Source organism: Lycorma delicatula, chromosome 2 (genome assembly GCF_047948215.1).
Source record: "Lycorma delicatula isolate Av1 chromosome 2, ASM4794821v1, whole genome shotgun sequence".
In the NCBI taxonomy this organism is placed as follows: domain Eukaryota; kingdom Metazoa; phylum Arthropoda; class Insecta; order Hemiptera; family Fulgoridae; genus Lycorma; species Lycorma delicatula.
In genome coordinates this window covers 107,549,292-107,671,187 of record NC_134456.1, presented here as the reverse complement: position 1 = coordinate 107,671,187, position 121,896 = coordinate 107,549,292, and the positions used below count along the sequence as shown (strand labels likewise).

The following is a 121,896-nucleotide window of genomic DNA, read 5'->3' as shown; positions in this document are numbered from 1 at the left end:
GAGTTAAATCGCAGAGTAACAGTAACATCTCATCGATACGTAAACATTTTGAATGAATTTCTGCAACTCATTCAAGTTGCAAATTTCAAGGACATGAAATTTGGTTTCAACAGGATGGTGCCACCGCCCATATGGCGAGAATCACAATGGATGTTCTGCGAGAAACCTTTCCTGGATGTTTGATTTCCCAATTTGGTGACATTCCTTGGCCAGCGCATTCACCTAATGGCTGTTTGTGATTTTTTTCTGTGTGGTATCTCAAACATAAAGTCTTCAGTAGTCGACCACAATCAATTGCAAAACTCCAGGAGGCCATTCAACGAGAAATTGAAGCAGTTCCACAAGTGATGATTGAGAAAGCAATGTCAAATTTTAGAATGAGGTTAAGTGAGTGTGTGAGGAGTAATGGAAAACATTTGGACGACATAATATTCAAATAAAAAAAAATCTATGTAAGTAATTCACTACAAATTACAAAAATTGATCTTAATTTGATATATTAAATGTTTTAATAATATGAAACACAGTTTAATTATTATCCCTCAAAAATCGTCAGGTTTAAATGCCTGACCCTATATAATTAATTGCATGTTGCATCTAAAATAGAACATTTAAGATAATAGTAAGACTTATTTCCTGTTGTAAAATATTAAAATAGTAATAAATTCTATTTATATTATAGCATTAGTGTTACTATTGTGTGTTCACAAGTGAATAATATATTTATATAATATTTTACCCTATGTAATTAAAAGCATCACAAAAAAATAATAAAAATAACATGTGATAAACAAGCTAAGAAAAAAAACAAAAAAAAAATTCAATGTAAAAACTTTGCTCATAACCACATATTTACTTCATTTTTCAAATTAACATTATAATACATACTGATTACAATTAATAAGCGATTAAATTTCAATAATAAAATCATCATTTACACTAGACATGATACTCCATAAAAAAAAATTGTTAATGTATTGTTAAGAGCCCATTATTAAGTAAATTCAACATAAATATTATTCCACATTGTTTTTCTTTTCTAAAAATATTAAGAGATCATAAATAATACATTAATTAAAAAAAAAAAAAAAAATCTAAATGCGATAAAAAATAGTAAATTAAATAGCATCTTCCACACTTTAATAACATGTGGTAGAATCCTAGTAGATAAAACAAATCTATAATTACTAATAAAATGAGTATAAATAAACGAAACTTGTATAAAACGCATACACTTAACAAAAAGCTGCAGTTTTTTTGTTTAATTTATTTAATAATACATGCTGCTAATACAAGTACAAGTAAAAATTTGTACTTTTATATTAAGACTCAATCAATCAGTTTAATACGTTCACTGTGTATTACTTATATTTGTGCAAATCAATGTGTAAAATTTCTACACAAAAGTTGGCTGTAGTCATGAGGGATGTGAAGGCGTAGGTAATAAAGGAGTACGTTCACTGCTAACTATCCCAGCTCTTTGCCAAATAGGAACTGGTTCACTTGACTCATGAAAACCTCTTCTTCTGACTTGTCTGTAAATAAAAATAAACAAAAAGTAAATATATACTACTAGTTACAATTCATTTTTATAAAATAAAAATTATTCAACAATATAACAAAAAGAGTCTAATATATAATATATATACAACACACATTCTTTGGAGAACATATACAAATGGATACTATGAATGAGAAAATGCAGTGAACTTTTCCACAGTAATCAGTGAATCACATACACTGATTTCTGCACATAAAATGTATAAAAATAAAACTAAATTAGACGACATAGTTATCCCATTTATTGTAATTTAAATCATTTTAACTGTAATTTAAATTAGCCATCCACTATTCATCTTTGCTGCTGTGTATTACAGTAAAAATTACAGTCCCCGTATTATTTTATTATGTGTCAATTAAGTTTATTTCTAACTTAAAAGTTAACAATTTTGTGTGAAAGTATATGGCTTTATTTTTACTCTTTATGTTCTTTTGTTGATTCTTTTTATTTATATTTTATAGTTCTTATTAATATCTCTATGCTAAATTCAACAGAGGTAATCATTTGCTTAGATGTGACCACATGCTTAAGTTATGCAATTATGTACAAAGCTTAAATATAATTAATTAGTCTAGGATTAAAACTTTTAAGGTGTAAAAGTGATGGTAATTTTGTAAATGATTTTATTTCATAAAACTTTTAATATATAATTAAATAAAATTTATAGCTATTTTTTAATGTACAATACACACACAACAAGGTAATATATTATGTTACAAATTAATAGTATGAGAGGCATGACTGAAATGTAATGCATTCTGGAATGTAACAGAACAGAATGTTACACAAAACTACAGGTTCTACTATCTTGTAGTTTCATTCCCTTCTGCTAACATTCCAAAATTCCATGACCCATGCACTCTCATTTTTTATCAGCTGCCATTGTTATGGAATTGAGTACACCTGCTGCTACATCAATGCATCTCATACAACAAGAAATGATTGAATTTTTAACACGGAAAAATTGAACGCTAGTGACGTTCATTGTTGTCTAAAAACCGTTCAGAGTGATAAAATTGTTGATCAGCACCATAGGCAATAAAGTTTTGTGTATCAGAAACTAATAAAGCAAACATTAAGGATAAAACTTGCAACAGTCTACCAGTTTTTATGACTAATGAGAAAAATCAAAAGGAGGTGGAGAATGTTATAAACAGTTTCTGAAAAGTATGGTAGAACATGGAAAACCAGCACTACGGTTGAACACAATAAAAAAAATTCAAAACTGAACTCTTCAAAAAAATTCTCTTTAGTCTCAATTCTGGGATTGCAAACTTGCATACATGACTGACTACCTGAAAGCTAGGTTGATAATAAATTCTGTGCAATACAAAGGCATAAAACACCTTAGAAGACAAATGTGCTATGTTTGATAATCCATAAAGCTGATAATTCTGCACCACCATTACTGTTTGGCCGCATACATAGTGCACAACTACTAAGGCTCTTGTGAAGTTGAAACATGAATCTATTCCACACCCTGAATTTTTACTTATTTATACTCACCACCATATCTGGTGAGCATAGACTTACCAGATTTGGTCTCCTATGTTTTCACTTTTTTCTACAATTAAAGAGAAATATTAAGGGTATTCATTTCACCACAGATGATAAACGAAGGACACAGTGAGGTCATGGATCAACGGAAGATCATCAGAATTTTTCCCTTCTTCAGCAAAAATTTCCTGTTGATCAGCTAATAATTCTGTTTTTAAAAATTTTCTAATAAAAAATAATTTTTAATTTTTCTATTCTTACATTACAGAAGACCTTATAGAAAAGCATGAAATAAAAATTGGCATCACTATTGTGAATGGTTACGGTACCACGTACCTGACCTGCGTATATCATATAAATAACCCTTATTAAACATCAATGTACTTATAAAAGATGAGTTCTATCTAACTGTTACCATTACTGCTGACAACACTTATACCAGATTACAGACAAGTAACAGAATGTTTATACAAATGGTGTTAAGACTCAGAATTATTTAAATGACTTATTTAATTAATACTCATAAATGTTCACTTTTTTGTTACTCCTGCTTAAATGTTGGAACTTTAATTTTTATTTAATATAGGACTTTTAAATTTAAAGATCTTCAGCTTTGATCAGATGCACTTGGCTCTTTACAGTTCACACGGCTCCTTTTAGATGCACTCAACTCCTGTTGAATCAGCAGCTCCACCATTACATCAGCAAGCTCTTCACTACATTACTGGCATTTTTCTACGTCAGTTCTACATCAGTTCAGCTCTAGTTCTATTTCAGTCATTTCACTTACAGAAATATTTACACTTACAATGAAACAGTTGTAATTAATGTATAATTCAATCATATACAAATAATTAATGTTTTATATATATAAATGTTTCAATCGCAATAAAATATTTATAATAAGAAATCAAGATTTAAATTATAAAAGAATCAGCGCCAATTTTCAACATACATAATTTTTTATCCTCCGATCGCAGATATACAACATAATCAACATTTTCAAGAATTCTACTTTTTTAAATCTACCAGAACTGCAGACAATTTCAAAAACCATCATTCAGGAATCATCAACTGTGTTCTTCCGGCATCGTGGATATAGTCTACAACCTTTTAAGAATCTTCATATAACAAACTTCATACAACCAGGGATCGCAACAATTATATCTACAACATTATTTATTGTAATAGCTTTTAATTTATTATTATATTTAATTCACATTATCAATAATTTACATTAATCTAATATTATTTTGGAAATGGAGAAATTAATTAAACACAAGACGTTTAGTAAAGGCCTTAATAACTAGGATTGGAACATTTACACAAAATTATGGTCCTATACAAGGTGATATTGCCACATTACAAATTAAGTTAAGGAATCTTCTAAATCTGCAAGACAAATATAACATCATTCAATCAGAACTTGAATTGGAATAAGATGATGAGGTTTTAGAATCTGATCATATACAAGTTGAAGAAGAATTGTGTACTACAGAATCCAAATTACAAAATTTTATAAATAACCAAAAAAAAATCTAATCAAGTAGTTAGTTCAACTGTATCACTTAAACACAATTACAGCCAATTAATTATCTGTATTTAGAGGCATACCTGTGTTAGTAGCAGCACTATTTTTATATATTTATTGATTTAGTTCATAAAAGAGATGACTAATAATAACAAATTTCACTATTTACATTCTTCTTTGAAGGATGAAGCTATCATTAAAAATTTACCATTGACAACAAATATAAAATTGCTTGTCATAATGCTAAGCGCATTATGAGATCCGATTCTATAAAAAAAGAATTGTAAATAATTTATCCCAATTTATTAATGGAATTTCATCATATGTGAATTCATATGAAACAATGCAACTTCCTGTTAACACATGAATTTATTGTCATCCAATTTCTAACATCAAAATTGGACTACAATACTTCAAAATAATGGAAGGAAAGGTTGCCAAATCAAAGTTCCCACTTAAAGATTTTATAGAATTTCTAAATTCTAGATAACAATTTTTAGAAAATCCATCCATATCAAACATGCAATTAAATACAGAAAACAAAACAAAGAAACATCATAAAAATACAACCCAATCTTTAACCAAACATTTTAATTTAAATCCTAATAAACAAGACAAAAGACATAATATTAGTTATTATACAAAATCCAATTTTAATCAATGTTCATTTTATAATTCAAATCATTATATATTTCAATGTAAGAAATTATTAAATTTGTCTATTGATGACCGTAAAACCTTTTTCGCAAATAATAATTGTTTTAATTGTTTATGTAAGGACCATTATTCTATTAATCAATGTTATACAAAAGGACTGTGTAAGATTTGTGGAAAGAAACAACACACTCATTCATAATGGACAAAATTAATCATTCTAAGGTAGATGGCAAAAAGCCTAAAAGTATTGTTCATTTAAAAATCAATCAATTGAAAACATAATTCTATCAACATCTGTATGTAATACTAATGACATGTACAGTAATCGTCATTTACGTAGAATCTTATTAGATTCTGGTAGCCAGGCAAATTTTTGCACATATAAATTTGCCCAAAAATTAGGTCTTAAACTTAATAAAAATGATCTATCCATTTGAGGCATAAATAACTCATTATCTCAATCCGAATACAATTTAACACTTGCATTACATTCTAGATATAAGAACTTTTCATTCAAGATGAAATGTGCTGTTTTACCTGCTATATCTGACTGCCTTCCATCAACTACATTTAACACTTCTAATCTTAATTTTTTAACAGACAGGAAAAAGTGGATAAAATGGGATGGTAGTGCCACAGATTAGCCTTAGGACAAAAACACAAAAAAAAACTTAAAACTGTCTTTAAGTAATCTACTTTAATTTTTAAGTAAACTGACTACATAGTTTAACGATTAGATGCTAACAGATTGTAACAATTTATGCAAATGGAACTACTGGAAAAATGTAACTATGATTTTAATTTATTAATGTGGTATAGCAGCCACTTGTCCTAAGCAGACATCCTATTATTTTTAGATGTTCCATGAATAACTTAATGATTAGGTGTAAGGAATTCAGTTTTATTTTTAGCCCTGAACCCACAATCTTATTTCATAATTAACAGGCTGTCCTAAGACAGTTGCCGTGCTATCACAGTCTTGTATCTATACACCAAAATATTTTTCTACAAGATCCATAAGGTACCTGTAGTAAATGTAATCACCTGTATCATTAGAAATCAAATTAAAAATGAAGAGTGTATTTTGACAGAATTAAAAATGTCTTCACAAGGAAAGTTTAAATTAAGCAAACAATCCAAAATATCAAATTTTGGCCTTTTTAAAAATATTTTGTCTATAAATTAACATTACTCCAATATTTAAATATTCTAAACATATCAAGAACAACATGAATTTCATGAAATACAAGGCGTAGTTCAAAAGTAAGGGCCAGAGTTATAGATAGCAACTGGCAACACTGACTGGTTCACGCATGCACAGTAACTTCAAGTAGTCTGTTGGGCATGTAACTGCCATTGCTATCATTTCATTGTTGTTTGCTTTTGTGAAACAATGTGTTAAAATGAGTTCTATAATAACAAATCCCCCCCAAGTTGTGAAATTCGATCAGCGAATAGATTTCTAAACATAAAAAGACATAATGGTACTGAAATTCTCCATCAATTGTGTATAACATGCAAGCCCCTACTGCAATGAGTGAAGAAAAAGTGAGACAATGGTGTTGTGAGTTTAAGGAAGGCCATTCAAATGTTCATGATGAACAGAGAAGTGGCAGGCCTAGTGTTTGCACTGATGAACTCGTTGAAAGTGTGAATGCAAAAGTTGAGAAAATTGTTGCTTTATGATTAGCAATCTTTCTCTGGAATTTCCAGAAGTTTCAAGGTAAACATTGCCGAGAATTGTGACTGAAACTGGGCTATCATAAACTGTGTAGACAATGAGTGAAAATATTAATAAGTGCTCACAAAGATCACAGAATGACATCTGCATGTGCTTTTCTCAACTACTTTCACCATAAGAGAGATGAATCTTTTCCCATATCATAACTTGCGATGAAATGTGGCTTTCATATGTCAATGTTGAGATGAAACAGTGATTCATGCTGTGGCGTCATTCTGGTTCACCTACACTGAAAAAATTCAAACAAGGCCAGTCTCGAAGGAAAATCACGGCAACTGTATTCTGCAAACAAAAGGGTTGCTTTTGAATGATTTCATGAAAACTGGAATCCATCATATCACAAGTTTATTGTGAAAGATTTTCTTAACTCCATCATACCATTCAAAATCGACAGCCGGGAATACTGAGATCAGGAATCTTTTTTTTTTCACAATAACACATGTCCAGTCCTGGCTGCATGCACAACAGAAACAGTTTAAAAATTTGGATGGGAGATTTTTGAACATCCTCTTACAGTCCTGATCTTACAGTCTGATTGTGCCCAGTGATTATCATCTCTTCCTACATCTAAAAAAACTTGCTTGCGCCTCAATGATTCGAGGAAAGTGAAGTATTGAAAATCTGTGCAAAAGTGGCTATAATCCCAGGTGGTGAAATTTTATCAACAGGTTTGAAGAAGTTTGTTTCACTATATCAAAAGTGTTTGGAACAAAATCGTGATTACGTAGAAAAATAAAGTAAACATGTAAGTATTTGAGACGATCATTAATAAATTTTTCAATTTTTCAATTATTTTGTTATTAATCAACCCTTACTTTTTAATCATGCCTCATATATAATCGAAGGATTATAAAATCTGATAAATACACAATGTAGTAGATTGTAAAACACAGAAGTGAAGCATCAATCACTGGATTACCAGAAACTGAAAAAATGGATTATGAAACTACAAAGCTCAATTTAGTGGAGAATGTTTAAATGGCTCTAACAGCAGTAATGTGAAGGCAACAATGGTAAATAGTGTGAAAGCAATTTGAGTGAGTGATGACCAGGAAATTTGATGCAAACAGGCATTGTATTCCCAAACCATGGAATAAATCTTGTGAGGCCAATAACAAACAGCCTGCTCTTCATTTTATGGATTGGACATAGTCCTTTTTAAACAATTATTATGATCTTATCCTAAATAATTGCATGCTGTTTGGAAATCAATAGTAGACACATCTCTTACAAATGTAAATACAACATAAAAGAATTCAAATTAACTTTTATAAAGGTTTTTTTAAACATATAGAAAAACACTTTCAATTAAGTGGGAAACAAACTCAAGTCTTGACAATAAACTGAACAGAAATATGCTTCAACATTTGGATGATTAATTAAAAAAAGTTGATTAAAAAAATTTTAAGTTGATTTTTAAATCAACTTAAAATCAACAATTCAGCAATTTAAAAGATACAACATATACATGCTAAATTAGAAAAAAAAAAAGGTTAACGTAACTCTAATTGTATAACATAAAGTGAAAAGGTATTTATTTACCCTAAGGAGTAGGTGCTCATATCCTTCTTAATAGAAGAAAAATACTGAGCAAAACAATTTTGATTAATATTGAAAAGGAGGCAGAAACCACTATTGCAGCAACAAAAATAATTTGTCATATAACAATAAAGTCTGGTTAGTTCATCATAGATATATATTGGAAAGCTTTTGTAACATTAGTAATGAAAAAATAAAATGCAAGAGAAAAAAGTTAAATTATAAATCATATGATGAAATTAATAATAATCAAACAAAATACAAACCTATGGTGTACTTCATGTAAAAAGAGAGCACTGTTTGACATTTCAGACACAACATTTTCAAATCGATCTAAATTATTATCCATACCAGGACCAAAGACAGATGCACCTAGTGATGGATGTAAAAGAGCAGTTTGATGTGGTAACCTGAAAATAAAAATTTAACAAATTATTAATGTATTATTTTCCTGATACTGTAATACAATCAAATATCTGATTTTTTTTGTTATATCTGTGTGTCAATATATATTAAGAAAAACAATGCACTGAAATTGCCTAAAAAATCAATCTGGTCTGTCTATAAAATAAACAGAACACTTTTTCATGTCTGTTCAAGCCAGATAAAACAATACCAAAACATCAAGTAATAAGATACCTGGTTAGTTTGTTGCCTGGTAATCTTACATGTGCATCTGTTCTTTAGTTATTAAACTTTTTTTAGTTGAAACTATTTAAAATGATGAGGATCCATAAAAATGTTTCAAGAGCATGGTATTTTAGATAATCCAAGGTAGTAAATCACAGCCACAAAATGGATTTACAGTTACATGATAGAGAGATATGATGTTATTCTAAACGTGAGTGTTGAGAAAACAAACAGTTACAAGATATGTATTTGATGAGCTCTAAATTGCCTTTTTGAAAAGTTTTATTTTTAATCTACTGTTGTCTAAGAAACTAGCAACAATACAGTTTTGTGAGCAAGAGTCAGAAATCAACCATAATACTGCTGCTGACTGGTGTAAATAAGGTATGAAGTGTGTACTGATGACTTACTGAGAAATGAAATACAAATAGCCTATTTTTGCCGCAAAAGAATAATATTGGCTGTTTCATGAGGTGTGTGTCATGAAACAAGGGAATGTTTTTTAGTTGTTGAAAACTGAACAGAGTCACAGTTGTTACCCAACATCAATGAACATATTCTTCCGAGGATGGCAATTATAACTGATGAATGGAAAGTATGTAACTCCCTTGAAAAATGTGGTTATATCTACCACATTGTTGTACACAAATATAAGTCTATAGACCACTAATACCAGGGTGCAGATACAGACAGACAGTAAAGAGTACATGACAGTTCACAAAACACTGTTATTGCACAGTATACACTGATCCATAACTGACTTTTTGTGGTGTTGACGTCACAAAGAATAGGATTTGTTTGAAAAGATCTTGACAGATATTGTATCCTACTGACCTCCTGAGTAAAGGTGTAATATTTATATTTTAATTAATTACTCATACGTTAATTAATGTACTGATAGACAGATAACAGAAAATATTACAAATCTCTTTATAAAGAGTAAAGGAGAGGGTGAGTTTTTGCTGTTACAATGTGATTTCTATACACAGAACTCAATTGGAAATTTTCTTTCAATTTCTGAACTACTTCATATACTGTGATCATAATTGAAAATGATGAATGCAATAATCACATACCTTTTTTAACGTTATATTCACTTGGAATAAGATCACAATACCAGTTTTCTGCAACAATTATTCTGGAAAAAGCAGGTTTGGGGTTATAAGTAACTAATAAGGTAATTAATGGATGAAACAGATGCAAACTTCTGTCCTATAACATAAGGGTAAAGAATTCTAATATTTATTATGTTATATGATAATTGTTGATCATGAATATTGGTGAACCAGAAGTATCACCATTGCATGATGTTCCTGGATTGTAACTATTCCAATAAAGTTATTAAAATAATTGCTCTAATATAGGTATATAAAAGAAACATAAAGAATAGCTGCTAAATCTGTAATAGCAAGGCTTAGTTACAGATGTATTATTAAAGAAAACGATAAATACTGTCAAAACCTTGTTTATACTACGGCATCAACATTTTAACTAGTTTATACAAAAATAAAATAAAAAACTAGATTAAGAGAAAACTACTTCTAACATTTAAAAACTCAACATCACAATACTCAGAAGCAGAATTGTCAGCTAGAAATTTTGAATAAATCCAAATCACTGCGAGTGATTGAATCAAGCTGAGCAGTAGGGATTAGAATCAGAACATGATAAGTAAATCTGCAAAGATTACAGGATTATTGAAAAGATTCAAACTTTTCATTTACAATTTAACAAACCACTGATTTACAGGAATTGAAAAATGAAAATAACAAATTACTGGAAATTCATCAATTGGAAAACAGTTTGAATAGTAACTTTTAAACTGCCTCTGGCTTATTACAAAGGCAAAAATATCAATAAATTAGTTGGAAAGTGGTATTTTTTAAAATAATTATTTCAATCAATTTAGTTCTATGGATTCAAATGGCTGTCCAGCCTTGTGTGGATGTCAAAAGAAACAGTTTATTACTATTGTGAGTTTAAGAATCTACTTGAAAGAATGGGATAATCTTAAAAAAGAACTGAAAATTGGTTCATAGGATAAGGTTCTCTTCATCTGAAATGCATTTCTTTTAGAGCTACTAGGCAAAAAATATATTAAAACCTTTTATACTTTCTGATATTCCTCAACTTGTACTTGTACTTTTTGTACAACAACATGTACTCTTTTGTTCCACTCCTAGGTAAATTATATTCATCATATTGAATATGCAACTCTCACACAGTCCAATGCCATGTAAATTTATGTACAATTTAATACTGTTCATTATTGTTGCTACCTAGTGGTCATTTACATAGCTTCAAACTGTTATTAATTTTTTAAACATATCACACCAAATTGTTTCAGTTACCTTGTGAGCTTCTGGTAAACATCAAATTTAACTTGTACACAAAAACAAAATTTTTAATTTTTAAAGAAAAAACTTTTAATAAACAAAAAATAAACTTACTATTGTTGGGATTTGCAAAACAATGTACTAGGACTATGTTGCTTATGCTTCTCTCTCGAGTTTTAGAACAAAAATTACAACAAATCAAAAAATATTACCAAAAGCGATGAATAATACACATTACTTATAAAAATAAAGAAAAATGACAATAAACTCATTTGACTCAGTACTCCCATAACTACACTTCTTGAGTTCGTAGAACCACTATTACTTAACTACTTGTACACATCAGAACTTAACAAAATATCTGATTAATACTTACAATACTAAGGAATTGGTCAATCCAAAATTAATTTTAAACATAATTTGTCATTATAACATGTTACATTTTCAATAAAAATGTTTAATGTTATTTAAAAAATAGTCGACGGATAAGCAATCTTCTGATAAATCCATGAAATATTTTTATGGAGAGGCCTTTGACATTAAATCTCACACCTGTATTCTGTACAAATCATAGTTTATGAATTTAAGTTTTAAGTTTATTTAAGTTTTCTTAACATACTCATGCACTAAACCAACCAAGTCGAAATCCAACATAAAACTGACACTTTCCAATGGTCTCACCGGTCTAACCTCAACACTATTTCTCCGAATTATCAAGTCTGTGTGAGTATGTGTACTCATACAAACATAACAACTCTTTGTATAGAAAATGTTTGTTTATTTTTCAAACAAGATGTCATATTTCTTAAAATTCTATTTTAAGAAGGAATTTTTGATAACTAATGAATCATGCTGCTATTAATTTAACTTTTACGTTTTTTTAAAAAAATATCGTCTGTCAATGTATTAAGAAATCCATATAACAAAATAATTTATAATAAAATAAAATAAAAATAAATTCACCAATTTAAATAAGCCAATTCAATTTAATTTAAATTTAGGTCAGAATTTACAATGGTTACAACCTTGCATTCATCTTCAGGAGCATTCTTGTTTTTTTCACTGAATGTCACTGCTGATGCTGTAAGTGAATTTTTAAGATGTATGTGTGTGTGTATGTGTGTGTGTGTGTGTGTGTGTGTGTGTGTGTGTGTGTGTGTGTGTGTGTGTGTGTGTGTGTTTGACATTATTACTATCTTTTATGACCACATGGGATCACTATAGTCAGTCTGTTATCCAAGTCTCTTTGATTGGACTATTTGGGCCTTGCGGTCCTCCCAGTACTTTTTCATACATTCCGATCTTTGCACCCTTTCTAGTGTTGAAAATGTTCGTGTTGTGATTGTTTTTGTTCTTGATTTTCTTATTTAATTTTATCTTATCTGTGGTGTCTACTAGTGTAAGGCCAATCTCCTTCAGATCCTCTCTTATTCTTTGATCCACCTGCATCCTGTCTTGCTTGGTGTTTGCTAAATCGAGATTGTACTACACTAGGTGTTTCAGAAGTCTTGAATCTTGCATTCTCATGATACGTCCAAAGAATCCTAGTCTTCTCTTATGCATGGTATCAGTGATGGGTTCTAACTCTTTGTACAAAACTTTGTTGAGAACAATCCACCACTGCCCGTCTTTTTGGTACTTTTTATTGATGCAAGTTCTTCCAATTTTCTGTAGTCCATCTGTCTTCGTTCGTTCAGGTGAAAGAGTGTTTGTGCTGCATAAATGGCGTCTGGTTTTATAGCTGTGTTGTAGTCTTATTTTATTGACAGGCATTTTTTATTGTAAGTGCATCAAACTAATTTTTGAGCTTTAGCTAGCTTGTTTCTTCTTATATTGATCAAGGTTTTTTAATTTAGGTTGTTTATTACTACTTCTTTGTGGTATTTAAACTGGATTACTATTTTGATTTTACTTTGATGTTTACTTCTTTTAATCGTGTTGGTTTTTGGGGCATAATTTCTGTCTTTTTAAATGAAATTTTGAGGCCAATTTTATTTGCAATATTTTGAAGTTCTAATATCTATAATTTAGCTTCATTGATGTTGTTTGCTAGTAGTGCCAAGTTGGCAACAAAACCAAGACAGTCCGTTTTGATTTTTGGGCCTATTTTTAATTTTGAAGATCATTTTTTGGGCCATTCCTTTTTCATTACCATTTCTAAAGTGCAGTTGAATAATAGTTGTGAGAGCCTATCATCTTGGAGCAGTCCTGTTCTGAGAGCTCTCCTCTGAAGTTTATCTTTGACTTAAGTGTTTGTGAAGGTCAGTTTTATCATGTTTATTAATTTGATATGTAGTCCAAGAGGTCTTAAGAATTTTTAGAAGGGATTCTCTGTGGATGCAGTCATAAGCTTTCTTGAAATCTACAAATATTATCACCATGTCTCTATTTCTTTTCCTGTTGTAAATCATTATTACCTTGAGACTCATGATCTGGTCTGGACAGCTCCTCCAGAATCTGGTATTCTCCTAGTTCTTTCTCATGTTGTGAACCGATCCTGTTGAGGATGATTGATCTTATTATTTGATTGAACATATTATTTCATACTGAAATATATTCAGATGTAATCCTTTTTTGTCTATATGATGAATACCTAGGTTGTTATTAATGTTGTAGTTTTTTATTTATTTATATTAGCTGATTAGCAAAAGTTGCATGGCATTTTTAAATGTTCACTGTATTTGTTTGAAGCTGTGTTTCATTTGTCCAAGAGCAATGAGCAGTTGGAACAATTTCATCTGTGTATTCCAGGAATATAGCATTTGGTGAATATGTTCTGTGTATGATGGTTTGACTAGTTACTTGCTCTGAAGTCGACATTTTTAAAATTAGATTATATTTAAAGAAGCCGGTCTCAGTAATAATACTTTAGTCAACATTTATTTCAAACATCCTTCTGAACCTACAAAGTCAGGTCTATACCTTAAGAAAGGTGTAGAATCTGATTTACTAACTCATATTCTATACTTTGAAGGAGGAAAAATCCAAATATCAGATTTCTTTTATACTGAAACCCTTCATATTTTACCAAAAGATGCCTATCATTTGACAGTTGGCATAAAGTTAGATCATGCAAGCAGGGTACTGAATAAGAAACCTATAAATCTTCCTTGTAATCAGAATTTTCCTATAATTACTTATTTCATGAAAACCAATTGTCTAATTATGGTCCTGGCTACAGCTATACTAGCCTAGAAGTGAGTTCATTACTGATAAATTGAAAATTAAGTATTTATATGCTAGTTTAGCGAAATTAACTATTTGCATCTTTCTTGGTGAAAAAGTAAGCTTAGTCTAAAACAAATTAGCAGAAAAAAAAACAGTACAAAGAAACAGCACCTTCATAAAAAATATATATCACTTTATCTAAAAATGTGTACATCGCTCTGTCAATGTAACACATTGTGAGCATGATTTTTGTTTTTTACATTATAAAAATATTTCTGGCAGAATGGTGGAAGTAGGGTAGTACATATAAAGTCAAGCAAGTAGTGTCAAATAATATAATGTGACAAGAAAAAACAAATATTTAATATAAATAAAAACCTGAGAGCACTATTTTGTTCAACAGCAGTGTGGAACACACTGAACACATAGAACCAAGCAATAATAAAATTCTATTATAATAATTATTAATAATAAAATGGCTTAACTTGTGCGTAGTCAGCAGATAAAATATTTTGAACAGTTCTATTAACTTAAAAAGTAAAATTTAATTTATCTTATACTTTTTTTAACCAACCACTTTATTTAATTATTAAACTACCCTCATAATTCTGGATAACAAAAGAATAAACAACCACATTAAAGTAAATACTGACATATATCGATTCCATCGTTCCATGCTCAATGGTCCTTCTGCTCTACTAGCTTTATTTGAGAATGTATTAATATTCCCAGGAGGTGATACTGCAATACTCGGACTTTCAGCATGTGATGGACCTGGCATACCAGCACTAATCCTAGGTATCATGCTGCTTAACTGTTTACACATGAAAATTATTACAAATTTATCATTACACTAATATACACACAAACATCATTACTAGAGAAAAATCAGAATTCCTTCAGTTTATTACAAAGAACAATGTTTTAAAAAAATTCACGCATTTATTTCTAAAACAATAAACTCTACTTTATTGTTTTAAGAGTACAGTAATAGGTGATATAAAAATGTTTAAAAAAGTATTGTCATAAACATTTTACCTAAATACACACATGCACACGTGTGTGCATGCAAATGTCTTTATGGGTGTACCCATTTCCTCTATGTGAGGAATTCATAATTCATCCAGATGCATAAATATGTTTGGGATGTACAGCACAATGAGATAAATGTTCAGCGATTTCTACAACCTATATATTAGAAGACAATACTTCTTGCATCAAACTGAATTCAGTAGTTATCAGATAATTTTAAATGAAAGTTTCAAAAGCGTGCACAGTTAACATAATTCAGGTTTTCTGAATTACATTTTGAAGGACTTTGTTTTACGTATGGGCGGCCATGTAAATCAGATTAAAAATGTAGCTTATATATTTAAACAATTGATTCAAAATACTAATCCCAGTACCACGGGATATGAAGTATTTTTCTGGCACATCTGTGTTGATTTGCAAATAATATGACTGGTCTTGAAGAGCACGTATACACAAGGCAGATTTAAAATGTTGAGCTTCTTGAGGAGGCTTCCAATTAGGATTTGTATAAGTAAAATAAATCAGTGATAATTCAGTTTTTACACCTTCTGTCTGTTAGAATAAAATAATTAACAAACTCTGGTGTGTAAAACAGTAAAGTGAATTTAAGTAGTTGGCTATCACGGAATAGCAGTTGTCTTTATTTTATGTAGTTCAAATATTCAAAATGATGCACATCAATACATACATATATATATATATATATATATATATATATATATACACTATTACTATACAACTCAATCACTGATCCAGGTGAATTCAAATTTAGCCACTCTCGGTAAAGTTATTTGTAGAACTACGTGTGAGTTTTATCATTTTGGAAGTTTTTGTATCTGCAGTATGAAGTGACATCTGCAATTCAATTTCTTAGTAAAGAAAATACACAACCTCTTATGTTAAAGGATGGGTTATGTAAATAAGTTTGTTCTAACTTTATGAATGGAGCAATAATGGTGCCTGAAATTTAAAACAGAGAAAGAAAAAGTCCATGTTGATCAATGAACAGAAAGTTCAGCAGTCGATGTGAATGGTTTGGTGATTTGCTTCATGTTAATGAATTTGTTGGGTTGGATCGGCATAGCACACTTACTATCAATAAATGCTTTTTGGAATTTTCTCATGGTGTAATCGACGAAACTGTTTGATCATTTCCGATACACAAATTTTATGTGTCAGTGAGACCATCCTTAATGATAACACCCAACTCCATAGCACTGGTCAAAGAACAGGATCCTTGAATGCTTCAAATAAGTTTTTAACCATCCTTTCAGTCTGATAGCAATTTCCACTTTTTCATGAAACTGAAGAAAATTTTAAGGGAGGCACACTAAGTGAAAAAGAGTTGTTGCAGTCGATATGTTTCTAAATAGATTGGCAGTCAGACAAAAACTTGACCTAGAAAAACTTGAAAAAACTTTAAAGATGACCTAAGGACAAATTAAAAACAAGACTTTTAGATAAGTAAATTAAAAAAGAAAAAATATTTTTTTAAGGTACTATAAGAGTAGAGTTATTTTATTAAGAAGAGAAATCTTTATCGATGATATTTTTGTTACAAAGTAGGTAAAAACTTTCTATATGATAAGTAGCCATGGACAAAATTTTTGTATAACAATCAGATGTGTCAAATTACATAAGTAAATGCAGTACAAACATTAAAAGCAAAACTAACATTAAGTAACTAACTGGGGGGTTCAAAATACCTATCTCCCTAACATTATATTTGACCTATTTTCTTAGGAACCAAAAGAGATACTTCAAATTTTTGCTATAAAAATTACTTTTTGTTACATTTTATAAATTTAGATGAAGCGCTTTAGAATACAATTCTTTTGAATGAAAAAAGTTCAAAATTCCGGTCTCAAAATGATAATGTAAAAGGACCAAACTCACAAGTTTATAGTTTGTTGTATTAAAGTCCTGAAAATTTCAAGTTAATATTAGAAACCATTTCTCATGGTTTCTTAGAAAGTGGCCCTTATCAAATAAAGAAAAAAGTTTTAAATTTGTAATTACCAGTAAATCATTATTTTACTAACTTAATGCGATTCAGCTCAATATGATGGGTTGTCTGGGAATTCTGCTGCTTGATACTTATCTTCAAGTTATTCTTCAACTATTTGGCATTTATTCTTCTTTACCTTAACTTTTTTCAAGAATTCTGAAAACAATTCTTCACTCTAGTACACAAGATGTGTCCAATTTTATCATCATATTTATATAGTTCATTCCACATTCAACATTAAATTTATTTTAAACAAAGTATTTGGTTATATTATTCTGGTAGAAAGAAAAGTGTACTTAAAAAATACCAAATTTAAAACTTTCCAGAGAATTCAAAAATACAGTTTTGGGTAACCTCAGTCAAATAATTTTATTTAATGTGTTTTACTTACGGTTTTGGCTTTTGCTGAATAAAACACCTTTTTATTAACTGAGATTCAGCTAAAATTCTTAATATATTTCTTCATTCTTGCATTATGATATGTGAAACATAAATGTGATCATGTCTGTATTCTTTACCTTCTGAAATAACTTTATTGTACTAGCACCAGCACAACACAAACCATGACTTTGTTGTTAATTTCATTAACTGATACTGAAGTATATTTTAATATTGATTGTTCTCCTTGTATCTCCCAACCTACCCCCCTCTTCATATAGCAATACCTTAATAATTTTGTATGACAAGAATTTTTCAGCAGTCTATCTACTACCTCTTCCTCCAACTGGCTTCCCATCCACAATTTTCTCTTTTCTGTACTCATCTCTAGATAATATAATTAGACAGCCATTTTTTTTTTTACATGTCCAGCACATTCAAGTTTACTGGTACTGATAGTCTAGATCATAAAGATCTCCTTCGGCAACTGCCTTAGTGATTTTCCCAAAAAATTTAGCATATTTTAGTTCATATAATAGTTGTGGGCAATTGAACATCTCGTTTGCCCATTGTATTTCAATCCCATAAATAACACCATTGTAACTGGCAGCTCATTTTGCAAATTTTTTTACACCTGCAATTTATTCTCATTGATAAAAACGTGTATCAGTACTAGTATGTGTAACAATAGTGGCAAACAAGTATATCCATGCTTTTGACAAGCATTATCATTAGCAATACTTTGTTTTAGTGCATTATAATTTTTTTCAAAGTTTATAAAATTCTCATAATAATTCTATAAGACAGATTTTTATAGCTTGCACAGAAAATAGATCTAACAGATAAAACAAGACTGGGGATAATCAAGGTGAATTAATGATAGTATAATTTCAGTGTTCTATCCCTTCCTTGTATCTCTGGAATTTGTGCAGTAAAAATCAATCAATCAATTTTATATCAGTTTGTTGATCAAAAATTCCAAATTCAGTGAGTTTTTGTTTACTTTATCAAACTTAACTTGAAAAGTCCACTCAATTCTGCAGTGTTTATAAATTGCAAATGAAAAACATCATTTTAAGTTTTCTTACCTCACTATATCATAAACTCTAGCTGTATCATTAAGATATTCTGACATTTACTCTGAATCCAAGTCACTTTTATATCTGAAGCTCTAATTCTAAAATTAGCTCACTCACTGAAATCTTCCATTTTACTTTAAGTGCTTTGTAGACGGTCTTTAGGAAGTTTTTTAATTTTTTAAATGTACTGTTAGGTTTCATCATTAAAAAAAAAATCAACTTTTATACAATGCACTTCACTGAGAAAGATGCAAGATGGATTTACTACTTTATAAACAAAATCAACAGATTCTTACTTGCTACCCATTCTATATTATATAAAAAAAAAAGTTCCCTAATATAACAATGTCCCAACGAGGACAGTATTCAAACTGACAAAAAACATTTAGAGAATCAATTGGAAATAAATGCCTGACTTAACTTGTATCATCAAGAAAAAGTACCTTGATTTTCATGATAGTCAGTTGAAAATTTTTCTACTCTTCTGATTTTGAGAAATATGTAGCTGTATGCAGAAATATGTTAAAATAGGAATCATAAAATTATGGAATACAAATAAATTAAAAATAAATATTTTTTTAAACAAAAACTCATTTGCCCCTTAAATGAAAGTGACACTGCCCTCTGACAGAAGTATAGTTTATTAATCACTTAAAAAAAGGGCATTTAAATTAACAAAATAAAACACCATGTCATCACAAAACGTAAATAATCTACAGGCAAATAAAATTTCTAATGTGGATTACATATTTAAATAAATGAAATTCAAATACTAACCCCAAAACCATAGGATCCAAAGTAATTTTGTGGTACAAAGTCAGCGTTGATTTGCAAGTAATGTGATGGATCTTGAAGAGCATGTGTAATCAAGCCAGGTACAAAACGTTTTTGAGCATCTTTAGGAGGCTTCCAATCAGGATTCGTATAAGTAAAATGAATCAGTGATAATTCAGTTTTTCCTTCTTCTGCCTATTTATCAGAAAATAATTAATATTAAATTACATAAAATTAGGTGCACAAATTACTCAAGTTTTATCTCTGTAACTATTATGTTCTATTTAGAAAGATATTCTCTAAATATCTGTTATATGAGGTCTGTTAGAAAAAAAATCTTTTTTCTCTGGTGTTTTAGGTATTTTGAGACGTGTGGTTGGAATCACTGCGAAGGATAGAAACTAATATCGGGACCCGTGCAGTTTGCCGCAACATGGCCCGTCTCCCAACAGCTAAAGCAGTTAACATCTGGTCTTTGTATCTACGCTCGACACGATTGCCACCCTACAAGGAGCCTCCCGGTGGACGTAAACCTCTTCGTCTCTTCCAACGGCAGCACCACAGTGGCGTTCTGCGTTTGTCCATATGCTTGGCGGACCAACGTGATCCTAGCAGACGTCTTTCCTTCCAGCGCGCGTTGTACCGCCGCCATCACCTCCTCCTTAGTCACTTCAGCGTCGAGGTCTCTAATATGGACAACCTCTTTTCTGTCCAACTGTCCTTTCCCACCAATCTTCACCTCTGGCGCCTTCTGTGCCATTTTCTCTCGTAGGGATTGGGCACAGTTGGTCCCCGCCTGCACCCGTACCTCGACATCCTCGCCCCTGCCTTTACGAACTGAGAGTATGTTAGGAGCCAGTTCCTCTCCCTGTTACCTTCACTTGGCGTAGTAGCTCTGCATACGACTTGCCCGTCTGCCGTACGACCACGGTCTCGGTCTGCCTCTCACGCCGTTCCTCGGTCAGGTCACCTGTGTGAAACATAGTAACCTTCCTTTTATACTTTCTTGCCCAGAATTCCAGGGTGTTTTTAACTATGCTACCCAGTTTACCCCCTGGCACCGCAACAGTCACCGGGTGTACCTCGTACGTTGAAACGGTCTCCAGACCAGATAGCAACCAGTCGACAGCAGTTATGTCCTCCCCTTTAACTGGTATCACGTACAGGTTTCCTGACGGGTCGATCTCCTCTTTTTCCCCAATAACGTCTGTGGCCGCGACATGTCGCACCACAGTGCCTGGGAGCATAGCGCCACTGTTCAACTTCCTCTTTATACCGGGTGCCAAGTCGCAGACCCGGCAAGCTATTTTTGACTTCTTGTCACCCTCAAGGTCCAGCACGTAGACACATGCACGCTCGTCATCCGCCTTGGGTAGGCCCCGCACTCGACTAGCTCGAAGGCCTGTTGGGGGCCACCTTTTTTCAGCAAGCTCCTTCAGGTCTTGGACCTCCCCCTTCTTCAGCGCTGCCTGGATCGCGTCGAGGTCCAACCGTGCTGTCTGGGTATGCTTATTGTCCAGGTTCGCAGTCCCTTGAGTACCCTGCATCGTCATCGCAACCCTTTGCGCCTTTTCCATGACTCTGCCGGCCGTCTCCTTGAAAATGTCGCTCACTTCTGGGCTCGCCTCACATAGAAGCAGCAGGACTTGAATTTCTTCCAGAAGCGACTTCATGGTCGGGTGGTGGGCCTCTTCTGCGTCTTCACTCACCTCCTTCCTGTACTTCCGCGCCCTGAGCTTACCCAAAACCGTCTCGTCCATTGCACCCTCCTCTCACTGGTCGGTGGAGGAAGTCAGCGGGGGGCGCGGTGAGCACAACATCTTCCTTGACCGTTGGAAGTCCCTCTCTTCCTCTGTCGTTGCTGTGCTACACCCCGCATCGTCGGCAATCATCAGCTCTTCCTCCATATCGTCTGCTCGCTCCATCAGCACCGGGTGGTACGGGAAAACCCCGCAGATTCCACTTACTAGTCCTATACTACACTTACTGTAGCCCGTTAATAAAATAATTAACAAAATAACCTAAATAATGCAGAACTTATACCCTAGATTTCGCACCACTCAAAAATAACACACTAATTAAATAAGATTACGGTCCTAAAACTAATTATTTGTCTAGTTCACTTAACGAGTCTTAACTGAATCACTAAGTAGGTTGGCAACACTGCTGCAACCTCTTTGTCTTTAACTTGTCCTAATAATGGTGGACAATGGCGGCTGATACCACTATACAGTATCCCGCCTGCTATGCTAGTATTTTTCCCTCCACAAAGCACGTGGCGAGAATTCCATTTAGGTTACCTCCTAAAAACACTTATTATTTAATTAGAACTATATCTAACTGTCTTAAACTACTATTATCATCAATAAAACAAACAAGGTTAATATTCTATCACTTAAAAAGAGTCACTACTAATGTATAAATTAACTTAAAGGGCTGGCACCGAAGTGTCGCCACATGGTCTCACTTGGTGAGGGAAAAACGTTAATATCTCGCCTTCCCATAAACCGATTTCCATGGTTGATGTCTTAAAATGATCGTCTTTTCGAACACCAACAACTACAAACTATTCTACACTAATTGGCACTGTTTAAAATTTCACTTAATAAGACCGCTTTACATGGCCGCCATGCAGTCCATATTTAAACTAAAAATGCTTATATCTAAGCATTAATGCTTTTATCTAAGTCTTCTCTGAAACTTTCTGCATATGGATGCCAAAGTTAAGCCTCACGTCTATTCATATGCCAAGCTATTTTATTGTAGGCTTGGTCTCAATTCTGCGACCTGAGAGCAGTATGGATATGTTTTTCCTTTTTTTTTAGTCATGACAATGACCAGTTCCGTCTTTTTGGGTACTAGATGGAGGCCGGTCTCCTCTATCCAGAGTTGTACCCTGTGATATGAAGACTGGATAAGTTCTATCAGTTCTCCCAGCCTCTCTGAAACCATCAGCATGACCAGGTCATCAGCGAATCCTACAAGGCACACTTTAATACCTTGTCATACACGAGATTCCACAGGGTGGGTCACAGAAAGGAACCCTGCAGATCCCTGGCTCTCCTAAGAGCCTTTGTACCATCGACTGTGTTGTAAAATAGACAGATATGAGGTAGAAAATATGTAGATATGAGGCTATCATCTCTTTCAGGTAGGAGCAAATATCAAGAGCCTGTACCACCTGCATTATCCTCATCCAGCTCATACTATTAAAGGTGTCCTTGACATCTATAGTGATGAAGGCACAATATTTGGTCTTATGACCGGTAGAAGCATGGCTTCTCTAGCGGTAGCACAAACATTGGCCACTGCATCTAACGTAGATCTGCCTTTCCTAAAACCAAATTGGTTAGGCAACATCCCTCCTTCACTCACGATAACTGCAGCAAGCCTCTGGTGAATCATCTTCTGAAATAAATTACCCAGAGAATCCAGCAGACATAGCAATCTGTAGGAGCAGGGGTTCTCAAGATTCTTCCTGGATTTGGGAAGGAATACGATTCGCTGCCTCTTCCAGAGCGATGGGAAGACTGCGAGATGCCTTCATCAAGACATTGGCTAAACATATCAAGGAATACACCCATGTTTGCTCCAATTGCTGCTTTCAGGACCATGTTAGGAAGGCAACTGGGTCATGGACATTATCAGTGATCTCTGTCTACCTCCTCAATGAGTTGTTGGCAGCTACACCTTTTGTTTACCCTGATTAGATTCTTGAGTTGTCCTGGTCCTCTTATAGAAGTTAGAGAGCACTGTCTTGGCTGTGTCCAATCTACACCGGAGCTCTACATGTCAGATTGCGGCTCTGCCATCCTTAGAGGTAACGCTGTTCATAAAAATGTGAGTCGAATAATGTCTGCGATCATGCCCAATATTCTAAATACTGTAATCCACAGAATAATGTTATGTTAAGTAACATGCACTGCTTCACTTGTTCAAATGATTATTTAATATTTTTTTGTTCACTTTACATATGTAGTTACATTATATTTTTATATTCTTTACACTGTTGTGTAGTATTTTATAATAAATGAGATGAGATAAATATGTTTGTGTCAAGTTATGAACGTGAGTAAACAATACAATAATATTACTAAATGCATATATTAAAAGAAGAAAACGAGACAGTACAAAATACATCGTAAGAAATGTATAGTAAATAACATATGGTACTGAACATACTGCCCACAAAAAAAAAATCAATAATGATTTTTTCTTAATATTATAGTAAATTTTAAGTAATAGCACAATGACAACATTAACAGTTTTGATCTGTAATCTCAAAATTGTACATGAAAATAAATAATATTATATTGATATATGTTAATAGTATATTAATTACAACTGTGCAATAAAACATATAATTGTACAATAATAAATATTAATAATATGTTTCAAAATAAATAAATAATAATGCACATAGGGTCACCGTAATACAAATGAATGCTAAAACAATTCTAACAATAACATATTGTATTAATAGATGAATAATATATTAATAATGCTAAACTACAAAATAATTGTATATTTTTAAATAAAAAACAATGTATCACATGTCTCTATAATCAGAGATCATTTTCATTCATGACTACATCATTAATAAATATAGGATATGTCTTAGGTGTTGTGTTTTTTATGCATCCAATGGCCAGAGCCATCATGATGCCATTGGATATTTTGTGCCCAACATCACCATGGATGCAAAAATCTGGGACTTCTTCTAGAGTGTTGTTGCTGGAATTCAACTAAAGTGAAGATGAATTCAATGGTCAGATAATCATAATCCATTGAGATCTGTACCTAGAATTTTTTTAAAGGGTGTTGTTCGCGAGATTCCATTGGAGTGAAAGTGTATTCAATGGTCAGAATATTTGTGATACCATTGAATATAAAAGTGTATGAGTAATGTCATGGGAAACTTAGTCCACATGACTCGATGAATAAATCATCTAGGTGCATTATGAATACAATCTACTTGAAATGTATGGTATGTTTGCACTGGATTTTGTTTGCTATAGTTTGCATACGTTGGGTGTATATTGTATGCATATGTGCTTGTGTGTGGTATACATGTACCTGTAACACAGTAAAAATAATAGCTTGTAAAGAGTTGTTGGTCTGTAAAGAATTAAAGTGTGAGAGCAATATGACAATAATGTGGCAATTACATTAACATAAGTATGGATTATGCATAACATACAATAATCAAAACATAATAAATTGAGAGATTACAAAGAACTGAAGTTACAATAACAGTTAATTGCAAAGAGTATCAAATTAAATGAAATATAATAAATTTTATTATGACCTTAAAAATATATTATTACTTATCTACATAAATATTAAATAACATAACCTTGGGAAATTGGGAGTAAACATAGTTTATATATAGGTCTTCTTATTTGCCCTTAAACAGTATTTAAATCCGCAACTTTTACCAACATGTCAGGACCTGGATGAACCTGGGTGATAACTCCGTGATTCCAAATCATGGGAGCAGAATCCTTGGTAATCAAAACTAGATCTCCTACTGAAAGATTACAGGAAGGAAAATGCCATTTATTGCGTTGTTGCAGATAATATAGATACTCTTTAGACCATCTGTTCCAAATTGAGTGAATAAATTTTTGAATAAGTTGCCAATGACCTAAATAATTAATGTCAACCTTCTGATAACTGGGTTCAGGCAAAGATATAAGAGGTCATCCAATTAGAAAATGTCCTAGAGAGAGAGGTTCTGGATCCTTATGATCTGTGGAAACAGTGAACATACGATATGAACTGAGACATGCTTCAATTTAAGCTAGAATTGTATAAAACTCTTCAAAATTCAGAACTGTCTATCCTATTACATGAGGTAAATGAACTTTAATGCTCTTTATTGCGCTCTCCCATAAACTGCCAAAATTGGGAGAAACGGGTGGTATAAATGACCACTGTATGTCTAGTTTAGTTGAAAATGAATGCATGTCTCATTTAAATTTATCTGATTTAAAGAGTTGATATAGATTGTAGAGGATATTTATAGCGCAGCGAAAGTTAGAGGCATTGTCAGAAAAGATTCGGAAATACCTCTAAGAGATATATGAGGTGTGGCTATTAAATAATGAGATTAATGCGGCTACAGAAGAACTGCATATACACAAAATTCATACAACCGACAGTTGTATAGCATGAAGCCTTCTCTTTCAAGTGTTGCCAATCCAGTTTCTGTAGACATATTAGTCTGCCTGTGGCCTATGTTTCGATAACATCTGTTTTTTTTGTTTTGCCGAAAAAATGATGTTTTATTACAGCAAAGAATTGCCATCAAATTTCATATGAAACCAGTACTGAAATCTATCTTTTATTAAAAAAGGTGTATGACAATGAATGTTTATCACAAGCGCGGGTTTTTGAGTGGTTAAGAATTTCCAAGATGGCCGAGAAGACATTGATGATGATCACTCTTGAGTGACCCAGGTCAATCTTCCTTGTCAAAAACAGATAAAAATATTGATAAATTGGTAATCTGATCCAATCTGAACATCAGTTAACTATTTTTGTCTTTATTCAAGGTCCTTGTTCAACTGTGTGAAAAATAAGAAAAAATGATCTGAATTGTGGAAGAACAAGTCATGGGTTCTTGATCAGGTCAACGCACCAGTTCACACTGCATTGTCTGTCAAGATGTTTCTAGCCAAGTATAGCATCCTAGTGTTATACCATCAGACTTATTCTCCTGACCTAGCACCAAGTGACTTTTATCTGCTCCCCAAGGTTAAATCTGCATTACAAGGAACAAGATTTCAGACCACTGAAACTGTGAAAGAAAAAGCGGCATGCATCATGAAAGAGCTTACAGAAGAAGACTTCCAGCACTGTTTTCAAGAATGGAAAATCTGCATGAAGCATTGTAGGGATAAAGGAGGGGTATATAATGAAGGGGATAATAACTAAATATGTATAAATTTAAAATAAAATATTTTACAACATTAGTCTTGTTTAATAGTCACACCCTGTAAATCTCTTTAAGGCCGCAATAAATGCTTGTGGAGTGAAATCAGTCACCAATTCTAAATGTAAGGCCGTAGTAGCAAGACAAATGAAAAGAGCAGTATAAGCCTTACCCAAGGAGTTAGATCTCTGCCTGCCATAATATATTATAATCGGACCACTATAATCTACTGCACAAGCAAAGAAAGGTCGAGAGGAATCACTCTATAATTTGGTAGTTGACCAACTTAATGAATTTGGATTTCTTGATTTGATTTGAAGGGCGTAAGTAACATCCATTGTCACATCGACATTATCAATGACTGTATTAATTCGTGTAATAGTAAATTTAACAATCTGTCTCTGTTAATAATAATTGATCTTTATCCATTATAATGAGGTTCTTAATAATATAAAATAAGTAAAAAAATAATATTACATAAATACTGGATAGATAAGATGTCGTAACTTCAATTCCAATATATACGGCAAGTTAATCAAATTCTCTTTTACGTACTACTCTGGATCCAATTAAAGATTAATTATAATTTGAAGAACACATATTTAAATCTGGACTATCACAAATAAATCTTCAAATCCACAGAGAGGACCAAATTGTTCACAAAAAATGTGAGTCGAATAGTGTCTGCAATCATGCCCACTACTCTAGATACTTTAATCCATAGAATAACTTTACATTAAATAAAATGCATTGATTCACTTGTTCAAATGATTAATTAATGTTTCTTTGTTTATTTTACACATTTAGTTATATTATTATATTCTTTACATTGCTGTGTAATATTTTATAACAAATGAGATGAAATGAACATGTTTGTGTCAAGTTATGAGTGTAAGTGAACAATAAAATAATATTAATAAATGTATTTATTAACATCAGCTGTATCTAGGCTAACTAAATATACAACTGACAAAAAGAAGAAAATGAGACAGTATAAAATATATAGTAATTAACAAATGGTAATGAAGAGTGACCCATGAGTACTGCAAGAGTGTAAGGTTCCGAAACAAGGACCACCCTGCATCCAGTTCCCAACCATATTGGAAAAGCATGTTCTGGGCTAGATGACAATGATTCAGCTTAATCTGGAGTATCTTCATGAACTGCCAGGTGTATTGCCACTCCTCCTGTGATTAACACTGTTCTGCTTACCCAGCACTTCCACATATTTTGGTAAACTCCCTGTGCGATGGCCCATGATGTCACAGGTGAGACATTTACTTCTATTACGATACTCAGCCACCCTGTGTGCTTTCTCGCTGCAGTTGAAGCATGAGTCAGCTTGGTCAGTGCCCCTACAGAACTGCGCTATGTGATCAGATTCAAAACCTCAATGATAACACCTGGGATAAGATCGAGAACAACAATGCAATTAACTAATCCAATCTTGACTCTTCCTTTCTGCATTACGACAGAAGCCAATGTGGATGCCAGTCTGACTATGGTCATTCTCATGTCACCATAAACCATCCTGAGAGTCACTAGTAGAAAGCAATCCGGGTTTTTTCCCAGTGCATTTCCCAGACCCTCCTTGATAACCTTGACGTTCATATCCATTTGGAGGACACATATCCTTAAGAATGATAGGAATGAAGCCCAAAGTAAGAAGCACTTGAGAAACAAAAATCTCTACAGTATGCCTGGACACATTGCATGATCCACAGAGAAGCTCTGACTTCCAAAGAAATAGGTCCTGGTGAATATTGTGCTAACAACGGTTGTAACTGTAGTAAATTATATAAAAATGAGACCCCCTAAAATCAAAAATATTTTCTGCACTTCGTAGACATGGGTGCAATACATTCAGCATTACTTGACATTGCATGTTACAAAGATTGTAAGGCAAAATGGTTATAACATGGGGAATTTATGCATCAAGTTTATGAATTAAGTGATGAAATCACAATTTTTCTAGAAGAGGAAAACCAATCAGAAACTGAGAAGTTTCATCAAGATGGTATATTTGTGATGGAATTGATCTACTTGGTTGACATATTTGAGAAATTAAATATCTTGAATCTTCAACTACAAGGAGGAAATAACATATAAAGGGTGATAAAGTTAATGCTTTTTGTAAAAAAAATTGGAATTGTGAAGCAGAAATTTAAGGCAAAAAACCTATAAATGTTTGCAAATGTGGATGTATGTGGATGTTAAAACTTACAAGGCTGAAGAACAACATGTGAAAGTTTAGTAACCATTGAAAATCATTTAGCTATGCTGGCACAGAATTTTAAAACATATTTCCTTGCTGACAACTTGGTAGCAAGTTACAAGTGGATTAGGTATCCATTTCAAAATACTCCCGAAGGACTCTCAACTACTAAAGAAGAAATCTTCATAGATGTCATGGCAAGTGGGAAAATCAAAAGACAATTTAGTTATAATTCACTCTTTGAATTTTGGGCAGGGGTGAATGTTGAGTTTTCTATACTAAAATCAAGAGGCCTTTCGTATACTATTACCATTTTCAATATCCTACCTTTCCAAAACCGGATTTTCTGTGGTGGCTGCTTTGAAGACAAAATATAGAACTCAGCTAAATATAAAAAAAGAACTCAAAGAGTGTCTATTTCTAATATTAAACCTTCCTTCAAAAAACTTTGCTCTGCAAGACAAGCCCAAGGGAGTCACTAATAATTATTAAACTTGTTTTTAATTTAGTACTGATAAGTTGATTATTAAATGCATTGTGCACTACTACTGATACAATCCTATTTGTAAGTGTATTACATAAGTATAAATGTTTATTTTATTATTTATTATGTTAGAATGTATTCTTTTTTGCTTTCCATTCAGTAAATTAATAAATTTTTCTAATAATATTTTCTTTTTTATATGCTCGCCCCACCCCCATTTGTGTTATCACACCCCTCTAGGGAGATGCACCCCACAGGTTGAGAAACACTGCTTTACTTACATACTTAAGTACTTTTAATGTTCCAATTTTTACCCCTAATTAGTAGTCTGTTGAGGATTAAGTCCTCAGCAGTCAGGTAGGTTATAGAAACAAAAAAAAGTATAATGCTGTATTTTATGAGATATCTTTTTATAAGCTGGAATAAACTTAGTCTTAAATAATATCTAATTTATTAAAATAAACAATAAATAATTTTACTAACTTGATCATACTGATCACCACCACAGGCAGTAGCATTAGTTGGCGACTGCCAACATGGGTTTCCATGACGACCACCTACATCCATTTCAGCAAATGAACAAACATCTCCTAATCCAGTTACCTCAACAGTGAAATTTCGAAAAAAGTCAATTATATCTAAAGCCTTTGGTTTCAAGTGAAATAATAAAATCACTGGAGTAATAACAGGAGATATTAATTCTTCCAATAAAAATGTCTGAAAAAAAAGATAAAAGAATAAAGCAACTAATAATGTCCAAATGTGTTAAATTTACTGAAAATTTTAAAATTTATAATCACCAATCAACAGAGAACATCATACATCATACTTCACTGAGTTGGGTTCATTAATGTGTTCTTCAAAATACTGTGCTATATATAAATCTGTGAAATGTGGATTTCAATTACATTGAAATTAATCAATCTAATAACTTAAAGGTGATCTGTATAAATTTAAAAAACACTCACAATCATAAACAACAAATAAAATTAATGAATCAGTTTTTATCAGTTTGAATGTATTGTAAATATATCATTTACAAGGGAAAATAAAGTCTTGATTTTTACAACCATATAGCTCATCAGTGCAATCATAAAAATGATTTGATTCATAGCTTGTTTTACATTTTTTTCTGAATTTATTCATATAAATCCTTTGCATTTGTTTTATAAAAGATATTTAAGGAATTTTACAACCACTAATAAAGGATTAATTATTTCATGTATAATGAGTTTTTCATGTAAGTTGTCTTTGAGATACACAGTACATGCATTTTCTATGAGTAAAAAACTGCCCTTCACAGGAGATTCTTGATTCTATTTTGGATTCATAAACAAAATTTCAACTTTCTAAGCTGATGTTCACGAAAAACCACAAACCAATGATTCTTTTACCAATGAATATCTTGAACTCAAACAATATATTATTGTATAGATAAATTTATCTGTACAAACAAGCTAATAACAATAATATATTATTTTATAGGTAAATTTATCTGTACAAACAAGCTAATAAGGGTGATGCTCTGGGTCATACGCAGTGCTACAAATAGTTTTCACAATTTAAAAGTGGTCGTGAGTCAATTGAGGATGACTCTCAACCAGGATAGTCTTCAACTTCAACTGATGACTCCAACATTCAGAAAATCAACCATCTGCTGCGTTCAAATCGCTGATTGACTGTCAGAGAACTTGTAGATGAGGTTAGAATCAGAACTGGATCATGCCATGACATTCTGACTAAAAAATTGAACATGCATTGAGTTGCAGCAAAGTTTGTTCCTCGTTTGATGACTGAACAACAGAAAGAACATTGGGTGGATGTTTGTCGACAACTTCTTGAACAAGCCAATAATGATGAAACATTCATGCAAAGGATCATAACAAGAGACAAAAGCTGGGTTTATGGCTACAACATTGAGACACATTCAATCATCACAACAGATTGGCAAAGAATCTCCACGCACCAAGAAACCATGTCAGTCTCAATCCAGTGTCATAGTGATTCTCACTGTTCTTTTCAATTTTAATGGAATTGTGAATTTTGAATTCTTGCCTCAAGGTGAAACAGTGAACCGTGCGTACTATCAAGGTGTTTTACAATGGTTATGAGAAAAAATCCACAAAAAGAGACCAGAGTTGTGGCAAGACAACTCATGGCTCCTTCACAAAGACAATGTGCCCGCACACTCAGCTTTGTCAATTCATCAGTTGTGTGCCAAAGATTGTCTGATTTTTGGGAGGACAGTCATTTGACTGTTCTTCCTCAGCCTCTCTTCTCACCAGAGCTGGCTCCTTGCAATTTTTTCTTATTTTTGAAATTAAAATCAGTGCTGAAAGGACACAGTTTTGATACTATTGATGACATTACAGCAAATTCATTAAAGACCTTAAAGGCCATTTTAAATACAGCTATCCAGAACTGCTTCGCGAAGTGGAAACACCAGTGGGAAAAGTGTGTGAATAGGTGAGGGTAGTACTTTGAAGAGGAGACAAGGGCCAATAATCTGTAAAATTAATAAAAAAAATTTAAAAAAATAAAGTTTGGTTATTTTCTGAACAGAGATCGTATATATACAAGTGTATAACAAAGTTCTCCTAGGACTTTCATAACCTATTCCACTCATGAAAATAATGGAAAAAGTTCATAAAAAAAAATATATGTCCTAAAAGGCTTTGCTTATGAGTTCTTTGCAGCAATTCTTCTTGAAGAAAGTGCAAGTTGCAAGTACACCTCAGCATTTAAACGACCAGGTAATACAAATGATCCAAACAGCTGATTGTGAAGGTCATATCATGCATTGGCGCTAAATCGATGTTGAACATTGCCTTCCACTGTTTCATGAGGATTTACTTCTGCCCATGTATTGCTCATTGTGTAATTTCATCAATATAAGTGTTGTGCTGGACAGACGTCATTGCTGGTATGAATATAGGTTGTATACCTGCTTCCCAAAGAATATGAAAAGTCTCGCTAACTGTTCAGGGATCTTGAATCCTGTGATTTGGAAAACGTATTTCATATTCTACTGCAGCAGCTATATCAATACCATTACATACACCAAAAATTTGCAAATACCATATCAAGAGTATTCCTCTGTTGCAAATAAGAACGACATTACTTCAATGGTAATCCGATCACGTTCAAACTAAAATTCAGAGTAAACCTCTTCGGTAATGACAGCACAGTTCACAATACCCAATATACTTTATGTATTTTATAGAATGATCTATACACTAATACAGTAGTGTATTGTTGATCAGCTGTTGTTATTTCACTGCCAACTTTGAAATATTAATTTCTCAAATAATTTACTGTATTTCTGTCATTAATAAAAAAATCATTATCTGAGTAATTTTTATTTTACGACTGTATAATTTACAGTTTTTACATATTTTTTAATAGTAAATTTTGTTTTAACAAATTTTTCATATTACCAAAAAAGAATTTGATTTCTGTTTACATTACACAACTTTTCTGACAAATGTAGTAATGCACTGTTTCTAAATAAAGTTTACATTTTTTTTAACTTTTCTTTGTTTATTCAACTTGGACCACTTTGTTCAGAATTAAATTCTTTACAAGTTTTGTTAAATTTTATGTGTTATTACCCATTTAACAAAGTTATTGTTTGTCAAACATGAAAACAGGGGGTTTCTCCCCTGATTTCTCAAAAACTAATGTAGATACATTTCTGTGACCCATTTTCTTCAATTTTCAGGTCAAAAACCACAAAAAATTACTAATTCATTCTAAAAATTTCAGTATGACCTCATTTCACCAGGACAACTAAAATCTGAGTAAAATCTTTTATTAGACATACATAACTCGCAAACAAAGCATTTCGGATATATTTTTATCATGAAGTTTTTCCATTATTTTCATGAGTTGAATAGGTTATGAAAATACTGGGAGAACCTCATGATACGCACGTGTGTGTGTGTGTGTGTGTGCATGTATGCGTGCGCGCATGTGTGTGTGTGTAAATTGATGTTCAGAAAGTCTGGAAATGGCTTAATTATACAAAGCTGAGTGTGACTATGTTACATGAATATAGTTTACTACTAGTGTATCAAAGGAACTACTCTGAGTTGAGTTTGAAGTTATTGTTGGCCATCTTGAATACAGCTTTATTCTTTTTAATGGTATGATGCCCATATTACACATGATTTCAATGTAGACATGGATGGAAAAAACTTTAGTGAAAACTCTATATCTGTAGCTTAATTAATGATTTGATATTGACCATTAAAGTATCCAGAACAGAGTAAAAAGGCTGTCCCCAACTTCCTTTTAAGATAAATATTTTTGGTAGAAAGGGCCATAATTACATATCATGTAACACTGCAATTTTATGCTAAACACGATTCTGCAAACCATTTTCTAAAATCTCTTCTCATTACTTATTTAAAATTTAACAAAATTCTAGCAAGATTAGAAACAACTAATTCATTGCATTTATTTATCTGAAATAATAGAAGAAAGGTAATTTATATAAAAGTAATGAAAAAATGCATCGTAATTTCAATTAAACAATATTTATTTCAAAAATAAAAATTGAATTGATTTAATTAAATATTTTTCTCTACAATTAAACTCAAATATTTTACTTTGTATGGTTGGCAACAGCTTCATTGTTGTGAGAATTAATTTTACCATTTTCTCACATTTAGAATAGGTGACCAGGAAATGTAATTTCTGTGAAGTCTGTTTCCTCATTGATTTTATTAATTAGTTTATCTGGTTTTCTAATTAGTATTCTGGTGTTTAATTAATATTTTGTTAACTGTCTAATTAGTTTATCTGGTTTTCTAAATAGTTTTTTTATATTTTACTTTATTTTCATTAAGGTAATGGAACTCATTGAATATGAAACTCTTCTAATGATGCGTGGGTATGGTGATCTTGAGTAAGATCATATGATCAAGCAAAATATTTATTTAATGACTCTTCCTGATTGTGTTCTGATTACAAAATCAAAATTATACAAGAGTAAGAAGATTTGGGGAATTTGGAATTATAAAAAAATCATTGCATATCTGGCAGACCTAAATCCATTTTACATGAAAATGTAAAACTAGATGTCATGTTAAAGGTAACAACAAATCCTCATACCTCAAGTCAGGTTATTAGTAGGCACCTTGATATAAACAAATCCTACATCCATGAAGTCTTAACTGAAAACCATATAAAGCCTTATAAAATTTAGCTGCATCAAGAATTATTGGATGATGATTTTAAAATGTGCATTGAATTTTGTGAAATTCAGATAAATAGGATTTATTGAGAATCCAAACTTCATAACAAATGGTGTCTTTCAGACGAGGCTACTTTTACGCTGAATGAAAATGTCAATAGACAAAATGACCATTATTGGAGTGATTACCACACTGGTTAAGAAAAACACATACCCAGCAATCTGAAAAAAATTAATGTTTCAGTTGGTATTGTATCAGACGTAAATTAAGTGATTTGTAATTGAAGGAAATTTGACATTGTATGAAAGTATATTTCAAAATCAAATAATTACAGCTATTGAATATTATTATTTGGACAAAATGTTAACAATTTATAGTTTCAGCAAGATAGGGCCCTATGTGCTATTTTCTTGAAGTTCACGCTTTCTTGAATGATATCTTCCCAGTAAGATGGATTAGTACAAAGAATTCTAACTGAAACTGCTGAAATCTCAAGGGAATCAATTCAGATGCTGTACATAATTTTTACATGCTTACAGGTTTTGTTAACAAGACGGAGGAAGCTTCATTGAATATACGTTGTGATTTTAGTACACAACTGTATGTTTTTATTATGTTACTCATTTTCTTGAAAAAATACTTTTTATAAAATAATTTTTTTCTAATTACTTAATGAAAATAATAAATAAATGCAATGGATCAGCTGTTTCTAATTTTGGAGAAGAAATTTTGAAAATGGTTTGCAGAATAGTTTCCAGCATGAAATTGCAAAGTTACAAAATGTAATCTGAACATGACCAGGAAAAAAGTCATTAAATAAATTTCTTACTTGGTCATATGATCTTACTCAATCGCCAAACCCATGCATAATTATAAGATTTCTTACTCGCTGAGTTCCATTACCTTAATGAAAATAAAGTGAAATTCAGAGAAACACGAATTACAAAACCAGATAAACTAATTAGTTAGTTAATGAAATATAATTATTATGTAATTGCGTATCACCAACGTTTAACAATAAATACTACTATCTGTACATTTACCTCTGAAATTCATAACTGTATGATGAGGTGAGGAATACTGAATGGAAACAATCTGCCAAGTTACTTGCCATTGTAGGTGATATAAGGAGTTCTCCTTCATGAATGAGTCTGAAAATGGATTGTTTTGGTGATCAAACTGTACGGATCTTTTTCCACACTGCAGACGTGGGAGTAGTACGTGAGATGGTGTCCATGTATTTCCTCCATGACTTCCTCCTAGCGACCAAGAATACTCGACGACATATTACTCGTCTTACGGTACAAATCTAGATGTTCATTTGTAGCCTGCAATTAAATTTGCATAGTGCTTGTCATCAATTGCTAATAGCATTTTGGCAATCATCATTCCACCAAGGAACGACAAGATGTCATGAGTTTCCCGATGTTTGTGGGATATATCTATGAGCATTCTCAAGTACTAGAGAAATAAGAGGTAAGTTTGTCAAAGGCTTCTGCACCATCATTATACTGTGATGAAAGTACTGTGAAAATACTGTGATGGAAGGCTTTATAATAACTGTTCCAATCTGTCTTTACAATAATCCATCTACGTGACCTTTTATTCATCTCACGGTCGACACCAAAATCTATAATAATTGGCGTGTGAATGCTGCCGTAAAAGTTGTCATTAACATACCAATTAAGACAAGGGAGTAAATTCGGTGAGCATAAAGAGAGGTCGACGTTTGATAATGTATCAGAAGATAAGGACACAAATGTGTATGACCCATCATTCAGTAGACAAAGGTCCAAGTCTTTTCTCACTCTGTTTATCATATTTCCTCCAGACGAGCAGAAATATGAACCCCAGAAAATATGGTGGGCATTGAGGTCTCGTACTATTAACGATGGCAATGGGATTTGCATGAAGAGATTTGATATTTCTAGAGCACTGAACTCAGAGTTCAGCGAGAGATACAAACTGCAGAAATGCAATTTAAAGGGGACTGAGATTTTTACAGCAACAGCAGAAATGGGGGTAGCTAGCTGTAGCCTTGTAGCCAACACCTCATTCGATATGAAAATAGCAACATCACCACTCTCTCTACTATCTACAAGACAGTCGTACCTCTCACAGGTATAACCTTGAGTGTTACTGCATCTTGTTGTAATAGATGTGTTTCTTGGAAGCATTAATGGTTCATGTGCGCGCATCAACACTCTAACACCTCCAATGCAGGACCAAAGACCTCTAATGTTCCACTGAATAATGCTCATAAATAAAGGTAATTAGGTGTAGAAATACAGATAAATATATGACAAAATTAGTAATAGGTGATCCGGTTTTTCTTTTTCAAATTTTTGGTTTTAAGAAAAATTTGGTGCCCTGGGATCGGGCGATTCCTCTACCATACCCTCTAGTAAACATGGTGTTGGAGGGGGAGATTTTGAAAAATGGGAAGTTGCAGATGACATCCCAGAGGAGGTGGTTGTGTGGGATCCTTTAACAGGGAGATTATTTGTTGGCTTAACACCAGCTGTATTTACCCCTGTCCACAGTCCACAAAGGACTGAGGACTGTGGACACAGTCCACACTGAAACTTTGGAGTGTGAAACTTTAGAGACAGGAACTCTCAGGGGGATCCCACTAATGTTAGTTTCAGTAGCTGTAACTAGATACTTCTTATTCATTTCCATTAACTCAGAAATAGTTGCAATAAGTGAAGCAACCTATCAGATAACACCTGAACAAGCGTCTTCAGCTGACTGCATGATCTACATTGTTTGTTGTCTGCATTTACAAGAGCTTTACTTGATGTTGCGGCAGCAAAGGAGACATCCGGTTGAACCAAGTTTCGAGAGCTAAGTGTCTTTTTATATTCTCAAAAGGACAAAAATTAATTTATGATAAAAGTATTTTTTTAGACTTTCAGAACGAATTTTAGCAAAAAATGTCAAGCATGAAAATTAAGGAAAATAGAATTATGTGTAACCATTTTGTCTAGTCATTTTTGTAAAAGAAAAACTCATACATACACTAACTGGAATAATAACTATGGTAAAACAATTACATTATTTTAGAGATTAATAACCAATAATAAATTTGCTATTTCTCCTGTAATTCAGTTGGATATTATACATTTACAGTTTGCTAATTAGTTTAGAATAAAAAATTTATCATAAAAATTTTATTAACTCACAGCTTTGTACTGGAAGAGCTGTGAAAAATCTTGATGCACTTTTGTAGTATGAGCCAATCCTCGCCAAGAATATGGAAGATAATGTACGTGAGCAAGAATCTGAGTCATAAGACTCTCTGGTCGCCACACCATGTTCTCATCAGGTATAAAAGATCTGGATAAAGAAAAAAAGACATTACAAGAAAAAGACAAGAATATTTGTTCAGGATATTTCAGTAACGAGGACTGACTGCCATACTAGAAAAAATGTATAAATATTTTCAGTTATTTTCTTGTAATTGTTGGTCAACATAAAGATTTTTCAGGAATACATCACTTTATTGTTTTTTTTTTTTCTAAAAAGAAACAAAGTTATTTTTTATTTAAAGCAAATAGGTTAAAGGTATAAACAACTATCTGATTTTTTTGGAATATACAAAATTCCAGAATAATTACAAATTTCTCATTGGCTCATAATGGAGTGTAAGAAAACAACGCTATTTGTTCTGAAAATTTGTATAATCTTTTTTTTCATCTAAAATAAATGTCTAATTTATTAAAGTCAGAAAGGAAAACAGAATAATGGCACACTTTTCTTAATACAATGTTAATCCATAAATAAAATTATCTTTCACAGATTTATCGAGATAACTAAATTACCACAAGATAAATTACCACAAAATGAAATTGATCTAACATTGACCTCAGAAATGCCACATTTGACAAGACACATTTAAAATGACCCATTAGCACTGACCCATTTTCACATTTCTAGATCATTCAAGGGCATTGTCAGCAATTTTTGATAATAAAGCTACTAAATAAAATACATTAAAACATAAAAATATTACATTAGGCACGTGTAACTTCCAGCACAGATAGATTAATAATATACTTTACCCCTTAATTTTATGACCTTAGAAAAAATTAAAAGGGTAGTCTACAGTTTGAGGTAGATTTTCTGATACAGTATTCAATCAACATAGCATCACAAAAAGATTGGATCAACAAATAGTGAACGATAATTTGTAGACGACCTGCTGAATCACATTGCCTACATCAACTCAACTGTCTTTTGTAAAACAGACATTTCTTTCATAAAACAGAATATAGCTTAAAAAAATATAAATAACGAAAAAAGTATTTATGAAATGTACATTTCATTGCTCATTGTAATTTATAAGATTATGGTAGCACTGAAAAGGGCATGTTTTTTGCATTAGTTCTGGGAAGAGCTGTTGGATCCAGAACCTAGTCTCTGGTGAAGTCAGGGAGCTGCAGCTCATCCATTGAAATCAGACTAGGCTTCCCCTCAGCAGCAGTTGGGTTCCCACTACAGCATGACAGTGGTTATCCTAAGAGTCCTGCAGTGTCCGGTTGGCATCAGTCATCTTTTGTCAGCGCAGCAAAGGAGGTTCTCCCCGAGTGATACCACACTGGGCCAGCTCCTGCTACTGAATCCGCCAGCCAGGGTGATTGAAGCCCAACAAGCTGCAGCAGGAAGGTAGCGTCCGTGTCCAGCAGCTCCCTCAGCGAGCCAGCTTCTGCAACAGGATGTTGGCATCCGCCAAGAGGTCCCATGTTGAGGCGGCCAGGGGGCCGCCTCAACATGGGACCCCTAACTCAACATGGGAAGTTTCCTAACTTCTTCTATCATCATCATCTTCTTCTTCTTGGTCTTCTCCAGGTGGTGGTCGACAATGAATTAAAAATTCACTCTCGTGCATGCTCTTTTATTGGAGCCTGAGAGTGGTGAGGCCGCAGTGCCACTATGGTGGGGGAACTGCGCGGTCATCTGTGCAACAGGAGTGACACTTGTACCAGCGTGTACGTATACCGTACTTCAGCTGACATCTGAGATGCTACCATTGTCGTCTGCCAACAAATTAAATTAGGCATATATGTGGTAACAGGACATTATCTAAGATAGGCTTTATGAATATGGTGTTTCTTGGAGGGTAACATTATGTCCATTTGTTTTTACCATAATGATTTGGCATTGTATATGTCACTTTTAATAAATTCATTAATTTCTTTCCTATGTTAATCAGCTACCTATACTTGCAAAACCATCTACTCCGGTTTCTCTTTCTTCTTTAATGATAGTTATTTCCTGAATTAATAGTCAATCCAACCATTTTTTTTACAATAAGAGACAATATTTCAGTCTACATTCATTCAATTATATCTGTAATATTTCTTTCAAATAATCTCAACTAGACATAACTAATAATAATAAATGCAACAACTGTAAATCATGATGGAAGTTTTCTACATTTTTACATGGAATTACCAAAGATAATTTACATTACTTTTCAAAATTATGACTTAATAAATTAAATAGATCTTGTCTAAATGCCAATGATTTAGAGCATAATAATTACAACAGTAATGAAACAATGCTGAATATCAATCTATATGCATTCATATTTTTTTAAATTTCTAATTAAACTCACCTGAATGCAGCAAAAATGGCACCAGAAACTGTGATTACTGTTAGAACATGTTCTGCAGCAAGGACATCTTCATCATATATTGATAAAGCAATTAAAACACTTGATATGGCCCCAGCTACAAATTGTATATTTCTGTAAAAAAAAATTACCAGCACAAAAATTCACTAAAAACACTAAAAATCAACAATAATTTAATGCAACATCTGAAAATATTATAATGACACCTATTTTCTACTGTAACATTGAACATTTATAATTAATAATTTGAATTTTAGCACATGAAACAAAGGAACTTTCTACAAGTGTTTCCTTGATCTAAAGAAATTTTTATTTCAATTACTCAAACTTTATATTAATTAACCTTTGAAGCTTGTAAAATCAACTATACATAGGAAATATGATGATGTTACTGTATGTAAAAAAAAATTCTATAGAATGTAAACAAAGTCTTAGTTTAATAAAGATAAATGAATGAATTTGGTTTTGTAGTACCTAGATATAAAAGATAAAAAAAGGTATATTAAAAGGTAAAATGCATAATTGTGCTCTTTGTTCTAAGCTTCACAAAATCTCTGAATCTCATGTCCTCTTAATTGCTTATCTATTGCACAGAATCTACATGCAGTTTTTCATGCTGTGAATATTGTATAGTAGTTCTGATGAAACTTATTTTTTACCAAATTAAAGGTATAATACTAAAAAAAAACTTTAATTTATTCAAAACTATATCACAAGTTTTATATTAGCCAATACATAAATGTAAAAAACAGAGTTGATCATCATCATTATTGTTTATAATCTAGGAAAATACTATGAAATTTGTATCAAAGAAAATCTAATAAGTCAGAGGAACTGAAGTCTCAATAAATATGAAACAGAACTTAGTTAAAGAATATATATAACTTTTAATTGTATGACAAAACACTTAATCTGTCAGGAAATAGATAAAGTGATGTTAAAGCACTACTACATTAAGAAAGTAAACTCATAGCTCCTACAATGCTGTATCAACATAAGGTATTACTTCAGAGGATGAATTACGATGATATGTATGAATGTAAATGAAGTGTAGTTTTGTACAGTCTCAGGTCGACTAATCCTGAGATGTGTAGTTAATTGAAACCCAACCACCAAAGAACACTGGTATCCACGATCTAATATTCAAATCCGTATAAAAGTAACTGCCTTTGCTAGGATTTGAACATTAGAACTCTCGACTTTGAAATTAGCTGATTTGTAATGACAAGTTCACCACTAGACCAACCTGGTGGGTTGAACATTATTAACATGGTCATGGCTATGATCACATAATGAGCAGGTAAAATGGTATACTTCCTACTCCATTTTATACCTGCATTAATGTCATCTAGAATATTTTTGTTTCCAAATACTGGTAGTCTTGCAATACTGGTAGGAATGTTTTGTAGTTAGAAAATATTACTCACAACTGTTTACGGTTATATTACACTAAAGTCTGATTCTTTTTCTTCTCACTATATTTTTTTTCAGTAAATATTTTCAGTCATGGGAACTGTTTTTTTTTCAATTACAATTGAATAGCTGAATAATTCAATTAAAAGAATAATTATTCTTTTAATAATTAAGGATTAAATTTAATTGTTTATTAAATTTTTGTAATGTAATAAATTTTAATAGAGTGTAAAATTTCTGTATTTATTCATGATACATTTCTTTCCACATATTCTCAAATATGTAATTTATATTAGATTCAGTACAAATGAAGCAAAAACACAATTATTGGGCTTTTGTTAATTTGTTGGTAGAATCCAGAAATGAATATCCGTTTGCACTTTTTTCTTACACCTGTAAATGTACAAATAACTGTATACTTAATTATACAGAGTATTTAACTTAAAATAAACTATTACTTAGTAGTTTATACACTGAACGCATATTTCTGTTAAAATACATATGTTGCTGTAAGATAAGTAAATTAATATGGAAGATATTGGTATAACTGGAGCTGGAGTGGGAAGGACTGTCTATTGCCTGTACATTTGAGTACTACCAGCCTGTGTTGAACACTAGCTTTTGAACAAGGTTTCATAATTGTGTGTTGTTTGTTAAAATGTGGTTAACTGTTGGAAAACGTATATTCAAAATGAAACCTTATTTAGAAATGAAATCTCATGTTGTGTGTCGGCAAAAGTTTAGGGAGAAATTTGAAAAGGAAGCACCAGTGAAAAGTGTTATTTAGAAGCTAATAACAAATTCTGTAAACAGGTTTGACATGCACAAGCTGAACAGGTTCGATGTAAAACGTGCCCCCAACACAGGTCATACAGGATATTAAATTGGCGGTTACAAAATCCCTTCATAAATCTTTACAGAGACTAAGCAGCAAAAGAACATTTCATTGGGTTCAGCTCACTCTGCAATGAGGAGAAGGCTGAAATTTTATCCATATCAGATGCAGGTTTCTCAAGGACTACATAATGATGATTTTGCTAAAAAGGTTCACTACTGTAAATGATTCAAGAACTTCGTTACAGGCAACACTGGCATTTTAAGATCAAGTGTTTTTCACAGATGAAGAGTGATCTCACCTTGGAGGGTATGTTAATTTTCAGAACTACCAGACCTGTGGTACTGAAAACAAGCATATTTTCTTTGAATCTCCCCTAAACCCACAAAAATTAGGTGTATGGTGTGCACTTTCAAGGTGACGAATAAGAGCCTTGTTTTTTGAAAAAACTGTGAATGCTGCCATCTACTAAGAAATTATCCAACAGTTCATAGCCTTACTGCAAGAGGATAAGCATGACTGGTGATTGCAAAACTGCAGCGTCATTTGCCATACAGTTTGCTTGCTCTCTTACAGAGATACTACAGGATTTTTTTGGTGGAAGAATCATTTCTAAAGGATGTGGCCACCAAAATCCCCTAATCTGAAAAGTCCAAACTTCTTTCTGTTGGGTTACTTAAAAGAAATTGTTTATGGGAGCAATCCACATGCCTTACAGGAAATGAAGAAAAAGCATTACCAATGCCATCCAGGAAATAGACAGAATGCAGCTAACAAGTGTAGCCAGGAACATGGTCCAACGTGCTGACAAGTGCATAGAAGTGGATGGATATCATTTTCAACACCTATATTATACTGCAAAATTATTATGTGAGTGTTTGCCAATAAACTATTATTTATAAGCTAAACTAAGTGATGGGGGCCTCTTTTAAGTTGAACCCCTGTATAATCCTATATACCTATATAATCCTAGATCTTCATAATTCTGAAGCACACCCATATCCTATTTCCAATTTCCAGTAAACTAAAGATGATGTTGCAACAAATAGCTACATCAGATTGACTCAGTCATACTAGAATAAGATTTTAATTTTCGGGTTACCAGAACATGGAATTATGTCTATTATGTTGCTTATTATTAAGAATGACATCAGATTTAAAACTTAAATCTGGATCATGTTTACACTGGCGAACAACAATTTGCAAAATGTTTTTGATGTACATCACCTTCGAGTGTTCGTGGTATAAATGCAGACTGAGCACTTTAAATTATTCCTCATGTAAAATTTTTGCACTGACTCTAAAATTTTATGATGCTGATCTCATAATTAAGTTTAATGGGTTCTAAAATGTGTTAACCAAACATGTATCTAATTTTCTTTTAACTAGACAGCTTTTGGGTATCCAGATTTTGGTGAAAGATCACGGTCCATATTCTTAAAATTTTAGACTGATTTCTACAATGTCAAATGAACATTTTGAATTAATATGTTCATTCTACTTAAAAATAATAGCAGTAAGTATACTTTTATAAAAATGTTTTAAGTAATTATTAAAAATGCTACTGTTTCTTTGGTTAACATCATGTGAGATAAGTAATACTAAAAAAATAGGTTAAATCACAGTTTGTCATAATTATTAAAAATATATTGACACTGGAATAATTGAATTAATTCAGCTGGTTTATTTTCTTCTTTGTCATACTACCTTTGTGCTACTCTGCAATATTAATAAACCTAATTTAAATAATGAATATTTCATTATAAAATTATTTACTTGTAAGAAAAAACTTACTTGGCAATTATTATCATTAAGGGAGATGCAAATCCACTAACATATTTTGCTGCTGGCTCATACGCACGATTTAATCTTGCGCACAACTCATGTTCCATTTCATTAAAATGTCGAAGGTAAAGACGTGCATACACTGACCAGCAACGTACGCCTAAAGCTCCTGGTTCTCTTTTTAACAGCTAAAAAAATATAAAATCATAATCGTGTATATATATATATATATACTCATACATAATTATATAACATTATAACATATATTCTCTAAGAATTCATTCTCAGAATGATAAAAATATAATCAATAACAACTTTAATAGTGTAGATTTAATGTGGATGAGAAATATGTAACCTTTTAGTTTTTACTTCCAGTAAAACATGTCTGGTAAAATAAAATTTTAATGAAAACCTGTATTTTCCCCTTCTAGTCATATTATACATTAGAATTACTTAAAGAAAGAAGAAAAAACTGGAAGCTGTAAGAGTAAAAACTAGCTTTTTTCAGCTTTTGCAAAATGATAAACTTTTTTTGTGAAATTTTTGCCAAAATTATTTTCTTGATTTTCTATATTATTTATAATCAAAGGCTCACAATATGTATAAATATATACATATACTTTTTTGAAATAGAAATAAATAATTATGATTTAATAAGATGGAATTAGTTCAAAGAAGTGCTGTTGGAAGGTAGTTCAGCATGGACATGAAACACACTAACAAAAGGTTCAAAGAAAATGTAGTAGAATCATTTGAAATATGGCCGTGAGGAAGTTGCTTGAAAAATTAAATGGAAGGCAGGCTGGAAAATGAAGTAACAGGAAGAGTGAACAAGAATAAAAGCTTAATAAAAATGAATCACCAGGAGAAAGCCTTAATGCATATCTTGAGAAGGTAAGTATCAATTAAAAGATTACTAGAAGGTGCAAAGAAGAGAGAAAGAAAAAAGATTAAAATTTCAATGGTGATTGAAAAGACATGGCAGTTTCAGGAGCTCAAAAGTTCAGCTGGAAATAGAAGAGAATGGAGATAGATATGGAATGATCTAGCAACCTCAGGGTCAGCAACTGTATGTTGATTATGAAAAATGTATTGAGATTTAATAATTATAACGCAAAAAGGAAACATAAATTTATCAATTGTTTTACTAAAACAAAAATAAAATCATCAAACAATTTTAAAAAATAAACTATAATAGCTCATTTTATAAGTTTTAATAAACTCTATATAATAAGAAACATTATTTTATAATAATAATAATAGTAGTAATTATTTATTTTATTTACTATCTTTCCCTGACTCAAAACCTCTTTATGACAATGATTTTCCACCTGATTTCACAAGGAAAGAATGCCAGATTATTAGGTCAAAAATTTCTAAAACTATCAATTACAATAGATATTCTATCAATATTGGTAAATTAATTTAATAAATATCCAATATAATTGTAATAAACCAAAGAAACATTACCTCAGCATAATTGAAGAATGCAAAAGCTATTTGCCACAAAAATATAAGTGGAGAAAAAACTAAATTAATGATACCAACACAAAGTATAAGTGTTTGTAATTGTTGAGCTATTTGTTGTCTGTGACTCAATTTTCTGTAACTTTCCTTCAATTTAAAACATTTATCAAATGGTGACCAAGGCCCTCCTGAAAATAACATTAACTGTTCACATAGATCATAAATAAATTCTGTAAGTAATTCTAATAACAAGCATGTTACAATAAGTAATTATAATAACAGATGTCAGATTATGCTCCTGATTGAGTAGTAAATATTAAACGAATACATGTTAGCACTATACTTATTATGATATTAAAATTTTTAACACTTTTTTATTATGATATTAACACTTATTATGATTAACACTAGATATTACATTAACCACAGCTGGCACAGTCTGCTTTCTACCAGAACACTATAACTCAAGGCCTAGTCAAATAAATCAACCAGACTTGTCAATCATTTCCTTAGAAAAAAAAATGATATTTACGTAATTTATGGGACCCCATTCTAGCAGTTAAATAGAATTAAGATTATTTTAGTCAAGACTCACCTTAGTGCTTTTCAATATTTTATATTATCACGAATACTTATATAGCAATAAACAGCCTGAAAGAAAAGGTTTCTTCCTGTATTTTAAATTTATTGATTTTTAATGAATAAGTACTCATCTGATGAAATAGCAATCATATAAAAGAAATCATGAGCATAAAAAAAAATTATTCTAAAACATATAATGGTATAAACTGATGATTTATCACTTTTTGTATGAATGTTGGGTAAAAAGACACCACCTCTATCTTTCAAGAAAAAAAAATAAAAGGATTTTTCACAACAAACAAAAAAAACTGAGAGCAAAAACTACTCAGAGTTTACAGATGAACTGACTAGAATTATTTTTAACTTTTAGTGTGTTTTTAATGTCAATTTTATTTTGTCAACATTTATTCTTTGTAAAAAATCATAGGATTTGCATAATAGTTAAAAACAAATCACCTATAGTGACAAAACACAATTTCCTTTACCCTATTGTTAAATAAAAAAAAAAAGAAGGAAAACCGCATGCAGAACTCCACAGACTGATGACTAAAAAGACCAATAAAAACTAAAAAAAAGCATAAATTACACAGATCTATCAATAGAAGATTTTTAGGATCTACCATTTTTCAATAGATGTTCCTACAGAGCCTTTTTAAGAAAAATCTGATGTGGGCAGCACATGACTTCCTTGTTCGCCTATTAAATTATATTTAAATACTTCTTTTTTAAATGAAAAGTAAACAAAATTTTATTTCATTAGTAACTTCTAATTTTTTTCATTTTTTTTATTATTATTTATTGTAAAAACGTATTTACAATCACAGGTAAATAATTATTAATAAATCAATATATTTAAATTAAGAAAAATAAATAAAAAAAGGAGATGAAGTCTGGTTCGAAAAAACGTGCCTTCCCCTTCTAAGATCTAAATGTTTCATTAATTAAAATTTCATTTGGCTATAATTCTGGAACCAATGAAAATAAGTACCACTTATGATATATCGTGAAGCTCTCAATGAGGGCTTATTAATGCAGTTAAAAAAAGCCCAAAATTTTGGGCTTTTTGGACACTTTTGGTTTAGTTGATTAAAATCAAAAAGAGAGGAGCACAACCAGATGTTACAACAGTCCTAAATCCAAAATTTTAACATCCTAATCGTTTTTGAGTTATATAAGATACACACGTATGTATGTACATACAGATGTAACACCGAAACTAGTCAAAATGGATTCAGGGATGGTCGAAATGGATATTTCCATTAAAATCTGAATTTTTCTACGACCACAATATTTCCTTTACTTCATACAAGGAAGTAAAAATAATAACAAAAATGAATTAAGGAATTTTAAGCCTAAGTAATTAAGGAGTATTAAAAAAAAACTTTTTTTTTCTTTTTTAACCCCTAATTTTATTAATCCCTAAATTAACAGTAACTGTTGTTTAATTAAAACTAAAATGTTTAAAACAGAAATTGCTTAGTTTGATAAAATGTTTTGTAGTTTTATCTTCTTTTATAAAACTTGCAAATAATTAATTACTTTTAATACAAATTTGGTCATTTCAGTGTTTAATAAAAATACAGATTTGGAATGGTTTAAATACATTAGGCTAATTAAATCTACCTTACAAGTAAATTAACTTAATTTAATACAATTATAAGGACTTACTAAAGAGAAGAAGTTCATAATTATATTTTAAACCATGACTCATGTATAATTTTTCACCCAAAAGCGGAATATTTAGTCGAACTGGCAAAAGTGACTTGTTAACCATAGCAACCAAGTAGTTTTTAAACCTGTAGAAGAAAAATATAAAGTGATTAATAAAATATATTTTTAATGAAAACAGAAAATTTTTACACATAGCAAACATTTTTATTGCCTGAACACAATTAAAAACTTGAAATAGTACAATCAACTGGAAGTGGGAAGGATTTGTATCAGACAGACTTCAGCTATAGGGCTTGAATCAGACAGGAAACAGATTTCCTGAGGTGACCTACAGGCAGCTCTTTCCCCAACAGATATTAAGAATGCACAAGCTTTTCGTATCCAGACATCCTCAGCATGAAGAAGCTAGTAGAAACACCCAGAGAAATGATGAGGAAAAAGGGATAAAAAAGGATGGGTGTTGGAGAAAGATGATCTACCTATTGGGATAGTTTGCCTAAGAAAACAATTTGTTATTTAATTTTGTAAAAAGATGAGAGAAGAAAACAAAGTACAGAAGATAATCTTTTGTAAGCAACATCAGAAAGTGGCAGAAAAGAAAAACATACTGAGGTAAATAAAATAATCCCGCCAAACAAATAAAAATGTAAAATGGGTATAAAAACCCATTATGAAAAAATAAAGAAATTGAGAAAATAACAGTGCAAGATGTAATTTGCAGTCTGCATTTTGGTAATAGTGACTAGAATAAATAGTAGAGTCTAATGCTTTTTTTATGCGGTGTTTCCAAGCAAACATTAATTTAATATTCTGATGAAAATAGCAACATTGAATCAGTCACCAACATTCTGGTGTTTATTTGGCTCGACTTTCCCTACTGATTTGAGGGAGCGTGTATAATGCACAATTTAATAACTAAAAGCATTATATTACTTTAATGCTTAAAAATGATGTATTCATCTTTCTTTTTAATATGAAACATATACAGTACCTGAAGTACGAGGACACTAATCAAAATGTACTTTCTTTGAAAGTAATGATATCCATCAATTCCTGATGTAGTTTTCAACTTCAAAAAGAAGTTTAACCATAGATAATCTCAACTAGTAGTAAAACACGATAATTTCTAAAGTTCCCATAAATAGTAGGAACTACTAGTTGAAACAAATTGGAAGAAGCTTGTTCCAACTATTAGGGGCATTTAATCTGTCATCAGAACTTTTCTTAATAAAAGAAAGCTTCCTGTAAGTTTCAAATCTCTAATTTTAGGGGTTATATATATACATATATATATATATACAGTGTTTCTAAAATGGTGGGCTGGGTCTACTTTTTCGGATTCTACATACAGAATTAAACAAAAAATATCCTTAGGAAAAGTGGAAATTTCTCCTTCGTTCTCCCACTATCCGCCATTTTGTTATTTTTATAAATAAATGTATATCTCAAGTTCAGAGAGAGGAATCACATTAATAATTGGTAAGTGTCTCGGTAATAAAGTTTTAAAATTAGCAAAAAATCAGGAATTAAATATGTTCACAAATTACAAAATGGCAGCCAAGTTTATTTTTCAATCTGTTATATTTCTATAAATATTACACTGCATTTTTGTAATAGTGACTAGAATAAATTATATATTTCCTCTTAATTGCAGAAATAGGTCTTCCAAAAAATGTGGAAGATTTTCGATTACATGAACAAGATAATTTTCTCCATTTAAACGATTTGAGAGAATGATAGGAACCAAAAGAGTCATTAAAAATACCTGCCCATATGTTACGGGAAAATCTTTGTTGATGGCTACTTTGGAAGGTACCATGAGGATTCTTGTCCCTCCAGATACACTGGTTGTGATAGTTTTAAACAACATTCCTGTTGAAAGAAGCTTCATTTTTACATTGTTAACATGATCAACAGTAATAGCCGCTATGTAAAATTATTCAAAAGTGAAAAATTAGTATCAATTGTTTTATTATTATTATTTAATATTAAATCTTGTGAGAAAATTATTACTTAATTTGATACTAATTTACAACACTAGAATTAAAAAGAAATAAAAACAATATTTAATCAAATTGAACGTAAAGTGGAGGACATGAAAACAGACATAAAATTACATCAATTTTCTGCCATATAATTCAACTATTTGTAAACTGATTTTAAAAACTAAAATGTCATTTTGTTCAAAACAAAAGGCTTAATAATTTACCAAATAACATAAATTTTGATAAAACTAATATATACGAGATGTAACACATTGAAAAATAAACATGGCCGCCACTTTGTAATTTGCAAAGGTATTAAGTCCTGATTTTTTGCTAATTTTAAAACTTTATTGCAAAGACGCTTACCAAATATTAATGTGATTCCTCTATCCAAACCTGAGATATAAAGTTTTATATATAAATAACAAAATGGTGGACAGGGGGAAAACGAATGAGAAATTGTCAGTTTTCCTAAGGATATTTTTTGTTTATTTTAAATTAGAATCCGAAAAAGTATAGCCAGCCCAAAATTTTAGAAACACCCTGTGTGTGCATGTGTGTATGTATGAATGTATATGGGACATTCTTTTACAAACTGTACAGATTTGGTCGAAAATTGACCAACACATTTTTGATTTAGCTAAAACGTTTTTTACGTGTTCTATACGACAAAAAAAGAAATACCTATTCGAGGATTTTTTTTTCTTTTCAATTTTTTGGAAAATAGAAAGGATTGAAAATTTAAGAATTTGGTGATTTTTTGCTTGTAGTATATTTAAAAAAAATTCATAACTCTGGTTCTATTTGAGCTACAGATTTCATTTTTTTTTTTTCATTTTAAAGGTAAAAGAACAAGCTTTAATAAAAAAGTACTTGAAAAAAAAATTATTTACAAATTGAAATTGTTATAAACAATTAAAATGTTTAAATTGATTTTTAACAATTGCCCCCCCCCCCCCACAACGTATCAAGATTTTAATATTTCTATCGTGTTCTCTGTCAACTTTCCTTTCGAAAACGCTTTTTTTATTGATGGGGAAATAACTATTACTATATGAAAAAAATTAATTAATCTAGCGCAGTTCGTCACATCAGCGCGCGGGTCACAGCGCATGGCCCATTTTCTTGTCTCATTTGGTTTTTTCTTAAATATTAATAATTATTCAATTTTTCAAATAAATAATCCTATTTGTTAGCCAAGAAGACTTTATAACAATTTGAGGAAATAAATAAATAAATAAAAAACATCATTATTAAAAAATGTTAATTACTTTATTAATATTTCGATACGTCATAATCAGTGAGCAAGCACCTCGTCCAGTATTATATTACACAATGGTCTTAAATATGTACATTTCTTACTTAAAAATTTTTACAATGTTACTTTTTTCGTACAATGAAAATTGCTTCACTTCCAATTCTTGAAGGGATAGTGGAATCATACAGTGATATTTTAAAGTTCCCTTTATTGTTAAAGCTTTTTGAAAGCGAGCTGACAACTGTTTTTCTTCTTTTTTATAATCTTCATTTGTCGAATAACGACATGTAATGTTTGGTAGAGCTTCTGTCGCACAGGTAAATAATTCTTCAGGTGTACGAAGAGGATTATTTACTCTTTGTAGGCTAGCTCTAGCAGAAAGTGTTTTCAAAGTGCCACCAATTCCATCACATGGACCTTTTCCATGTGAGGTTGGAAAAAAGTGCCACTCAGCTGCTAATTTAAAATCTTGCTCGTGATGAGCAAGATTTATAAAATTTTTTCTATTTTTGTATTGCCCACTGGCACCATTCGAAAAATATATTATTTTTTCAATCCCCTGTAACTCTGATTTTATAAACTCTATTAATTGCCTTTGGAAGAGATTAACTGCCACAGTATCGTGGCATAAACATTCAGACATGGATACAAAACTTTTGATTTTTAATTCATTTTTATCGTCTCTATAATATATTGAAATAGGATGTATTGTCACTTGATCGTTATTCCAGTGAATACCTTGAACGGAATTTTGAATTACAAAAGCATAATTCTCAGAGAAATCACAAATGACAATGCATTCATATTCATTAATTTAATTTTTTTTTCATTTAAAAATTCTCTTTGTTTATTTACTAAAAATGAATGCAGTAATAATTTTATCAGATTGCTACCTAAGGATTGTAAAAATTCGTCGACAGTAGATATTAAAGTTTGTAATGTAGTCCTTTTCTCATCACTTTTAATCCATTGTTTGTACTTAACGTTTTCAATTAATTTTTCTTCGAAATTTTGTTCTAATTGATCAATAATATTTGTTATACCAGGAAATTTATTATATAATCCTAAAAAATAGTTTGTTGTTTTTTCATCACATACCATACGATCCAAATCGTGATAATCATGATAATTTACTATAGGTCTCGCCAAATTAGCTGTGATTGATTTTAAATTAGCCCCATCAATTAATAATTTTACATTTTCATGTATCGGGCAGACACAAACTGAATGTGTATCAGCAGATCCTGCTAACACACAGTGTTTTGGTCGTAAGGTAGCGAATTTTGAAAAACAACATTTTGCTGTTGGATTATTCATTTTGAATATTTTATCTTAAATTATTTAAGAGTAGACATTTTTGCATTTGAATTCTTTTGCCATTCACATTAATGGAGATGAAATCTTTCTTGCCTGGCATTAACTAAGTGTAATCATCAGACTGATAAAATGTAATTATTAAATTAACGACATCTGCTTGTAAAGATGGATGGCTCTTAGGAGTTAGATCACTTAATATCCCTTTTTCTTGAGCAATTTTTTTTGCAAAAGTTATGTGTCGAGTAGCGGTAGGAAAATTAAGCGATATTTTTTTGTAAGACCAATTTCTAAAAATAGTCAAAATTTGAATTTTATGAGTTCGGTCTTCTGTAGTGTTAAAACTTTCTTATAAAGTTCTCAAAATTGCAATATCATCATCATCGTCATCAAGATCGTCTGGACCATCGTCAGTTATATGAAAAACTTTTTTCTTGATTACTTCGGTAATTTTTTTTACTTTTTCTTCAGAATATCTTTTTTGAGTCAATTTTCTTTTTTTGATCGGTGAAGATCCTAAAACACTTAATCCCTTATTTAAATATTCAATGCGATCATTAATTAACGTTGCACTTTCACTCGACAGTCCAGAAGTTTCTCCACTACCAGTGTTATTGTCTGATTCTTCGTTACACGGCTCCTCTGTATTGTCGGCTGAAAAAAATAAAATACTTTACGATTAATACTCATAAACACAATCAAAACACAAAATAATTCCAAAGTAAATAGACTTTTTTCGACTTTTTTTTCAAAATTCCCGCGCATAATACGGTGCGCAGGTAGTCGTACGTAAAAGTGTGGCGTCGCGGAACATAAGATGGAAAGTCAATTAAAGAAAACTATGAAACATTATTTTCTCGGATGCTTTATATTCAACACAATATACACAATATTAACAAACAAGATAGTTAATAACACTTACAACTCGGTATTTAAAAATTGAGAAACCACTGTTTCATAATTTTAAGGTTATGTATACAATTATGCATGCGCAGGCTTTTGTTAACTTATTTGTAAATAAATTCATGCATACCATTTCAACTTCAGCATTCGTGATCTCATCATTATTTTCTTCGTTGTTTTGTATACAACGGCGACAGGAATCGCAAATTCTCTGTTGTAATGACTTCGTTGTTATAGGTAAATTAAGTGCTCGTAACTGATGTTCATTCACTTTTCTTAAATTTGACAGTTGTTTCTTCAGATGACTAATGTTTTTAAAAGGATTAAAACATCTATCAGAACGAATGCCTGTTCCTTGTAATGTTTTTAACACTTTTTTTGGCATTGTTTTATTTACACACAAAAGGCCACAGTCAAGAATAAAAGAAACACAAGATGACGAAATCTGTTGCTACAAGCAGGAAAAATCTATGTAAGCTACTGAATCGCACGAGGAGTACTGACAGAGCGGAAACGGCACTGTGACCCGTGCGCCGATGTGACAAACCCCGCTAGATTAATTAATTTTTTCATATAGTAATAATTATTTCCCCATCGATAAAAAATCGTTTTCGAAAGGAAATTTGACAGAGAACACGTTAGAAATATTAAAAACTTGATCCATGGGGGGGGGGGGCAATAGTTAAAAATCGCATTTTAATTGTTTATAACAATTCCAATTTTTAAATAATTTTTTTTTCAAGTACTTTTTTATTAAAGCTCGTTCTTTTACCTTTAAAATGAAAAAAAAAAATGAAATCTGTAGCTCAAATAGAACCAGTTATGAATTTTTTAAAAATATACGACAAGCCAAAAATCATCAAATTCTTAAATTTTCAATCCTTTCTATTTTCCAAAAAAATGAAAAGAAAAAAATCCTCGAATCGGTATATCTTTTTTTGTCGTATAGAACACGTAAAAAAGGTTTTAGCTAAATCAAAAATGTGTCGGTCAGAAAGGTTTGTAAAAGAATGTCCCATCCATATATATATACATATATCAGATGAAAGTAAAACTTAGCTTTCCACAAACAAAACAGTAAGAATCTAACAATATTTCTTATCTTATCTTATTGCTTTTCCAATTTTTACTTTAAAAGCACTTTCGAGGGTTTCCCTCATCATCAGTTAATCAAATTTTTTTCAGAAAATACACATTAAAATTAAAACATTAAAAATTGTTGCATATGTAAAATATGTAGTCAAAAATTAAAATAAAACTTGTACTTACAGTTCAGTACTGTAACACAGTAGTGTATGTGTAGCTGGCAACAGGCAATATTTATTTTATTTTAATTTTTAACTACATATTTTACAATAAGTGACAATTTTTAATGTTTTAATTTTAATGTGTAATTTTTAAAAAATGTTGATTAAATGACGATGAGAGAAACCCTCAAAAGAGCTTTTAATGTAAAAATTGGAAAAGCAATAAGATAAGGTAAGAAACATTGTTAGATTCTGGCCTGTTGGTGGAAAGCTAAATTTTACTTTTGTCTTTAATATAATTAGTACAGAGGAAGATATGGACAAATACAATAAAAAAATAATTAATTTTACTACGTTAATATATATATATATATATTTTTTTAAATGTTCAAATTGTGAGCACTTCAACATACAAAGAAGCTATAATAATAATATTTGCATTATTTGAAAGCTGTAGTGCAGTTAATTAGCATTAAACATTGTGAAACAATAAATAATAAATAAAAAATTTAAACAACTCTTTTTAAGAAAAATATGGGTGTAGGAATAAAGATTCACAATAAAAGGGTCAGTGAACAGAAAATATTCTTATTAAACCTTAAAATACAATCTTAATAGTTATTAAGATTTGCCAAAAGAAACAGAACTAGATTTAAAAAATACACAAATTTAAATAAAACAATGTTTAAAACTTAAGAAAATATAAAAGAGGAATCTATTAAATCAATTTTCTGAAAAAATAATCATAATTTCACAGAAAATATTAAACAACTAACATTATCTGATTATTTAAGTAAATAATATTGTACAAGATTGCTCAGTTTAATACTAACAAGGTACATTTTTTATCATGTTAATGGAATATACTCTTCAGATATAAAAACAGTACAGCAAATTAATAAAAAAAGAGAAAATACTGCAATGGTTCTTTAATTAAGGAAACTAAACATTTTTTTACGCAAAGGATAAAAAATGGTTTTTCATTCCCCTACTTCTACAATCAAAAGCTTGTTAACCCTCACCCTCTCATTACTATCTATTAGTCATGACTGGTATGTGCACCTGATTTGAGTACACCTGCTATGTCAATGCATCTAGACCAATATGACTGAAACTGATTTTTACAGTGGATAAAGTAAACATAAGTGATATTCATCATTGTCTAAAAGCTATTTATAGTGATGAAACTGTGAATCGAAGTACTATGAGTAGGTGGGTAACAAAATTTTGTTCACCAGAAGCTGGAAAAATGAATATTGAAGATGAACCTTGTAGCGATCAACCAGTTTCTGTGACTGATAAGCATCGAAAGAAAGTTGATGAACTGATTTAAATGACAATTGCAACACACAACAGTGCATCAACATCTAGATAGGCATATTGAAAGAAAGAGTAGAACTTTTATTCTACAACTGGGCTGTCGTAAAATTTGTTTGCAGTACACAGAAAAAATAACACTCAAGCTCACAAATAAAAGAATTTTGTGAACAGCTTTTGGCACGTGATTATTGATAAGGGAGATGTCTTCCTTTTCAATATTGTGACAAGAGACAAAACTTGGGTGCATGATTATAATCCAGAAAAAAATGGCAAGCATGGAATACTCTGGGGGGTTCACTACAATCAACAAAATATAAAACATAACCCTTTGTAAAAGAATACTCTTGAAAACATGTTGGACTGGGATTCCTAACATGTACACATGACTAACCAGAAACTGGATGGATTGTAAATTTTGAGCAGTACATACACAGTAGGTCTGAAAAGTTCCTGAACAAAATTTCTGTAGTCAATACAAACAGCACCATCTCTGAGACAATCAAGGAACTATGAAGTACATGTCTAATGAATGTGTGTACAAAATTTCATCACGTTACATCACTTGAATTATATTTGGCCGTGTACATTGTGTTCATGTGACCTTGCGAACAGAGAAGCGCTACAAAATTTTGTTTGGCTTCAAAAATCTTCAGTAGAAATTTATTCTATGATACAGCAAGAATTTGATGATGAAGTCGCATCTCGTACTCCAACATACATGAGGTGGAAGCAGTTTAAAGACGATAGAGAGTCGTTGGATAACAACAAACGAAGCAGGAGGCCATCAACAGCTGTTCATGATGAAAACATTGTGAAAATGTGCACACTCCTGCTCAAACAACCTCATCTTACCCTTAGGGCCATAACAGAAGAGATAAACATTGGTAAAGATGCGGTACGTACAATTCTAACAGAGAAAATGAACCGCCAAAAGGTGTGCTCTTGTTTCCACACTTCTTGACCAAAAAACAAAAACAGGTGCGTCTTTCTTGTCTCAAGAATTCATTGAAACTGCCAACAGTGAAACAAATTTTTTGCAAACAATTGTAACTGGGGTGAAAGCTGGTGCTTCATGTATAATCTGCAAACAAAGCATCAATCCGCTGCTTGGTTGAGTTCTGGAGCATAAAGATCAGCAAAAGTCCAGCAGAAAAAATCAAGTGAAAACGATGTTGATTGCATTCTTCGACTCAAAGGACCTGATTCATCATGAATTTGTCCCATGTCAAGCCATGAATTCTAAATTCTATTTGGAAGTAATGAAATGCCTGATGCGTCGGTTTTGTCGAATCCAGCCCAAGTACCAGGATTCATGCAGTTGGACTCTTTTGCATGACAATGCCCTGGCACACATGGCAACAGTTTTAACATGTTATTATGCCACAAATCAAATCACTGTCTTATCCCACCCGACTTGGGTCCAGAAGACTATTTTCTGTTTCTGAAACTCAAGTTGCAGATGGAAGGCCACTTTTCGATGACATTCTGGCCATCCAAAGGGCTTGCACCGAGCAATTGAAGGCGATCCCACAAAGTGATTTCTCCAGAGCATTTGATGGGCTCTACTAGCATTGCAACAACTGTATAACTACAGAAGGGTTCTATGTAGAGGGTTGATATGAGTAAATTCGTTTATCTTTAAATTTGTGTTTTTATTTAATTTAATTCAGAAACTTTTCAGACACATACCGTGTAGATATTAAAACACCTTAAAAGGTGTGTGTTGTGCTCGACAATCTACGAGGCCATAATCCTGCAACACATATGCTTAGTCATACATATCGCATGTAACGGCTGTGAAGTTGAAATCTGAAATTCCACACCCTCCATTCTCACCAGATATGACATCTTGTGATTTTTCACTTGTTTCTGCAATTAAAGAGGGATATTAAGAGTGTTCATTTCACCACACATGATGAGTTGGGCACAATGAGTGCATGGATCAAGGAAGAACTGCCAGGATTCTTCACTAATTGAAAGAGGAAACTGGTTTACTGTTGGAAAAATGTGTAGCTGTAAATGGTGACAATGTGGAAAAATAAATGTACATTTCTGTAGTAAATAGAATTTGCTTTTATGTCATATCTGTTTCCTTTGATTATCTCCTTTTCATTTGCAAGTTCTGGGTGACTGTATATTTCAGCAACTTCTAATACTACACATTAAACCTATGACCTGTACACAGACAAGAGTTAATAGTTATTATTCCTTCAAATAATCACATTAAAATAACCATTATCTTTCCTTAAAAATCTCCCTGGTATAAGAAAACTAAATGATGATATTAATTCAGTATAATCTAAATCAAAATGTTGTATAAATTTGTTATTTCTATCAATTGTTAAAAATTCTATATAGAAAATTAATATAATCTGTATTTCTTGAAAATAATCTTGCTGTATTTAGAAATCAGACATTTCACTAAAATTATGAATAGAATATATATTGCACTGATTTAGCTTTTGTTAGCTACATATTTTATAAATAAATGATTTGTTTTTTATATTTAATTTAATATTCTAAAAGCAATCAACAAAACTGTTGATTTGTGCGTAGAAGAAATTCAATATATTAGAAAATATATTTAATTATTATTAAAGAGAAATAATATAACTGTAAAAAACCTAAGAATTCGATGATAAATATCCAACTGTGAGATTTCTGTTGTATGAATACACATTTGCTGTTCTTGCTGTGCTTCACGTATCCTACTCTGTACTTCATGCCATGTCACATTATCTAATTCACTCTGAAAATCATAAGACATTTAAAAACCTATGTAGTTTAATTTAGTAAGAAATTACACAATAACAAAAAGTAAATAGCAAAAGTGAAGTATAATTATTGTACTAATGTTAGCATATTTATCAGGTAAAGAATAATACTTTAATAATTTTTTTAAAAATGATATGTTTAAAAACATGAAAATATTAACAACTCACAATTACATTTAAAAAAAAAAATAAATAAAAATAGATAGTATAAAGTGCCTCCTCTATGAATCATGAGACCTTGCCGTTGGTGAGGAGGCTTGAGTGCTCAGGGATACAGAGTAGCTGGACCGAAGGTGCAACCATATCGGAGAGGTATCTGTTGAGAGCCAGACTAAGGAATGATTCCTGAAAGAGGGCAGCAGCTCTTTCAGTAGTTGTTAGGGGCGTGAGCCAGAATGACTTAAACGGCCATATCAACATCACTCAGTCCTCTGAGTACTGCGCAGCTGAAAGCAATGGAAAACTACAGCTGCTTTTTTTCCAAGAAAATGTGGCTCTCTGCATTTTCATATAGCAATGATGGAGGCGCCTTCCTTGGTAAAATATTCCGGAGGTAAACTAGTCCCCCGTTCAGATCTCCGGGTGGAGACTACTAAGGAAGGGGTCACCAGAAAATTAAAAAATAATATTCTATGAGTCGGAGCGTGGAATGTTAGAAGTTTAAAAAAGGTTGGTAGGCTAGAAAATTTAAAAAGGGAAATGGATAGGGTACATATGGATGTAGTAGGAATTAGTGAGGTTCGGTGGGAAGAGAAAGGCGACTTTTGGTCAGGTGATTTTTGGGGTACATAAATTAAAATCTAATAATGTGTTAAACAAAGATGGTACACCAATATATAATACGAAAGGTAAAGTCGATAGATGGGTGGAATATATTGAAGAGTTATACGGAGGAAATGAATTAGAAAATGGTGTTATAGAGGAAGAAGAGGAAGTTGAGGAGGATGAAATGGGAGAAACAATACTGAGATCTGAATTTAAGAGAGCATCAAAAGATTTAAATGGCAGAAAGGCTCCTGGAATAGACGGAATACCTGTAGAATTACTGCGCAGTGCAGGTGAGGAAGCGATTGATAGATTATACAAACTGGTGTGTAATATTTATGAAAAAGGGGAATTTCCGTCAGACTTCAAAAAAAGTGTTATAGTCATGATACCAAAGAAAGCAGGGGCAGATAAATGTGAAGAATACAGAACAATTAGTTTAACTAGTCATGCATCAAAAATTTTAACTAGAATTCTATACAGAAGAAGTGAGAGGAGAGTGGAAGAAGTGTTAGGAGAAGACCAATTTGGTTTCAGGAAAATTATAGGGACAAGGGAAGCAATTTTAGGCCTCAGATTAATAGTAGAAGGAAGATTAAAGAAAAACAAACCAACATACTTGGCATTTATAGACCTAGAAAAGGCCTAGATAACGTAGACTGGAATAAAATGTTCAGCATTTTAAAAAAGTTAGGGTTCAAATACAGAGATAGAAGAACAATTGCTAACATGAACAGGAACCAAACAGCAACAGTAGTAATTGAAGAACATAAGAAAGAAGCCGTAATAAGAAAGGGAGTCCGACAAGGATGTTCCCTATCTCCGTTAATTTTTAATCTTTACATGGAACTAGCAGTTAATGATGTTAAAGAACAATTTAGATTCGGAGTAACAGTACAAGGTGAAAAGATAAAGATGCTAGGATTTGCTGATGATATAATAATTCTAGCCGAGAATAAAAAGGATTTAGAAGAAACAATGAACGGCATAGATGAAGTCCTACACAAGAACTATCGCATGAAAATAAACCAGAACAAAACAAAAGTAATGAAATGTATTAGAAATAACAAAGATGGACCACTGAATGTGAAAATAGGAGGAGAAAAGATTATGGAGGTAGAAGAATTTTGTTATTTGGGAAGTAGAATTACTAAAGATGGACGAAGCAGGAGCGATATAAAATGCCGAATAGCACAAGCGAAACGAGCCTTCAGTCAGAAATATAATTTGTTTACATCAAAAATTAATTTAAATGTCAGGAAAAGATTTTTGAAAGTATATGTTTGGAGTGTTGCTTTATATGCAAGTGAAGCTTGGACAATCTGAGTATCTGAGAAGAAAAGATTAGAAGCTTTTGAAATGTGGTGCTGTAGGAGAATGTTAAAAATCAGATGGGTGGATAAAGTGACAAATGAAGATGTATTGCGGCAAATAGATGAAGAAAGAAGCATTTGGAAAAATATAGTTAAAAGAAGAGACAGACTTATAGGCCACATACTAAGGCATCCTGGAATAGTCGCTTTTAATATTGGAAGGCCAGGAAGAAGGAAAAAATTGTGTAGACAGGCCACGTTTGGAATATGTAAAACAAATTGTTAGGGATGTAGGATGTAGAGGGTATACTGAAATGAAACGACTAGTACTAGATAGGCAATCTTGGAGAGCTGCATCAAACCAGTCAAATGACTGAAGACAAAAAAAAAGTATAAAGTGTAACCATTCTAAATTTTGTTGGTTACGAACAATATATATTATGTCATAAAGAAAAAAGTTTCAATATTTTAAAAGGTGATTAATATTCATTTGGCTTAGCTGATATTAAAAACAGAAAATAGGCAATAGTATTATATTATTTATTAATTAATTAACGTAATTAGTTTGATAAGAAATTATATTACATAACTTTGTTTTTTGATGTCTGACATGGTCTGCATAGCCAGACGGTGATGTCATCGTGAACTGGTGTGAGCATATACATTCTCAGAAAAAAGTATGTACGTGCATAAATATGAACGGGCGTCTGGTGGGGGCAGCCAGACTGACATTCTTTTTTTCGGGGCTAGTGTGAATTTAGCAGTCATGGAGTGGAGACGTGTTTTGAGTTGGCTCGCACGGAAGTGGTGATGTGTTCTTGGTTTGATGAGACAGGACAGTGAGACTGGGTAAATAGGTGTATTTGATGCGAGGTCATCATTATTTTTATATGTGCAGGAAAGTATCCTTATGTATATGAAGAGAAAAATTAATGATATGATTCAAAATATATGATTCCATATAATTCTGATAGAAATAATATGTTTAACTAATGTTAAAAAAAATATTTTCTTGTATTGTTAATGTTAATTACTTTATTTTATTTTTTTTTTAAATATGACAGACGAGTAGTGTAAAAATGTGTTTTCTATGACTCCATATATATGATTCAAAATATGATTCCAAATAATTTTGATATGCTTAATATGTTGAATTTATGTTAAAAATATTATTTTTCGTATTGTTAATGTTAATTATTTTTTTAATTTTAATAATATACATGTGATCAGACTACATAGCCCTAGTACATTTTTTTGTTGTTCCCCCCTTGATTTGAATTGTTTTGCGATTGAGCTTTTACTTTATATTCATTCACTTGAGCTTTTCAAATTAAATTTTCTTTTTTATTTAATTTGGAAGTAGCTCGCAAAAGTACATTTCAAATAATTCTGTAAATAATCTAATCTTAAGAATAATACATTATTGTTGGGCGAGACAGTATTTAGCACAAAAATTTTAACAGCCAGCTTTTACAACAAATGTTCTATGATAATGCAGATCCAGATTTAAGTTAAATTAAAATTATAGTTACTTTCATTGAAGTTTATTAACTATTATACTAGTACACTTTGCTAGGCAGAGTTCCAATAATGGTGCTATCGATGCTGGCTGGCATGATTGTGACTAGCTAGCCTAAAGCCTCATATACATCTATATCATACAAATATACCTAAATGATAATGATTTTACAATACTGTTAGATATTATACTAATACAATCAACTAAAAGAAGAAATCTGAAATACATACATAAAGTCAGCAAACAAGATAAATTGATGTGAACAGCTAAAAAAAATAGTAGTAATTTATAAAAACCCTAATTAGGTAACAGTACAAAGTAACTTGATGCTACCTTGTTAGCAGAAGCATCAATGAGCAGCTCAATTTAAAAATTACAATAATGGTACAAGAGAAGTATATGTGAAGTGAGCGATGTGCATTTTTTCATGGACAAATAATTTTTCTGCAAAATATTTCTTATTTTTGTTGAAAAGTGTTCATTCCATAAAGTAGTACACAAATGGGAAAATACATCTTCACATATTGTCTGAGACAATATGTGAAGATGTCTCTGTTGACACAACAGTTTCATGTCAACAGAGACTGTTGACATGACAGTTGTCTCTGTTGATGACAACAGATTTTGTCAACCTGTTAAGATTCTGATAGAATTAAAAGCAAAAAGAATGAAAGAGATAATTTAATATGCAAACAATAGATGACAAACTTCAAGGGTAGTTTGATGATTTAGTCTACAACGTAATCAATCACTAATATAATAAAGTGCAAGATTATTTAAATAACTACCAAATGTTTCTCTTACAGCTATTGTATCATAATACCTATACTGTTAACAGATGGTGTTACTCCTATTGGCTCCAATTTCAAATCAAATGAGTTCAGCAAGCTCTATTTAATAAAACATAAGAATCATCTACAAAAGTAGCAGATAATACCAGAAAATAAATAATTTAAATAGTCCACTGATAGCTATCAGAGAAATAGTTTATATTTAGTAACACAAGCTCACAACACTATTAATTTTACAAGAAATTTATAAATACTTTTTGATATCTAACTGCTGATACATTGAAATGTGCAAAAAGCTCTAGGAGTAAAATTTAAGTAATATTTTTGAATACTAAAGAATGATTGATCATCTAAATTCTGAAATGTGTGCTTGAAATGGTTTATCAAACAACTAAATGAGGAATACAAAATAAACAGAACGTACTTATGTTCGCAAGACCTCTCTCGGTAGACCAATGAACGAAATGATACGCTTACCAGGGCTGATTGTTATCAAACATGAATCATGAGTGCACCAACCCAAATCCAACCATGAGTTAATGTAGTGATAGCATTCTTCTTCACATTAATGCAAGAAATTTGACATAACAGGAGGAGCTATTAAGATTAAGCTTGCAAAGTCTTCGGATTCTCAAGGAGTAGAGAACAGTCTCTGCAATCCTGATCATTGGTCTTTTCCAGCCTATTGCTATGCTATTGCATCATTCCGCTATATAGGAGCATGCTCTATGATGATTTCAAGACCTTGATACTTATTTTTATACCCAGTACTTTACAAATTGTATGAAATTTTATTGAATATTTGATTGAAGCCCAATTACATCGCTCTTTGTACAAGGAATTTGGGTGGTCCTGACTCACATAATACAAAAATGACATGAGCTCATTCATTATATATTTTAGAAAATTTTACAACTCATGAAGAAATTAAAAAACTGTCGTGGAATTTAGGCTACAGAAATATACTGCAAATTATTATAAAGCTCTGTAAGGCTTCAGTACACATGCCTTAGTCTGACTGAAAAATGAGTGAAATGAATCATTGTAAATAAAAAAAATTTTAAACATAAAAAGGCACTTTTTGATGAGGTTTTAGCAGGAAATTTCAAACATATGCATACATTTTTTAATGATATATTTTCTTAAAATTTCAATTATAAACTATTAATAATGCGATTTTTTTCTTGAATACCCATTCATTAACTACACCCCTCAGCACTATGTAATCTGATCTTTTTGGTACTCTGGTGAAATTGCAATCCTGCATATGCTAGATAACTGAAATTGTACTGTACTATGAGTCTATTTCCAGAAACAAGATGATCACAAGAATTATATAATGAAATTGTGTACACTTGAGCTAAAAAAATAAAAGAAAAAAATTCAATCCTATCAATTAGAGAAGTATTTCATATGATAATTCCAAGGAGTCTTCATATGGCTAGATTAACTCTGGGAAAGAACTGATGAATTAGGGTGACAACTACTTGTAACATCCACCTTATAGTCCTGAGATAACCCCAATTAATTTTCAACCATTTCACCAACCAAACTTCACCTAGGTGGCAAACATTTTTGGATGAAAAAAATGTTGAATATTAAGTGCAAAATGTTTCCAAGACAAATCTGAAGACATTTATGCACCAGATTTTGAATAAATTAATACTAGCATTCCATTAATGGTGATAGATATTATTTATATTGAAAATAACAATGGTTTTAAGTAAGTAGATCAAAGTTTTTTTTTAGTCATGTTCTGTTTACTATCTCTCCATACAAACTAAAAATAATATGTAACCATTATAAATTCTGATCTAAATTTAAATTAAATTTGGTTATTTAAATTTATGAATCTATTTGAAATTTATTTTATATTAAACTATTTTGTTATATGGATGTTTTAATACGTCGATATATGATATATTTGTTAAAACATAAAAATTAAATTATTAGCAGCACAATTCATTTGTTATTGAATTCTTTCTTAAAATAGAATTTTAAGAAACATGACATCATGCTGGAAAAATGTACTAATGTTTTCTGTACAGAGCGTTATGTTTGTGTGAGTACACATACTCGCACAAATCAAAGAAAGAGTGGTGGGGTTAGAACTGTGGCACCATCAGAAAGCGTCAGTTTTGTGCGGGATTTCATCATAGTAAGTTGTGTTAGTGAATACAAAAAAAAAAATGATCATAAAATTTTATTATTCATCAACTATAAGGAACACAGGTATGAGAACTTTAAATTAAAGGCCACCCCATAAGGAACAATCTATTAGAAGATTTTATACTCGTAGATCTAAATATATATATATATATATATATATATATATATATATATATATATATATATAAAAAAACATTAAAAATATTATTAAAATTATAACATGTTAAAATGGAAAAATTATATGTAAAATTGTAATTAAGATTAACTTTGGATTAGCCAATTCTTTAGTATTATATGTATTAGTAAGATATTTTATTAATTTTTGATGTGTACAAGTAGTTATGCAACAGCGGTTCTATGTACGAACCTAAGTAGACAAGTTTTGGGTCATGAGCAAATGTGTTTATTATTATTTTCTTTATTTTTATATGTAATATGTATCATTCATCACAATTAGTCATTTTTATTTTATGTAATGAGTTTTTATAACATTTTTGCAATTTTTATGAGAACAAAATATGCAGCATAGTCCTAGTACATTACTTTGCAAATCCCAAAATAGTAAGTACAATTTGTAAATTTTTATAAAAATATAAATTTAGAATTTTTTGTATGTTATTAAATTTTATGTTTTTTAAAGAAAGTTTACAATTTGGTAAAATATAACAAATCCGAAGCTTACAAATACTGAAATAAAAACAAAGTAAAACTACTCAACTAATGAAATATACAACTATTTTCATGTTTCGCTGAGAATATTTTATTTTACTTTGGTATTTCTCACTGCAAACTATTTACAACTGTAACGAATAGATCACTAATTTTCTATACATTACAGTTATAAAGAAATCTTATTTGATCAACACTACATTTTTTCATGAGTCATCTTGTTATGTCCAATATTAGTACCACTATTCAATTACTGAAGGAATCAAAGGGGAATTATCTGGTTTCTTCTTACTAATCCTGTAACATGAACCCCTCCATCAGCCAGCCATCAGAATAGTAATCACCATTAATTATTGCATACTCATAAAAAAATGAATCAGTAAAATTGTCTGAGGAGAAATTTTTATTTTGTATAAAAACTGATAATATTTTTTTATCAGGTTATAACCTAAATTCAGTGATCTGAAGTAGTTACATATATGTTAAAAAATACTAATTTAACACCCACTAACTCAATGAGAATATAAATTACAGTAATGAAAATATATATTTAAATATTAAAACATAAAATATCCAGGAACCACAATACCAAACCTTGAAGCTACAATAAGATAAGTAAAAGTAGATTCTCACAAATTTTTTTTTTTATTTTTTAAGTTGATTCATTAGAAAATAACGGATAAATGTAATAAATACAAAAATTAAGAAGCAGAAGAAATTTGCGGAGAAAGGCATATAAAATGTAACAGAACTAATGAATAAAAGCAGAGTAAAAAAGCATAAAAGATACGAAGGCAGAATTTACAGATAAAATAAAAAATTTATTTAAGTACATGTGCAGTGGAGGAAGACTGCATGGAGAGATATAGGAAAGAAAAAAGTTACATGAAAGGCAGAAGTAGGATACTGAATAGAAGAGATCACCAGAACTTTACTTGGAAGACCACTGTTAGGGAGAGAAGAAAGATCTAATACGTGGTCAAAGTACATGAAAAACATAAGAAAAAATTATCTTGATGAAGTGCTAGATAAAAAAGAAACATAACACTATTTCAGAGTAGACTACACTTTAGGCTGAATTTGTCAATGCTCTGAAAAATTGAAAGACGAATGAATCAATTGATAATATACTGACTGAATTATTACGTATTTTTAATGGTACAGGAATAAATTAGATATTGGGAAGCAAAATTTATAAGATTTGCGAAGTACCCTCATACTTCAATGAAAGTTTTATTTTTCTTGCCACATGCAATAGTGTCAGGTAAATATGAAGCTACTACACAATAAAAAAAGCAATGCAACAAGAGAGGCAATTAATTTTAGGGCTGGTTGATGAAAAAAAAAGAAGCAATCTGCATGATATAATCTTAAAAAAACATTTGTTAATGGTTAGTGGAATAGAATTTTTAACATTTTAAGAAAAATAAGACTGAAGTACAAAGGAAGAGAAGTTCATTGTAATCTATGATTTCAATTATTAATATAACTGAAAACAAGAGAAGTTGTAATACATTATTTTTTCTGTTCAGCCTGCAGAACCACCGTAAGATATTACTTCAAAGGATAAATTGGGATGATATGTATCAATGTAAATGAAGTGTAGTCTTGTACAGTCTCAGGTCAGCCATTCCTGAGATGTGTGGTTAATTGAAACCAACCAATAAAGAACACCAGTATCTGTGATCTAGTATTCAAATCCATATAGAAATAATTGCCTTTACTAAGATTTGAACCTTAGAACTCTCGACTTTGAAATCAGCTGATTTGCAATGACGAGTTCACTACTAGACCAACCCGGTGGGTTTCAGCTGCGATAGAGAAAATATTGAGACTTTTCTCATTATTGCTTTGTTCCCACTGCTTTTAATTTGCAGGTGAAAGAACTAATAAAGCAACAAAAAAACAAGTAAAAAAGCTTGAATTTACTTGTCTGCTTTTCATTTTGTTAACATTATCTTATCTATTAACATTCATTTTATTTTCATTATGATCCTGACATTAGTATTTCTACATGTATTTTAATCACCTTACATTCTTTATTTCAACTTTTTATTATTTAAATGACTGATTTATGTTGAATAAACATAATGCATTTACTGCAATGTACAAGTAATTGAATATTCTGCTGTCCAAAGATTCAGAGGAGAGTCATGGATTCTGTAATATTACACATAATTTTACCAAAACTATCAGTTTATGATACCATTCTAATAGTGATTAATGTTATGGTACAAGTTAATAGTACACCCGTACATTAACCACTGTAATGTAACATCAATGAGTTCATATTAATATACTTACATCACTAATTTTCAGTGCCACATTGAAGAAACCTTTTAAATCCCAATATCGAAAGGCATGAGAAAGGAACTGTACTGCATGATATAGCCAGACTAAAATCGAAAATATTATAATAATCCAAGTCCAAAAACCCATATTAGACAAACATTGATCACAACTAAGTACTGCGTCACTCAGTGTTACCTTTTGATTTACAGTCTTATTCGTTATTTCATCCCTGGAATTGAATTACAAAAAATACAATTATTAATAGGGTTTCTCTTATAGACATTTTTATAAATCAGTTAATTTTATTTTAAGGTGAAAACTACATAAAAAACTTTATGAGAGTGAGCTTGCTTTCTTTTTAAATATTTAAAAGTAATCAAAACATCTGAATTGGGTTTTAAAGGACTTTTTAATATTTGTGATATGCTTGAAAAATATGTGTGATTTAATTAGTGTTTGAGCATTTACAATGTTGTATTTATGTGTACGTACAATTTTAAATAATAACCCACAAAAAACATTCTAAATGTATAAAAACAAGTGAAAATACAGAGACATAAACACACATACACTCTACTAAACATGTTATCTACAATAAAAACTCTTCAAAACCTAATTCAAATACCAGTACCATATTCAATTAAACAAAACTAAATTGGCAACAGAGTCTTTAAAAAGTTTAATTTAGAGAAAAAGATAGTTCACAATTGAATAAAGTTTTTACTACAACTTTCACCTTACTCAATTTAAAATCTATTCTTTTAAACACAACATGAATATAGTTCATATAATTATATTCACAACACATCATTTTCAATATATAATTTTTAAACACAACATGTCACGGATGCCAAAATTTAAAGTTCTTTTTTCATTTAACAGAGATGACATTAACAAAAACTTATCAAAACAAAATTAAAGTCAATAGAAATAAATTCAATTTTTCAATCATAACTAATGATTGTAATAAGTTACATTATGAAAAATTAATTCATACGTTATAAACATGAATTCAAAATGCCACATAATTTAACCTTTTGTTGAAAGTACACTTAGACAAGTATAATTTCATAATACTTTGTTAAACAAGGTTTAATCAGTTTTTAAATTAAAAATTATGTTATTAATTTTTTAAGAGTAAATCTTCTGAGTCTCTTGAAGAATGATATCAGAACTACTATCACAAAGCAGGAAAAGGTTTGGATCTATGGAGTTTGCCATCTAAAACATGTCTTAATATGTTGTTGCAAGCAATGATAAATTTAAAGAATATAGAAAGAAAGACGCTATTATTTTTAATGATGCTTATTAACAGAAATTAAAGAGCATCAGGTTTTTTCAATCATAATTTGACTCTCTATTACAAAAATCTACTGCTTGAATGTAAGGTTTCACAAAAAAAAATAATTTCAAGTATTGTTGGGTTAATAATGGAAGAATTTACATCAGAAGAGATGACAACAACATAACTTATAGAATAGTTGATAGTGTTGGATTGCCTGAACTCAAAAAAATAATTTAATTAAATTTCTGTTATTTCATTGGTTAGTTTTATGTTTTAATATGTTTCGTGACATCTTAGAAGTTGGTAATGATAACACTGAGACTATCCAGATTAAGGATAATTGCTCTTTCTTTGGCTTGGGTGATCTGAAATTTATTTGTTGTAATGATAAATGCATTAATGACCATTTAGACCAGTTTCTTGTTTCATTGGACAACATAAAAATTTATTTTGATATTATAATTTTTGTTCCGACATGAAATGAATCACTGCATTATCAGATTCAGAATTATTGTGAATATATTTCTCGTAAGAGTCTGAATAAGTGTGATAATATCAGAGTTTGTATTAGAAACTATTTACATTTTTATTTTTTGATTCGGATATTATTCAAGATTGTAATTGTGTATTTATTAATCTTAATTACTGTGGTAATACTTTAGGCTTGACAGTTATTTATACGTATTCTAGCCTTGAAATAGAAAAATTTTTATCTCATCTCTATTCCCATTTAAAATCTTAGTTATTTAAAAGTTTAAAAGTATACATTCTGTGTGGCAATACTGATATCAATTTATTAGGGAATGATTCAAAAATTGTTGAATATTTAAATATTATAGCTAGTTTTGCTTAATACATCCTTTATTAATAGACCTACTAGGATCACTGAATATTTGACTTTTATTAAGCCCAATGGATATAGCTTAGAAACAACTATTACTCACCATTTTTCTATTGTAGGATCATTGGAGACTGTTACAAAAAATAGTGTTGCTGGATGTCATAATGGTAATAATTTTAATTTAAATGGTAGAAATTGTTATATTTGTATTGATAGATGAAACTAAAGGCTGACATTGAAAATGAATATTTGACTTCTATAACCAAATGCCGTGATGCGGATAAGGTATTGGATAATTTTTTTATGTTTCGGAAAAATATATTAAAAATGCATCTTTCATTAAACCTACATCTAGTTGTCATAATTTTATTGGATTAAAGTCATGGCTGTCTAAAAGATATTTTAACATCCATTAGAAACAGGAAAAATGTTTATATATCTTAATAATACATACATACGTATATTAATAATACATCCCAAAAACTTTTAATATTACCATAGATTATGAAAATAAAATCTACAGAAATATTTTAAAGCTTTGATTAGACCATCCAAAAATGATTATTATTCTAAAAAAAATAAATGCTAAGGGCAATATTAAGTTAATTTGGAATCTTATAAAGTTCCTAATTCCTTCTCTAAAATAAGCAGTACATTTGAATTGTATGTATGAGGACAGTGTAATGAAATTACACAATGTAAATTAAATAGTACGAGTGATCCTTTTTCTACGACAAATATTTTCATTTCTTTTTCTGTTAATGTTGATAGGTCTATTACTAGTAATCTTTTTACAAACTATGATGAAAGTAGGCACTTACATTGGGAGATAAGTATAATGAGCCTTACTTTCTATTCTTTTCAGCTGGTTACACCTGACAATTTTTTTTTGATTAATTAATGAATTAAAGGATAATAATACTTCAGTAACTCATTGGTTACCAATGATATCTTAAAGGAGCTTAATTCTTTTGTTTTCCTCTTGTTCATATTTTCAACTTTTTGTTGTTAATGGTTTTTCCTAAATTTTAAAAAATAGGCAATAGTAATTCCACTATATAAAAATGGTGATAAAAGGGAGCCAACAAATTTGAAGACCCATAACTCTGACCTTGTCTTCGTCTAAAATTCTAGAAAAGTGTATTACATTTAGATTGACTGCATTTTTTTATAAAATATAATCTATTTAGCGGAAATCAATTTGGATTAGATCAGGCACTGGAACTGATAATGCCTAGTTTACTTTTATAAACCTGATTCTGGAAAGGTTGGATGATTGTGATCGTGTCATTGGAATTTTTTTTGAATATACAAAAAGCCTCCGATTCTGTTGACCACTCACTTTTCTTGAATAAGCTATATAATATTGGTATTAGTATTAGGAGGACTGTTTTTAATTTATTAAAATCATATTTAAGTAACAGAACGCAATGTGTTTAACTGAATGGTATATTTAGTGATGAATGATCTCACACGATACCGTTTTGGGCCCGATTTTCTTCCTGTTATATATGGATGATATTTTAAATATTCAGGATAAATATGTTTGTTTTGCTGATGTCAAGGCCATTACTTTTGGTGATGTTTCTTTTCACAATGTTGTAATAAAGGATAATCTGAGCCTGAAATTTGTTATGATTATTCGATACATAACATTTTTTTATACATTAATGCAATTAAAACTAAAGTATTTTATTTATCTAAAAGAAAAATTATTAATAATAAAATAATTTTACGTAAATTTGACTGCCGTCAGCCGAGTATGAATACTTGAAATTATACTGTGCTAACTTTTGTTAATTCTGTTAAGTAACTCAGGATAGATTTTGAATGTAATCTGAAGTTTAATATCCATACAAACAATCTGGTTAAGAAGGTTAGGGAAGGCTCTTTTACAAGTTTAGAATTCTTAGGCATACTGTGTGTTATACCCAGCTTAGAATGGTTTATTGTGCATTGGTTCAGGCATTACTCTCATATGGCATTTTGGTTTGAGGGAATACATTTGACTATATATTCCAGCTGCTATTAGTTACTATTAATTTCTTATTAAAAATTTGTCTAGTTAAACCACATTTTTCACAGTAATTTGCTTTATTCTTTAACATTGACGATCTTGAAAATTTATGTGTTAATAAATAATTAATACTAAATAATAATAACTATTTGTTTATAAAAATCAACATTTACTTGTATTATAATCATTCCTATAAAATTAGACATTCTTTGATGAGAAATATTAGTATACCTCTTGCTAGAAGAATTCTTTTTCGAAGAGGTTTACATAATGTAGCTAGTTTATTACTGTTAATGCTTCATTGATTTAAGTAATTTTGTTTCTATTCGCTCCTTAAAAAAGATATTTGAAGGATTATTCAGTAAATGATGACCATAATTTTAAAAGTGTATATTAATCATTTTAATTTGGGTATTTTTGATTTTATTTCCTCAAACAGATGTTTTCATAAAATATATTTTATTGTATTGTTTATTATATGGTATATGTGTTGTATATGAAGTAATATTGTGTTTGTAATTTTTTTGAGATGATGGACATCGATTGCTTCAGTCATGCTGATCTAAAATTTATAGCGTATGAAAAATGTGGTGCCTTACTGAGATTTGAACCCACAATCTCCGGATGAAAAGCTGAGATGCCAGTCTGCTTCAAAAATCGTGTTTATTTCATTTATAGTATATTTTGTTTCCTATAAATTATTTCCTTTCTACTTTGACTGATATTTAAGTAATATTGTTTTAGATGTAAATTGTGATTTTTATAAGATTCTTTGATTACTCTATGTTTATCATTATTCTTGCTCTCGGCTAAAGTATTTAATTTTGAGAGCAGGCTTGATATGTATTATTAGAAATGATTTACTGTAATTATTTTATATCTATTCAATTGAATTTTAAATAAAAAAGTAAATTATATCATAGATTACAGCAAACAAGGGGAAAAAATCATGTTTATATTTGATCCATCCCTGGACTAGTTTAGTAAAACATTCAGCTATATAATAATAACTTATCTCTAAACACAAGAAATTGAATGAAACTTATTGAGTTAAAGTTGCTATAAAATTTTCTCATGCTAAAAAAAATCTGCATATTATGCTGGCCCAAATAGTATTTTATCATTATTTTTCTTATAATTTAAAATTATTTAGTAATCGAACAATGCAATGAATCAAATGAATATAATCATTAATATGAATAAAAAGAGATTTAAGAAAGTTATAATACACTTCTGACATGAAGACAAAGATAGTTCGTTAAACATAGTTGAAGTATAAATAACTTTTTAAAGCAATAGTAACATGAAAATATATAAGCTAATCCTATAAAATATTGATCTACCCTTATGTATATTTATTCAAGATAATAAATATCTAAATCAAAGATGGGAAAACTTTATAACAAAATAATTGCTTTGTATGAGTGGATAATTACAGATAAACAAATTTTACAGAAATTTAACTATAACAGCAAAAAAATAAATTTATATTAAATTTAAAAAAATTAGATTTTAAACTGATAGTGTATTTTAAAAGGAAAACATTAATTAATTGTGAACTCTGTTTAAATTATAACTGCAACTGAAAATGAAGCACAAAACATATAGATCACTGTCCCTCTAGGAATTTGACAAATTCTTCACAACTAATATAATTCAAACACAGAATACCTCGTCTTTATTAAAAAAATTTCATTATTTTCTCAAGATAAACTGTCCCTTGACTGATAAATAACTATTTTAGCAGAAAAAATTAACGAATTTCAGACTGCAGATTAAAAAGAAATGTAATTCTCATACAAGAATTGTTACTTTTTTAAATACAATAATTTGTTCATTTATAAAACATATTTTTTATAAAGTATATTACATGTTAATTTGGGTTTGAATCTCACTCAGTCATACAGTAATGGGAAAAGCAAGAATTAAAAGAGAAAAAGAATATATTTATATAAAACTTTAGAATATTCAATTTTTTTTTTGTAAAATATAGTTTAATAGGCTACAAACTCATTAGATAAAGATTAAGAAAGTTGGAATTTTCCTACATTTATGTTTTAATAACATGTTTCACTTCTCTTCTTAATAAGCTGCTAAAACAAAATATCTAATCCATATATCAATACAACCTGATTATTTTTTTATACCACCTAGGGCCAAACCTGCTTCAATAAATATAAACATAACCGCAAGAGAAACTTGGGATATTAACCCCATTTCTTCCACCATCTCCGTATGAATGATCTTTACCAATGTCGTGCAACACATGCCTTGCCTGTTCAGTTCATAGAATAATTCCCATGATATTATCTGGGAAAAGCACACCGAATTCTCTCCAGCATGCTTCCCTATGCTTCAGAAATTATACCATTGTACATGAACACTATATGTCATCCTCCTTGCAAGTCATACTCCACAGGTCTATATATTTGACAACACAGGTATGCTTTAAAACATCTGAGAACAAAAAGGAACTGGGTCAACTCAAACCCCAGTTCTCTGGGTTTGCAGTCCAACCATATCTGGAGGTCTGGGATAAAGCTGATGGTCTGATGCCCTTCGTCAACTCATCCTATTTACCTGTCTCATTTTCTATGAATGAGTAATTTGTTGCAGAAGAATATTTCTTTGACGGATCAGGAAATTTAGAATAACAAAATCAAAAGGGTATCGAGCTCAAGTACGATTAAGTAGCATAATTATGTTTTTTTAAAATTAAATAAGGAAAGTAATATTTGGAAATTAATTCAGAGTTATTATTATATAACAGATCCCAAAAATTATTAAATATTAAATTAATCACAACAAATATAAAGACTTCCACTCATATTCATTAAAGAAAATCAAATACTAATGTGCATCAGTTAATGTTTGTAAGATTAAGTTTTAACTGTCGCTTAAAATGTTAATATTATCAAACCAAATTTAATAATTGTTATTAAAATGCAGAGATCTGAAAAATACAGAAATATTCCTTTCTAATACTTCTTTCATATAAAACGAAATTTTTTATTGGTACCTGTAATATTTTTTTTATTTTTAACTAGAACAAAGTTTGGAACACTTAGTTTTGTGCAGAAAGCGTGATGAATTTTAGTGCTGCAACAGTGGTTTTTTGTTTGTTTTTTTTTTTGACAATGCTATAAGATTAACATTCAAAGGGCAGTTTGCAACAAGACACAAATCTGTGAATGACTATAACTGATTAACAGACATTCAATAATGTAGCTTTGTCATGCTTTTACAAATGTTAACAGTGAACTACTGCTTAAACTTCAATCATCTATCTATTTTGGCTAACACACTAAAACCAGTAAGAATGTGAAAATCAGAAAAGAGGGTTAAGGAGTTAAAAAGTGTCAAAACTTAAATAATTTAAGTTTTTTACTGGTGGAATTTATACAACAGGCTGAACTGAGGATTAATTTCTGACTCTAATGTATTAAACCAATCTCTTTAAAGAACATTAATCATATAATTTACAATACATTATCCACATACTTCTATATCCAATCTATTTATATCATATAACATTTAATTTTATAATTATTTTGTTTTACAACTTGCATATGTAATGAACAGTACATTGAGACCCCATCACTAAAAAAAAATCACTTTTTATTAGAATGTAACTATTTAGAGACATGTTTAAGAAATATTAATTTTGTCAAATAAAAATTAACACTTACTTCAAATAAAATGTTAATTCTAAATAATTAAACTAAAACCGCTCAAAATATAATAAACAGTAAAATTTTGTCCAACAAATGCTTTTTCCATCTCAAAAATATGAGCATTGTAAACTATAAATTTTTTTATCTGCCTGACATTTCTAACAACATTATCCTGATTAAGAGAAAATTTTCTTTAAACAACCTTGTGTTTGGTTTACACTATTTTATTTAAGTTTGCTTAATTTCACTTATTAAAAAATCAAAATTATGCTATTACATTGTAACAGAATGTCAGAGTGTGGATGATACTAAAATAAATTGTAATTTTCTTATAGCAGGGTTACAATAAAGTAATATCTTTATCCAGTAAAAAATTAAAAAAAGGAAATCACACTTACCTGAACAACACAGGATAATTAACACAATTAAAAAGAAATACACAGAAGAACACAATAAATATAAATTGTAAAAGTTCTAAAACTCCCTTAACCATCATACAAGCAAAACCATGGCTTTGATGATAAGTATAAATCTGAGTAAAAAATGCATCAAGATCTTCAATATGGTTCCATCGTACAGCTAAAACAAATCAATCAAAGTCAACTTTGAAACTTCATTACTTATTATGACATAAATGCATTGGCAACTAATTACTTTATATTGTGCGTATAAATAAGGTTTCAGCTGATTAGGGTTGATTAGGTATAAATAAGGTTGAGCTAATTAACACCTCAGCCATGAGTTAAGCTATTTGTACAAGAAAACTATAGAAAACAAAACCCACAAACAATCCGTAGGCACAGTTGCTTCCAAATCCAAATATGAAGAATGCAGTAACTCTACAGGTTCTAATTACAAAGTCATTCACAATTTCTGGGTTGTCAGCCAAAACTTTTTCTTTATCGCATTGTGCGTGTTGTTAATGATATCTGGATTTTAGCTAGTTGATGGCCTACTGGTCACTCTCAATTAAAGTTCAATAATTTTGAAAATGTTTATACTATTTTCTGATCTGTGTAAACCCTTCACTCCTGAAAGCTTAAATGCTTAATCTTATGAATTGTTTCATTCTGAGTATCACCAAGTTTTTGACAAAACTGCAAACAGTAACGTTGTTCAGTGTGTTACATCACTATGCACAAAGTAAGTATGTAACAAGAACTTATTGCAAAACAAAAACAATGGCTGCAAGATAACAACTTAAAGTGGACCCACTGGACTGGCCTAGTGGTGAATGCATCTTCACAAATCAGCTGATTTCGAAGTCAAGAGTTCCAATTTTCAAATTCTAGTAAAGCCAGTTACTTTTATACGGATTTGAATACTAAATTGTGGATACCAGTGTTCTTTGGTGGTTAGGTTTCAATTAACCACAGATCTCAGAAATGGTCAACCTGAGACTGGTACAAGACTACACGCCACTTACTCTCATACATATCATCGTAATTCATCTACAGAAGTAGATGAAAGTTCATCCGTGACTCCCAGAGGCTAAACAGAAAAAGTGATCTATGTTATAAAAAAAAATGAATAAACTATGTATTAGTCCAGTACTCTACCAAATTACACTGCTTGCATTCAAACAGTTATGAAAAAGCTGTGGTCAAAATCTTTTTGAACAGCAGACTCATACTCTGGGTGGAAGCAACCATGTTACTTATTAGAAATTTTTTTTTTGATCAGCTTAAAAATATGCTAAACAGATTTTTTTTTCTCTCACTTTCTGAAAATTACTCTCCTTGTGGAAATACCCAACTACAGGATAAATCATTCAGCCAGATGCTCACTGGAAAGCACAATATTTTTTCTAAACTTGTTCCACACTTTTCATATAACTTTCTTGTAGCCATTTTTATTATCACCTTTTTTTTTGTTGTACTAATATCATCATAAAGTTACCCGTTTAGGCATAATGGTAGCTGTATTGTTTCTGAAAAACTGATGTGTTATTTTACAACAAAACACTTTCAAGAGATTAATTATCTGCACTAAGACAAAAAATATGTCACTAAAATCAATTGATACATATAACAAACTACAAAAAATAACGGCTGTCTGGATAAAAACAGGTTAGATCACAATTTTCATGTAACAACTTGTTATAAAAGTCATTACATTAATAACACAGCAAATCTCATCAATAGGAGAAAAATTAAATGCAATACATTAACAATATACAAATACTTCATTGTGTTATCAAATAATAAACATAACTTTTCTAAAACTCAAACATCAATAGTTAAGAATACTACAATAATTTTGAAATTCATACCTGAGAAAATAATCAGAGCAATAAAACCTATATCATGATGAAAAGAAATTTAAACAAAATAATTAAAATAAGGCTGATTATATTACCTACTCTAATATAGAAAAACGACAAAAAAAGAAAGGGATGTCAGTATAAACAATAAATAATTAATGCTAAGTCATACTACATAGCAAAACAAATAAAATTTTTAAAAAATAAGGCAGAGACTTTTCAATAATTTTACACATAAAATTTGCACAAGTTCAAATAATATTTAATTACGTATTCAACTCACCTTTTTCAGGAACAATATGAATCATAACCCCACTATCCTGAGGGGTTTCTTCAGGATCAACATCATTCATTAGTTGATAACTGGCCTCCATTACTAAAACGCAAAAAATTGAATATCACAAAAATGAGTAAAAATAATTTCTTGCATGCTACCCGTATTTATAATACATTACCTAAATGAAATATTTCAAAATCTACAAAAAAATAAGTTTATGTAATAAAGAAATATAAACTCATATCATTACGTTAGAAAAATGTTTTTAACACCACGGCAGCAAATGATACCTTTGTTTTTATACATTAAGGGTTCCCGACCTTAGCACCATCTCTATGTTAAATAAGTTTCGTAACAAAAACCCTTGAGTCAGACATAAAACAAAAACAGCCTAACCTTCAAAATATTTATCTAAAACGTAAATAATATAACAACGAACTATTAATTATGTGACTAATAATTAACGAAAATTGTGAATGTCTGAATATCAGTACTATAAACTAGAAAAAAATAATACAATTTAAACTATTTAGTCTAATGAAATGAACACAGCCAAAACTACACTAACGATTTCTCAATGACTACAGACTACCTGACCTTCTAATTTAATGCAAAATTAATCGGTTCTGCCAACATCTACGAATTTATTTTTAAAAATATTTAAATTTTAATAAAAATATTCTCAATTAGTCAAGTATTAAATAACAGTTTTTAAAATAAGCATACAAATACAATTTAAAAAAAGTAATTTACTGAATATTACCCCTAATAATATAATTTTAAATATTCTGGTTCTTCAGTCAGTCTATTAGCGCTAACTGCCTTTCAAAAAGTTGGGATGTTAGTGGTTTTCGTAATGTTAATGTACAAGTTAAACATCTACAATTTTTTTTTGCTCATTATTATTAGGCTTTTAAATATGTACTATATGAATATACACAGTAAAATAGAGTATACCTGATTCTATATTAATTTCCATGCATTTACCAATAAAAAATAACATTAACATAAGTCACTCATTTACAGAATGTTATGCGCAATGTTGAGTGCTCTGTTTAACAGGTTTGATTGATTTAAAGTAGATATATAGTTGGAAGTACAAATGATGATTTAAAGCAGAAATACCAATAGTAGGTTCTTTAGGTAAGATACTAAAATAAATAAATAAACTGTTTTATTGACACAATATTGTGTCAAGCTGTTTTACTGCTACCTGAATTTTAATTTATTTTTACAGAATTCTTTCTCCTCAATTCAGGTGGAGAAACATTGTGTACTCCGCTTTGGTTACGTATAAAAGAGAGATTGGGAATTCTTAAAATGACTATCTTCAATCAGGCCAAGCATATCAAGTAGACACCATTGTTGCCATAGTGAAAGAGAGTTGGAATATAAATGGTGAATGAAAGTGCTGTTTTTCTCTATATAAGTCATGGATCATAACAGACACTACCCTTGATCTGTAGTTTCAATAAAATGTCTCAAAGGTGGGTATTTTGCGAGCTGACAGCAAAAATTTAAAGAACAAAGCAACACCTGCAAGGAACTGTTGTAGCATTTCAAAGCACATAATGATAGCTTCCTACAGAATTTTAGATGGAAACGGAACCTTATGTCAATCATTGTTCACTGAAAACCATGAAAATGAGCAAGTAATAGTGCCACTGCTCCTTACCAAAACTAAAAGCTTCCACACATAACAAGTAGTGGGAAAAATTATTATGCTGACTTTCTTCAGATGAATGACAGATATCAGAGCATTACATACTCATGAAGGATACTGTCACCAGTGCAATATAAATGGATTTACTGAGATTTCTGATTCACAGGTGTGTTGTTGCACCAGATAATGCTCAACCCCTATATCGCCCGTCCAACTGTTACAATCATCCAAGATCCATCTTTTGAGTGTCTTTCACTGAAAAAAATCTGCTAGATTTGTCAGATCTTGTCACTTCTTTGGTGACTGCCACGTAATGCAGTGATTGCACTATGATGAGAAGTAAGTTTTCAGGTAAACAATGAGGTGGAGCAGTATATGAGTGACAAGGAACGTTTTGGCACTTTTATGCACATATTAATGGCTTCCAAGTTAGAATTGTAAATGGAAATGGGACATGAGTCAATTATCATCAATTGCAAACCAAGAAAATGGCATTTTGTCTCAGCCAAAATTATTTTTCTAGAGGTATCCATGTACTTCCAAAGGACTGAAGCATACCAAAAACTTGTAATGCACTTGTGATGACTGTATAGAATAAGTTGAAGAATGTATCTTTCATTTTCAATAAATTACAAGATTAAAAATATTGAGGGTTTTCATTTGAGTCTTCTTGTACAGCATTGTTTATTTATTTTAAACATATTCTTCTTTATAATTTTATCTTAATCATGTATTATTTGCTGCTTAACGCAATACCAATATCCAAAAAAAAAATTCAAGGTTAAAAACTGATTAAAAAACAGGCCTCTATACACAAATAAAGGTAGGCACTAAACATGTTCCCCTTCTTTTTTTTTGTCTTCATTCATTTGACTGGTTTGATGCAGCTCTCCAAGATTCCCTATCTAGTGCTAGTCGTTTCATTTCAGTATATCCCCTACATCCTACATCCCTAACAATTTGTTTTACATATTCCAAACGTGGCCTACCTACACAATTTTTACCTTCTACCTGTCTGTCCAATATTAAAGCGACTATTCCAGGATGCCTTATTATGTGGCCTATAAGTCTGTCTCTTCTTTTAACTATATTTTTCCAAATGCTTCTTTCTTCATCTATTTGCCGCAATACCTCTTCATTTGTCACTTTATCCACCCATCTGATTTTTAACATTCTCCTACAGCACCACATTTCAAAAGCTTCTAATCTTTTCTTCTCAGATACTCCAATTGTCCAAGCTTTACTTCCATATAAAGCAACACTCCAAACATATACTTTCAAAAATCTTTTCCTGACATTTAAATTAATTTTTTATGTAAACAAATTATATTTCTGACTGAAGGCTCGTTTCGCTTGTGCTATTCAGCATTTTATATCGCTCCTGCTTCGTCCATCTTTAGTAATTCTACTTCCCAAATAACAAAATTCTTCTACCTCCATAATCTTTTCTCCTCCTATTTTCACATTCAGTGGTCCATCTTTGTTATTTCTAATAACATTTCATTACTTTTGTTTTGTTCTGGTTTATTTTCATGCGATAGTTCTTACGTAGGACTTCATCTATGCCATTCATTGTTTCTTCTAAATCCTTTTTACTCTTGGCTAGAATTACTATATCTAGTGTACGTTCCCCTTAAGTATAAGATTTAAAAATGCTTCATGGACAGATGCTTAACTTGTAAATATAATTTAAACCTAATTACATTATTATTTTTAAACAAAATAACTTTAATGAGAAAATGTATAAACCTAGCCAGATTTTGTCAAATGACCTATACTTCTTTTACCTTTTTGTAAAATTTTCACACGTGTGCTTATTTTAGATTATATTTCTTATAATGGTCTGACCTACCACAGAAAGAAAAGTCTTCCTTTTAAATATGTATTAATGAACTGTAATAATTTTTCCCTTACCAAATGTTAAAAAAAAAAAAAATAGCAAGTCACTTATTAAAGTACAGATGGTTACTCTATTCTTTTCTTAAGAACGATAAGATTGGTGTGAGCTAATAATATTGACTAACACTGACTAATAAGCTAGTGAATATCAACTAGTAAAAATGTGCAAATTTAACGTGTAGACATGACCTGACTTGGAGGTAGCTGATCCAAGTCAAGTCTCTGTTTAGTTAAGAAAGATTAGTAAATATATTGTAAATATTTGAAGGCCACAGAACCTCTAACTATATCATCACAAACACAAAATAAATTCAACAATAAGATAGAAAATTAAAAAAAAAAAACAATATAATTTATTTAAATAAAATTATAAATAAAGTACAATTATACACCTTCAAAACTTAAAATTTATGAAGTAGCTGATATCTAAAAATAAAAAGAATATATGGATAATATAAATTAACAATATTTAAATTACTTAAATGTCCCATAAAATTATTACAATATACAAAAAACTAAAATTATATTGCATTAGAGAGCTGCTGTTTTAAATACTACAAATACATGCAGTGTAGTTAATACATAGGTCATCCAGAAAGTAACAATTTTTTGTATAATCCTTGCATATGGGACTTCCTACTAAACAATGCAAGCAAAGTCAATAATATCTCTGTTGTATTACAGCAATCTGAATCAGTCTTCAGATTTGATTGTTAGTACATTATTTCCCGAGTATTTAATATGTAAAAAAGATAGAAAATCCTGATGTGAAATTAGAAGATCCAGTTTTGGAACACAGTAAAAGTTTGTGCTGTAGAGAATTTGGTTCTAGTAAATAAGGGAAATAAGGTAATAAGATTATGAATGAATCAAGTGTGAAAAAACACATATAACATGTTCAATGAAAGAAGATTGAAAAATTATTAAAAAAAATTTTTGTACTGACTGTAAAAACAGTGACAATGGAATTCATAAATATACATTATTAAACTGATTATTTAGACTGATTATTTAACTATTTCTTTAAAAGATTTTAAGAAATTTCCTAAATGACAATGTTGATAATCTTAGGTATAAGAAAAAATTATGCCAGATGGATTCCTCTAGTCACTGAAGAAGAGAAGACAAAATAAATAGTTGGCCTTGACATTTCACTATCAGTAAGAGCCTGAAGGTGATGAATTTCTTAATCATATTAAGAAATAATAACATATGAATTATTGAAAAAAATTGTCATTGTTGTGATCAACACTTGTTTTGTTGGTATGAGAATAGTATTTTTGGTGTTAAAGACTCAATTAAGTAATGATCTGAGTGCATACTTTAAAGTTAGATATAGGAAGAGTTAACCTGTTTGGAACCTTTGATGTTAGAGGGCGGCACAGGGATTGTGCTTCTGCAAATTGGTTAATTTGATAGTTGAGGGTTGTAAGTTATGGTAGGTAGTCATGGTTGGAAGAAACCATATGAAGGTGATAGTAAATTATGAAAATACACTGTTGGAAATGTCTGCCAAGGCATTTGCATTGGTAGCATCCTGACAGAAGCCAAACTGATGACTGTGATGTGTTATTATGTTTAGAGGGTCTAAAAGACAACCTCTGATAAAGCCCACGAAAACAAGGAATGGAAGAGGTGGTGTGGTGACTGGGATCATCACAAGGTGGTCCTGGTTGCCACATTACACCCTCCTTTCCTAGCTCTGATTATGATCTAGATTGTTATCATGGTACAGGAAGACACCATAGGTTGTCTTCCCCTACAGGGTTCAGGAAGAACTACTGAAAGAGAGTCAACAGGTAGATTGTCATTATTCAGGGCCTCTTCAAAATCAAAGAAAATTAAGCGCTCTGGTCACATGAAAAATGACGATGTATATTTTTAAGCTGATCAAAATGACCTTTTTTTTAATAGCTGTTTTTATGTTTAGGGGAACAAAAAATTAATACACTGTGAAACACTTAATTAACTTGATCACATAATAAAAACAAAACAAAAAAGACTAAAAGACTATCTATAAATATGCAGTACTGTTTTATTTGATGATAAGCTTACCTGTACTAACTAAAGCCTAATTTAAAAATACAGCTGGAAGTATTCAACCACATACCATATAAATCAATGATTTTCTTATAGGAATCAGCAATTTCCATCTGTCTTCTTAACTAAAATAATTAGATAGTATTCATTTTGTTATTGAAGTAAGATCAATAAAATCGGTCATTAAGTGGTTGGCAAAGCTAGCAGTAAATTTCTATAAAAATAAATGACAATATTAAATATATTTAAATTTAATGTTGACAAAAATAAATAGAGTTTTTAAAGTGTATCCAATAAATACTTTTTTATCAATAACTGTTTTAAATTTATTAACATTTATGTTTTTCTGGATGACATTAGTACATTATGATATTATTAATGGTACATTCAATACATAGCTTACAAAACATTTAAATTATAGACATAAAAGACAAATAATGTAATACTGTTTGTTAAAAATGAATGTGTAAATAAAATATTTTAATTAAAAAATGAATAAACAATACAATCTGTCAATTAATTTTTTTACAGTAAAAATGTTTATCTTAATTGCATATTTATGGTTTATTTTTTAGCACAAAAAAAAATATCTGATCAAACAGTTATGTTATTTGCAGATTCTGTGATACAGTTTTGACAAGACAGCTTCAAAACTAGAAGTTATTGGTTTGATTATATGAAAATTTTTTTTAATGTTATCTCAACACTTTATAAATATACATAAATAATACATTATTTAAATAATATCATATACTTAAAAATTTAGATGGCATAGAGAAAAAAATTGTATCTTTTTATCCCAAATGTTTGCATATTGGAATCTAGCTTAGAGTAGTTAATATATGCAATCTATTTAATAACTCCATAATTCAATAAAAAAATAAAATACGACCATGTAATGACAGGAATTTTCAGGGTTGCTGGGTAAGATGCTAGACACATCATCCCTTTGCAGATTGGCTGTAAAATGAAATAGCTCCACTTAGTTCACTTAAAAATATCAGTAGGTGGAGCATTCTGGTTCAGAGGATAAGTACAGCAGAGCAACAATAACTCAAACCTGATTCTCAAAAGAATAAAAATTAATTTTTCTTAAATTCTAAAGTTTCTTTTAAAATTTTAAAAACCAAGGAAATTTAAATACAAAAATGCTCATATATCTACATCTAAGTTTAACATAATTATTAACAATGTTTATTTAATAAACAAATAATTATTTTCATCTCATGAACTAGAAGAAATTTGTTAATACAATCTTCATAACTGTAGATATGTTCATATATTACAGTTTACAACATTCCAGTAATGTTGTTAATTTTCTTTTTTTTAATAATTACGATATAATTACAGCCAAAAGAATGGTGGACACCAAAAGAAGGTATTCCCTATTTACTGAGTGAAAATACCTGTGTTCAAGAACAGGATATGTTCAATAAATACATCCTAATGAATGTGATTAATAACTTCAATTTTTGGCAGAATTTTGTCATCTGGATAATGATCCTCTTAATATCAGAAGAGTTCAAGCTATTATAGGAAGAAAAAGGTATAATTCCTTAACATAAGAAAATGAATGGTTGCTTTGATAATGCATAAAATATGGACAGTGAAAAATATTTTACATTTGCTTCAGTGCTAAGTACTTGACATTCTTCTGATGTGAGTAATCTTCAATGAGTAACTAACTGAAGACATTTAAGTGTTTTTAATAATGTTTTCAAACAACAGGCAGCATTAATAAAATTTAAAAAAATTATTTAGTAATTAAATTATAATTTTGGTATGTTAATAATCATATTTAATTAAATATTATTTGGCTAAAATTCTCATTGTTTTTTGGCAAATATAGATGTCTATGGAATAAATTACCTGGAAAATCAATTTTTTGAACATATCACAGTTTATTTTGGACTGGTTAACTAATATTCTACTTTGAAAAACTTACATCATCATTTACCTTAAAACTAAATAAACAAGTTTATTGTAAGATTATAATAAATTCTTTGACATACATTGAGGATAAAAAATATAATGGCTAGTATTACAACAAATATTTTAGATGTCTAATAATTAAAATATGATTGCTTATTCACAATAAAATATAAATGATTTTTTTATTACAATTAGAATTTACTATACATAATATCCCTGTACAGTTACAAACCTCAGTAATTTTAAACTCAAAAAATACAGTAATAATCTCAAAAATATCTTGAAAGTAATAGTATTATGAAAAACTCATCTATGCATACCCTTTGGGTTCTCGCACACCCAAAGGGAGGCTTCTGGGCTTGAGCCCCACAAGACTAATTCATAAAAAATGTTTAAATATAACTGAAATCTGAAATATAAACATTACAAGATTTTTCAAAATCAGTCCATCACTTGGCATATGATAGTTTTGTAACAATGTACAATCATTTTTAATGTTTTGAACAATAGTCCTGAGACCAAATCTTTTCTTTCTTTTTCCTGTTTAGCCTCCAGTAACTACCATTTAGATAATACTTCAGAGGATGAATGAGGATGATATGTATGAGTGTAAATGAAGTGTAGTCTTGTACATTCTCAGTTCGACCAATCCTGAGATGTGTGGTTAATTGAAAACCCAACCACCAAAGAACACCGGTATCCACGATCTAGCGTTCAAATCCAAGTAAAAATAACTGGCTTTACTAGGACTTGAACGCTGGAACTCTCGGCTTCCAAATCAGCTGATTTGGGAAGACGCATTCACCACTAGACCAACCCGGTGGGTCTGAGACCAAATCTGACAACGCTGTAAAAGACTTCAGTTTGGTTTAAGCTATCAAGTGACAAAAAAATTTATAATTTTACTCGTAAGTTAATTTTCCTTAGAATTTTTAGGAGTGTAGTTACGTACAGTGTATGTACATTTAACAATTAATCAGTTTACAGAGTTATAAACATAAAGACACATGCTTTATTCAGAGTAAAATCATTTCCTGTGTCGTGTTTACTGACTTGCCACAGAAAGTACTGAACAATATACTATTCTAATTTGTAATATTTTTCAAGCAGCTCTAATAATGCAGATAAAAGAAAACATACTTCAAATTTTAGTTTCTATAAAAGAACGAAGAAAGATGATGATGATATCCCAATTGTAGCTGTTCCTTCACCTCCTTCAACGTCACTATCTAATGATGCCGAAATGCCAAAACATTTATACAATATTAGAGCATATAAAAAAAAATATCTGACTTCAGAAGAAAAATTGGATCTATTTAATAAGTTTTGGGAACCAAATCCTGTTTCAATTTCCAGCAAATCCAAACAATAAAAAAAGTTTTCAATATTCCTGGTTTTCAAAATTTAATTGGTTAACATGTTCGGCAATATACGTAAATAAATATTAGGCATATACTGTAAATATTATTTTTATTTCTGTCAACTGGACTGGGAAAAACAAAGATACAATCTGCTGGGGGGTTTAGTAGAATAAGGATATTCAAATTAGAGGCATGCTCTTGAATATTTAGAAAGTCATCAAACAATTTGGTATCACAAAAATTTTATTTTAACATTTGAAAGTCTTCGAAACATCAAAAATAAAAAACGAAGTCTATATAAGATCAAATTGACACAAGTAATGCTCAGCAGGCTGCCAAAAATAGAAAAAAAGTTGGAATCAATTATAAAAACAATTATTCTTTGTGGCTAACAATGCATCCCCTTAAGAGGGCACAAAGATTATGGAGAATTTTCTTTAACTAATGTACCTAGGTTTAACAAAGGAAATAGAGCTATCTTGCAAACAAAAATAGAGTCTGGTGATCAAAATTTAATCAAACATTTTCAACAATCTGCTAAGAATGCAAAATATATAAGCTGGAACTTCCAAAATCAGATAATTAGTATTTGCAATAAATAAATTGTGCAAAAGATCAATGAGTCACAATATTTCAGTGTAATCGTCGATGAAACTTGCAATTTGTCCAATACTGAACAATTTTATTTATGTGTCTGCTATGTTGACTGTTGTAGTCAAAATACATGTGAAAAATTCTTACAATTTGCCCCTGTAATTAATAAAACAGAAAAATATTTTGGCCAAAGTTATTTTGGAAATTTTACAGAATTATGGAGATAACTTGAATTATGTTGTTGGGCAAGGCTATGATGGGGCTTCATCTATGAGTGGAAAATTAAATGGTGTGCAATCAGGTATTGGAAAGTTATATCCCAAGCAGTATTCATATATTATTCCAGTCACAGCTTGAATTCAGCAATAGGAAGTGGACTCCAACTTACGGAAATAAGAAATTCATTAAGAGTAATTGAAAAATTATATGCTTATTTTAATGTACCAAAAAGGCAGAATGTTCTAAGCAACAAAATTTATACTTGTTGCCCAGAAAATTTGAAAAAAAATTAAAGCAATTATGTCAAACGAGATGGGTTGAATACCACGAAGCAGTAATGGTAATGTTTATCCTGTTTATTATAGCTTAGAAGGAATTAGCGATTGGGATGAAAAAGAAACATCTACAAATGCTCAAGTACTATTAAATTGTCTTACACAATCTTCCTTTATTTCCCTGCATGTATTGGATAAGCTCTCATCTTATAATCTTTCAGTCTGCAAAAAAGTGATATAGATCTTTTCGCAGCTTTTACCTTTGTTCAGCAAGTTATTAAAGAATTGGAGGTGATAAGGAATGACTGCGACAAATATTTCAACAATTTGTTTGAAGCTGTTATTCAGAAAGCTACCAATTTTCAAACAAATATTAACAAACCCAGAACAACACAAATTCAGGCACACAGAGTGAATATCCCAGTGGAAGTTGTGTGTGAGTATTATAGAAGAACAATATTTATTCCCATTTTGGATCAAATAATAACGCAACTGAACCAAAATTTACCAAACACAAAGGTCATCTTAAAAGATTTATGGTTTTATTTCCACAGAAACACTTGGATAATTTAAAAAGTTTGTTTACCTGGACAATTTATAGAACTATGCTAATATTATGATCTGGAATGTAATCATTCGATTTTGATATCTGAGATTCAGCTGTGGAAGGCCAAAAGTTAATCAAGAGACAGCAAAAGATAAATTCAATAATGAAATTCAATCAAAACAAGAATGTGATAATAAATATATCTAAATATTCATGAATTATTGAAATATTTGCATCTTTGCCTGTATCAACTTGTGTTAATGAGAGATCATTTTCAACACTTTGCTAACTTAAAACTTATTTAAGATCTACTATGAGTGTACGCAGGTTAAATGGTTTAGCCTTGCTGACTATTCATCACGAAATGTAGTTCAATATTAATGAAATTCTAGATGAACTTGCAGAAGAGAAACAAAAAAAAAAAATTAGTATATGATTTTATTTTATTTTATATATTTATATATATAATTTATTTGTTACAATACAGATAAATTTATAACAATTGATGAAATGATGCATCGTTTTTGGGGGAGATGCTCATTTGTATAATACATGTCAAAAAAACTGGCAAAGTACTGCTTGAAGATATTTGCACCGTGTGATGCAAAGACCTTTTTATTACAATAACTTTGAAGTGTAGTGTGGGAAACAACCAAAGGGACCATATCAAGCATCAAACTGTCTTTGAAATGGTAAAAAGGCTAATACAACATATAGAAAACATAAAACAAAAATATAACCACTGAAAACTGATATACAAGCCTATCTCTTGCTGATTTTTTTACTTGAAAAATGGTTGAACTTGATTGGAATTGTGAAGAAAAATAAGGCAGCAATTCCTTCCTCGTTTCTGTCTGATAAAACTAAGGAAGTTGGAAGTTCTATATATGGATTTCAGTCTGACAAAACATTGGTTTCCTTTGTGACACAGCTGGTGCTGTTATCATCCATGAAACGTTACTGATGAGAACACAGGAAAACCAGAAATAATTATAGACTACAATAGGACTAAGGGTGGGGTGGACACTTGTGATAAAATGTGTGCGGTATACTCTGTGTTCAGAATAACAAGGCATTGGCCTCTAGCTCTTTTTTTGTGTTTATGAATTTAGCAGGGATAAATGCTAGAGACACTTTGAACCTAAATAACAATTACCGACTCCCAGGAAGAAGAAAAGAATTTCAAAAAAATCCTACCCTTAATTTAATGAAAAACCACTTAGAAATAAAAGCTGAAATAAAATCACTTCTTTTTGCTGGTCTTCTTTGTTACAGAAAAGCAGTCCTAAAAGATGGACAGTGAGCAGAGGAACCTGCCAAAAAAATATATTGGTTGCATGGAAGACAGAAAGATTCTTCTGCTTCAATGAAGTGCAACTCAGGTTCACAATTTGTATGCAAGAAACATGCTGAGAAACAAAATCTTTGTTTACACTGTAAGCAAGGCAACTCCAGTGAATATAGAGATGAATAAACTGGTTGAGAAAAATATGTTATTCACTGGTAATATGAAAGACTTTGTTTATGCTAAACTTTTTTCTAAAATGTAAAAAAAAATTATGTAATATTTTTAAAAAGATATTTTGTATTATTTCAATCCTGAAAAAACTATAGAAAAGGTCAATTACTTCCAAATGCATTAATTTATAAAATAAAGTTAAAAAAATGTATTATTTGTAAGTTTAAACTAAAAAACTTATTTATTAATTTATTAATTATTTATTTATTATTTATTAATTTTATTTATACTGATCACTTAATATTATGGAGCAAGAATCCTAAAATTTAAAATTAAGTTATTTTGATTTAAAACTACATCAGATAAATTTTTAAAGGTTCTAATTGAAAACTGGATATAATTTCCAATGAAGCAGTCATGACATCTTAGAAATAACTGTTTGGTATTTAATAACAATTCAATAATATATTTAATACACATAATAACAGTAGTGTTTCATGATTTCAGAACTTCACATTTCTTCATTTTGTATTTCTGAGTTAAGTTATTTTTTATGGTGATAATTACTGAAAAGAGTATCTGTGTACTAAAACTATGCAAAATTTATTTTTGTGATGCAGAATTTAGTTTTCTTCTTATATTTTAAGTCTTTGCAGATTGACAAGAAAGAATGTGTTTTTTATGGCGGTGGATATCAATTTCACCCTTTCTGTAGCTTTGCACTTTCATAGATAGATATTCACCTTTTTTAAAGGTACATTCACTTGACTTATCAAATGTTATGATCTCTCTCTTTCTCTCCCCCTCTCTCATACAAGAGTGAGTGTGTATAAGAAAGAGAGAGGGGGTGAAAAACATAAAGGGAATAAATGAAAAACTGTGTACGAGGTGTGGCTATTAATAACAAGACTAATGCTGCTATAGAACTGCACATGCACCAAATTCGTACGACCAACAGCTGTGTAGCATGAAGCTTTCTCTTTAAATTGTTGCCACTCCAGTTTCTGTAGACATAATAGTCTGACCGTGGCCTTCGTGTGGATAACATCTGTATTTTTGTTTTGCTGAAAAAATGTTATAAAAACATTAAAAAAATAACAATTATAGTTATTGATTTTAAACATTAAAAAAATTAATTGCTCTAAGAAACTGTAGCAAAAAACTGTTATGAAATTTCCTATGAAACTTGGAAAAACCACTACTGAAACTTATCTTTTATTAAAAAACGTATATGGCAATGAATGTTTATCATGTGCGTGGGTTTTTGAGTAGTTTAAGCGTTTCCAAGATGGCCGAGAAGATGTTGAAGATGATGTTCACCCAGGTCACCCTTCCACATCAAAAACAGATAAAATTATTGAAAAAATTGGTAATCTGAACCGATCTGACTGTCGGTTAATTCTTCATAAACTGTAGGAATTGGCAAAGAATGCGTAAGACAAATTTTACATAACAACTTTAATATGCAAAAAGTGTGTGTGAAAATGGCGACTAAAATACTCACAATCAAACAAAAAGAAGCTTGTGAAATGTTTGTTCTGAAAATTTGAATGCCACTGAAAATTACCCAAACATCTTGGAAAGAATGAAACATGTGATGAATTTTGATTTTCACTTATCATCCAGAAACCAAGCATCAATCCATGTATTGGAAGGCCCCCCCAACTTCACCAAGAGCTAAAAAAAGCTTGAATGAGCAAATCAAAATTCAAAGCGATGATTGTTTTTTCCATATTCATGGAATTCTGTACATGAATTTTGTATATTCATCAGGACAATGCACCGGCTCACATTGCATTGTTTGTGAAGACGTTTCTAGGTAAGTATAACGTCCTAATGTTAATCCATCTGTCTTATACTCCTGACTTGGCACCATGTGACTTTTATCCATTCCCCATGGTCAAATCTGCATTAAGATGAACAAGATTTCAGACTGTTGAAGCTGTGAAAGAAAAAGCCGCACGTGTCATGAAAGAGCTCAGAGAAGAAGACTTCCAGCAATGTTTCGAATAATGGAAAATTCGCATAGAATCTTGTAGGGATAAAGGAGGGGTGTATATTGAAGGGGATAATAAATAAATATGTATAAATTTAAAATAAAATATTTTACAGAATTAGTCTTGTTATTTAATACCACACTCCATATATATGAACATGAACATGTACACTTGAAGGCACGTATGTGCAGCACATACATACAAAATTCTTATGTATAAATGAACACACAAATTTTTTGCTATCCTAATAATGTAAGTTCAGCATGAATTACTTTGAAAAGATCAGCAAATCAACATTCCTTAACTTTATATTCAATTTAATGTTTGTAATAATAATAATGGGCATGCTGTTAGCAGCTTATGAAACTCATATAGAAAAGAAGTTGAACTCAACATCAGGTTGTACACGATATTATAAATATTGTTTTATAATAAAGTATAAAATAAATTTCAGTCAACACACAAGAAACATCGTTAACAGATTGTATTTTAAAAAACTTGCTGTTTTTACTCCTTTAATCACAGTGAACAGAGTAGAGATTTTAAATGAAAGAGAAGCAAGTAGTCAAATTAACTGAGCTAATGAATTAAATAATGTTAAAATATCAAACTCTGGCAATGCAAGGTAAATATTGCTCTACAATAATGAACTGGAAACTTATTTGGAGGAACTGGGTAATATAAATTTATAAGTCACAGGTTATAGTATTAGAAGATGACAATGGCGAATTGGTTAGAAGCAGTTGATGAAAATCACGACTATAAAAATTTCAAAGAAAAAATGGTTAAGGAATTTTCCACTAAGCTTGAGGATAAAGGTAGAGTGTTCTACAATGAAACAATAAGTTTTTGATGTGCAACAAATTCTGCAAGTGGATTTTATTAGTACTGAAGTTATGTTAATGCTAGACCACAATATTAGTGTAAAAGAAGTCAAAAAGAAATATTTTCAACTCAAAATGAATCAGTTTCTTTGAACAAAACAAATATTATCTCAGTAAACAAATAATCTAACATGTTCCTTCATCTTTGTCGTAAAGTGACAAATTATTTTAGTGTTATCTAGATAAATAACCAATGTATATTTAAAATAAAAATTACTTTGTTGAAATTAACTGATTATTATTACTTACAACTTCACTTACAATTATTATTACTACTTACAACTTTTTCCCCATTTTTTCTATTCAAAATTTTTACCAAGATATCAGTTTTTCACAAAGGATATTTTTGTTTAAAAAAATTAAGAGCTGTTAAAACTGTTGAAATATATATATATATATATATATATATATATATATACATATACACATACAGTAACAATTTTTTTTTGTTTTGAGGAAACAGAAATCTTTATGTTGCTAAATGGAAGCAACAGAAAAAAATTTACAATCAATCAAATTTTCTTGGTGTAAATAGTTAATATAGTATATATAGATAAAACTACCAAATTAAGATTCCATTTTAACAATACAGATAAAGAAAACACAGCTTTAAAATAAAAAAAAACTAATGTCATATCCCATTAAACCACTTATAAAACCTGTTTCACTGCCACAAACAGTATATAAAAGGAAAATATTTACTACCTAAATATTTTATTTTTTACTATTGTCGAATAAAATCTAGATACAATTATTTTTTCAAATGGTCGCCACAAATGCAGGTAGTATTATTTCAATCAAAAATAAAACTAAAATCCGATACAAATATATTTGAGTGTTTAAATACTTCTACGCTGTTCTTAGTAAATACAATAACAAACACAATATAATAAATATTCTCTATAAGAGAAATTTTATCAAAAAATGATAACATCATTCATTGTTTATGATAGCAAAGGTTCATCCTACATTCATATCAATCAATTAACTAAAAAAATGATTGGAATTTAACACATTCCAAGAGATGGTCACATTCACTAGCAGTCCATGTATTGCACTACTAATAAATTAAACTAATAAGTAATAAATTTTATGAAAAAGTAATTGGCAACATTTGATAAACTATTTACAATCAACATTATTCAAATACAATTTTCAATTCTTGCTTTACAAAATATTGTTGCGCAGATAAAATTGAATATCTCCTAAAACAGAAAAAATCATCCATTTTCATTCACAAATAACAAAAACAATAATTATTATTACACATATGTACATGAATACAAGCAATCAGAAATAAAAGAACAGCAGGATGATAAGAATTTGATGTTGGCATTATATAAAGGAAGTTAAAATACAAATGAAGAATGAATATGGAAAAACCTAGAATATAATACCAATTATTCTAGTTTTTCTATCCCATCCAACTTTAACTATAACACAATACCTGATTAAATATTAAAGAACATCTTTTGAAACTAGAAAGGATCCTACCTTAAGGGTAAGGCATCATCAACAGATTACCACCAGATAAGATTTTCAGTTTTAGGAGTAGATGGTCTGACTTTACTATAGTTAGACAACTTAGTAAAAATCCTTGGGTATATCAGTGTTGATTATAAGATTCCAGCACTTCTTCCTCCAACTACCATATTCTCCTATTGTGGCCAATTAGAATTACTGCTAACTTCCATGTAAGCATATATCATTACATATATTCATCTAAACTTTTGTAGAATCAAATTCTTTATTACCTCATTGTTGAAACCTATACACCAACCACACAATTTATTTTTTTATCAATATTTAAGTTTGTAAATATTTTTTATCATTAAATTTATGATGTTTTAGTTACAAGTGAAGGACCATTTTATTAAATGATAGCATCCCTATTCACTGAGTCATAAATGACAAGAATTGTATTACCACTTGCAATTAGAAAACTGATCATAAACAATGAGAAATGGATAAAATACAGACACAAGTACTGGGTGTAACCCTTGCATGTATTGCGCAGCGTCTCTAGTATGGCCTTCAATCACGCTGCATCACTTTGTTTAGTTCTGAACACGCAGCTAGCACGTAAACATGTCTATAACAATAGCATCTCCTGCCAAGTGTGAAGTGCATGCAGTAATTCGATTTCTTCACGCTGAGGAGTGTAATGCAGCTGAAATTCATTGACAAATAAGTAATGAGTATGGTGAAACTTCAATGAGTGACAGCAAAGTGCAACAATGGTGCAAGAACTTTAAAGCAGGACGTACAGATGTTCATGATGCAGGCAAACAGGGAAGGAAGCGAGTGTCAACCAATGATCTTGTTGAGTGAGTGGATGAGGCAATTAGAGAAAATCGTCGGTTTAAAATTTCTGATTCGTTTCCTGAAATTTCAAGGTCAGCTCTCTACACCATTGTGAGTGAGAGACTTCAGTACCGCAAACTATGTGCGAGATGGATTCCCAAGATGCTGTCCAACCATCACAAAACAATGAGAATGGACGCCACCCTAATGTTTCTCCAGCGCTACCAGAATGAAGGAGAAGATTTTTTGAACAAAATTGTCACAGGGGATTAGACATGGGTCCATTTCTAAAACTGAAGAAACAAAAGAACAATCCAAACAGTGGATGCATTCTCATTCTCCCAGCAAACCAAAGAAGTTCAAGCAAACCTTCTCCAACAGAAAGTGTATAGCTACTATGTTCTGGGACCGGAATGGAGTTCTCTTGGTGGAATTCGTGGAACGTGCCACGACCATCACTATAGCCTCATACTGCGTGATTCTTCAACGTCTTCGAAGGGCAATTCAGAATAAGCGGAGAGGAATGTTGTCATCAGGCATTGTCTTTCTCCATGACAATGCTCGGCCGCACACTGCAGCTGTAACAAAGAAGCTCCTGCAGTGTTCTTGTTGGGAAGTGTTTGATCACCCACCATTGTTCTTGTTGGGAAGTGTTTGATCACCCACCATACAGCCCGGACTTGGCTCCATCTGATTTTCACCTCTTTGCTCACATGAAATGCTGGCTAGGAGGACAACATTTTAGCACAGACATCAAGCTGCAGACCAGCGTAGAAACGTGGCTGAAAACACAGGCAGCTCCGTTCTATGACGAGGGTATTGGAAAGTTGGTACCACGCTACGACAAATGTCTAAATCGGAGTGGCGACTATGCAGAGAAATAGCGTAACTATGTAAGTATTTGTTACAAATAAAAAATTTTTTATATTCACTGTGGCTTTAATTTCGTGACTGATCGGACCTCGAAAAAAAAATAACCCTCGTATGTAGCTGCAACTTAATATTAGGCAAAATTTTAAACTTTTATATAAATCTATATTTAAGAATGGCTAATAAATTATAAAACTTGTTCGATTAAAAACTATAATAGTTTTCTTATAAGATAAATAGCAACTTACTATAATAAATCATACATGGCACTTCATTTATTTTCACAAACACCAGTATGGGAACTTTATTTACACATGGTAGTAGATATTTATTCAATTGGTAAACACTTCAATTAATTTATGTTAAAAAATAAATACCACTTAAAATATTTTTCTTTGTTAAGTGAAATGCCAGTCAAATCATCAAATATTCTGAGTTTTTAAATAATGATTTAAAATTAAATCATTTCAAAGGAATGAGAATTTATACAGGAAGGAGTGGTTAGTAGAAAGAGAAGAAGAATAATTATACATATTGAGGCAGCTGAAATATAATGGTCATTGGAACATAACAGGAAAACAAAATGTCGTATAAAGCGACAGGTAACATACAAAGCTGCAATTTGTAGTATCATTCCGCTACTACTAACAATAAAAAATCATTGGTCCATGTCCTCTCATTTTCTATCGGTTTCTTATAACTATTTGGAAGTTTCCAGATATCTTGTGCAACTTTTCTTGATTCGGTTCCTGTAGGCAGCCGCATCACTTGTTCGTGACATGTAGTCTAGTACAGACTTAGCCCCACCATACTTGAGTCGAGTGGTTAATTGAAATTCAATCACCAAAGAACACTGGTATCCACAACCTAGCATTCAAATCTGAATAAAAGCAACTATCTTTATTAGGATTCAAACCTGAGTTCAGAAGTAAGTTAAAGACAATAGTTTTAACATGATGTCACTACAATAGTATTAAGATTACTGCCTAACAGTAGTGTTGCCATTAAATAACGTAATAATTTATGCTATCCTTTTTTACTCTTATGTATTTGCAACATTTCATGTCATATTAAGCAATTGGTAAATCTATGACTATTCACCAAGATCTCATATCAAGGGCTTGTCTAACTGTATATTCTGATCTCTCACAAGAATTTAGCTTATATAATTTAAGAGTTACAGAATAAATATAACATAATTTGAATTTCTTGTGTTTTTAAAATTTAAACAGCAGAGACAAAAAGAGAATCTATGTTTTAAATATATATTTGTATGTTTCTGTTTAAATAAAATTTTTAAGTCTTAATATTTAGTATATAACATGTATTAATATTTCTTAAGTATCTGTAATTTAAGTTTTTAATTAATTAATATATTTCAATTTACTGATATTTTACATGAATATAGTAAATTATTAATTTACACAAATATAAAATAGACAGAACTTCAAATGAATATTTTTATAAGCTTGATTTAATCTGCACAACTGTAATGTTTATTTATAATTACTTTCTTAACACAGCTAGGATTCTACTGTAGCAATTATTATTATTCTTTTTATTATTACCGCAGTTATGACATAATTCTAGGGACATTAAAATCTGATTGTAAGCCACTATGCTTGATGACTGGAGTAAAACTTCATAACTTACTACAATGCATTTAAAAGAAGATTCTGATTTGTTTGCATTGCAGCTGCTTTGTGTAAGATTTCAATAAATTACTTTATGCCATAAATAATGAAAAAATATAAAAATTCTGTTGAACAAATAAAAATTATTTCATAATGCATCTAATATTCTGAATAATTTTAATGCACGTTAATTAACCTTCATTTTATTTCACATATATCTTTTGTTTAACATATAAGTATCAATGGAATAAATATAATATTTATAATAATAACAATTAGATTATATTTGTTTAAATAAATAAATAAATATATATAAACATGATATGTTTATCATATTATGATAAAGCAATATATATATATATAAAACACTATGCAAAACAGTTCATTGTTAACATATTATCATACTGTTTGATTTTAAACTATCAACTTAATACAAATTAATTTATTTTAAATCATAAGAGGTCAATTTTTTTAACAAACATTTATTATTTAGAAGGTTTTTCATTTAATTTTACAACAAACACATTATGCCTACTATTTATATTCAACATGTTTTGTGTATTCTGTAAGCAAAGGCCAATTAAATAGAAAATTAATGCTTTCATATTTAGTGAAACAACATTTTGGGAGCTGTATAATTTTGGATTAAACAATAATATTTCATTAGTGTCTGTTGCGAGTTGTATTTTAATACTGTAACTACATTATTTGTTCTTTTGTAAATTGTTCTGGAATGGTGAAGACTACAGATCAAAATACACATGTTACTAGAGAAATAAAAATAATAAGATAAGATACTTCATAACCAATTTTGACTTAAGTTATGTTAAAATATATATATACACACATATGCATTTGTGTGTGTATCAGAACCAAAAGAAGGGCAGAAAACAATTTTAAACAAAAAATTATGTTCCTTTTAGAACACATTATATAGACTGATTCCACTCACTTGCAAAAAATATGATTTAAGTAAGAAGTAATTTTATACTAATTTGAATAAAATGTTTTTTTTAAATTCTTATATGACATGCAATATCATATGCTTTCTTTGTTAAATTGATAGATTGTAATAATTATGAGGTCCTAAAATTGTGTAATAACAATGTCTACAAAAACTGATTCCTTTTTCATCTTTGTAAGTGTATTTTTACTGATTAAAAGAGTAACACATGTTCTTTGCACAACTTTCTCTAACATTGATCAACTGTTTCTACTGACCACTAGCATTGTTATTCTTTCAAAAAATATTCTAATAATAAAAACGTAACACAAAAGAAAATATATCTTGAAGGGCACTTCTTTGTAAAAACACAATTGAGTACTGTTTAACTCCTTAATACCTCCTGGGGAGCATTTGATGGTTGAACCTTTTTACTCCCTTTCCTTCTACCTGGGTTCTACTTGTAAGAACACTGTTCTTACAAAGGAATATTAGACTGTATACATTACAAACAGCTTTGATTTCTGCCAACATTTTGCAATTAAAATCAAGTTTTTATTACAAATATTTATTTATTATTTTATTTTTTTAAATAAATTTTCCAGGAAGGTAACACTGTGTGTCTCATACTTAATGAGTAGTAGTTAAGAATATTTCACATAGTTATAAAATGAATAAAAAATACTAAAATAAAAAAGTAAGTAATTTCAGATTCCACAAATCTGTTTAAAACACTGACAAGCCATGTTTTACAACTTCGTCATGCATTTTGTTACAATCGAGCAAATTAAGGGCTTAAGGGTCAGTGTTAAAAAACAGGGTCTTTTTTATTTACAAAAAAACTTCCCAAATAAAGAGTTTAAAGATTTTTAATGATGCCAAAACATATAAAACTTGACAATACCTCGTTGGCTTGGATTTAATATTAATTGAAAATTATAATTTATGATTGCATTATTTTTTGATTTTCCTAGAAAAATCTTCTAAAAATTGTATATTTATTTTTTTTTAAAATCATTTTATTTAATTATTTGACAGAAATATAAAATAAATTTCTGAACTGTATTCAATTTAAAGTGATTGTTGAAAATTTTTTTTACTTGTGTGTAATAAATATACTTCTTACAGGTGTTGTTACATAATATACTATTCTACATCAGTATTATTTGTATATTTGTGAGCTGCTGATTAAGAAAAGTTTCAGATTTCTAGTGTGTTGTATAATTAAAAGTTAATAATCATTAAACTATTCCGTTTAGTGAACTCCTGTATACTGGTTACAAATGTTAATTCTGACCTTACAGTGTAGAATAATAATTTAGTGAACTCCTGTATACTGGTTACAAATGTTAATTCTGACCTTACGGTGTAGAATAATAATTTTTTATTATTGGATTATTTGGTAATAGGCCATTTTTAATAAAAAAATTTACAATTCATACTTTGTATTGTGGGGGTGGGGATAGAGTTTATTACTCATGATCACTATTAATAAAATTTTTAAAAAAATGGTCACTAATTTTAATCATTTTATTTAGAAAAAAAATTAATTAGAATTCGATAGCTTGAAAAAATAAAAAGTGGAAAAATGAAAATAAAATTATAAATTTTTTGGCGTGTTTTTCTAATTAAAAAAAAAAAAATAATAATTATCTACTTATAGTATTTCATCACCCCTTCATTTGAATTTTATTTAATTTAAAAGCACTAATCCTCTTCCATCACTCTAAACAAATACTGGCAAAATGTAATTCATGATTATAGCTTAAGTGCTTCCAGATACTTAAAGTAAAATATATGCCTTCACACGAACACTTACATAAGTTATACAAAAATGTTATAAGTTAGTGTTAGTTTCAAAAGTGTTACTATATTATTGATCTAAATGTAGTGGTTGGGAATGTAAAAATGATTAAGTGAATTCCTATTCAGAAGTGAATGTATTTTTTATAACAGAATGGATATCTTTATTTTTTTAACATTTTTAAGATATCAGACACAGAATTTTGTTTAATTCTGGTGATTAGATGTGTTTTGTATTTCTACTTCCCTATACGAAGTAAAGGAAAATAAACGAAAAGGTGATGACACACTTTGATGACACACCTATTGGTGTGTCATCAAAGTCGGCAATTGTCAGAGCAGAAAATAGAAGTTATGAGGATCTTTCAAAGGACATGAAGAAAGGTGTAAGAAATGATTTACCTTAAGTTTTATCCCTGAGGAAGGGAATGAATGCAGAGGTAGAGATTAGTGAAAGATGAAGGGGAAAGAGCAGAGATCGTAAGGAGGGCAATAAAAGGTCTGGTTGGCGTTAGTAACCTTAAAAAAGGAAAATATGGTACAGTTATGTATTAAAGAGGAAGAAGAGTATCTGGTCGTTAAGAGGAGATTGGCATTTGGCAGTATGAAAGTGGCAACAAACAGTAGCTCTGAACAATAGTTCAGAGTTTTTAATAAAAAAAGAGGCAGAATTAGGATTGGCTGGGTGGCATGCAGGATACCACAATGCATGGATACTGAAAAATGTTTTAGGCGTTGGAAGTAGGGCACATTGTATTGCAATGTTTTGGGCCATATAGGAGGAAAGAATGCTTCAATTGTGGTATGAATGACCACTTCAATGGTCAATGTATGGAACACTCAAGGTATGTGGGATGCGGCAAGGATGGCTATTGGATGGAAAGCCGGCTATGGAATAGCAATACAGAATGAAAATTTTACAATTAAAAGTTAATTAGAATAGTCCATCATAGGATATCTTATGAGGTACTGCAAAACAAGTAGGAGGAGATATATTGCTTGTCAGTGAGCCGAATCAAAGAGTTGGGGATGAGAGGTGGATGATTTAAATGATTTAAGAGGTCATTTTCCTGGAGATTGGAAATGGAAGATGTAATTGATCTGGATATAATTTCACAAATAATTACTTAAGTAAGTAATGATGTTTTAAAGAAGAAAGGGGCTGTTGATAGGAATAAACCATGTATTTGTGGAATAGAGAGGTAGAGGAATTGAGCCGTAGATGCAGAAAGACTAGAAGGACGCTACAGAGAAGACAGAAAGGAGGTAGTGCTGTAATGATAGAGGCTTGAACTCATTTAAAAGGATATCATATCAAAGGAGTCTTAAGAAATCAATCAATTTTTAGTTCCAAGAAGAAAAAATTGAAAGAGAAGCTGTTAGATGAAGATCCTTGGGAGAATGAGTACAGGATAGTAACAGGAAGATTTGGGAGGTAAAAGCCTCATGCTAGCATGAGTACACTGCCTGTACTCATTAGAGGTAAGTGGATAGTTATAGAATTTTTTTCTGAGGGATCCCTCAGTAAGATGTTAACAAATATTTAGAGATAGCATGTATAATTTAACTATGGATGAACTGTGTTATACTGCAGCTAAATTGAGAATGGGCAGAAGTCCAGGTCTCGGCCGCATTTTTATGGAAATGATAAGAATAGTAATATAAATGTCACTGTTGACAATGTTGGAAGTTATGAATAAAACATTGCTTATGAAATGGATTCCTAATAACTGGAGACTGATTAGACTAGATTTAAAGAAAGGAGGGTAGAGAGGATAATTACCCATCAGAACTTAGGCCAATTTGCCTGATTAAAGTGTTGGGCAAATTGGTTGAAATTATATTAGTAAGGGTGAAAGAATAACTAGAAACAAGTGGTGGATTTTCCAAGAAACAATTTGGATTCAGAGAAGGTAGGTCAACATTAGATGGCATCTGAAGGGTCATAGATATTGTAGATAAGACTGTGGCTGGATCTAGATGTAGAGATTGATTCCAACAGTTATACTGCTGGTTATAAAGAAAGCCTTTAACAGTGTAACATTATAGATGAGTTACTAAAAATGCAATTACGAGTGAGCTAGAGCGTAGAAGGGTGAATCCATACCTTAGGAGACTGATACAAGAGTATTTCAGGGACAGATAACTTATTGCTTCAATAGAAGGTTTTGTTGTCATTGTGACCATGGAATGAGGGTTCAGCAGGAGTCAGTTCTAGGACCAATCCTCTGGTATGTAGTTTATGACAGAATGCCAGAGGTGTGGAATGATGGTGTTTGCGAATGATCTTTGAATGGTCATGACAGCCAAACATAAAAAGGAAAAGAAGATGAAGAGACTAAAGCAAATCTAGCTATCAAAATGGTAGGGAATCGACTTGGAGAAAAAGGTTTACAAATGGTTGTAGACAAGACACTGAAGTTAATGATGGCAGGAAGAAGAAAGATTCAGAGAATGAATATTAGAGTGGGTAACAGGGTGACTTCTCGGGCAAAATGCCTGAGAAGTTTGGTTGGATAGGAATAGGTTTGTTAATTGGGCAATTGAAACCACCAAGAAAGCAGACAGGATCAGGATAGCCTCTGTCATTACAAGATTTATGGCGAACATTAGATTCAAGTCTCCTTTTTTAAGTCATTAAAAAAGGAGACTTATCCATTCTCCAGTACTCTCAGTCATACTTTATGCCACCTCAGTTTTGAAAAATACTAAGGAAATATCAAGATACCAGCATACATTAAAATCACTCCAAAAAAGGGTGGTAAGGGCTTACTGAGCAGTCTCTCTGAAGGCTGTGTTGGTTGTGACGGGTTTATCTCCTTTGAGCTTGGTGGCATTAGAAAGATCAGAGGTTCAAGGATAAACATGCATCTGTCATATAAAACTACTGAAAATTCAGTGATGGAGCTGTGGTGTGGAAGGGTGTACAAAGTGACCTCACTCCTGAAAGCAGATCAAAGCAGAGAGTGATAGGGTATTTCATTAAAGGCTTATTAAATTTGTAAATTTGTTTCTTGATCTTTAAGTAAATCAAGAGGACTTGAGTAAATGGAAATGTAGGTCAAAACTGCAATCAACACTTGTTCTGTTGGTATGAGGATATTATTTTTGGTGTTTAAGATCAAGTAATGATCTGACTGCATAATATAACTGGAGTTAGATAAGAGAAGAATTTTTGTGTGAAACCTTTGGTGTTAGAGGAAGGCATGGGAATTGCGCTTCTGTGAATTGGTTAATTTGATAGTTGAGTGTTATAAGTTATGGTAGGTAGGTAGGTGGTCATGGTTGAAAGAGATCATACAAAGATGGTTGTAAGTTGTGTAAATATAATGATGGAAATTTCTACTGAGGTACCTGCATCTGTGGCATCCTGACAGAGGCTAAACTGAGACTGTGATGTGTCATCAGGTTCAGTGGGTTTAAAAGATGACTTCCGGTAAAGCCCATCAGGGTTAGGAACAGAGGGAGTGGTTTGGCGACTGGGATCATCACAAGGTGGGTGTCATCTCCTATGGAGGCCAGGATGAGGATGCCAAAAGATTATTGAAATAACTAGACAGATTCCAGACAATTTTACCATCGCAAACCTGTGTTATTATTTACATAATATTACCATAAGAAATCCAAAAATCCATGAGACTGAACTTAGAGATCCTTCCCAATCTCTAGTTACGTTTCTCTTGTACTTTTGTTTGTAATACTGTTTTAAATCAGTTAGCACTTGTCCTCCTTCAACTGTACTACTAATCATATACCCCATGACTCACTCAGGATTCGCAAATTCCTTTCTGCCGGGTCTATATGGTTCCCATCTCAGGTAAAGAAAAAAAAAAGAGTGACAGAATCCTCCATACCATATCATATTATATACATTTGTTCAAGGTCCTTCTTTCTCTTTTTCATATATAGTCACTGAATGACCCATGACTCATGAGTCATTGGGCCATTCAATTATCGATCTCCCCATATCTTCTCTCAATCCATCTTCCAATATTGGGAATTAAAGAGCAAGTCCATCTTCGCCACACACGGTCACACCTCTCTTGCCATCTTCTCAGCATATCTCTCCTCGCTTTCAATTTATTTTTACCCTTGAACCTTTGGTCTTTCTAATGCCACAACCTCAAAGGAGGTAATCCCATCACAACCAACACAGCCTCCAGAGAGACTGTTTAGTAAGCCCTTTCACCCTTAACACCACCACCCTTCTTTGCAGTGATTTTAATTTATGCCGGCATCTTGATATTTCCTTAGTCTTTCACCAAACTGGGATGGCATAAAGTATGACTAAGAATACTATAGAAGGGATAAGCCTCCTTTTTTAAGTCAATGGTTCTCCAATGTGTGCCATAAATCTTGTAATGGCAGAGGCTATCCTGATCCTGCCTGCTTTATTGATGGTTTCAATAACATGGTTAACAAACCATGTTAAGGTTTTTTTCTGTTTAGCCTCCAGAATGGTTAACAAACCTATTCCTACACAACCAAATCCCAAGACATTTTTCCTGAGAAGTTGGTTGGATCATCCTGCCACCCATTCTAATATTCATCCTCTGAATCTTTCTTCTTCCTGCCATCATTAACTTCAGTGTCTTGTCTACAGCCAAACCTTTTTATATTAAGCTAATCCCCTACCATTTTGATAGCTAAATTTGCTTTAGTTCCTTTATCTTCTTTTTCTATTCATCTTTGGCCATCATGACCAATGCGAGATCATTCGCAAATGCCAACATTTTCACACTCTCTGGCACTCCTTATTAATCAGTAATACTTTAATAATTAGTTTGTCACAATTTTAAAACTGACAAGAAAATTTAAAAAACCTATAAATCAAACTATGTACAATAATACTTACAAGTTATTTCTTCTTTCTGTCAGCTGTGCATTTTGGACAGAACCACTTTCCTTTCGGTTTTGTTGTCAGTCCCACACACGCAAAATGAAACCATTCTATTGGACACTGTAAAAAAATTATTATAAAATTAGTGGAAATTCCACAAAGAATTTAACATGGGAAAAAATAATCTTTTTTTAATGGATGTTAAATTTTTATTTGTTATAAATTAAACAAAGGAAGCAAGCAGCACAAGAATGAATGAGATTATATAATTGCTTAAAGGTGAAGAGGTTTTAATGCAAGTATAAAATTCATGAAACCAGAAATTGACTACAGGGAAATATGGAAAAAGGTTAATGAAAGAACGTTACAGATAAAGAAAAGAGTATAAGAAGGGACACCATAGAACAATCTGAAAGTGTTTCATACACTTTCAAATAAAACATTTACATCAAATAAAAGGGTAAGATTAGATGCAAAATCAGAAAGAACACAATTGTGACTGTGACAAGAAGTATGTTAAAAATAGCAGAGACTGAGACTGGTGTTTTTTTTTTACAGTGGGAGAGGTGAGATTATACAGGTATACTACAAATTAACTCTTTCAATTAGCAAGAAATTATGAGTGTTGGAATTCAGACACAAGTGTATGGTTAGTGAAAAATAAATATCATCAACTATGAGATTTGGTGACATAAATAAGATGTCATATTAACCAGAAGAACTTAAAAAGCCTCTTGAACGCCTGAAAGAAGTGAAATGGAATATCAACTTACAAATATGCAGCAGGTTGTGAAGGTAGATATCAAGAGAAAATAAAGATGCACACATCTGCACACATATTCTATAACTAGTTACAGAATACAAGTATGTAAGAAGTTTGCTTGGTATTATACTTAGTTAAGTAGGATAAAAAGGCCTGGTTCAAATATAAATCTTTTAAGTTTGTTATTAAGATATACATAATAAATCATAATTCTTATTCTGTTACAGTACATACTGTACTAAAAGTATGCGATACAATACATACTAAGATAATATTCTTTCTTTTTTATTTAATATTAATAGTTTTGATAAACTAAATTAAGCTGTAAAGATAACTGATGAACAGATTCCTATAAGTATCTTTTCTTCTCAAAAAATATACATTTATTTATCTTCGTTTTGTTTAATATATTTTTAGCATAGATTTATTTTTAGGATTTTTCAAGAATCAATAATAAATACTATGTTTAGAAAAAATTATAAAATATTTCCTAAATTCAGAACTTTAATAGGCTCTGTGGTGAAAATTAATCTAAAATACAGAAATTCAATAACCTTTCCCCACATTAGAATCATAATATACGTAAACTATAGATATAATAATAATAATAATAATAATAAACTCTATACATTCAGAGAATAGTACACAAAATTTTCTTTTGTACCTAATTTTAATAATTGTTAGCAAGTTAAATTTTATGGAATTTCTTACATCTGGATTATCACATCCAATCATTTCTCCATACGACACTTGATGGCAAAGGCAGTATGTAGGTTCATTTGGATCAACTGGCATGTCTAAAACATCAACAGCAGAGGGATGTGCGATTCCAGCCAGTGCAGGCAGTACAGCTGAAGTAGTTTCTGGAATTAAACTGGTTGTTGAAGTTGTACCTTTACCAGGTCCATTTCCTGCTTTACCACCAGCTGCAAAAAACAAAAATTAAGAAATATATTTCTTATAATGTATTTTGTTAAAAGAAAACTGTGGACATAATTTCCCACAGTGTATGTACTTCAATCTGTAGTATTTATATCACAGTGTGTGTGTACAGTAGCAAACAAATTAATCCGAACAAAGGGAATTTTTGTTCTGTTGTAGGGAATTTTCATTCTGTGGCAGACTGCTTGTTGTTTGGTGTTTGAGGTTATGTGGTTAGTTCATAAACAAACAAAATTAGTGATTTTTGTGCTTTTATAATTCACTGTCAATTAGTTTTTGGTGATCTTGTGAGTTTCTATTATAAGTTTGTTAGTCGTTTCAAGTTAATAAAATGAATATAACCCCACAAAAGTGGTCAAAACTTGTTGCTCTGTCCCACCACACACAAATGACTCAGATTGCCAGTGAGTGTAGTGTAGGGTTAGGTACTGTAAATGAAATCATGAAACGATTTAGGGAAACAGGTTCTGTCTCTCTAAAGAGAAAAGGAAAATGTACATGGAAAAAGAAAACCACACCTAAACAGGATCGATTACTAACAAGAAAAAGCAAAATTAATCCCAGATTGTCAGCTGTTGACCTTAACAGGGACCTGAGAGTCAGTGAGACTGATGTTTCTGATATAACAGTTCGTAGAAGACTGTTGGCAGTGGGAAGGATTACTCGGAAATCTAAGCAGTTACTGACACAGGTTATGAAGACAAAAAGACTTCAATGGGCAAAGGAACATAAAGAATGGACTATTGAGATACAGAAAAAAGTTATTTTTTTAGACGAGACTCATTTTTTTGTCCAAGGGGAGAGAGTAGCCTACATTCATAAATCAGCAGATGAGAAGACTACTACACCAGCACACCTGCAACAAGCTCCGAAACACCCAGCCAAAAAAAATGTTTTGGGGATGTTTTACAAATGAAGGACCAGAAGCCTGTGCCTGTGAATGGGTTGATGAAACCAGACAAATACAATAACTTATGCCAAAGAAAAATAGTCCCACTTATGCAGAGCACAGAACTCACTTTCCAACAGGACTTTGCACCATGTCACATGTCAAAGAAAGCATGAGTTCTTCAAAAACCAAAAACTGACCTGAATACCATTGAAAATTTATGGTCCATACTAAAAAGAAGACTTGGGAGAATGAACTGTAGCACAAAAACTGACCTTATGAGTTCAGTGATACAGGTTTGGTTTCGAGATGAAGAAATCAAAAATCATTGTTTTACCTTAGTGGATTCAATGCCAAGAGGATTAATGAGATAATCAAAAACAAAGGTGGACACAAACTGTTACATTTGAGTAAGTTTGATTATTACACATTTTTTCTTTTAAAAATAAAATTTTTTGTTAAAAATACTGCGTTCAGATTAATTTGTTTGCCACTTTTAATTTGTGATTTTTCATTTACTGATAAATAATAAATAAATAAACATTAAGTAACTACACTGAACATTGAAACAGCCAAATGAATAAAACTTAAAGATCTACACCAAAGCAAATCATCTGTATCTATTATACACTAATTGTCTTTTATAATTATTTTTAATATTCTATTTTAGTTTATAATTTTTCAAAATGTATTATTTTTTCTCATGCTGTTATGATTGTAAGAGTTTGTAAATTTAGTGCATAAAAATGGGACCTTCTATTTTGTAGTAAATGTGAGAACTTTATCTGACAGTGGGTCAGAATATTATGCTGACAATCACAATATTCAGGCTCAAATGCAGAAAACTTTATTAGTAGGGTGACAAAATAAATTGAGGAGAAACTGTTTGAAAAGAAAATTATTAATATTATGTGAATTTGGGGAAAAATAACAAATCAATGTACTACAGAAGAAAAGGCTGTCATTTTTTTAATTTTGCTGGATTATCTCCCACCACGAGAAGAATATTTTTTTACACATCCTGTATGGAGTTAATAACAATCTTAAAAATTTACTAATAAAACTATAAAAAGGTTAAACTTACTCTTTTTTTGCTTTTTCCTGGCACTTTTGTTAGCCTCTTCATCTGCGCTACTTCCTCCACCGGTTCTCTTTTTTTTCTCTTTATCCTTAAGTTTTTTTCTTCCTCCTAAAAAATTATCTCATTAAAAAAAGATTATAAAAGAATGACTTGATTTTTAATTAAATATGTGTGCTTCAAAAAGATTTTTGGAGTTATTAATTACAAGGTCAGGACTGAAAGCACCTATTTTAAAAATAAATTTTAAATTCAAAACATTTATTTACTGTCGGTAAATTGGAAGTTCCAATTTTTTTTTTTAAATATGTGTTCAATGTTTCCAACATTATTTTTTTATATGCAGTTATTATTACTGAAAAATGCTGTTTACATTTTTAGCATTTCTAGTGTAATACCTTCATTTCTACAATAATGCTAACATCCTGCATATTAGTTACTGTGAAAAAATTAAGAGTAGACTCTTAGATATAATCACAAGAAAAAGTGTATGAAAAATCAGCGAATCTTGCAGGCACAAATTATCAAACCAAGTGATGTAACCTTCAAACATTTCATACAGAACTGTCCTGCCCTGTCTTATGATATGAACTATAACATTATCCTGTTATAAACTGACACTGCCGAAGTAAAGCTTTTGAATTTGATGTTAAAAAAAAATCTGAATAATCGTGGTCAAAAATGTCACCCATTCCAAGAGCATATCAAATGAATTTTTTGAATATAGTAGTTATGAGATTTCTTAACCTCTAACCAAAAAATAAAAATTCTCCTTGTTAACAACATACGTGTTCGGATGTCTTGTTGAACAAGTTTGATTGTGCAATACAGCTTTTATATTTTCAATGTTCTCAGAAGTGCTAACAGTTTTCAATGGTCGAGTTCTCTTGATTCTGTATCATTCCATTTTTTTTACTGCATGACAATAGTTTTTGTAGTCGAAACAGGACCTTATTCATCAAAGTGGCAATTAAATCTTCACTACACTTTCACTATTTATAAAACAATTCACTGCAAATACATAATACTGAACCACTAAACACTTCAATTACTAGATTCAAAACATATAAAAACACAGTGGTAAGAAAACGTAACTTCAATTCTGGTTAGGTAAGTAGTAATGTTAACTTTAAATTAAAAGGAAAGAACTAACTTTAGCGTCATCCTATTTTTATTAAATCTCAGTTGCTGACACCCAATCTTTATTTACCCAAACTCACCCGTCTTGTTTCTTACGCTTATATTTTCCAGCCCATTTCTACACTTATGAATTGCCAACGATTCATTTGTTAGTGTCTAAAGTTATTTACTGCAGTATTTAAATGGGAAACTGGTGTTATCAACTTAGTAAAGACCATTGACTTGCCAAATATGTTATCAAACTGTGGTATGCTCCAGGGAAAAAATAAGGTATGTAGGTATGAAATAACTCCTGAAATAGTTAAGCTATTAACTATAGCTATTAGGAAAATAAAATCTGCCATTTTACTTTTGTGTTTATCAGTCTGCACTTACTTCTGTAAAATTGTACTATTACTATAGAATTACTTAAGAGTGTTATATCCAGAGCCACCATCCTCTTACTTATCTCACTGGAATAAGAAGATCCAATAATTAGCTCTGAGAGGTCTTTAAAATAAACGCTCCATTAATTCAAGAGAGAGTAATTAAATAAATATTTAATGATTTCACAGATTTTATTCTTATAAAAAATACCAGCAGTTTCAGTAAAATATATACAATAATAATGCTTACTTTTTTGAGAACCAGACTCTTCTTGGCTTCTTGAATTGCTGAGGGCTTTGTCTTGTATTTCTGTTTCAAATCTTGCTAAGTCAGAATCCAATCTTCGAATATGCTTATCAACCTAAAATGATTCAATAAAGCGTAGAACAATTTTTATTAAATAGCATTGATTAATGCATAGATTCATATTATTTATTTATTCACTAAAATCCATTAGTCTGATTAAATCAACAATGATTTTTAATGCAATTTTGAAAAAAAGTATTTTTATGATTTCCATACTAGCTTACATAAAGGGCAATATATAATTAATTTTAACTATAAGTACAATTAAATGTTTTAAAATCAATAACTTGTAAATTAATGCTTTTAAGTAATGAATTTTTTTATGGATTTAAACTTCCATTTGAATATGAATTATTTAAAACAGGAATTTGAATTTTGGGACTTGATTCACTGCAACTGGACTGATTTTTTAAAACACTATTTACTATGCACACCTTTATATCCTTAACTAGATAAAAATTAAAAGTAGAAATACTGGTACAGAACTGAGGAATTTTTCTGTTGTTTATGCCTTTTTTTTAACCTTAAGGTTATTTTATTCCATCTATTCTACAAAGCCCTTTATTACGGATTTCAGTTACCACAGGTTTTTCTTTCATTGCTGTGAATAATGGGATATTAACTGGAATAATGAAGAGTGTCTTGTAACAATAAGTTATACAAATGAAATCGAATGCCTAGTAGTATTACATTATTTATAATAAGTAATAAGTGTAGTAATTTGAAATTACAATATTTATAATAAAAATATATTATAATAATAAATATTATGTAACTACAGGCTGGAATCTTTATAAATTTCAACTATGATTCAAATGTTTACTCACACACATTTGGAAAAGGTACAATGTGGATTCAACTAGACTATAGTGCAGGCACAAGTTAAATGGCACACTATTTGTCAATTAGGTTTGTACAACTATTTCATTAGTATGGGTACAATATGGATTTCAGAAATGACTCCAGGCTAAAGTTGGAGCTGATTAATATAATAAAAGTTAAGGAATAGCCAAGTTTAATAATTAATTTTAATTATTTACATGTTTAACATTTTACTATTTCACTGAAATTAATTACATCATTCAACCACACATACAGAATTCTTGTTCTTTTTTTGCTTGTTATAGCTGAATAGGTCATTAAAGTATTTTTTTTAATTTTTTAATTTTGATATGTAAGTAACCAGATGTGAATGGACCCTAACCTACCAGCTTTAGCCTAAGTACTGAGGTTAATTTTGTTATGTAGTAGTTTTTTCTATTTTTGTTTTATATTTATTAAGACATTTTTTGACAAATAGATAACAGCTACAAACACTAGAAGTATTTAAATTAAAATCTGAAAGTTACTACATGACTGATTTGAATGTTATTCTCTGTGCTTCCTAGCATTGTCACTAACATTCATAATTGACAAATTTTAGAGTACCTCCATTATCAAAACTACTTAGAAGCTAAAATTAAAAAATGGACAGCACAAACTGAATGAACAATAAACACTCACTTTGATGAAATGTTTAAAAATCTAAAATTGTTAAAATAAAGAGTCTAAAGGATTAGTTTCAAGAAATTGTATAACCATTACAGTGGGAGGCAAAAGGCAGAAGAGGCCATGACAGTAGGGATGGGAAATGGGAGGAGGTTAACATTGCTATTTATTTGACGATCCCAACTCAGGAAGACTCAGAGCTAAAAATAGTTTTAGAATGGAGGTACTCTGAAAAGTGTCAACTACAAATATCAAAGTGACAATGCTAGGAAAGGCAGAAATAACACTCAAATCAATTATGATAATCCTAGCAGAAACAAAATATCATGAAAAAAATTACTAATGATTAATAGCTAGTCTAATGTTAAAGATTAATAAAAAGAGGGTAATTGCTACAGTGGTCTGCTTCCCAGAGTGAATGTATTTTTACAATAACTATGTAAGCCCTAAGAGATGGTTGCTTCTAGGCTCAGGAAAGAGGCTTTGACTTGGCTGGTGTAGGGCAACCTGTCATAACTACATCATCATCGAAGTGCAAAGTTAAGATCTAACATCTTAAAGAATGGACTGATGGTATGGGTATGTTTAGAGGTTAAGTTTTAATTAGTAATATGGTCAGAGGAATAGATTTTAGAATTAAAAATACACAAATTTTGAAAATATTGAAGGTTAGACTGTGTTGAACTAAAATGACTGTATTTATTGAGGATCCTTGTAAAGACTGATTACTTAGCCTGTTAGAGCAGTTTACAAAATTAATATTAGAGTTTAAATTACTACTTGAGAGTAGCAAAGGTTTTTCTGAAGCAATTGGTTCATTTAGTACACGTTCCAACTTTCATTCCATTAATTACTGTAGTTAATAATTTGTATGTGTGAGATGTAAAACTTATAACATAAAGATTTTATGCCTCACCTATCATTCTTAAGGTATTAATACTAATTTCATTGACACCCGATGAACTTTTGAATATTGATTCAAAAGAGATTCTACACAAAAATTATAATCAGATAGGCTAGTAATAGTTAAATCGTATGTAAAAGAATGGTACAGTGAGGAGTTATTAAACATAACTGCTCAATTGCTATAGTTTTATGTAATTGTTAACTGCATAAAACTAACTCTTTCTAATCAGCAAGATATAAATTTAAGTATTTTTCTAACTTCAACAACAAGAAGTATTTTTTGTTTGGACAATGTAAATGGTCAGCAACTACTTAAGGACTACTACACTTGAAACCAGTTCTCAGTCCAGCCTCTCCACAGATATCTACACTTGATATAGTAGTAATTACATTACAATTAGCTGCTTCTCAAAGGATTACAAGCTCCTTTTTCCCATCCTATGGGAAAAATATTTAAGTTCAATAATCGTAAAAAATTGCAACAGAATCTAAAAATACAATATTTTTTGTTAGTAAGAAATTAGATCAGTTATATGAAAAGACATACCAATTCATAGGTCTGAATGGCAAGCTGAACCTTATCATCTCCATACTCCTTTGCTTTATCAAACTGACTAATAATATCTGCCATCCCTTCTTTTTTCTTCTCATTAGAAAGTGCTTTGATGTTGTGAAGATAGTCATCTGCCATTTTGTCAATATTTCTCATTACACTCTGTGCTCTTGAATCCAAATCCCGCATTAAAGTAAAGTTTCTTTGGAGTTCAATTGGTAAATGTTCAAGACCTAAAATAGTTCAAGTATATTTTTAATCAACAATAGTTTAATCTAGATAAATATATAACAAAATAATTATAACAGTAAATTTTTAGTGAAGCAAGAAAAATAATTATTAATAAATAAAATTATTGAATAAATAGCACATAAAAAGCTTCTATCAAACCTAACACAATTGGAAAGAGAATATTTTCCATCTATTTCCTTTTAATAACCAGTAACTTTTAATTTAAATGATGAACAATTTTAGTCAATAATTCAGATAAAACTTCTGATGATATGATCTAAGGAGTAGGGCTTAATACAGCTTTAAGTATATCAACTGAATGAAAAATAAATGTTAAACAAATCTGTATACATAAAGTGACTTGATTAACTGGTCTTAGAATAATGAAACAGCCACTGTTTTGTATCTAACTAAACTACTAAACACATATTAGTACAGTCTTAAAACTTTGATGCAGTATCACTTATGCAGTATCATGATTATAGGCTTAGTATTTTTCACACTTGCTTTAAAACTACTGTAATTAGGTGATGGCCTGTAGTTGCTGAAGCTGTTTGTTAAAATAAAACAAAATGCAACAGTTACATGAAGCTCAAGTGCTTGTATTTTCCAAGCCAGTATTTAATACAATAGAGAGGTTTGACAGTGAATCTTTCACATATTATAAATAACAGAGTCATGTAAAGGCATATGTGACAGTGATAAGAACTTATAACAAATAAAGGTTTGACAGTATTATAAAATCTACAGCCCATTACTGAATATTGTAGTTGTGTAACTATTTAAGACAGATATCAAACTCTTAAGTCTCTTTTACTTGAAAAAATACTCAAACTAAAAGTTTCAAATATTTTCAAAACAGGTAGAGGAAGTTAGATGAGCTCAAAATTTTCTTCTGTTCTAGTATTTTTTTTTTTAAGTTCTACAAAACGTTTTTCTCCTTTATGCTTACAAAATCAAATCCAAACCCTCACTTCTAAGCCAGAGTAAAAAAAAAATTATGTTTCTTTCTAATATTTAGGCTTCACAGATTATTATCAATTTGCTCAGACTAGAGCTATATATTTCTCTATATTCTAATTAATGTATAGGATGACATCAGAAAGTCATATTAGCAGAAGCTTTTTGGCAAGTAATCCTATATGTATACTGTAGATCAAATATAACAAAAAGATTGAATTTATTTTCTGGAAAAAGAATTTTTTAAATATGGAGATTCATAAGAACAAGGAGCATGGCAATGAAAAAAGTATACCATTTAAGTGACCTACTACCAGGTAACATGTCACTTTATGCTGGATTTTCTTGTAACATTTTTGGTACTATATAACTTCAAAACAAAATATTTTATGGTTTCATTACTGTTTTCTTAAGTAGCATGTTATTAGAAAAGTACAGATGGTCACCTTAGGCCATGTAAGATAAAAAAAGGATCTATTAACTGTTATATATAAAAAGAAGAAATGTTGATTATTATTAACTAATAATCATTTTTATTATGCTTTATTCTTAAACATGTTGCACTATAATCTTCTAAGAACAAATTAACCCTACAACTGAATTTTATGTTGATAATTATGACTTGACTAGACTAAATCTAAAATAAGATAGTATACAATTAAAAATTGTAGTGTTAAAAAATGTATAGAAGTGTTCAAATCATAAAGACTGTGGTTAATGGTATTTAATCTTATCTTAGTACTTTTACAAGACAAAAAATTGGTACTTTTTTGTTTTATGCCACCCAAAAATTCTTGCTGAAATCAACTCAGAAATAATTATGTTGAAAAAAAAACAATTTTTAGGCAATAATGAAGGTAAAAAACTCCTTTTTTCAATTTTGAAAAAATATTTTTTTGTGAAAAAATTTTGTTTTCTATTTTTTTTTTGAAAATTATAGGAATGTAAAATTATAATTTTACATTTATGACTGTACATTGTAACAATCCAAGGAGCTCCGCCCCCTCCCCCACAAGAAATCATTATATTTCCTTGATTTTTGGCATAAAAATAATTAAAAATAAAAAACAAACTGCAAACAAATTTTTTTTTTTTTAAATTAAAAAAAATTTTCCTCGCCAAATGAAATTGTGAACACATTACGAACTCCATTCAATATAACCAATTATATTTATTTATTGTATAAATATAATTTAACCAAACTTAACCTACGCTCGCTTCACTCACCAACCCTTACTAATTAGCACAGTAATGTTTTGGTTATTTACATAATAAATTCAGTAATTACTGCAATTATTTATTATTTAAATAATCAAAACATTAGTGGTTTTGGGTGACAAACAAGAACAAGTTTTGGGTGACATAAAACAAGAAAGTATCAAAAAATGTTATTAAGCCAATATGTTTGCTTTTAAAAAAAACGTTAATTTTGTTTTTACACTTTTTCAAGCGTTTTATGGTACTTTTCAAGAAGACGCCGGCAGCCGATCTGTAGTTCGTCAGTTGCCGTTGTAGTTAGTCAGTTGTTAGATGGTACCACTGAAAGACGAAAATAAAAATTATAATTTAACTTTACATAATAAATAAATATAATCTAACCAAACTTAACCTACCTAACCTTCGCTGTCAAGGTTAGCGAGCGAAGCGAACGTAGGTTAAGTTTGGTTCGATTACATTTATACTTTTAGATTTATTTATTATAAATTTATATATATAAATTTATTATACAGTGCACCTTAAATTTACGCGGGTGTTACATTCCGGAAAATTTCCGCCTATAATGAAATCGCATAAATCAAAACTCACATTTAATGCAGAAATACGGGTTAGGTTCTTGTTAACTTATACGATAAATTAATATACTCAAAAAATACTGTATTTTACTATTTTATTATTACAGTATCATATTATTTTAATGATATTACAGTACAGTGAATATATTTTTTTAAAAAAAGAAGTAATATTTAATTTCTCCTTTCAGTGGCGCCATCTAACAACTAACTGGACTAACTACAACTGACTGACTAAGATCGGCTGCGGGCGTCTTCTTAAAAAGTACCCATTTTATTACTATGACTGTGACTTTTTGTTAACTAGTTTCAATTATGAAAGGTTTACAAAGTATCTGTTTTATTAAAGCAAATTAACATTAAAGACTTAATAACAAAATTATTTTTTTGTAATATTAAATAAAATCATGTTTGTAGTAAGTGCAACTATCCCCTAAGCAAAGCAAGTAATGTAATTTGTAGTGGGATTATATGAAGAAGTTTTACAAAATTATTTGTAGCTGCTGTTATCAGGGTCATAAAGGGTAAAAAATTACATAGGTATTTAAAAATATTTTAATTCATGTGATAAATAAAGAAACAATATTTTATCAGAACTGAAGAGCTTTCCACACCGGGTAAAAACAATTTGTACTAAATTAGTTCCTCAGAACAAAACTTTAAAACTATATTAAACTACACAATAATGAGATTTTATATGTATTAAGGAAAATGTTATAAAAGTAATAGTTCAATAATTCGTTTGGCTGTGAATAAGTAGAAAAATAGTTATATATAAAATAAGCGTCTGCTAATAATGGTTCTCTTATGTTATTTATTAATTTATAAAATGAATTGAAATCTAAGCAAAAGAAAATATTTAGATTTTAAAAAATCTATTTAGAATCATTTTTTGGAAAAGAAAAACCAAAAAAATAGATCTCATTTTTAAGAATCTTTCAATCTTTTTGTTTTCATGGATGTAAAAATTAATTAATCCCGGAAAATTTCTTGCATCACAAGCTTTTTATGTTACCCCAAATATCAATCCGTATACACAGGAAGGAATACATCCATAAGTTGAAAATCATATTTAAAAATTCAATAACCCTTCTTGGTATACTGGGAATGTTCATAAGAAATTTTACGTTTTCTGATAAATTGTTTAATAGTAAATAATTATGATTAAATCAAAAACTAATCATAAGTACATTTTATATCAATTTAAAAATAAAGCATATTTTTGGTAGTAATATGCGCACTACCATAAATTTTCTTTTTTCCTTAGACAGCCTGAACCTGTACTACATGCAGTTTATAAATTATCATGCTGTAATTGTTACTTACAACAATTTTAGACAATAATACAAAACTTTTATCAACAGAAAAATACCTGATCTGACTGGAGAAATAAACTAATATACCAATTTACTCCTAAATTTGTAAATTGTATGGATAAAATTATACCAACAAATCACAAAAACTATTATTTGCAGAACTTTATAAGGAGATATTTCCATTTAAATATAAAATCTGTTCAATGAACTTCACAAATAAGTAAAATAAAATTAATAAATAAATAAAATGTTGTTTATATTGTTATAGTAATCACTTTAAGGTACTATAATAAACAAAAATTCACACAACTGTTTGTAGTTAATGATCATTTACTATTATTTTATTACTACCAAAAATCTGTTTAGTAAAAGTTTTAGTTTTAGTGCAAAGTTTTGGATATATTCACATTAAAAAATTGTACAAAACTTCAATGTTTCGGAACAACTGAAGCAAGTTTTCACTTTTCTTTATGAAGCTTCTCATGTCCAATAGATATATTATAAAATTCCACATATGTTAAAATACTTAACTCTCACTTTTAATTTATTAGAATATTAAAAAAAAATAAAAACATAAACAAGCATATTGACAGGGATTGAAAGTTCATTATAAACTAATTAAACTAGTTTTCTAATGACATATGTTTAAAGTCAGTAGGTTATTTAATGAATAAGCATTCTTAGTTAGATATTGAGTAAACTACTGTATTAGTTTATATTTTTTTTAATATTATTCATTCCGCACTTTCAAACAGAAAACTATATTTTCACATCGCCAACAGTTAACCTGTTAACTTCAGTTAACCATATTATTAATTAGACGTGTTTAGCAAGTAGTATTCAAAAGTTATTAAAAGTCATTTTTATTATTATAAACAGTACAACATGAAATATGGAGGTTATGTAACAAAAACTGTCTTCATCTGATTACAGCAATATAAATTTAAAAAAAAAACATTAACAGTTAATTAATAACGTGGATACTACTTCAGACCATGAAATAACTTACTATCGAGATAATTCTCCAAATACAACGCCGAAGTCATGATTATTAATCCTAAAGCAATATATTACAAGTTTGCAAACAAAAACAGCTGGACAAGATTTTGAAAACACAAGCCGTTCTCTCAGCCAGTTAAATATCAATCTTTAGGGTAGCGGTATTTAAACAAAAACTGAACAGTTACTTGTAATATTATAAAATAAAAAAAATATATTTCATTTTCATTTATTTTTTTAAAGAAATTTTAATTTAAACTAAATTTTTTATTTGAAGTAAATATATATAACTTTTACAACATTGAAATGGTAGAATTTTTACTCTAGAACATTTATTTTTAATAACAAATTAAGTTAAACCTTCTTCAAATGACTCCTTAAACTTTTCTCTTGATAATCCTTAATCGCTGCGTTTTATAAAAAATAAGGTATTTCGTAATAATCATAGCCTACCGCAATAAAGAAAAAAATAATAAATAACTAAAAACATAAATCGAATCTATGTCAATAGTATCACTATAAACCAATTAGTGAGAATCAGACTGCGCCAAATAATAATTAATTGGTTATAAAAGTTAATCTACTTCACTGTTTAAAAAAAAATCAAAAAGCAAAGGTATTGACCAGTTTTGCGAACAGAACGGAACCTAACTTGAATTTTAATTTATTCGTCTCATGAGTGGAAGCGCTGCCAGCACAGAATGTATTGGTACTCATGGTTGAAATCCTTTTCACCTTACTCCTTTTCTGATGGTCAGGTAGAAGCTTCAGGTAGGATGCAGTGAAGTTGGTTTAAATGTTAACTGAGAAGATTTGAATTTATTACGCAAAGCCTTACTTAACACAGTATTATTAATTTGTGAGCATCCTGAGCAATTTGAGAGTACTGTTATATAAGAAAAGGAAAAGTCATGATAAAGTAGTGGGTAGAATAAGATAATGACGGATAAAATGATTTTTACAGCCTGCAATTTCATTCAGTGGAAAAAGAAGGATCAGCAGAACATTGTTTTATGAAGCAGAAGTACAGGATATAAATATAAGATAAGATCAAAAGTTTCAACAGAAATCGACATTTTCTCAGAAAAATTATCAGATGAAACATTATACACATGGATAGATAATATATTGTGGCCAATATCCAGCAGAATGATGATGGTTTGGAAGTAGTTTGGGAAATAAATTGTAAAGTAATCTAGTGATGACGGTTTGGAAGTAGTGTATGGTTTATGAAAAGGACAGGTAGTTCAAGGCTACCTAAGAATAATTTTCTTCAAAAGTGTATAGTTTTACAATCCGTAAACCCAATTTCGTCTCGCGTTATGATCCTTTTCATGAATATTTCATCGTCATCGACTTGTTCAAGTAGTTGCCGACAAACGTTCACTCGATGCTCTTTCTGCTGTTCGGTCATCAAGCGAGGAACAAACTTTGCTACAACTCGATGCATGTTCAATTTTTCAGTTAAAATGTCATGGCATGATCCAGTTCAGATGCTAATCTCTTCTGCAAGTTTTCTGATAGTCAATTGGCGATTTGCACGCACCAGATCGTTGATTTTCTGAACATGTCATCAGATGAAATCGAAAGCCTTCCTGGTCGATAATTATTTTCAATTGACTGACAACTACTTTTAAATCGTGAAAATCATTTATAACATTGCCTACGACCCAGAGCATCACCTCTGTAAGATTTCAAAAGCTGTAACGTTTCTGTGAAAGTTTTCCCCAGTTTTACGCAAAATTTTACCTTGTATCGTTGCTCCCAAAAATCGCATATTACAAAAATCACTACTAACACTTAAAAAGTTGCACTCAAATAACAATAACACTAAAAATAAACGAATATCAACAATCAAACAACATGTGGGTACACAAGAGTTTATGCACAATGCTGCCAACCGCAACACTGAATATCACCTTTGGCATTTAATTAAAAATGTTCGGTTATTTTCTGAACAGATCTCGTATAAGAGTTAGGTTTATTTATGTTAGTAAAATATGGATCCCGTTGCGAAGAGGAAGTGAATATAACGCATTCATTTTCAATAGAAGTAGTATATTAATTTGCTGC

The 121,896-nt window shown here is 30.5% G+C and overlaps 2 protein-coding genes across 5 annotated transcripts; both read right to left on the bottom strand.

Moving 5' to 3' along the window:
• Positions 1 to 383: 383 nt before the first annotated feature.
• Atg9 (autophagy-related protein 9) lies at positions 384 to 79,421 on the bottom strand. 2 transcript variants are annotated; one of them, XM_075355960.1, is made up of 15 exons: positions 79,083 to 79,421; positions 78,839 to 78,931; positions 76,691 to 76,871; positions 68,488 to 68,704; positions 58,808 to 58,932; positions 48,154 to 48,281; positions 45,907 to 46,091; positions 44,446 to 44,624; positions 40,386 to 40,517; positions 37,951 to 38,104; positions 30,051 to 30,284; positions 19,935 to 20,126; positions 15,314 to 15,474; positions 8,793 to 8,936; positions 384 to 1,535 (listed from the first exon to the last, which is right to left on the bottom strand). In XM_075355960.1, exons 2-15 carry the CDS (start codon positions 78,927 to 78,929, stop codon positions 1,418 to 1,420), a joined length of 2,241 nt encoding a protein of 746 aa, XP_075212075.1. In that variant the 5' UTR covers positions 78,930 to 78,931; positions 79,083 to 79,421; the 3' UTR covers positions 384 to 1,417. The 2 variants fall into 2 exon arrangements, with proteins under 2 accessions (XP_075212075.1, XP_075212074.1); XM_075355959.1 differs by having other exon boundaries at positions 79,123 to 79,421.
• A 14,749-nt stretch (positions 79,422 to 94,170) lies between these two features.
• On the bottom strand, positions 94,171 to 119,948 carry Ing5 (inhibitor of growth protein 5). Of its 3 annotated transcripts, none has more exons than XM_075357932.1 (8): positions 119,834 to 119,940; positions 117,158 to 117,257; positions 114,522 to 114,760; positions 111,524 to 111,635; positions 109,775 to 109,879; positions 107,571 to 107,785; positions 106,112 to 106,216; positions 94,171 to 94,907 (listed from the first exon to the last, which is right to left on the bottom strand). In XM_075357932.1, the coding sequence occupies exons 3-7, from the start codon at positions 114,714 to 114,716 to the stop codon at positions 106,115 to 106,117; spliced, it is 729 nt and encodes a 242-aa protein (XP_075214047.1). In that variant the 5' UTR covers positions 114,717 to 114,760; positions 117,158 to 117,257; positions 119,834 to 119,940; the 3' UTR covers positions 94,171 to 94,907; positions 106,112 to 106,114. The 3 variants fall into 3 exon arrangements, with proteins under 3 accessions (XP_075214047.1, XP_075214048.1, XP_075214045.1); XM_075357933.1 differs by having other exon boundaries at positions 117,182 to 117,257; XM_075357930.1 differs by lacking the exon at positions 117,158 to 117,257 and having other exon boundaries at positions 94,172 to 94,907; positions 119,834 to 119,948.
• Positions 119,949 to 121,896: the final 1,948 nt, after the last annotated feature.

What these genes read in the sequence shown, in the direction of transcription:
- Ing5 (XM_075357930.1), bottom strand. Translation starts at nt 119,870, where the DNA reads ATGACTTCGGCGTTGTATTTGGAGAATTATCTCGATA. An exon ending in CCATTCAGACCTATGAATTG is followed by an intron (nt 111,636 to 114,521) that starts GTATGTCTTTTC and finishes GAATCATTTTAG; the next exon opens with GTTGATAAGCATATTCGAAG. An exon ending in AGAGTCTGGTTCTCAAAAAA is followed by an intron (nt 109,880 to 111,523) that starts GTAAGCATTATT and finishes ATAATTTTTTAG; the next exon opens with GAGGAAGAAAAAAACTTAAG.
- Atg9 (XM_075355959.1), bottom strand. An exon ending in TTATGAACTTCTTCTCTTTA is followed by an intron (nt 46,092 to 48,153) that starts GTAAGTCCTTAT and finishes TGTTATTTTCAG; the next exon opens with GAGGGCCTTGGTCACCATTT. An exon ending in GCCATTTTTGCTGCATTCAG is followed by an intron (nt 38,105 to 40,385) that starts GTGAGTTTAATT and finishes TTCTTTATCCAG; the next exon opens with ATCTTTTATACCTGATGAGA.